General features: G+C 32.7%; 7 protein-coding genes across 19 annotated transcripts; 2 read left to right on the top strand and 5 right to left on the bottom strand.

The window, feature by feature from the left end:
- Positions 1 to 205: 205 nt before the first annotated feature.
- LOC135141667 (fez family zinc finger protein erm-like) lies at positions 206 to 31,019 on the bottom strand. The gene is made up of 2 exons (XM_064072966.1): positions 30,725 to 31,019; positions 206 to 1,449 (listed from the first exon to the last, which is right to left on the bottom strand). Exon 2 carries the CDS (start codon positions 1,428 to 1,430, stop codon positions 342 to 344), a length of 1,089 nt encoding a protein of 362 aa, XP_063929036.1. The 5' UTR covers positions 1,431 to 1,449; positions 30,725 to 31,019; the 3' UTR covers positions 206 to 341.
- Positions 31,020 to 41,090: 10,071 nt separating this feature from the next.
- LOC135141470 (arrestin domain-containing protein 3-like) lies at positions 41,091 to 51,033 on the bottom strand. 3 transcript variants are annotated; one of them, XM_064072593.1, is made up of 6 exons: positions 50,956 to 51,033; positions 46,033 to 46,167; positions 45,830 to 45,982; positions 45,558 to 45,775; positions 42,919 to 43,690; positions 41,091 to 42,473 (listed from the first exon to the last, which is right to left on the bottom strand). In XM_064072593.1, the coding sequence occupies exons 2-6, from the start codon at positions 46,139 to 46,141 to the stop codon at positions 42,415 to 42,417; spliced, it is 1,311 nt and encodes a 436-aa protein (XP_063928663.1). In that variant the 5' UTR covers positions 46,142 to 46,167; positions 50,956 to 51,033; the 3' UTR covers positions 41,091 to 42,414. The 3 variants fall into 3 exon arrangements, with proteins under 3 accessions (XP_063928663.1, XP_063928662.1, XP_063928664.1); XM_064072592.1 differs by lacking the exon at positions 50,956 to 51,033 and adding an exon at positions 46,388 to 47,108; XM_064072594.1 differs by lacking the exon at positions 50,956 to 51,033 and adding an exon at positions 46,298 to 46,377.
- Positions 51,034 to 51,141: 108 nt separating this feature from the next.
- LOC135141468 (mucin-2-like) lies at positions 51,142 to 62,014 on the top strand. Of its 5 annotated transcripts, none has more exons than XM_064072586.1 (11): positions 51,142 to 51,232; positions 55,516 to 55,651; positions 55,708 to 55,882; positions 56,925 to 57,087; positions 57,340 to 57,466; positions 57,524 to 57,704; positions 57,897 to 57,926; positions 58,787 to 59,440; positions 59,515 to 59,716; positions 59,918 to 59,968; positions 60,285 to 62,014. In XM_064072586.1, the coding sequence occupies exons 1-11, from the start codon at positions 51,226 to 51,228 to the stop codon at positions 61,823 to 61,825; spliced, it is 3,267 nt and encodes a 1,088-aa protein (XP_063928656.1). In that variant the 5' UTR covers positions 51,142 to 51,225; the 3' UTR covers positions 61,826 to 62,014. The 5 variants fall into 5 exon arrangements, with proteins under 5 accessions (XP_063928656.1, XP_063928655.1, XP_063928657.1 ...); XM_064072585.1 differs by having other exon boundaries at positions 60,282 to 62,014; XM_064072587.1 differs by lacking the exon at positions 57,897 to 57,926 and having other exon boundaries at positions 60,282 to 62,014.
- A 118-nt stretch (positions 62,015 to 62,132) lies between these two features.
- On the bottom strand, positions 62,133 to 68,071 carry LOC135141469 (U2 snRNP-associated SURP motif-containing protein). Its single transcript, XM_064072591.1, has 15 exons — positions 67,906 to 68,071; positions 67,740 to 67,856; positions 67,593 to 67,689; positions 67,356 to 67,545; positions 67,147 to 67,306; positions 66,583 to 67,091; positions 66,416 to 66,531; positions 66,246 to 66,357; positions 64,175 to 64,417; positions 63,931 to 64,117; positions 63,715 to 63,880; positions 63,419 to 63,644; positions 63,094 to 63,363; positions 62,856 to 62,918; positions 62,133 to 62,760 (listed from the first exon to the last, which is right to left on the bottom strand). The coding sequence occupies exons 1-15, from the start codon at positions 67,921 to 67,923 to the stop codon at positions 62,418 to 62,420; spliced, it is 2,817 nt and encodes a 938-aa protein (XP_063928661.1). The 5' UTR covers positions 67,924 to 68,071; the 3' UTR covers positions 62,133 to 62,417.
- A 1,026-nt stretch (positions 68,072 to 69,097) lies between these two features.
- LOC135141753 (protein pygopus) lies at positions 69,098 to 79,243 on the bottom strand. The gene is made up of 6 exons (XM_064073151.1): positions 79,152 to 79,243; positions 71,283 to 71,519; positions 70,886 to 71,230; positions 70,134 to 70,237; positions 69,962 to 70,083; positions 69,098 to 69,910 (listed from the first exon to the last, which is right to left on the bottom strand). The coding sequence occupies exons 2-6, from the start codon at positions 71,341 to 71,343 to the stop codon at positions 69,790 to 69,792; spliced, it is 753 nt and encodes a 250-aa protein (XP_063929221.1). The 5' UTR covers positions 71,344 to 71,519; positions 79,152 to 79,243; the 3' UTR covers positions 69,098 to 69,789.
- Positions 79,244 to 79,531: 288 nt separating this feature from the next.
- LOC135141752 (5'-nucleotidase domain-containing protein 3) lies at positions 79,532 to 89,345 on the bottom strand. 7 transcript variants are annotated; one of them, XM_064073145.1, is made up of 9 exons: positions 89,300 to 89,345; positions 88,757 to 89,243; positions 84,919 to 85,094; positions 84,636 to 84,863; positions 84,216 to 84,353; positions 84,009 to 84,166; positions 83,769 to 83,955; positions 83,384 to 83,524; positions 79,532 to 83,101 (listed from the first exon to the last, which is right to left on the bottom strand). In XM_064073145.1, the coding sequence occupies exons 2-9, from the start codon at positions 88,938 to 88,940 to the stop codon at positions 82,745 to 82,747; spliced, it is 1,569 nt and encodes a 522-aa protein (XP_063929215.1). In that variant the 5' UTR covers positions 88,941 to 89,243; positions 89,300 to 89,345; the 3' UTR covers positions 79,532 to 82,744. The 7 variants fall into 7 exon arrangements, 6 of the variants coding, with proteins under 6 accessions (XP_063929215.1, XP_063929220.1, XP_063929219.1 ...); XM_064073150.1 differs by lacking the exon at positions 89,300 to 89,345 and having other exon boundaries at positions 79,532 to 81,150; positions 82,937 to 83,101; positions 88,757 to 89,287; XM_064073149.1 differs by lacking the exon at positions 89,300 to 89,345 and having other exon boundaries at positions 88,757 to 88,921; positions 88,984 to 89,287.
- Positions 89,346 to 113,032: 23,687 nt separating this feature from the next.
- LOC135141591 (cuticlin-4) lies at positions 113,033 to 118,785 on the top strand. Its single transcript, XM_064072826.1, has 3 exons — positions 113,033 to 113,151; positions 116,229 to 116,329; positions 116,386 to 118,785. Exons 2-3 carry the CDS (start codon positions 116,273 to 116,275, stop codon positions 118,228 to 118,230), a joined length of 1,902 nt encoding a protein of 633 aa, XP_063928896.1. The 5' UTR covers positions 113,033 to 113,151; positions 116,229 to 116,272; the 3' UTR covers positions 118,231 to 118,785.
- The last annotated feature ends 3,111 nt before the right edge of the window (positions 118,786 to 121,896 follow it).

Here is a 121,896-nt window from a genome sequence, read left to right as displayed (position 1 = left end):
AACTTTGCACAGCAAAAGAAAATTAAAATTATATATATAACGAAAAATAAATGCTTAATTCTCAACCCTACCAATAAGCAACCCAAAACGGGGACGGTCTTCAAACACAACGTTACAACTCTTATCTTATTATAAATAAAACACAAAATTCAATATTTAGTATTAAATAACATTTATTTGGTTATAATATATGATGGTACTAAATTACACAATTTATACATTCTTAAAGCAGTACAGTGTCACAAAATGACAACTTTTCTGCATATATTGCACATCGATAAAGAGATCAAAAATCGCTGTAATTAGAAATACGTTTCTTATAATATATTTTCTTAATAAGGTCACAATAATTTTGAGTATACGGGAACCGGTGGTCTTAAAAACGGACTAATGAAATGATGTAAATCCCTCTCATTGGGGTAGACAGCAGTTGGTGCAGTATTGGTAACAAAATCCGCTTCTGACGAAGATGTGTTTTCATGCAGTTTTCTCATATGTTTCTTTAAGTCAAAATTGCGGCAAAATCCTTTACCACACACCCTACACGTAAACGGTTTCTTATCGTTATGCGTATGCATGTGGAACGTCAAGTTGTAAATTTGATGAAAAGCTTTCGAACATACTGAACATTTGTATGCTTTTTCTCCACTATGAGTAAGCTTGTGATTTTTGTAGTTCCCTTTTTGATGGAAGCCTTTTCCACAGTATTCACAGACAAACGGTTTGTAACCGGCATGAATTCGTGCATGCGTATTCAGAGTTGACGAACGATTGAAAGCTTTTCCGCACGTATGACATTTGTGGGGTTTCTCAGACGTGTGTATGATTTTATGACGACATAATGTCGACGCTTGCCGAAAGCCTTTACCACATATTTTGCACACGAACGGCCTTGCTCCGGTATGCACCGGCATGTGTCGCGTCAGATTGTAGTGTGCATTGAAAACTTTACCACATTCTCCACATTCGAAACTCTTCTGTTTACTTGCGGTGGTTGAAGTGTTTACTACGGAAGTCTTTACTTCGGAGTTTCGTTTATTCGAAGGGCACGGTTTATTCGAACTAAATTGCATTGGTGCTGTATGTATACTAGGTTGGGTGTTTGAAATTGCGCTGCTTTCCGTTGGCGAAGAATAAACTGATACCGAACTGAGCATCAGCTGACTAGGATGATAATATACTAATGGATATTGCTGTAACAGTTCTTGAGATCGCAGCATATTGGGAACATATTTTTTGAAAGCCGATTCGAACGATGTGGGATATGTTATATTTACAAGTTTACTGGTTTTATCTTGCTCGTTATTATTTTTTCTAAACGATTTATTATCAGGTTCCATTATTTTTGCTATGGAAAAGTTCAAGCTTCGAGATGTGCTGCTTGGATCCGAAGATTCGGGGTGAAGGCGTGTAGAGCTTTCTGCTGCCATTCTGACTTAGTGTCGAAGCCTGAAATAAAGGAAATTTCAGTAAACTATAATAAAGCATATAGAGAGGACAGACATTCATTACACAAAATTTTATATACGAAATGACGTTTCGATGTTGTACGTCCTCTTTTTCGGATGTATGGAACTACAAAAATAAATCATAATGACTAATCATTAAAAAATGAAATAATTTTCTGAAACAATATTGTAAATAAAACTGAAAAATTTTATTAAGTATAAAAAAAATAACTTTTTTAAGTTACATTTTCTAAAAAATGCCGTTTTTCGTTTCAAGTATTAAAGCAAAACTTCGAAATGACATTCAACTTATAATAAAGAATGAAAGAAAAGAAGGAAAGAAAAAATCGAACTAACTTAGTGTTCTAAACAATGAATAATGTTATTTGAAACAAATTTAAATCTAGATTAATAGCACAAAGATTACTACATGAATTAAAATTATTATACATAAGTGCCACTGGTGACTCAATTGATATCTAATCAGTAATCACAGCAGAACTTGACATTATTTCTAACACTTATTCTAGGGACTAAAAATACCATATGGGTTACGTAAATGCAGTCTGTTTTGTTATTAATTAAACCGTACAACAGTTTTTTTGGAATATGCAGCGGTAACATATCAGAAAACTCACAGCAGTTCCTACAGGGTTTTTATAAATGATTCTAAGGGCGTAGTTGGTCATGGATTTCTAAAATACCGCTTCACTGAAATTATGCCTCATTATCACAGTTCTCACTTGTCATAAATGTCATTTGCAACCTGCCATTTAAAGTCGTCGTTTTTATTGTTTTAACGTTTTTCAAGTGTGAATGACAGTAATTCTCGTTGATTCAAACTCAACAACAAAACAGTCGTTTTCAAAACTCTTGGTGGTTGCGTACTTACGAAGATTTTGTTTTTGTGCTAGGAAGCAAAGACTGTGAAAGTGGTTTATTCTGTTGAACAAGACACTTTCATCGTTATGTCTTGTTATCGCAATGGGACGTCGTAAACGAAGAGTGGGTGTGTGCGCTTGTAAAAAAGAATATCTGGCCAAATACCGTTATTTAATAATTCAAGAAACATCGTTAGAGGCTCACATTAGAGATGTAATCAACAGATTTGTTCGAACTGGCAGTGTCAACAAAACCAAATCTCGTGGAAGATCTTCAGTTTCTAAGGAAGCTGTTGATGATTTGAGACGACTTGAGCAGAATCCGCAAACATCTTTGACAAAATTTACTCAGCAGTCAGCAGTTTTTGTTGCAACATGAAATTAAACAATAGCATTGATGAATGGATTAAAGAACATTTTTGCAATTAAGAATAAGATGCAATAATAAAATACAGGTATTTTATTTGAAGGAACTGAAATTTCGATATTTGAAAATTGTTATATTTTAGAATTTTTTATAAACTCTCTGTAAAATAAAATAAAATGTAACTGGTACCACAACAAAGCGCATACCTCTGTTGTATCTACCTACAAATTATTGCAACACAGATGTAAAAAACTTGTCCAATATTATTTAGACAGAACTTCCCTTGTCTCTGAAGCACAGTACAACAAATCCAATTTTTTTGGAAAAAAGATTTACTTTTTTTGTAGTAGTAGTTTCGGAGATTATCTGTCTAATAAAAATCGGCCCATACGACAGAGAGATGGAAATGGAAGACCACTTTTTTCGTACTCTAGGGGCCATGAAGCATACCGAAAACATGAAAGTAGGAAGTCGCCCGATGGACTCGATGACAATGCTTCCTTCACTCACGCTCGGGAAGTAAAAATAACACTATCACGATAAAATATTTGTGAACCTTGGCATTGCTAAAAATTTCGATAAAATCGGAATAACGTAGCAACGTTGCATCGTAATTTCAAAAGAAAGCTGTGGATATAAAGCCACAAAGAAAAGCCCAATTAGAATATCTAACGACATATGAGCTGCTCTATTTAAAAAAAAACTACAAAAACATGTTTCGCTCCAGAAACAGAACACTCTGTATAGTTGAAATTTGTTTTAGTGATTGCAATCAAAAACCGTACAACTTGAGTTTTAACTTTTTTTCTATCTCTGATAAATACTAATAATAATAATTAATGAGGGACGGTGGATCGCGCGCTTAGTGACGACTCGCCCTGTGATTTTCATTGCCCAAAAAGGTGGATGTCTATGACCATAATGGCGTCATAAACCACAAGTACAGGAGTATGTTGCTTTATAAAATTTAAATAACATGTTTATGCAAACATTGCTGGTATCAGACAACTTTTGGTGAGCATCTACACAATATTTCTAAAGTAAGACGTATAAAATTTGATCACAATCATTCCGGTAATTTTCGAGATTTTCTGACTAATAAAATCGCCAGCAGATCACAGACGATAAGCGGACGGAAACAACGGACCAATTTTTTCATACTCTTGGGTCATGAAACGTCGAAAAACATGAAATTAACCGTTCGCCGGATGGACCCTATTACAATGGTTTCCTAGCTTACACTCGGAAAGTAAAAATAATCTAATAATTCATAAGTGTATGTCTGTTTGTTTTAGATTATGATCTGTTGTTTCGTTGTTTGACAATTTAATTTTGATTGAATTTTTGCAGGATAATTTGATTACGAATTTCTTTGCCACTTATTTGTTATGTCCTTTTCATAAAATTGATATTGTGTAGGAAAGAAAAGATAGACAGACATATGTGAATCATTTTTTCCTGTCCGTGTGGTATATTTTACTCCCCGAAATAATTAGCAAGTAATCACACCGAGTTTTTCAGTTTCCGGTGAATGTCGGAAATGCGATTCTACAGCGGTACACCTCTGAACACTGAACACGTGCCCGGATGTTAGGTAATATAAAGACTCGAAAAGGCTAGAACATTTGAATTAAAGAGGGTGTGCATAGGTCACATGTCGCTCTTTAATATCAGACATCACTGCACGTGCTGAGAACAACTACTTTGGCTTGTTTAAATCGCTAAAACCAAACTACTGAGTTTCATGTAAATGACAGACCGCTTCATTTGATAAAGGAACTGATAAAAGTGCGATGCAAAAAGTAATCTAGTAGTCACGCCGAGTAAATGAACATTTTTGTTGTCTCCTCAGCCAAATATCTAATATTATTAGCCAAAACATAGAAGGTAAATTAGGATAATTCACAAGTCAAATCTGTTACGAAGTAGTGACATGCAAATTGTAGCCATGATTCATTTGCAACCCCGATTTATCGGTTGTTCGCGTTGTAGTTTTTAAAATAGAAGTACATATATACAAGACGAGGCAACCTGGTATCATTTTCAGCTGTTTTCTAATTACTGCATTGCTTCAAAATCATTGTTAAAGAATGGTTAAGTAGCTTCTTATTAGGGTTTGTGTTATGTTAATATGGGAAGTGAATAATGTTTAAGAATTAAAAAAAAACTACTTAACTAATCGTTGTATTAATTAATTAAAATTAACTGATTATGAATTATATCCACCACAACATAAATCAGATCACCGTTTGTCATTTCGTTAACCAGCCAGATCTAAATTGTAAAACAAAGCTGTTGGTTAACTATATTATTACATAATTAAAAGTGGAGTTGATTATTATTTATTACGTATTTTGACGTCCAAGCGTCGTCCACCCTGATAGTATATATTAGAAATAAATAATTTTAATTTTAATTATAATATGTATTTTATTATTAATTACATTAAATGTATGGCCTACTAATATTAAACAGAACCTCTGTCCCCAACTTGCGCTATATTACATAAGAGCTTTTTTTATGACAATTTATCGTCATCTCTTTTTTATCATTTTATAAAAATCAATATCTCAGTTATTTTGTTATTTACATAAATTTCGGGACGTGGTTTTCGCCACTGTTTTTAGCCTACAGAACTTCAGACACTACCCAAGAAACATTATCGACTTCTTTCGTCGGAAATGATAAAATAAAATCGGTTTTTGGCGAAAAAGTGGTTTTTATTGTTAGTCAATTCCAACAAAAAAAGTCGGTAATGTTTCATAGTTAGTGTCTGTAAGCTACGGTAGCTAGTGTCTGTATGACGATAAAATGTTCTTAACAAACCTGCCAATGTGTTAGGCATGTAGAGAAATTTCTGGACAAGTTATATTAAAAATTTCAAAACAATAGTCTGTTAATAGTGAAGACAGTCTGGACATTCTGAAAATGTGTTGAACACCCTATAATAGAAAAATTGGTCGAAAGTTGTTTCGACAGATCTTCCCTCGCTCCTGAAGTACAGCGAAAGATACAGTATTTTCGAGACATTATAAAATTTGATTTTACGGAATTCATTTTTTTATGAGAACCCCTTTAAGTTGAAATAAACGTACGTAAAATGTAATGTTAAAGAAGCATGCTACGGGTATGTTTCAGATGAGCTTTTACTTTACAAAATGTGATGACGTCATCAATATTTCTGCAAGGACATGTATATCAGCTTGAATTGATGCAGTTTAATACGAATGTTAACAGTATTATTTTCCGATTTTTTCCAATGTATTGGAGTGAGCCGTTCTTGATTTAATCAATATTCATTCATTAATTTTTTTTTGAGCCAACTGCATAAGCAAATCTATAAAATATGTATGCAGTGATAAATCACAAGTATGGAGTGATACTATTTTGCATTATTTAAAGAGGATTTATTCGACAACATTTTGAGAATGACGTCATGCATTTTTTGGAGGGAATAATTGAAGACATTTTGATTAACGGTTTACCATGATTACGATAACCTTAAAACATTTGCAAGATTTCAGAGCATTCGGTTTTGCTGTTCCTGATTTATTCAATAAAATAAATTGATTCATTCTTTAATTTTCTTGAGTCACTCTGTCTAAGCAAATCTAAAAAATATTAATGCAATGATAAATCGCAAGTAAAGACTCATTATATTTTTGTACATTTTAGATAGAATTTATTCGACAAACATTTGACATGACTTCATCAGTCATGAGGGATAAAGATATGTATACGTATATATAATACTATATGGCAGTTTTAAAAATTAGGTCTGCCATTTCGTTTGCCAGGACTATACATACTATCATTGTACAATATATAACATCTTTTTATTCATTTGTTACTATGGGAATAGCTATGGCAAAGTTCTATCTTACAAAATCTATGGTTACACGTAATTTGACAATGTCGTATTTGCAAAAGTACAGTTAATAAAGTACTGCAATATTTAATAAAAATTGTGCAAATATCGTTTTAATTGATTTCATTAAAAGTATACAATCACAAGTCGATTAATGAGTAATAGTCAACCTGAGTAAGAAATATTCACTGTTACATTTTCGCTGTATAGTTAGCCGTGTAAATTTGTATTACTGAGAAAGAAATTGTGTAGTTTTACACACGCCGATTTTAATGCATGTAAATCGTAACAATAATAATTGGGAGACAGATTTTACTGGCCAGTGAATATACTGTCATTATTGTAAAAAGTACAAAAATTCTACTAGAGCCTGTTGGTCATCATTGTCATCACGTCCAGAAAAATTTGATGGTTAGAAATATTCTTTTTAAATTAAGCATATGCCATAAGTCACATTTACTTTGTATTGATTGTTCCTGAAATAAACGCTTTGCTTAATTGACATTTGGCTAAAATAATTAATCATTCCATAGAATCATAATAACGCTCACTGATGCTACTCTACACGTCGTTCAGACTGGAATATACATTTGAAAATATTTTATCCTATAATTAAAATGAAACTGCGAAATAGATACGGAATCTATTTTTATTTGTAAACATTTCAATTAATAATACGATAACATTTTTTATTGAAAATACTACGATAATAAGTGATCCTCAAATATTGCCACAAGTAAATGAAAACATTATAATAATAGACGGTAAATTTTTCCAAATATAAATGCACTTGAATATATACATTTTTATGAAAATATGTTGGTATATTATAAGCCTATAACTCTACAAAAAAAATCTTAAGAATATCTATGATATATCACGCTGTATATATATATATATGTCCATTATAGAATGCAAAAGCAAAAATTATATTTACAAATATCAACATGAATAATTTAATGTTGCAATAAAAATTGAATAAAAATTTGACAATAACTATGGGCATTAATTAAAATCAAAATATCTTTAAGTGTAGTGAAAGCAAAAGTTCAAAAAGTGCTTTTTATCACTTTAGCAATAATACCGCAAGAACAATAAAGAACACGATCGAAAACAGCTATGGATTTTTATAAGTTTGTTTTTGATTGTTGTATTTTCAACTCAAACTTTCTAATTGACGGTAGTATAACCAGACAAACATATTATCAAAGACAAATTTTCGAAAATCCATGTCTGTTTTTGATCGTGTTTTTATTTCTCTCTCGGTATAATCAGTCATTAAAATATCTCATTGAATTTTTGTATCACAGTATTGAAGTTAGTTTCTTAATAATATAATCCTGCTTCTTAATTTTTTAATGTTTATAAAGTAGAGATGTACCGACTAACCGGTTTATAAATGCGACAGACAGTCTGTTTTTTTTCTATTTCTCTGACTACTTTAAAAATTTGTGTTATTTTAATAAAAGGAATAACTAAAGTTCCTTTGTTTTCCAAAAAATGTGTTAAATTTTTTTGGATAATTTTAACATTTAATTTTTTTAGTAACTCAGTACAAAAATAAAGAATAACACAATTTAGGGCCAGTTTATACAATATTTTAATTGAGATTAAGTTGATGGCGCATTTAACAAGGCCATTAGCCACGTCTGACTGGCGTAGAGTCGGTCACATGGTACTTTAACGCGGGGTTAAAAATTAAATAAATGTTGAAATATAGTTCAAATTCAATAAAAATCGACAAAAATACAGATTCTAGCTAAAATTTGATGGTTTCGTTGCTCTTTCCGAGCCCGTAGGGTATCTGAGTGGCTTAAAAGTACAAGAAAACACTTCAAAAGTGATTAAATATTTAATTGAGGGTCTGTAAACCGGGTTTAATTGTTTTATATACTATTTTAATTTTAATAAAAAAAGCCGACCCATCGGCTGTTTAGCCGACCAGTCGCCGACTGCCAGCCGACGATGAAAAACGGCCGAACAGTCGGCTTATCCGACCGGTCGGCCACTAGTCGGTACATCCCTATAATAAAGCAACAAGTTCACATCATATCCTCATAAAAAATAATGGGAATTTATTATTATTTATCATTATAAAAATATTTGTGTTGAGTAACAATACAACGTCTATCAACACCTATAAATTCGGTGCATCTTGATGTATGAAAGTTTATTAAATATTTTAATAAAGTTACTCCTTGAACAAACTAAACAATAAATTTCGCAGTTCATCTCCAAAAAAGTCTATAAAGACTTAAACAAAACATATCAGAACGATTATACACAACTACAAAAACTATAAAATTAATGATTATGTTACAGCTACTTCCCACAACACTCAATTAAGGTTATGAATTTGTTATATACTCTATATTATTTTTTTTATTATTAAATCTAGTTAAGCACAATAAATACTTGTTTGTTGAGTACTTATTATAATGAAGTTAATTCATCTAATCTAAGAGGGTAAAAGAACTAACGAAAACATTTCTTAAACATATTTTGTTTTTCATTTTTAGAGCACCACTACAAAGTTCGCAGTATTTATTTTAATTCGATGTTTAGATCTTACCTCTTTTTAAAGTTACTGTAAGTTAAGAATCAGAATACAAAAAATGTTATTTTATGAAAAAAAAATTCTTTGGGATAAATTTTACCTTGTTTACGATTCATCTTCACCAAAATTTATAATGACATCATTTGAAAAATAAAACCTCCCTAATATATGCAAAATAATAATGTGTTTTATATATGTTATTCAACTATTCAACATTCAACTAAAAATTTCAAAACAAAATACCAAATTTCACAATGTACCTGTCTTACATACTACAAATCGACTGCCCTTATACAGTACACGTTTTATTTGGGTTACTATGAAAAAATTTGATAAGGTCATCTCAAAATTCTATAAAGAGCACGCTTTTATGTATAGCTTCTGAACTACCTCTTATTAAGCAATATATTGATTTTAATTAAATCAAAAACGACGTGTCTAATTTCAGAGTTACATGATAGGCATCAAAATTTATATATTTATCCCCACTAAAAAACAAATGACTATAAAAAAATTTTGTTGAAACATATCAGCATCGCAAACTTGTTTCTGTTTAGTTTAATTTATTACATACACTTGTATTTTTATTGTAACTTATATGTGTTGTCATGAAAATAATAAAATTTGTAGAAGCTAATTTTAGGTACAATTTGTTTGAAAAACTAACGGAAGAGTTGTTTCTAAATTACTTTATACCAAGGCTTTTTGCATAGATATCTAAATTTTAATGTGAGTAAACGATTTAATGAACGATACGTTTCAATAAAATGATAATGTCCACCGGACAAACTAGGTTATTTTTATTTAAAATTTTCGAAGGTACCTTTTTCGACTGAACGTGAATGTTTATTAACAAAGATGTAGCGGTCAACGTTGAATTGTAGAATAAGTAGGTAAGCCAACACGTAATTAGAGTTGTTTGTGGCATGACAGTAATGTTGGTATTAAAGCGGATTTGCTAACTGTTTAATTAATAAAGGTAGAATCATCATTTTAATCAATATACGTGCGTGGATCGTCGGAAATCAGATGCAGCACCCTGTATTAGTTTTATTTTTGTGTCCGTGCTGAAAGGAACAAAAGCTTAAATCTATTCACTTCTTAAATCAGAGTTTGAGTTTGTAAGTGATGTGGAGAGTAGAGACTACAGAGGGGCGGAATCGTTGTTTCCCGGTGCTGAAATGTTGACATGCCCTTAACAATGGCAGGCGGGGTGACAGGAGCCAGCACGAATCGTTGGAGAGTGATCAGAGTCAGAGTCGTGGTAAAATATTCTGAGGGTTTGGCGCTGCACCGTAATTTCTGGTTCACAATTATTCATTGTGTGCCACAGGATCTCTCCCCTGTGGTTTTCTTGGATTTTCTGACATATGTCGTAATTACTGCCGACTGCAGCTTTGGTTTGTCATTTTAAATCGTGCTAAATCTTTCCCAGCTGCTTTTTTATTGCGCAATTCTCTTCATTCCAATCGATATTGCTCTTTAACGTCGGATTTAAAAGCTGGTTTTTAAGAGTTGGAAAATTCTATCAAGGAATAACGTATCCTTATGTACGCGGTTGTGTCGAAAATTGCTTTTCCACATAGGGGTTTTTACATTGCATTTTTCCTTCCGGTTTTTTATTTTCTTTATTTTTACAATTTTTCGATTTTTCAAGTGTTCCGATTTTATAATTTTAAATTTTTCAATTTCAGTTTTTTCAATTTTTCGATTTGCAATTTTTTAGTTTTCCATTTTTTTGTTTCTTTAATTTTACGATATGCAACTCTTTGAGTTTTCATTTTAAAATTTTTTAGTTTTCCGACTTTCCAACTTTTAGATCTTTCAATTTTTCGGTGATTAGCTAAATTTTGGTTAACCTTTTACCAACTGCATGATATTCCTAATAACATACAAAATTTGGTATAACAATCGGTCCAGTAGTTTCGGAAATTACGTGTGTAATAAAAATGGCAACAGACGCCAGACAGACAAACAGACGTACAGAAACGGTAGATCATTTTTTTCGTAGTCTATGGTTTATGAAATGCCAAGAAAATATGAAAGTAGCAATTCGTCCGATGAATTCGATTACTATACTTCTTTAGCTTAGGCTGGAGAAGTAAAAAGTATGCGTTTTGGAAGCTTCGATAGGCACCTGTCCGTATTTATAGTTCTTCTTCAAACATATGGCATTCTTGTTTCCCTTATATATTTGCTTCTCTCTGTTTATGTTTTCTCGGCGTTTCATGCATTATCCCAAAAGTACGAAAAAATAGACCTGTCGCTGCTAGCTGTCTGTCTGGCGTCTGTGTCGATTTTTATTAGTTGTAGTTGTGTAGATGCTAAAATCAGTGACTATATATATAGTCACTGGTAAAATGTTAATCAAAATTTGGCTAATCATCTCCACCAACAATTTGATGACGTCTTCTCTAATTTTTTTTAGTAAATGCATTTAAATTTTAATAACATACTGCTATATTTGTGGTTTATGACTCCGTCCTGATTTTTTACCCTAAGCATCTAGATTTTCGCAAAAAATATTCAAATAGCATCATCAAATTTTATACCAGTATACCTACTTAAGAGCACTAATGTGTGGTAAATTCGATGATCGTGTCGTAAAAATGTTGAATAACTAACGCGCAGATCAGGATTCATTTGACACAAGATTCACAATTTTTCATTGATCAAATCAGGAGCGGTCCACCTCATTTTCTTGAAAATTTGGGAATGTAGTAATGTTGTGCCCACTTATATATATTTAATAATAATAAAGAATAATCATAATAACAGCTACTTATGCAAAATAATATTCAAAACATTTTGCTTCATTTCACCTTAATCAATAAATTTAGTCGGCTCCTCTGTTTTGAAGAGACAAAATCATTCAAATTAAGCAGTTTGCTACGTGCTTAGTCGTCGCATTCTTTCGATGTGTAAACATTGGTTATCTGCTTTAAATATATTATTTTGACCTTGTTGGTCTTGTGCGGACTGCACTTTCCATGACGCGGAGTACTATTTACCCCACTGCATAGCACGCTTCTTTATCTTTACTAGAACATTACATACATATCTTCGTTTTAACTTATAGTGGTTGTCATAAAAATTCGCAAAATGTTTTTTTTTTATTTTTCGAAGAAGCTGTAATTGTTCGAATGTACTTTAGGGGCGAGAGAATTTTTGTATAAATAAATTTAGATCAATTTTTACTTCCCGAGCGTAAACTAAGGAAGTATTGTAATTAAGTCTATCGGACGACTGGTTGCTTTAATATTTTCTGGATGGGTCATGACTCCTAGATTACGAAAAAATGGGTTTCCCGTTTCCATCTGTCTGTCTGTCTGTCTGTCCACTGTCCGTGACGATTTTTGTTAGATAGATAATCTCCGAAACTCCTGGACCGATTGTTGTAAGATTTTGTGTATGTATTATGAATATTATGTAGATGGTAAAACGCTAACCAAATGTTTAATCATCCCCACTAATACTGTGATGATGTCACCTCAAAACTGTACGTAGTAAATGGGTTTGAAATTGTATAAAATAACAACGTTCTACAGGTGTAGTTTATAATTCCGTGTTGAGTTTTTACCCGAAACGTTCAGATTTTTGGGAAAAAATTGGTCGAAGGTTGCTTTGACAGAACTTCCCTAGCATCTGAAGTATCATGAAATATGTCCAACATTTACGAAAAACTATAAAATTTGATGTTGCGAACTTTATTTTTTTATAAGAACCCTAACCTATAAGTTGAAATAAACATACGTATACAATGTTAAAGTAAATGTAAAGAAGCGTGCTATACGAATGTTTTAAATGAGTTTTTACTTTACAAAATTTTGTGATGACGTTATTAATTTTTTGGGGGGAAGAAACATACATTTTTATTAACAGTTTACCATATACTTACAATAACTTTAGCATTCGTTTCTGCAGTTCCTGGTTTATTCAATAAAATAAATTGACTCCTACATTCATTTTTTTTTGAGTCACTCTGTACAAACAAATCTAAAAAATCTTAATGCAATGATAAATCCCATACCGTGAGGTGTTTTTTTTTCTTCGAACATAGGATAATTAATGTTAAGTTGGTTGCGTACTCCTGAATTGTTACGAATCTTATCACTTATGTTCTGTTTTTAAAAGTCCAAATCAATCCATTGGAGGATGAATATGTAACCCAACATACATGAATTATCCTATGTTTAGAGAAAAAATAATTTAGATCTGCAAGATTTCAAAGCATTCGGTTTTGCAGTTACTGATTTAATCCATAAAATAAATTGCTGCATTCATTAATTTTTTTAAGTTACCTTGTATAAGAAATTCTAAAAATATAAAAGCATTGATAAATCACAAGTGTAGGCTCATCATATTTTACACATTTTCGGTAGGATTTATTAGACAAAATTTTTTGGGAGTAATAAACAGTCTATTTTGATTGAAAATTACCGTGTTCACAATAACTTTAACGTATGCAAAGTTTCAAAACATTTGGTTTTGTAGATTCAGAATTAAATTGCAAAATGTTTTTATATGGTTTTGATTTTTTTTACAACAATCTTGTGTAAAAACTCAACACGTAATCATAAACTGCACCTGTAGGACTATGTTATTTTATATAATTTAAAACCCATTTACTATTGTGTATAATTTTAATATGACGTTATGACACTGTTGGTGAGGATGATTTGACAAAGTTTGGTTAGCCTTTTACTAGTGCGGCTCGTGACCTTTTGTTAAATGGGGAGACACAATTTGATTGCTGAGTTAAATAAGAAGACATAAAACAGGTTGTTACTACCAATTAATAGACGAAATTGTGTGACGCAAATAAATACAAAAATACATTCAATAAAAATAAAAAAGGATTTCTCCACATACCTTTTTGCCTTCGGTCATGGCATCTAAAAGTTCATTTTGGACAGTTTTAGGCGTTCCTTTAAAAACCGTTGCTTCTTTCAAATGATCTGATAAAGCAGAGTCCAATTCAGCCGTAAAATCAATCAGATCTCGAAATATACCTGGATTTTGTGATTCCCTAATTTCGCCATGTCCACGTAAATCAAATTTAAACACTCCACAAAATTTTATGCACATTATCAATCGGCGTAATATATGGCGATTTTTGTCGACCCTTGCGTTATGTGCCCGAATATTATTAATATAAGCGGTGTGAAGTTGTTTCCGAATGTCTGTATTACCGAGAAGATTATCCAAGAATATTTATCATACGTGTTCGCGCAGAATGAAAATTAAAACCCGCGATAGTAACTCAATCCTGCAGAACACTGCCGCAGCAGGACCGCAGTCCAGGTGAATCAGGCGGCTAGGACGTGAGGTTTCCATGGCAACGGTGTAAACAAAACATCTAAATCATCCATGATTCGGTCTCTGTGTCCAGGTTTTATCAGCAATAACATATCATATATCCAAGACACACATCTTTAGATTTGTGTCTTGGATATAAGTTTTGATACATTTTATACAAGTTGAGCGAGATAAAAAAATTAGTTTTGATAATTATGACACAAATTTCCGGATAATTTTTTAAATATTGAAAAACGCCCAGTGTGTTTGTAGACGTTGTAATTTTGGGGAGGCACGTGCCCTTGTGCCCCCCGGCACCAGCCGCCCCTATCTTTTACCTACATGATATTCACAATACACATATAAAATCGGACCGGTAGTTTCGGAGTTTAACAAAAATCCACACGGACAGACAGACAGACAGATGGACGGACAGATAGACAGACGAAAACCGGAGACCTATTTTTTCGTACTCTTGAAGTCATGATCCATTGAAAAAATATGAAAGTGGCAAGTCGCCCGATGGCCTCAATTATATGTATTATATGTACTTCCTTAGCTTACGCTCAGGAATTTTAAAAGTTGGTTTAAAATTATTTGGACTGAACTTCTCTCCTCCTGAAACATAGTACAACATATCCAACCTTTTTGAAAAGTGATAAAAATTGAATTTTGCGAATTTTATTTTTTATGATAACCCCTACAAGTTAAAATAAAGATATGGTTTGTCGTCTTAAAATAAAAGTAAAACGTACCTTTCGGGAGAATTTTTTACTACAAAATTTTGTGATGATGTCATCAACATTTTAGTAAAACACGTATTTCATTTTGGAGAGATGCAGTGTATAATACTAACTATAATACTAACAATAAGAGTACTGCTTTCCCAAATTTTCTGAAAAATTTGCCGTTCTTAAATTCATAACTGAAATAAACTGGCTCATTAATTAATTTTTTTTAGTCATCTTGTACAAGCAATTCTAAAACATGTTTTAAAAAAGTTTTGAGGAGACGATATTTTTGTAAAGAAAAATATCGTATAAAAATATAAAACTCTCGGAATTGAAAAAAAAATGAAAAAAAAGAAATTTTTGCAAAAATGCTTGTTGATGTTACGAGATTGTTCACACTAACTATAACGGATTATTTTAATGTTTCTATACAATACAGAAGTTAGTTACTTGCCTTGTGAGTTATGAACAGAATTAATTCGAAAATGCTTAGCGTCTTGGGTTCTGTCTGGACAATTACTCTCCACGGACATAGGCACATAGATATAACTTCAGGATCCAAATCCTAGTCTTATTATTATTATTATTATTATTATCCAAAGAAGGTCCAACATCCAACCTCAGAAACATAGTGAGCCGACACCATCCTGTTGAAGTCAAAATTGGACATTCTTCACTTTTGAAAAACGTGTTGGCCACGACAGTGACTAAACTGGTTGTCAATAATCTAAGTAGCTATTTCTAGTCTGAAATTACTAAGTAAACACTAAACATTCCACGTTTTGATTATTAACTGAATTGAAACTTTATCCACGTTCTTATTTCATATCGGTATTTAATAAAATTTATATATCACTATTATCAAGTCACAAACGTCAATTTTTCAGAGTAAATGAGCTATAACAAATTGTCCATTGCATCTAAGATACTTGTTAGTACACGAATATTTGAATATGTGTTGTAACTAACAACATTTTGCTATTCGTGTAAATAATTTCACAGTTTACAATTATTTAAATGTCGTTGTTACTAGGTTTTAAAAATAAAAATAACTAAAAATAATCCCATCCAACCGATTAATAATGTAGTAATACTTAATTAGTTAGACATGGTTTTAGATTTATCTTTGCATTTGTCGCATTGATGCAAGCCTACTCGTACGCATATTTAAATATATGTATACACACATGAAGTGGATGAATGCGTTCGAATATGATAAATGAAAACCAATCTGTGCTACCCCCACGTAAACGCTATAAGTGACAATGGTTATTATAGGTTGGGTGTGTCGTGTACGAAGGGAGAGAAGGGTAGTAATCATGGTCAATTAACAAGGAGAGGTATTTGGACCTAACACGATCTGGCGATGTCATTGTCAAGCTGCGTCGGATGACACGCTGGGAGATTTTTATTGAATGCCCTTCGACCACAGACTTGATCGACGATCATTTCAGTCATAAAGGGAGGCATATTAGCTACCTTCCCGGCTGCCGCTCCACTAATACAAATTTCCGAACAGACTATAATCCTCGCTCCTTTTCAGGGTGCATCGGAAATGGCTTTATTAATTGAGAAGCAACGCACCAAATACTGTAATTGGCGAAATGTCACACACTAATAAGCTTGCCATCAACAACAGCGATATCTTGCCTATTAGTTCAAATTCACTGCCAAAACGGTATTGAAAAAACTTTTTTTTTATTCAGTAGATTCTAGAAACTAGTCCAGTTAAAAGCAGTTCAAACAAGTCATTGTGGTGTACATTGGGCGTTTTTTTCATATTTTGTTCTACAAGAAATGGTTCTCTGAACAGTTAAGCTATTGGTATCTTAGAAAGCTAATACATATATGAAAGTAACTTCAAAAATGTTTCGGTGATAAAACGAAATCAACTTATACATTTTTATTTCCCGAGCATAAGCTAAGGAAGTATTGTAACCGAGTCCAACGGGCGACTGACTACCTTTATGTTTTCTCAACGTTTCATGACTCCAAGAGTACGAAAAAATGGGTATTCCGTTTCCGTCAATCTGTCGTGGTCCGTGTAGATTTTTATTAGACAAATAATCCCCGAAACTACCTGACCGAACGTGATGCAGCGGGTACATGCTAGTTGGCTCCGGCGGACGGTATTTGACCCTCTGCCGAAAAATGGGTATAGGTAAATTAGCTCCGATGGTGCAAGGAAGGTAGATTTTATGGTACCTCCTACGGTGAGGGGATCATCTGCAGATACGTTATTTCCTGCTGTCGCAAGAGATGTGTTGTTTGAATTACAGGAACATATAATTCCATAGTCATCAAATTTCTGTCTAGAAAGTGGTGGCGGTAAGGTAGTTACAAAGGGGTTTTCTGGTATTTCCCAGATTTGCGGGGTCTTTGAAGTAAGAGGATAACAGTCGTTACGGTAAGAGTAAATATTTCTATACTTTTATTACTATCTGCACTGGTCGAAAATGCCCATTCAACACAAATACAAAATTTCCGGCCGAAAAATATCAGTTTTTTCTTAAACTTTCTTGTGCCCAAGCGCTTAAGATAATTGTTACAAAATGGACTGTTTGGACGAAATGATTAGTGAAAAAGGGAAAACAGTTCTGTTAATTAGGCAATAATTATAAATATAATTTTCATAAAGTGTTAGCTCAAAGTGTTATACGTTGGCAGTGTGTAAAACGTGGCTGTAAATCGTATATCAAGACGAATGCTTCGAATAATAGAACAAAGTGGTGAACACACTCACGAAGCGACTGAAATTTCAAAATTAAACAGACAGAAGCTCAGCAATTTTGTTTTGGTTTATATTTACCTTATCTTTTGCAGCAAAATACAATACTAACAAAAATAAAAATATATATATATATATATTTACCAAGCAATAGTAAATAAATTGTTAAAATTATTAGGGGTAATAGTTCGAACATATATGTGTTGTTTTTCTTAAATACTTATCGTTGCAATGATGAACGAATAAAATTATAAATAACAACTTTAAATGAAATTTAATTTTTCAGTTGGCATTAGATATTAGGTTTTGTGAAAACAACCACAGTTCTGCGTTACCCGTCATGCAGGCAGCAGGAGATGGGAGCCAACTAGTACATGCATCTGGCGGGAGCCAATTTACCTATTAGTCCGGAGCCAATTTACCTGTTGCTTAAGATTCAAAAGTAGCCGCCGGAGCCAACTAGTATGTTCGCGATGCAGCAGCCATCAGGTATCATAAAATATGTTTTTACAAAGTAGATGTCAATAAACGCCATGAACGAAAAATTGGTCGAAGTTTATTTTGACAGAACTTTCCTCGCTCTTGAAAAACGAGTCAAACAAACCCCAATTTTTTGAAAAATTATAAAATTTGATTTTGTAATGTTTGTTTCTTGATAAGATGATAAGCTCTATAAAGTAAAAACCAGCGGCATAAATAACACCACCACCCATTATCCTCACCAACAACGAGATGACGTCATCTCCAAAATTTTCAATAGTGAATCTTATTTAAATTTTATATGTTTACGAGTAGTAAATACTCCTGTACTTGTGGTTTATGAATCCGTGGTGAGTTTTCACTTTAGACATCCTAATTTTTGGAGAAAAAAAAAATCGGAATTGTATAACAACATGTATGCACACCTATAGATGCTTACACAAACGATTAATTTAGATCTCACATCTAACTTTAGTTATATAACCGAAGTATAAATATTTTTAGTTTTTCAGATATTTTATTTTTATATAAAAAAGTATATTGAATGAACTTTTGAGTTAAACCGTCATGTGCGACTTTTGTACTGTTCACACCTAATGCTTTTATTTAATAATAAAGAAACACCGTTTTTTCAGTAACCAGATCCTTCGGTGTGAAAGTACTTTTCTTGCCCGTGCACCTATACTGTAAATTTTCACATAAAAGTTTCGGCAAAATTAACTTTATTTCAGTATCGAATAACTGCATCTGCTGAATAAAATTGTAATGCTAGGTTGTCGGTCTGTGATCAGATGCAGATGCAAGGAAGTGGTTGTGAGACGATCAAATATCGCGTATCCGCCTCTAAGTTATTGTAGACTCGTGTCGCGTCAAGACGCAATAATAAAAAGCGGAAAAGTTGTTTGCCGGAAGACGTCGCAGATGCTCGTGTCTATTGTAAAGGAAAGGGCTTTATTAAAGGTTGAGAGCACCTACGAGCGTAATAAACGTGCCATTCGTCTCAAGACTGTTGCACAGTGAAAAAGAATAGAACACGACGCCATATTGACGTCAGTTCAATGAGATACCGAACACAAATAAATAAGTCAATTTGTATTATGAATTATAAAAATGCAAAAATGTTTGCTTTGAATTTCATTTCTTTTCAGTTCTCAATGCTGATGTCTTTCTAAAATTTTCACCTACGTAAAACAATACTGGAGATTATGGTATTATCACTTTTTTGGAGAAGACGACAGACAACCAGGCGGAAAAGAAAGCGGATGCTTTCAGGTTACGATTATAACATTCTTTTTATGTTCGGTTCGAAAAAGTACTAACATTAGAGAAAACTTTTATCATTTGTTTACAAGCGTACCCAAGTAACTGACTGTATATACAGCAAAAAGAAAGAGAGCTATAGTAATAACGTCCAATTTTTTTCTCTCTCGTGCAGGTATTTAAAAAAGCGTTTAAAATATTATGTTCAGTTATTCTTCATTTTTCTTTTCAAAAAATGCTTCCGTAGAATGCACTATGAGACCGTTTACCTGAATTCCTAGCCAAAATCCCAAATTATGTAATATTTATAATTCGCTCAAATCTTAATCCGTTTGAAAGAAAATTGTTTTTTCTTTCTTAGAAAATAAATACCATCACTGGGTAAAGTGTTGGCCTTATAGGTAGCGGAACAACAACAGATCGTTACAGTAGGACAGAGGGGTACAATATTAGGTAGTTCCAAAATTCTATTATTTTATTGCTTTTATTGTTATTATCATTTGTTTTTAATTAACATTGTGGAGCAAACACAAGGTAAGCAGATTATTTCGGACAAAATATCCTCTCAGTTATTGTAAATAATCATTGTTATCTGTTAATATGTAAAGTGATGCTGATGGTATATAAATATCTAAATACCTACTCTAAAATTCAAGTGCCCCTTTTTACAACTTCTTGTTTTGTTTTTTGCAAATTTATGTGCTCACTTTTTGATTAATGTCATTAAAATGCATTATTTATTAAACTTCGTTGTAAGTCTTATACTATATTTTTTAAATTTAATTTGTTATTTACCGCATTAAAATCTACTTCAAGTTCTACTATGGTTTCTTAACGATAGTGCACATAAAAAATAAATAACTGTTGATCAACTGATGCAACTGTGACTGTATTAATGTTTTTTTAAATTTCCTAAAAAATCTTTATTTGTTGCCTGTACGAAGGGTGTTTCAAAATTTTCAGAAAACGTGTATTTTTATTAGTGCTGAGAATTGATCTGGGACGAAGTAGTAAAAAATCGATGTCAAATAATTCTTTATTACAAAAATTATTTTAGACCATAATCTACAAGTTGCCGTTGATCGACTTTAAAATCTTCTATTGAAGATTGTTTAGAAGAAATTTAAAGACACTATAGTACAAAAATATATACATTGTTAGAATCAGTATTGAATGGTTACATTACTGTTAAAAGAATTAAGACAAAATTTTCAATAGTGTTTGAAATATAAGGCGATAAAGAACCAAAAAATGCAATTTTAAAATTATGAAAATTCACAAAGGAATGCGATTTCTATACTGGTATTCTTTTTTAGGTTAAATACATTTTCTTAAATTTTGTCTGTGTTTTAGTTTTATTTATGCTGTATTACAAGTTGGGAAAACAATTGTTAATATTATTGTTAATTCCGGTAGAATTTCTTCATCGTGTGAATACACATTATGCAGATCTGTTGGAAAATAAAAAGTATGTTTTTGTTTTACAAATTTTCGTCAGCTGGTATACAGTTCACCGTACAGAAAGTACAAAATGAAATTTTTCTGACAACCCATAAACTTTTTCTTTAAAAATGGTGTCTAGTAGTATCTAGCTTCAACGACGTCCTTCATAGCCAAAAAAAAATTACAAATCTATAAAAAACAAAATTTAACAAAAAAATAAATCTGAAGTTTTTTAGAAAATACATTTTTCATTCCCTTATCGAAATTAGAAGACAACAAATTTTGTACAACAAAACTGCATATATGTTGTAATAAAATTATTCGTTCAAGATTAGTTACACAGATGCATATTTTTTAAAAGTGGTCATAGGGAATCTCATGTTAAGTTTTTGTCCCCATGTTAACTTTCGTCAGGGTAAAGACCCAGAGATGATTTTTGCTGTGGAAATAGCCTTAGACTTTAATTTCGACTACCAATTTTTGCAGTAAATTGTTAATTTGTGCTTAAAAAAGTAAAAATTAATTTGGTTAAAATGTTTACGTACGTCGTACAAGATTTTGACTTGTCCTTTTTGACAGCATAATTTTAATTAACAAAAACAGAATGATAAAATTCATAATTGAAGAAAATAAAAGATGATATCACTGAAATTGCATTTCTGGTGTCCACATTCGAGACGACCTGTAAATCTGACATTAAATTTTTGAACTATGTTCTTACCGGGTTTGAGCTAGCATTTCCACCTGCACCAAAATTTTGCGCAATGTGTGTTGTTGATAAATCGTTGATGTATCTTGTGCCTACTTCCACTTTTTCTTTAATTGTGTACTGCGGTGTATCAATTTTGAACAGTAAAAACCAGTAATCGGGTAATCAAATTTTAGAAACGTCTCTTTTTGCAAGGGTGCCTAAAATATTATCAACAAAACTGTCCAACTTTTTTTTTAGAAATAACCTTTAATTTAAAGCATAACTTTTAATAAAATCGACAAAAGATGGCCCAAATTTTAACTCTCAATTTTTGATCCAACATAAGTTAACCTGGGGTATAAAATTTAACATCGGAATCCACATGGCCACTTTTAAAAAAGATACACTGTATGATAGATTGGTTAAGAACATTGTTTGATATATACATGCGTATAAAAGTGCACAAAATAAACTTAACGGATCGAGTTTCTGGATTCTACATTCCACACCACTGATGGAATTCAGACTGTTTTTTTTACTAAAATACTTACGTCTGTCTGTTTGTCTGCTGTCCTGATTTTTATTAGACAGATAATCTCCGAAAGTACTAGGCCGATTGTTGTCAAATTTTGTATTTATAATAGGAATATCATGTAGATGGTAAAACGGTAACCATCTCCACCAATAATGTGATGACGTTACTTCAAAATTGTACATAGTACATGGGTTTTAAATATATTATGTATAAAATAAGATAATCCTACACTACATGCGTGTTTATGTCTCCGTGTTGAGTTTTTACCAGAAACGTTTAGATTTTTAGAAAAAAAATCAATATCACAAAACAACATTTTGCAATTTAATTTTGAATCTGCCAAAACGAATGCTTTGAAATCTTACAGATGGTTTAAGGTTATAAAGAGCATAATAAATTTTTAGTCAAAATATACTAGCTTATCCCCTCCAAAAAATCGATGACGTCAACTCAAAAGTTTGTCGAATAAATCCTATCTGTACTTGTAATTTATCATTCCATTAATATTTTTTGGATTTGTATATACAGGGTGACTCAAAAAAAAATATCATTGTATTTCAGGAGCGAGGGAAGTTCTGTAGAAACAACTTTCGACCAATTTTTTAATTTACCTTCCTTTGGATATTTAGAGTATATAATATAAATTTTTTAAGAAGTATGAAATATTTATCACTACTTTTTTATTAACAACAAAGTTCAAATATTTCAAATTGGATAAAAAAATAATAAAAATAAATATTACTAATTTCCTTCAACATTTTTTATGAAGGTTTTTTTTTGCGAAAATATTTAACTTTCTTGTAGGTCTCTGGCAAAGAGTAGCTATATATAGTAAAAAATATTGTCTCGTTTTTATTTACGTGTTGAACATTTGTGTTTTCAGTGTTTGGTTGTTAGTTCATTCAATAAAAACAACTTAATAAAAAAAAATGTGGACGTAAAAATTTTGCTCGAAATAGTTTCTGCATCTTCCCTCAAAAATATTACAATGTCAAAGGTCAACGTATAGACAAAAGGCGTAAACATTTCTGAGAAAAAAATGAAAAGCAGGAAATCGATGGAACAGACCGTAGGGACTACATTTGTAGGTCAGAGCGTCAAACAGTTTAGATTTTTGTCAAGCAAAAAAAAAATTTGCTCTTCCTCTACAAAAAAAGATAATAGTGTAGCTGTTCTCTTTAAAAATACAGAGAGGTTTTACGCACACGCAAGCCGACAGTAAAACCAAGATAATATATTCACGTCCGGCAGGGTAGCAGTCAAACCATCACGAGTTGGCCATCGAGACTCGCATTTATCTTGGAGATAGAAGCGACCTGACAGTCCACCAAGTCGGTGTTCACCTAGACGCCGCTACGCCCCGACACGGCCTAAATCACGCAATAAACACACCGAATTTATCACCTTTCACATGAGTTGCTTAATCAGAATGAATTATCTAACTATCTTAACCCCAGGGGTTATTCGAAATACCTAATGACCTTACTCACAATTATTGTTCATCAGCATTAATTAATATGTACTTAATTATTCTAAACGAGAAATTCATCATTGTTGACATTTTCCGATAAAACGGGAATAAGATTGTATCAAATAAGTACAGACTTAAATATATCCTTGTAGATTAAAAATGTGTAGTTAATTAAATTGAACTTCACATAATTTGTTCACAATGTAGGTATGAGAAAAGGTGATCACTGGAAAAATCACCCAGAGTAGGCGTTGGAATTTCATTTGACACAAACGGTGTGTCTATTTTTATAATATGCATTTAGCAGAAAAATCACTTGTTACATGTTATAATGTTATACTTACTTATAATATCAGAATATATATGCCATTTGTGTTAAATGAAATTCCACTGCCTACTCTGAGTGATTTTTCAACTGAATACCCGTTATTACGTAAGTATAATAGAGAATACAGTTATATCCGATGTTCAATCAATTTAGCCAAAAAAAAAAAAAAAGGTAGTATATGTACCTACCTAAAAATAGACTGCACTTTACTGTATAATTTTTGAAATAACATCATCAATCTTATGGGGGTAAGGAATTAATACATTAATTGTTAGATGATCAATATAACATTATGATAACGTTGGTTTCAAATATTAGAAAGTCTATCCAGTTAACATAATACGATTAACATTTTTGTAAAAATTCATGAAACCTATTAGGTACCTACTGGGATACCTAAACTTAAGGTTAGTCGCTACGTTTGGAATGTTCAATACATTTTCAGAATGTAATAAATATCTCCATTATTAACAGACTCATTGTTAATTGTGAAATATTTAAATGTAATAAAAAACAGATGATTTTTAAATTTGAGTAAAATGTTTGATTCACGTATGTATTCAGAGTACAGAAATGAATATCTCAATTATTTATGGAAATTTTGCAACGCAATTTTCAACACAGTTTTCACTTATAAAATTATAGAAATCGTACCTGATACATTGTCGACTTTTTTTGTTGGAAATGAGATGCAGTAAAAGGACGCTTGTGCTGTTAGAAGCTTCTTTTTACTGTATCTCATTTCCAATAAAAGGTCGACAATGTATCAGGTACGATTGCTAGAGTTTTGTACGCTGAAAATAGTGATGCAAGATGCGTACCAAAATTTCCATAAATAATTGGCACATTGAATTTTAAAAACACGTTATGCAAAAACTGTAATTTGTATCCTCTTGTAAATCTGTGTTCCCAATGAGAGTAGTCATTTCCAAAATTGGAAAAAATGTTTTGTAAAAGTACAGAAAGTCGTACATTTTCCCAAATATATACGTTAATTCAACAATAAACTAGCTCATTTAAGCTCAAAAACTCTATATCTCTAAATAATAAGCGTCTGTTTACCGCATCTGGAAGAGTTCCAAGTATTTATTCTTCTCTGTCATTTTCCCTCTTTTCAATTAAACTTTAAATTTTACATTATTGGCAAGGAAACTTCTTGAAAATTATCTTCAAGTAAAAGTATTTCCAGCTAAATTAAAGATCGAAAACAAATTAAAAATTGTGTAGGGTGTAGGACGTATTTTCGAGGGGTAGCGGAAATGGCATAGCGACGCTACATGATCGCCCGCTTAAAGTCGATCCAAATGGTTAAAAGGTAAATGCAGAGTAAATATTTAACATAGATAATTACAGCCGCGCCTAAGAGGCGTGCCAAACGGGAGATACGTGGGGCGGCGGAAAAGAGGCGGTGTGGCGGCAGCGTCTCTAGGGGCTGCCTTTCTATCACGGTTCAGTTCGTCATAAGCTCGATAACGCGTACCATACCCCGATTCATCCTACTCACTATGCCAATTATATTCCCAAATGACCTCACTCCGATTTATCTTTTATTGTTTCACTCTGATGGAAATCAGCTTAAGTAAACATTCCTATTGTCTGAATTTTTTAGTCACCTAATCAGATTCTACATTTGCTTGTGAAAATTCATGTTAATATAGAATTTCTGGTTTTATAGTAGATGTATGTTTAAGGAGAACCCAACGTATAGTAATCCAATTTTTCACAGTGCTTCTCAAATAATTTATGTTTTAACACGGTCATAACACACATATCTGATAATTTCTGTCACAGATTAGTCACTGAAGCTTAATTCTATTACTTTCGTTATTAAAAATATTGCAATGGTAGACCATTTCTTGGTGATGATGGCTTTACAAAATTATCAGTACCTCACCTACCAATTAATTTTCGCCAGAATACCACGTCACTGAAAACATTTTAATATATCTGCAAACTCCAATTTACGTTAATTAAAGCCAACTCTGCATCAAAAGGTTTTTGATCTCGCGATATAGATACTTATTATTATCGATTCAGAGTACAGAAAAGTATAGCTGCGACCGCCGGCGCGGCGGCATGGTACAGAGTGTTTTTTCGCTCATGTTCATGTGGGAAGTCTTACAATAACATTCAAAGTAGTTAACATCGGACACTCTTGAACGGCGTAAATTTCACATAATCAACAGAAAGGTGCAAATTTGTTCATCCGTAGAACGAAATAACTGAACATCAACTGTCAGCTTCAGGACATTTTTTGTTTATCTTACGCTGATGTAAAAACTGTTCAGGCTATAAGAAGTTGTGTGGTAAAAAGAAAAGTTTCCAAAAGAATATGTTAATAATAATAATACTGGAAATTCAACCTATTTTTCTATACCTACTCATGTCTAATGAATAATAATTATAATTTGATTTTTATATCATTATAGTTTTATTTGCAACAGCAACAAGAAGAAAATATATGTAGTTTGAATTAAACAGATTATTAAAAAAAAAGATCAATCAAAAACTACATCTAAATAAGACAATTAATACATAAAAGAACAAAACATGGTAAAATAAATAGGTATATGTTATTTATCAATGTCTATATCTATAAGTTATTATCATTGTAAATAAATGTAATATATTTTATATAAAGAATATTAAATGCAAAGACGAATACGCAGCCTACACACTGTATCGTTTATGAAGCTAGTAAAAACCAATAAATTTTCCAGAGGGTGTCCAGAGCGTGAACGGAAATGGGATACTTATAAATGGGGTTAAATCAGCTGAATACCGTGCTAAGGGGTTCATGTACGGTATTTACTAAAGCTACCCTTGGCGATAAATGCTTAATAACCTTGTTACTCTGTGAAAATGAAGTCTCATAACCAAGCTTAATTAAACTCATGAATTTAAGAGTTCCTGTGTAATTTAGATAATTATATTGCACATGCATGTAATTATTTGAAAATTGTGAACTTACTTAATAATCTACAACCACAAAAAGCATATTTCAAATTAGAATTGCAAAATTATGTCGACTGTTTGGTCTGCAGACACAGAACATTACAAGTATAAATATTGATTGATTATGGAGTATGCATGGTTTAAGTAGTCGAGTACTCAAGTTATAATAGGGTGCAAAAATAAAAGAACCAACCCTTCGTCGAGTTTTGTTTTTCATGCGTACGAGAACTCTTGAGAGTCAGACTGTTTGATAAAATAAGAAATATACAGACTCTTAAAATGTTTGTTTGCACATACAATTGTCCAAGCACATAGAGAGTATACCTATTCGTAATGTTTTTTGCGAATCAACATCAATCTGATAGTGTAGGTATCAAATTTTGTAAGTATAATTTATCGTTGTCAAGTTTTTAAAAAAGTTAGTATATAGTAATCTGCTATTATTATTTTATTATTAATTAATTGTTGAAAAAAAATAAAGCTGCCGAAGTTGATAAAATTTCAATACTTGCAGAAATAAAAAAAAAATAATTATCCACGTGTACCGTACATACGTATCTAATACAAAAATATATTTAAGTCCTTTTAATGATTTTAATTCGGATTAGTTGCATAGATCCTCAAAATTTAAAAAGGTCGTATAAAATAACTTACTTAATAATAAAAACGTCCAAGACACAAAAAATATGCGTTTTTGTGAAACATAGTACTTAATACGGACTTTATTTAGGCAGTAAAATATACTATGAATGGAATGTATGTATATTTAAATATAATCGCTTAATTAATATAAATATAAAATTATTGACATTATGCTGAAATTTAATATTCAAAATAAGTGGAAAAAATTGCTAGAAATTCAAAAATTTAATATATTTCTTTTTAGATCGGACATAACAAAACGATTTATCGGCCTTGCAGAAATATTTTAAGACATTATTGAAGTTCATAATCAATCTGTTTATAAATTTAAATAAAGAAATTAAGAAAAACATAGTACCTAAATATGTCAGGCCCTTTGTGCCAAAATAAATGATAGAAAAATTACTTCAAATTTATATTAAGAACGAAATCTGAAAATAGTAGAACTATTTGTCAGACAGATTAATTTCTGTATTCTCTCTAATGTGCTGTTTTAACCATTTTGTCATTTTTCATTGTGAAACTGTTTTTGACCATTTGTTTTATACACATTATAGCTATAAAATATGGTATCAATTCAAGCATAACTTCGAAAAAACAGTGGAACAATAAATTGTCCTCACAGATTATAACTTCGGAACAAATTGACAATTTTTGCTTGATGGAGCCATCAAAGTTACATATTTTTGTTGTAACTCGTATTTAGTAGATAATAAATTGAATAAAGAATTAACTTTATAACAATTAAAATGTTTGATGATACTAAAGTAAAACTACTTGCATACTTGTCGTTTTATTTAAAATCAATTTTAGCCTTGTTTCCTAACCAATAAAATATTAAAAAAAAAAATAAAAAATTCACTATAGTTTCTTCACACTGTTCGTACATAAATATATGTGGTACAAAAAAAATGAGAAAAGTTTTACTATTTTCTGACAAAAGTGTAACATTCCAATATATTTTTTTACACTTTTTGAAAATGTGTCGCGATTGGATTAATTTTTGTCGGATAAAAAAATGCTGTTGGCATCGTAGCCTAACAAGCGACTATCAAAAATTCTCAAAAATATTCGTTATATACTTACAAACAGTCTAAAAACTGATTGTTTCAGTGAATTTGTTAAATTTTAATCATACTTTATGAATCTACTTTTTATTTCCGGAGCTTGAGGAGTATACCTAATAGTAGGGTCCATTCGACGAACGGTTTTCTCAACGTTTCATGACCAGCAGAGTATTTCCGCCTGTCTGTCTGTCTGTCTGTCTGTCTCTCGTCTGGCGTTTGTATTGATTTTACAGGATAAATAGTGTCCAAAAGTTTCTGAACCGATTATTGTGAAGTTTTATATATATTTTATTGCGTAAATAATTAAAAATTTGACGACTCCACTTCAATATCTCACATAGAAAATGCTACTTAAATTTTATAAAATCACAGTCCTATCATCCAGAGTTTTGGAAAAAAAATGTGTAGGTACAATTTTTATAATTTAACTTAGAAGCTGCATAACCGAATGATTCGAAATCTTGCAAACGTTTTAAGTTATCGTAAGCATGGTAAATTGCAAAATCAAACAAAAAAACTTGATCACGGGTTGTTAAAATTGTGCTCAATAAATCCAATCTCAAATGTGCAAAATATTATGAATCTAATATTTATAGTACACCAATGCATTCATATTTTTTAAAATTGCTTATATACAAGGTGACTCAAACAAATTAATTTATTTTATTGATTCAACCAAGAACAAGCCTTCCCCATTTTCCTTAAAATTTTGGAATATATATAGTACTCTTAGTAATGTTAGTATTAGGATTACTCTGTAGGTATGTACATATCTGTCCAAATTGATAAAGTCATTTCTAAAAAGATGATGATGCCATCACAATATTTTGTTGTAAAAAACTCACTTGAAATATATAATATATATTTTAAGTTCTAGGGCTTATCATAAAAAAATCAGCGAAATAAAATAATAAAAACTTTTTCAGATAGGTACCTACATATATGATTTTTCCATAGTGAGTCATTAGGTTAGGTACATTTTTTGTCGCAGACCTTTCTGTTGAACCAGCCAGTAGATGGAAGTATAGCTGGTTACTTCCCATACACTAATTTTTTTCACTCTTATAAGCATTTGTTTTTATGTTCGTTTAACTAACAGATTCAAACTTTTATGAGACTTTGTATAATATTGTAATAACTTTAGGAGTTGTAAAAAAATACATTAAACATATATATATGGGTGGCTTCATATCTGTGACATTTTTAGGCAAAAATTGTCATATTTGTTCACGAAACACGGGTATAGTGGAAAAAATTAATTTATTTTTTATTCTTTTTGGATACCTACTGATTGATCTATATAGGTATCTATATATATTGTGAATCGCTGTTTTGTACCGAGTGTTTCGCGATGAAATTTATGATTTAACCGACGCCAAAAACCTCACTCTATTATTTAATTAAAACACTTTACTTTTGCTAATTTAGTAAAAATTGGTTACATTTCTTTCCTTGTTATAGAGTATAAAGAGTAAAGAACAACTGAATGCGCATTAAAAATATATTTCGTGTTATGTTTACACTATTGCTGTTTTATTATTTTATTAAAATCTATAAAACTTTGTTTTTATAGAATGACAACTGTTCCAGAAACTGTACTACTGTGTTTTTGTTTTTTGATATATCGAACTTAGTTTCTTACTGGTACGTAGTTTATTTCTTATGTATTACCAGTATTGTGCGAAAAATTTAATAGGTACTTATGACTTGATTTTAAATTTGACATCACTGAAAATTGAGCACTATATAACTTATGGTTTAACTTTCGCTATTAAAATAATCTTTCTCTAGTAAACAAAAAGGTTTAGACGTTGGTTTGCAAAAATTTTACATATAAATATAAGCGAATATTTGGGCAGTCAAAATATTGGAATATTTTTTTTATGTTTATTATAAATCGATGTGTGATTATTTGCTTCTTTTTGAAACAATTTACGTCTTACTATGTAGATGGGCACAAATTTGATTACTTACCTAAACTAAATTATTTATTGCCAAGTATATAATTCAACAACAGCGTAGGAAGCTCTCGTCACTATAATATTGCCAGTAAGTCAAAAGCACCACTGTGGAAATCATGATGGTAACGGAAATACTATTGGTCACTTTTTAAACCACACTGTGAATGGGCATGCAGCATTCGATATTTAAACATTCAATAATGTTCCAAGTTTGCATCAGTCACTTGCGTTCTCTGTAGCTCGGCATTAAAAGGCAATCTGCAGATTAAAAACTAATGTCTGGTTGAACTTTGGCCTGGTAGTTTTGGGAAAAGCGCAAACAGGAGACTGATGGTGGTAACATTAGGTGAGCAGGGCCATTTGCATAATTAGGAGGCCACGGCAGAGGACGAGCAAAAGAGGCTGAGGATGCCACTGGATTGACCAATAAGAATGTATCTGGCTGGAAGCGGCCAATCAGGATGACGCATTTCAAGGATGGACTCGTCCTGAACACTCCCATGCACTCCCCTGGGACCTTTTTCAGAGCGACAGCTGTACTCACGCTTGCTCTGTTCGGTGCTGGATGTTACATCTTCACCTGGTCTGACGTTCTTGACGGCCATATAGATTATACCGTAGTGGATACAGATTACTTGCAAGGCCTTTTACTGCTACAAGAACCATTGTTTCATTCACAGGATTTTTACAAGACAAAACGTGTACGTTCGATATGATTAATTACGTACGTAATTACATTGTAAAATATTCGCAAAAAATAAGTAAGTAAATTTAGCACGAAATATTTGCATTTTTATTACAAGTGCTTTATGCAGTTATTTTACTTGTGCATGAAAATATGGATCTATAGGTAGACGAAACGTGAAATCACATGTATAGGAGAGATTGGGGTTGGTTGTTTCAAATAACTACTAATGACAACATACAAAAGAACCAAAACATATTCTTGTTATAAAAATATAAACGATAGGTAATATTCAAAAATATAAAAAAATGTAACTATTTATGTGAATACGCAGAACTCTCTGCTTTGTTCCTCTAATTGCAGAGAAATTAAAATTTCTAGGATAATATATTAAACAAAATCAGTACAGCATCCACTGCGACGAGAGACGTATACTGTTTTAGACCAATTTATAAATTAGTACTTAATTAATTTAGAAGATTACGGTATGAGTACCATATATTCTTATTTTCTCCTATCTTAAAAACATACAGAACATCATGGAGGTTTCAGGAGTTACATTTTAGAAGTACGAGATATGGCGCTTTTAAAAGATTATAGGTACCTATACTTATTTCGAATTAACAAACTTGAATTCAGAAGACTTATTGTGTCTACTCAATTTCGTAAGTCATTCATGACCCGCCCCTGGTACACTAATGCATTCAGATTTTGAGTCTTCTGTTTGTGAACTTTTGTTCCCAAATGTTAATCCACTTGATTTTTTTTTTGCACAGATATCAGATATTTATTAATATAAATCACCAAAACAGTCAATTGCATGCAACTTTTAATTTAACACAATTTTGTGATGACGTCATGAAGATTTTTGCAAGGACATGTTCTATATCAACATTGGTGCAGTGTAATACTAAACATAATAGTATTGTAGGTATTCAATAAAATTTCTGGGAAAATGAAGGGAGACATTCCTGATTTAAACAATAAAGTAAATTGATTCATTCATACATTTTTTTGAGCTACCTGTATAACCAAATCTAAAAAATTGGTCGAAGGTTATTTCGACAGGACTTCCCTCGCCTCTGATATACAATAATACAAATCCAGCTTTTTCGAAAAATTATAATTTGAAATGATTATGCCAATTTAATTTTTTTTATGAGAATCCTTAGGTATTAGTTAAAATAAAGATATGTATATACGTAACGTTAAAGTAAATGTAAAGAAGCGTGCTGGGCGTACGTTCCAAATGACTTTTCTCTTAACAAAATTTTGTGATGACGAGATCAACATTTTGCAAAAATACGTATAGTATTTTGGACAGGTGCAGTGTAATACTAATGATAACAGTATTGTATTATTCGGCAAAATTTTGAGATGTCATTAATTTTTTAGGAGGGGATAAACGAATAAATTTTGCTTAATGGTTTGCCATGATTACGATAACCTTAAAATATTTACAAGATTTCAGAGCAAACGGTATTGCAGTTTCAAAGTTCTATTGTGAAATATTGTCATTCAGTTTTGAATTTTTTCCAAAAATTTTGGACGGCTAGGGTGAAAATTCGACACGGATTCACACACGACAAATGCAGGAGAGGAGTATCTTATTTTAAAAAATTTTAAAAACCTTTTTATTATAAATTTTAGAAATGACGTCATCCCATTGGTGGTGGGGATGATTATCCAAATTTTAGTTAGTATTTAACCATCTACATGACATTCCTAATATACAAACAAAATATGACAACAATCGGTCCAGTAGTTTCGGAGATTATTTGTCTAATAAAAATTAATACAGACAGACAGACAGACAGACGGAAACGGTAGACCACTTTTTTCGTCTTCTAGAGGTCATGACACAACGAGAAAACGTTAAAGTGGCAATTCGGCCGATGGACTCGATTACTATACTTCCTTAGCTTACGCAATAACAGCCAACCTTCTTTCAAAATCGGGTGGTACTAGAGCTTGATGTAAATGAATTTTGTCATATGATATTTGGCCGCTTTTTTGGAGGATTTTGAATTATTCGTTTCTTCGTATATTTGCCTGGTGGAAATATGAGGATCCACATTAACCCTCCCCAAGACATCTACGGTATGTTCTTCATCTGTTGCCGTTTTTCGTAAAAGGACTGTGCGTTTCTTTTTGAAAGATCCAAATTGTTCTAAATTTTTTGCTAATCTTGCGAAATGCATACAACTTGGTTGTTGTCTCTTCGGAAATCTTTCTCCCTACAATGTTCTGTATTGTCTTCTATTTTGCCTACACTTTCCGTAAATAAGTATCATATATGTATAACTTTTCGGCATTGCTGAATCTTTCGTATTCCATTTTTTGACACTACAATATTTTATTTATTTTAATCTAGAACAAGCCAGAACCCGAAAATAATAGGAAACGTTGCTTGAGAAACGCCATTGTATTTTTGTTTACAACTCACAAGCGTTTTAAAGCTTCTAGATGCATACTGTTATACTGAGTCATATATCATTGAAAAGAAAAAAAAAATGTTGTCTTTTATAGTCCTACAAACTATACTCTTAGATTTAGAAAAACAGTTGATGTCATTTCCGGTGAAATTGAAGCTAATACGATGCCAATAGTCTACTCATTTAATAGATTGTATTACATATATATTCAACATGTCTAAGTTCAAATTTTTATATTTTAAAATCATGGAGATATTTGAGTAGAACAGATACGTTGAGACACCCGGTATATTTGCTGTGCTATGGAAACTTTTTTCATTAGAATTTTTTTTCACATTTTTAACAGCTTGCATTCCGTTCAGTAATATAAATATGTATTAATAGTTTTATTTTTTTATTGTGTTAATAATAAAAAGATCTCACTTTTTACAAACAAAAACAAACTTGTACCTAATATTTCAGCTCAACAGATCGAATTAATCGAATTACACGGAAGTTGTAACAAAAAAAAAGTTCTTTCCTCGTGTTTATAAACTATCTTTTGTTTTAGAACAAAAAAAGTATTTTTTTGTGAATTTGAGACGCTAGGATGTCATATAATGATGTATCAACTTTCTAAGGTTCGACAAATAGGAATTTATGTGAAAGTATTTTCTATTTTAAAGTGTTCAAAAGGTTCTTCAGTTCCTATCCCTCCTCAATGTAAGTCACGAGTAACAGAAACAATCGTTTTAAATGTGAAACTTTATCACACCATTCATAATAAAGGAAAAAATCAATTTGTAAAGTAGTTGGATCTATAATAGCGTAGGTAGATGAAAGAGATTTCGTGCAAATTGCCAAACGTACTTTATTCACCAAACAAGTTCTCGATTCCCCTTTGAAGAGGTTGGGGTATGTGTTTTAGTATATCCTTTTATTCGTGTTTAATCAAAGTTTGTGACTTTGCGTCACGCAATCCAGCACCCGAAGCGCGCATATACCAGATTTGAAAACGTACAGCGATCTTATCAAAATCATGAATCGCGGATCAACGGACACGGATACACAAATACAAGCCAGTACGGTTGCTCTTCCTTTGATTAACGACAACTTGAAACGACGAAGCTCAAAGCTAAAGGGTCAGGGATCCTCAACACCATTCGTCACACCAGCATTAAGTCTCAATGCCAAATGAAATTCAACTCTTTACAAATTTAAATCCAGATAACATCAGTCTAGCGAGGTAAAGAAAGATTTTGTTTGCTTTTATTATTTTGTCTTTGCTGTATGGACAGAATGATTCTAGATTTCATCCTCTAAAATTGCGCCACAGGCTTTATTAAAAATTGCTCATTAGCAAATGAATCTTGAGAATTTCAGAAAATTTTAGTTTTGATAAAAATAACCAGTTGCAATTTTATTTTGTTTACGAGGACGATCCATCAAATTTTATTTAAACTAATCTAAATAATTTTTTCACTTAGTTTATTTATTCAGTTTGCTTATTTATTTTTGTATCCATTTTTTCCATCTTTTCGTTTATGTTCTTGTCTCTTGCGTTCATTTTTTTCGTCCATTTTTTATTTCTTACGTCCACTTTTTCCGTCCCATTTTTTTGGGTCTTGCGACCATTTTTCGTTTATTTCTTTGTTTCTTGTGTTCATCTTTTCCTCCATTTTTTTTTTTTGTTTCTTGCGTTCATCTGCCCGAACGTAACCAGCTTTACTTGTCCTTCCATTGCTGAAATTTGGGCCCTGGTTTCGACCGACATAAATCTTCAGAATTCTTTTCCAACGATTTAGATACGAAAATTAAATTGGGTAAAAACTGAAATTCGGAACTGACAGATGCGACTCCGAAGTTAGAAACTTGTCGCCACACGAAGAAAAGTTGCTACAGTTTATTGGTCCCATTATGGTGAATGGGTTACCAGAAATACTGGAACCGGGAATGGAAATTGTTTTTGAAAGTATAAAAATTATACTTATTCTTTTATTTGAATGTATACTAAATACATTTTTTTATAGATTTCAACACTGAAATAGAGGATGTTGTTCCTGCTGAGGTTTTTGAAGTCCCATAACCAAAAAATTTCTTGGGAACAAAACCATGATCGACCTATGCTTAGGAGAACAAGGAGTATCAGTAACAACATATCCAATGACAAATCGCTGCGCATTTTAATAAAAAGCAACAAAAACATCGCGAAAGCAATACAAAGAAAATATAGTGAAACTTCAAAGTAGTTTTGTATAATAATAATTAACGAAACATTTTCAATAAAGATTAATAAATTGTTTACGAAAAAGGTGTTCCTTATTCTATCTCGTTTTCTAGACCCTTGCAAAAAGAAATTATTTGCTGGGATATTTTGGTTCGGTAGCGGATCCTCCATATTTTCTATTTCGTCAACGTCATCTGGCTTGTCTACTTTAAAATATTTTGGCAATATTATGCAACATAACGCATAAATATATTATTTTAGTCGCCTTAATTTGATTATAGTGTAAAGTTCTGTGTTTAAGTAAACATTGATATCTTCCTTTTAACATTCTGTTAACACGTTCAGTTGTTAAGCGTTCTCTTGTTAGATGTAAATTGTATTGTCCCTCTGCTGAATTGTTATTGTAAATTTCAGGATACTGTACCATTAACTAGGAAAGTAATGGATATCCATCGTCTCTTTTGAGGTGAAAGTTCAAGTTATCATTCAAAAACTATCTACGTAAATGTGCGTTGACGATCTGGAATATCTGGCATTAGTACTGATGAATGATGATACTTAGTGAAGCATCACTAATAGCAATTTATAGTATATTGATGCTATAGTATCTTTTTTTGTTGTGAAATGGAGTTGCTAGATGTACAGAGTAGGTACTCACGTGGCGGGGCAACGTGGCAACATGAGTATAATGAATTACTTCTATTTTTTTATTTCTCTAAATATCTTGTGCAACCCACGGAAAAGTGATCCAATGATTTTATAGTACCTAATTAACAATAATATGTGACAAGCACCCACTCACTGATGGTTGATTTATTCCCAAAACAAAACTATTCTCAACATTGTTTTGATATTTCCCATATCTCAGAAAATGTAAACAAACAAATTTTCAAATCACTTGGAATATGCATTTGTATGAAGAACTCCTAGCCTACACTCCATTTCAGACGCTAACGAGAAAACCTCATTCTAATGTTCCGTACTTTTAGGCCAATGAATAGGTATTAACTGTGAATACAAAATTTTTAACGCAAAGAGATATGGTTAATAATCTTAAGGGATTTTGGAGATACGTGAATTTAAAAAAAGGCAGTAGTAACATCCCGCCCACAATGACCTATAATAAATGTCTGGTACCAGGTCCAAAAATATTGCTGATGGTTTTGCAACATTTTTTCAACCTGTTTTCAATCCACCTTCAAATTTCAACAGAAAACGAAATCATTACAGCTTTGGATAAATTAAAACGTAAAAATACCGCTGGTCCACACAGAATGCCTTCTATTTTCTTAAAAGACTGTTGTCCCACGTTGGTAAAGCCGCTGTTTATCTTGTGTAACAAAATCTTAACGAATGGTGTAATTCCGAAGTCTTGGAAGATTTCTAAAACTGTTCCGATGCGAAAGCCGATCGTAATGCTATAGAACATTATCGACCAATTGCTCTAATTAATAAGTTCGCTAAAATCTTTCTAGGAATATGCCAAGAGTTTTTTAGAATAAATTAAATGATTAATTTTATGGTCTGTCCTGTACTACCGTTTGTCATCTCTTTCTGAAGATTTTAACCTGTCTATTTCACCTCTGATAAAGTCAAGAGTCTAATAACTCGTTCAATTTATGCAGCGATATGAATTGAATTTTGACATTCGCTTGAGAAAGTTTGAATTCCTTTGTATATTCGTCGAGAGGGCAGCACTTAGACGTCGGTGCTTTGATGCCGACGCCGACGTCGTTATCGTTGTATTACAGCCCTAGAACACTCAATATGGTAATGCATGCGGCTTAGTCAATTTTTCACCCGTACCAGGCATTATTAAAAAACAACACAAGCGCGCAAACGTTTGCGGATCCTTTTTTTTTAATGATACTTGTTAGAATCATTTTTGATATAAGTACATAGTAATAAAATAATGATGAAAGGAATTCAAATATAAGTTTTTAATAACGCTCCCCTTAAAAATATAAGCACCTGTTGTAGATAATGAATTGAACCTGCAACCATTAACTAAATTTGCAATAACACTTGAAAACGATTTATTTCAGTTTTAGAGTTCATTTTATGGGGGCTCTGCGTAAACCTACGCATTATCCTTGTTCCTGCGTTAAAATTTTGTGGTGAGTCCTGTTTAATTTATTTCTCATTTGTGAATACACTCAGTTCTATATGAAATTTGTATACATTTTATTAAATGTAAAAAATTAGTAGAAGCTCAATTGGAATAGAATATACAAAAAGTATTTTCATTTGTCATCTTATCAGTAATAACGAACAAAACAGTAACCCTACAGTTAGAAAGCTTTTAAATACTTAAAGGCAAGTAGTATACAATATGTAGTATAAAATATGGTTACATGTAAATGCTGAGATAAAAGAAACCGTTGTACTCTTGTGAAAGTTAACACCAAATCACTAAGACAAAATTTCCAGAACGGTTTATCAGAACTCATTCAAATGTCCAGGGGTAAAAATATTTAAACTCTATCCTCTGAAATGTAATTCATATTTCCATAAAAAAATTGGTCGAAGGTTATTTCCACAGAACATCCCTCGCCCGTGAAGTACATTATAATAAATTCAGATTTTTCGAAAAATTATAAAATTTAATTTTGCGAATTTAATGTTTTTATAATAACCCTTATAAGCTAAAATAAAAATATGTATGTAATGTTAAAGTAAAGATAAAGAAGTTTTTCCATTACAAAATTTTGTAATAACGTCAACATTTCTGCCGAGATACGTATATCAATTCGGATAGGTCCAGTGTAATACTAATAATAACAGAATATATCCCCAAATTTACGGAAAATGGAGTGAGTCGTTCTTGATTTAATAGATACAAAAAATTGGCCCATTCATTAATTTAGATGGTAAAACGCTAACTAAACTTTGTCTAATTGACCCCACCAACAGTGTGATGACGTCAACTCAAAATTATACATAGTAAATCCGTTTTAAATTGTATAGAATAACATACACCTACACGTGTAGTTTATGAATACGTGTTGAGTTTTTACCCAAGGCATCCAGATTTTTGGGAAAAAAATCATAATCGTATAACAACATTTTGCAATACTATAATTTTGAATCTGTAAATGAATGTTTTGAAATTTTACAGCCGTTTTAAAGTTATCGTAAACACGTTAAATTTTAATCAAAATAGATCTGTTTATTTCCCCAAAAAAATGGATGACTTCGTTACAAAATTTTTCCTAATACATCTTACCGAAAATGAACAAAATATGGTGAGTCTATACTTGTGATTTATGATTTATCATTCCATTCATATTTTTAGAATTTCTTATACAGGGTCACTTAAAAAATTTAATGAATGAGCCAAATTATTTTATGGATTCCATTTTGTCCCAAACAATGCGTACGTAATAAATGGACCAACCAGTGAGTGGAAAGAGCAACTTCTCGGACAAGAGCCCCGCCGCAGTCTCGATCATGGTAGAAGGAGACATGGTATAGGTATGTTCTCTGGTATAGGCATCCGATGTACAAATTTAAAAATCATCTGCGCATCCATTTGTGACGTTAGGTGGCATCAACGACCTTGTGACTCTTGTGAGCTTCGCTGGGGAATTTCAGATTGAGTTGTCATAGCTCTGTCCAATACGTCAATTAGTTGTCGACTAATGAAAGTTAATGAAATTAATAATGATAAAAATGTAATTATTGAAAGTTGAACGGTCCAAAAATGTGGTTTCGTATCAATTTCGATAAATGTGGGACATCAGCAAATGCAAATACCAATTTGCTCTTATCTCTTGAGTGTTGAAAAGAGGTTTTTGACATATTTATGCTCAGTTCTCTCCACAAACCTAAATTCTGCGATCACATCACACATAAGTACGACTGCAACAATTGAATAATCATAAATAAATTTTTGCAATTTAAATAATGTGTTTTAAATTTCGCGCTAATTTCACCCCACTGACGTCACACCCGATGCGTATGCCTATACCAGTGATGAACGTGATATCCCACTCCGCAACCTTCATGGAGTCAATTTTGCCTTACGCAGGTATCCCGCGCAATATATTTTGCGTGGTAAATTTAAATATCGGTTGTGAGGCTATGTTATTGAACTTCCCTGATTGAACTGTCAGATGCGAAAATGCTGTTATGTTGATTGAGGTTATATTGTGGTAGTAGGATTGCATATTTAAGTTGGGTGTGCGAATTGTTGGTTTTGTTACTGACTGATTTAAATTGATTTAACAAAACCTAAACACAACACGTTATTAGTATTTCGTTCATCACTGCTTCTACCATGTATTTGACCATCTACATGATATTCCTATAATAATATACATATAGTTTACGAAATATCGTTGTACCCTATAAAATTTTATTGACAATAACGAGGCGGACAGTAGTACAATAGCAAGAAATATTTACAACTTAAAGCTGTCGCGTGGCGGTAATCCGCACATGTTAGAAAGCAGAATAATTCAGATCCGAACAAGGACCATCGTTATTCACGAACGAAAATGAGCATTTTACGAGTACAATTACCTGCTACAACTATATTTCGTAAACTATACAAAATTTGACAACAATCGGTCCCGTAGTCTCGGAGAATACCTGTCTAAAAAAATCCGACACAGTCGACAGACAGACGGTAACTGGAGACAACTTTTTTTTTATACTCTAGAAGTCGTGAAACATTGGGACAACATAAAAGCAACAAATCGCCTGACGGAGTCGATTACAATACTTCCTTAACTTTGGCTCGGGAAGTGAAAATGAAAATAGGGCACTTTCAGGCTTAAATTTTGAAAAATCACTTAATTTCTTATCTAAATTGAGTTTTAAACTGTTGTCGTGAAAAGAAGAGAAATCCAGATTCGCTACTTTAATATGATGTCGACGAGATGTCTACTTTTAATTTGAATAGTGATTTACCGTGCTTAAAGCAACACATTTGTAATTGAAGTGATTTGTGTTTTTCTATTTTTCAGCATGGTTAAAGGCAATGTAAGTAAAAATAAAAGCATTTTTAAATTTTATTCGTGTAAAAACCGGCATATAAAACTCTGGCATGCAAAACTATAACTTCTTTAATTAAGAGCGTTTGATAAGACACTTTCATAAACAATATATTACGTAATACATGTAAATACTTATCCATAAATAAGTGATGTATTCTTTTCATATAAAACAATTATCAGATGGCATATAAATTCAAACCACACTTTTAATGTGGCTATTAATATTATCGTTACATAATTTTGGGTATCATAAAATACAATAACATAAAAATGAAACTCTTATAACAATGCAGAATAAACAAGCCTCAAATTAATACAAATATTTATCTGACAACAGAAACATATCAAACTAAGATTAATTTTATAGACATACACTTTTTAAGTTTACACCCTACTGGATTAAAATCATTTCGTAATTAAAATTGAATGACAGTTTTCCCTTTTAGTTGTTTCTAAGTATTCACCGTGCTGTGTGTATAAATGAGAAAAATCATAAGGTTGAAGATAATTCTAAGACAAAATTATTTTGAGGCAACCCTTTATCACAGGCAGTCACCAGGTGATAACTAAACCTCATTTAACTCTTTTGTAAATTTATCAGAATGACCTGTCATTATTAGTGGCAATGTAAAATGCAGGTTTGTGTAATTTTACACAATGTTAAAAACTAGTCAATATTTGTTTAATACATCCCGTTTGGTTGGCACCTGGTACAAAATGTCATGCAAACACTAAAAATAATAACAAAAATAGTTCTTATCTATAAAAAGGCAAGTGCACTTCTCACACAATTATCTTAAGCGGAAATATAATGCGCTGCTGTAAAATGTAAAAATTTTAAAAACAGTAACGCAGCAGTCGTGAAAACAACGAACAGTTATTCATTATTCTAAAACTCCTTTATAATGTACATTCATAATCGACAATTACAACAAAATACGATAGCATAAACAATATTACAGGGAAATAAAAACATATTTCTAAAGCAACATGATTGAATATTAGTAGTAGTAATAAAAAAAAAAAAACAATATCTAGTTAAGAGTAGGTATACCTACTGACAGTTTAGACATACAAAAATACAGACTGTATTTTCTAATGCTTAACATATGCGAGGTGTAAAACTGGCTTACATTACATACAATTACAAATTTTTTAATAAACCGTAAATAATAATTTGAATAATATATAAAAAGTGTTAAATCATAACTAATGTTGTGCCAAGTATATCAGTGTTTGTTACTATATAAAATCATGTGGATCAAAATAACATACCACAATGTTATGGCCAATAATTGCATAAGAATAATTCATATTCAAATACAAGTTATTTTTATGCAAATATTTGTATATATTAATATATCGTTTTAAATATCTTCACTGTGGAGGATATGGGGCGGAAGGATTTTGCTGTATTTGACTGTACGAAGGAGGTGCTGAAAACAATAATGTAATGTTAAATTGTTCCGACGTGAAAACAACATAGTGTAAAACATAATCAGCAGGTGATTTATATTGAATTATTTCCTCATAAAGAAATGTGTACATGAATGAATAATGAGCATAGAGTGTTATATACATTTCTCACATTTGGTGTACGATATTTTTTGTACGATGATAAATTTGTTGTATTTTGAATGACTGTAATACCTCTTTCAAGTGATAAAAAAATCGTGTATGCTACATTTCTAAATCAATCGCAGGTATACAATGAACAGACTTCTTAATACTCACTTTGTAAAATAGAAATCAATTTTAGTATTAGTACAAAACGTATAATGTTTACGTTGTTGTATTAAAATTATTATCAGATCAACGATACCAAACAAGTGAGTTAACGGCAAATCAGTACCAATAAAAATAATGTGTTTGCCTACTTACGTAATTCTGACACGAAACCGGCCACTCCTGAAGTTCCACCACTAGCTGCTTCTCGTGCCTTAGGATTATCCTCCATTGGTGCACTGGCAATGGAGGAACTAGGAGCGGAAGGTGGACCAAGAGGAGAGATTGGTTTTTTATCAAAATCATTTGTTGGATATGGTGGTAACCCACCATGTACGTAAGCGTTGGGCGAAGGTGGATATACGCCACCACCAGGTGCTGGTGGATACACGACACCAGGTGCCGGTGGATACGCTGGAGTAGGGTATGCTGCAGCAGCAGAATTAACGGCGCTATCACCTGTTCCGTAATTACCACACTGAATATGACCTATCTTAATATCCCATGCATTAATATCCAAATCCATAGTACAAGAAGGCATCTCAGCAGAAACTTCCAACTCATAACTAACTTTGAATAATTCACATTTTGTAAAATTTGGTACATCTATGTATCCAGGAATTTGTAGTTCGAGATTATAAGTGTATTCGCCATGGGCACCAACACCATGCTCACTGAATGAAACAAGATTTTCCTCGTCCGTTTTTGATTCATGTTTAGGACTAGTTACTTTGTACGTCGTTGTTTTGACTAATTTTACTTTCACTTTTTCGACGTTCGAATTTGATAAATTACAGATGCTTATTTTAAATGGAATAGTTTCGCCTGGTACAAAAGCAGTCTTCGGCAATTCTACTTCCATTGTTATGTTACCACCTTTGCAACACCAGCAACATACCGTTTTTTCATCCGAGTACGTGCTGACATCCTAAAATTATTCATACACAACAGAACCACAAACTGTTTGTATCCAAGATATAAATTAAGAACAAATTTAATGTATATACCCAAACTATGTAAGTACTTTTAAGTTTAAACGAGAAAAGTATTTTTTTTTTAGAAAACATTAAGAGTTGGTAAATTTACAGACACAAGAATTGAAGCCATTCTGAAATGAAGTACAAAATACATTTACCGCGAAATGTGGAATTTCTTTTATTATCATACCGGTTATTACGAATTATATCGAATTTTTTTGGTGTTTAAGACTAAATATTTACAAATTTTGAAGTTGTACCAATTTCTTTTTTTCATGATATATATTTTCATTAATTTGTACACCTAATTTTGTGACTCTGGTACTAATATATTATATCGAAATTTAATTTTCCTTAAAATATACCACAAAGGTGTTGTTAAAAAAAACCTGTGTTGATACAAAGTGCCAAAAATGTATCTTATGTATTGCATACACCAACCTAAGTTTTTCACTCTAAGCTAAAACAATGGAGTTCACTTGAATTAATTTCAATATCTCAAGTCAAAATATATTCATATTTGCGAAAACACTAAGAACACTTATACATATACCTTACACGGGTTACAGGGTGTATATATATATATACATACTCGTTTTAGCAATCTAATACAATTAAGGAGTAAATTATTTTATCATTTTCTCTCGCAATAATAAGGTGGTCACCAAATTAAATGATGAAATTATAAAATGCCATAAAACTGACTGTCACATAAAATCAACGAACGATTGAACACAGCGATGACAAGAATTTCACTCCCCGCATTTTTTTTTTTTTTCATATAAATGACATTTCAATGGTGTACTTTTTCTCTTTATAGTTAGATCATAATTACTGTTAAGCGGAAATAAGTGAGACCTCGTGGATTAATCCCCACTACATGCACTTCATAGGCGTCTGAAAGACAGCAACATGTTCGGTTCGGTTGCACGGTTCTGTGAATTAATGGTGGTAGTCAAAAACTTATTTCCGCCTATCTTTAGTCATAATACATGAATAATTCCAATAAAATTGACACATTTTTGTAAATATATTACTAAAAAATTATACATACTTATATTTTAAAGTGTTCTCTTATAGTTCAACTGTTACAGCAAAATCTCGAAGTGTAGATAAGTGTGATCGCGTTGATGTGTAATAAATTTTCCGAGTTTACTTTACCACCTGTTGTAGATTTTATATAGTCATGTTCCTAAATCATCATCACGAAACTAACACAAAAACAATTTAATTTCAGACAATGAACTCAAATCTTGGATCAGTTTGTATTTCTAACTGACAGTTGTAATATTGATAACTGAATGTTTACAACTACTAGGAAAACTGACAATCAAGTTGCCAAATTTTACTTATAGTAGCTATCAGAACGATTGGCAAATTAACAAAAATGGAATTTAAGACTGTCATATGTAATGTCAAGTGATAAGACAAGATCAATATTGACTGATTGCAACTATAACGTTGGTGATCCCTAGTGGCATGAATGGCATCATGGTACAGATTTTGCGTAGATATAAAATAAAGTTAGAATTCTAATTAAATACAAACCAGTAAATAATGTTTTAAAATTATAGCAGCATTTTTTTAATATTTTATATCTATTTTTAGGGCAGGTAATGGTTACACTCACACGTTCTTCTTGTAGGATATCAAGTACAAACAGCTTATTTACTTTGATGTCACAATAAACTAATTGTCACTTTACCCTCCCCCACCTACAATATTGACATCTCACCAAAACATAATCATAAATTCAGAATGAAGTTATCATCCCAATGGAGACTGATTTCAAAACAATAATTTATACTAATACAATACCTGGAGGTCTCGGGACATATGATTAAAGTCGATTGGTGCCTGGACAATAAAAATAAACTCATCTTCATAATCAGTTCTCATTGGTCTGTCCACAATTGCTTTAATCTTATATGAAATATGACCATGTGGTCCTTTAAAAGTAGAAGGAATATCATGAGACAAATTAACTGAAAATGGATATACATGTCGACCTCTGCTCAACTCTGTAGTTCCTGAGGCTGAAATGGAGGCAGTGGTTTACACTGTGTAACAAAAAAGTGATTTATAAATACTTGAACCATGTAACATTTGTTCAATGAATAATACAGTATTGTCACCAGTTAAATGTATGGTTCTTGTTTTGGTTTTATCATCACTCGGATCAGTGTAGGATTCTGTTCCATGCCAACTGTTATGTTCTTTACATTTTACACGAATCTTGATGCCTAGAATTAACACACATGTATAAAAATATTAGTTACTTTAGTAAACCTACCTCGGACGGTAACTTCATCATCAAAGTAACATTCCAAACGTCCTCGAATTTCAGAACCAGGGTAATACACACCACTATAGTTTTCTAAATAAATTTTAACTTGCGACATTTCGGCGACCCAGTGCGTCTCCTAACCTAAAAACTTTGTTGATGTTCAACAACGTTAACTGCGTGTCACACTAATTGCTTATAGAAGTTGGAAGTTGGTAATTTCACTTTATTTAATGAGTAAAGACCTTTACAACTAGTCGCATACTTTAAATACCTAGACATCACATTATGTCATAAGTCATAGTCGCCATGTGCTGCAGACCAGACAAGAACAGACAACATTAGTACAATAATATGTGCTTACTTGCAGTAATGATGACGACACTGAGAGAAGTATAGAAAAATAACAAAAATTGGTTGGCCTATGGATAGAAGTAAATTGCACAATTTTTATTTTTATTTTTATTTTTCCAATGGAGAACTACACACTAAATTAATAACATTGTTTTTGTCATGTTTTTTGTGTGGCCAAAGACCGACACCGAAGAATTCGCCGTTCCCTACCAGAGGCGTCCGAACGATCACAAAATATTATCCAAAAGTTATAAATGTAATGAAAATTTCAATTAGTTTCCCTTACAATCGTATGACAAAAGAAACGGTACACACACATTAACTTGCTTTATCCATATATTTTTCTTTTTGTACTGCAAAATTGTACATAAAAATTTGTCAACGCCACTGGCCCGGAGGGTTGCGGCATCACGTGACGTGTACGACCTTGAGTGCATAGCACGTGCTCAGCACATAAACAACAATACCATAAATATCTACCATAACGTCCATAACATATGCGATATGTAACTATTACAAACTGTTGTGTAGGGTATCTAGAAAAATAGTGGTTTTACGATTTTCACATCAATCTCCCACTTGTCAACGAACAAGTTAAACCCTACCACCGTGAACCACTCCTAAGCCAATAAACTTGACAGTCGTAAGACAGGCAAGTAAGAAGACTCTGTACAGGATCGTACTTAGCGCCAAATGTAGACGTGATTAGTCAACGTCGAGATAGAATTAATTATTTTTTTTTTAATGAAATGGCCAAAGACAATGTGCACACCGTTTTACGTCTTCCTCCATATTACTCGCATTACTCAATCGAACTTTTTAAAATTGGTCGAAGGTCGATGGTTGCTTTGACAGAACTTCCCTCGCTCCTGAAGTACACAAAGCTGCCTCAGGCGTCTATTAACTTCCACAAATCTTTACGACGGCTTAACCACCCACCGTTGTAAACTACTTGAATTTAACAGAAGTGTTAACGTGCAGTGCAATCATTATCCAAACATAAAAAACACGCACTTATCATTAGATATTATATTACATTATATTAATAAAGTTACCAAATTTTTATTATCATTTTCGCACAACTAACGAAAGAATATTTCAGTATTCTATTACATAAACACTCATATTCTTAAAAATTAAACGTCACTATTATCGTCCTCCAATCTTATCTGGCACTAAAATTTTCAATACGGTCCGTCTCAGCTAACCCTCTCCCAGCCATCTGAGCTGGACTGCGACAAGTTTACAAGGGTCTTTAGTTAAGCCACAGGTTAAGCCCTCATAAAAATTAGTGGAAATCCATACACGCCTGAGGCAGACTCCGCACAAGGGTGTTGGTTCACCTATACAATGAAAGCATTTTTGAAAAATTATAAAATTTGATTTTGCGAATTTATTTTTTATGAAAACCCTTATAAGTTAAAGTAAACATATGCATGTATTTAATATTAAAGTAAATGTAAAAAAGAATTTCAAATGAGTTTTTACTTTACAAAATTTTGTGATGCCGTCATTAACATTTTTGTAAGGATACGTATGTCAGCTTGAATTGATGTAGTGTAATAATAATAATAATAATAGTATTCTATTCCCAAATTTTCGGGAAAATGGAATGAGCCGTTCCTGATTTAATCATTAAACTAAATTGACTTCTTCATTAATTTTTTGAGCCACCTGTAAAAACATATTTAAAAAATATGGATATGATGGGAAGTCACAAGTAAAGACTCAACATATTTTCAACAGGATTCATTTGGCAAAATTTTACGGTGACGTCATCAATTTTTGGGGGGGAATAAGCAAATATATTTTGATTAAAAATTTACCATGCTTATGATAACTTTGAAACAGCTGCAAGATTTCAAAACATTAGGTTTTGGAGATTAAATTGCAAAATACTGTGATATGATTTTGACTTCTTTTTCAAAAATCTGAATGTTGTGGATAAAAACTCAACACGGGTTCATAAACTACAAGTATAGAACTATATTATTTTATACACTTTAAGACTCATTTGCTATGTACAGTTTTGAGGTGCGGTCATCACATTATTAATGGGGATGATTAGCCAAATTTTGGTTAGGGTTTTACCATCTATTCCTAATATACACGCAAAATTTTACAACAATCAGTCCAGTAATTTCGGAGATTATCTGTCTAATAGAAATTGACATGAACACAGACAGATAACAGACGGAAACGGGAGATCACTTTTTTCTTACCCTAGGGATCATGAAACGTCCAGAAAATATGGACCCGATTACCTTACGCTCAGGAAGTAAAAATTCGTGTACGATTTATTTTTGAAACAAGAAGCATGAAAATAAAACACATCTCAAGCAAAGAAACAAATTATAATTTATAATAAAAATTACCCCAGAAATCGAAACAGCTGCCTTTTAAAAAGTTAAAGTTTTAAAAGTTATTCAAGTCGCAACAGCTTCTTCTACACTACAACTGTCAGTTAAAACATGCACTAACTTTTAGGTAATTCCATATGCAACGAGTGTGATAAAATAACGAAGATTTTTTTTTTCCAAATTGACACTGAAAAGCGAAAACAACAGGTAGACTGTAGGTCACAGTGCAACATATTATTTGTATAAAAACTGTTACAGCATGCTGACTGATTGATTGGTGACAAAAAAATCATTTGCTTGTCATGGGTGTGACACGTATGATTTTTCAAACAAAACCGCATTTCGAGATATGTCTGTATTCTTTTTTGAGATCGCGTCATCAATTTTTTTTTAAGAAATAGAATTCTCTTAATGTTCTGCTTCCTGTTAGTTGCTGTGTGGAAATATTAAAACAAGGCTAGTCAGTACCTACTCATTATTAAAATTTCAAAGAAGTCCACTGGTCAGGGTATAACATTAGTTGTACAATTTCACTATGGAAATTTCATTTTCAGTTCACGAATGTAAGCTGAATGTTTGTTTTATCGACACTTCATGACGCCGCCTGTACGAAAAAATAGATATCGTGTTTCGTTCTTCTGTCGTTGTCGTCTGCCTGTCTGCCTGTCGGTATTTTTTTTTATTTTACTGATAATCTCTGAAAATACTGTATCAACAGTTTAATTAATTTTATATTTATGTTACGAACGATATTCCTAATTTTGGTCAGCGTTTTACCATCTACACCATCCTTGTTGAGTTTTTGCCATAGACGTCTAGATTTTTGGAAAAAAAAATCAAAATTGTACAACAGGATATGACTAAAGTGAAACGAAGCGAATGTTTAATGTTTACAAAATTAAGTTCGTATAAAATACCAGGGGCGGCTGGTGCCGGGTGGCACAAGAGGACGTGCCCCCCCAAAATTACAACGTCTACAAACACTCTGGAGATAGCAAAATAGTACTTAATTTTTAATATTTAAAAAATTATCCGGAAATTTGTGTCGTGATTATCAAAACTAATTTTTTATCTCGCTCCACTTGTATAAAATGTATCAAAACTTACATCCACTTACATCTAAAGATGTGTGTCTTGGATTGCTGATAAAAACCGAGTTTGAGTTCGAATCATGGCTGATTTAAACGTTTTGTTTACACCGTTGTCATGGAAACCACACGTCCTAGTCATATCATTCAATGGAACTGCGGTTCCTTCTGACAGCGCGGGTTTTAATTTTCATGCTGCGCGAGATAGACGTAAAACAGGTATGATAAATATTCTTAGATAACCTTCTCGGTAATACGGACATTCGGAAACAACTAAACACGGCCTATATTAATAATATTCGGGCACCTAATGCAAAGGTCGACAAAACTCGCCATATATTACGCCAATTGATAATATGCATAAAATTTTGTGGAGTGTTTGAACTTGCTTTATCTGGACATGACGAAAGTAGGAAACCACAAGATCCAGGTATGTTTGGAGTTCTGATGGATTTTACGGGTGAATTTGACTCTGCATTTTCAGATCATTTGAAAGAAGCAACGGTTTTTAAAGGAACGTCTAAAACTGTCCAAAATGAACTTTTAGATGCCATCAATGTAAAATTTTGAACGGGTATGTGGACAAATCGCTTTTTACTTTTCTTGAATGTATTTTTGTATTTATTTCCGTCACACAATTTCGTCTATTACTTGGTAATAACAACCTGTTTTATATCTTCATATTTAACTCATCAATCAAATTGTGTCCCCCCATTTCAAAAGGTCACGAGGCGCCACTGTAAAATACGTAGGAGAGATGCTTCATTAAAAAAATATTTAATGACTGAGAATTGAATTTAATCGATTAATCATTGCATAATAAAGTTTAAACATTGTTCTTAATCGGGCGTTAACGTTAATAATTTTGAAACGTGATTAACGTTATCTGAAACGCAGACGCAGTCAGTGTTCGCGTGCCGACGTGCAAAAAATTGCAACGTTGTCAACCTGTGTTGTCAACAGCCGGTGCCGATATTTCTAAGTTTGACAGTCTCAGCCTTTTTTTGGAAAAAAATTGGTTGAACGTTCTGATCACTTTATTACAGAAATTTGGTGGAGTGTTTGATGGTTAAAAATAGGAAATTTAGCTTGTGGGTTAATTAATGAATGAATATTGAATAATCACCTACCGCCACAAGTATAAAAACTACATGTGGATTTGCACTATCAGATTAACTGATCGTATTGTGGTGCTAAAAATTCTCAGGGATAGAGCCGCTGGCGTTGAGGATTGGTTATTATTGCTTTCGCCGACGCGACGTAGCATGCTCAAGGTTTTAGACACTCTGCGGCGTTCGTATCGTATTATTTCGCTGCCGGCATTCGGCAGTAGTTGAATAAATAGTGCTAAACTTGGATAGTGACCAGATAAATTTTGCATATCTTGTGCAGTTGGAGTCATGGGAGGTACGTAATTTTTCTACATTTTTTTGTGGTTATCTCTCGTCTCTGCCAATCCATCGACCTTTAGGTTAGGTTGATAGTACCAAAAAAAAAAAAAACCTATAAATATACACCTAGACCAAAGGCAAAAGAAAGTAACAGGAATAATTATGATGGCATCTCCGCATCTAGATAAATATGCTTCGAATTAAGAACTATCAATTAGTTACGGATTTATTACTATTTAACATACTGATAAAAGAGTTAGGTTTTTGTCTTATTCCAGCTAAAAAAAGTTTTGTTAAGCTATTAATAAACGCGTACGTACCTAATAAAATTTAATTAGTAAATATCTGCAATATACGCCTTTGGATCAAATTGTCGCAAAAATAGGTTTTTGGTATGAGTAACTCCGGCTGCAGGGGGAATTGAAACACATGTTCCTATTATTCAAGCGCGGCTATTCTTGTATAACTTAAAACACACGTACATATACTTACAATTATTGTGTTCAGTGTATTTTAAACTTCTTTAAAAAAATCTGTTATCGCCAAGCGAATGCCACATCGGTTAAAGTAACTTATTTCTACGAATACCAGTATCTTGTGGTCTGGTGAACTTCCATTTTTAAATTAAAACGTTCAACGTAGGACATTGGTAACAGTATTATAAATTAGTCGAATCCCTAAAAAATTTAACAACTGCCACATTCAGAGATTTTACCATGCTACTTGACGTGTTTTTATTACAATATATTACTTATCTCACATCGCAAATACATAACTAAAGCTTGGTACATCCAGTAATTTGAACCAAATTTCTAGCAAATTAGACGAAATATCTTTGAGTTAATTTTTTACGACACCTATTACTAAATTTTTCTCAAAAGATCAAAGAACATCACATCAGGATGTTTTTTTTTTGTGTTTAAATAATTTTTTGAGGCGACGTCGGCAACAATTTCAATGGTATTGAAAACACAAATAGAATATTAGAGTTACCAGTTTTTAATCAATGTACAACATATATGCAGACGGTAACGATAAACTTATGTATTCGTGTTAAAAGGCGTGAAATATCAAGAGAACATGAAATTTGGTTGGTTTGTGTTATAATGACCCATTACAATACCTCTAGTTTATCACACGGGAAGTAAAAATAAATACACTACTGTTTTCAAAAGTGCGTAGTTATGAAAACGATATCAAAATATGAAACATCTGATTTATTGCAGGAAGTTTTCACCAGCATGTTATTATTGGCCAATTCTGTTGCTAAATTTGTATTGGCAACTTTAGGTATAGTATCCTCGTACTAATCTTTAATTTGTCTGGCAATTTTCCAAATTCTAGTGATGTATTATTAAAATGCAACATTGTGTAGGCTACCATCCGAAACATTATATCCCATACACTTTTTTGGTCAAAGTATGTAGGTGTCGCATTGAAAATGTATTTCTGGGTTAGAGGAAACTGTTTACATAAATATATGTTCTGTGTGTTTAAAAATGTATTAAAAGAAATTTCTAAGGAGTATCGAATTTAATTTATTCTGAAATACAGGAATTTTTTACTATTTTTACTTCTAACAAGCCGAGTGAAACGTATGTATCGCATTGATTTGTGGTTTTCTTTATCTTAAAAATGAAAGTATAGAAGGAAAACAAATATATTACTTGGATAAACAAATCGTTCTCTTATGCAAAAACAATAGTATCTGTCTGGAGTTAAAAGTGCTGACGGTTAGGTGGTAAAAACGAAAAAATAATATTTGGTAGGCAGTGTATTCTTCAAAATTCTTTTGATAATTTTTACTTCCCTCTTACACATTTATGATATTTTCAGTATCCACCACTTTTGTTTCAAATCAATGGTTTCTGTACGACTATACAAACAGTTTGAGTGTAAATGCTCATTTTATTTTTGTATGAGTATGTTTTTCTTCGAAAGCATCAAAACATTTTAAGTTTCTTTTGGCGGAAAACTTATACTTTTACTTTGCTATTTGCTACCATTAGTCACAAATCTCCCAAAGTAGCTATTGAGCTAATAATAAGTATAAGGTCCGTTTATAAACTTGGGTCGTGATGACATTTCAAACTTGTGCAGAACTTTCATGGGTATAATTGTTAACACTTCAGTCCCTCAATCCACCCTCAGTTATTATTTTTAATCAATGTCCAAAGTGGTACCCAAGTATTTAATTATTATGCCCACACTTGCGGGTATTTTGCAGTTAATCGTAGAATCGGAAAGTTTTCAATTGTCCCACGACGTTTAAAGTTTTTTTTTTGTGCCATTTTGTATTTTGACAGGTTGCATAGATCTTAAAAAATGAACAAGAATGAAAATCGTAAAAATATATTTCATTGTCAACGTTACTAAAACTTTAGTGTAGTGTCGACATGTAAACCTAACGTATTAAAAATAATTTATGCTTTATGAATGCGAAAAAAAAATAGTTGTGTAAAAATGATAACGAAAGTTGGAATTCTTTGTATTTAGAGTCCAAATTTCTTTCAGTATAATTTATTCATTGATGACTAAAAAATGTAACAATATGTCTTTAACGCGTAAAACTATATATTATTTGTTTATTGATATTTTGTGCTGTTTCTCGTGACTAAAAATTGCAGTCACTATTGCATTATCTTATTACGTTCGTTGATAAGCAAGTTTTTGTATAAATATTTTTGTTACTCTGTTATGTGGTTAACGATAAACCATAATAGTTTATCTAATGTTGTCACAATTTTCGGTCAGTAGTCTATAAAAAGAAAATATTTCAAATATTTCTTTAGTCATTTTATAAAAGCCTCGTTGTTTCTGTTGAATTAAAAAAGCATTAAAACATGCAGAAATAGGTTGGGATAAGTGAACTTCTTAAAAATACGGTAAATTTAGATTAAATTAGACTTGAATTCATCATTTAGTGACATTCATGTGACATCTTTGTAATCATTGTCGATAGTACACTATAAGTTATGTTATAATAGCAGAATGCTGTCTCTTCAGTTTGTGAGGTTTTTTTTATCAAACATAGATTTCGATGTGGCTTACAAAGTTACCTCTAAAGTTTACTTTATATGGAAAAGTTACGCAGAAAACAAGTCTAATATTTTTTCACTATTTTCCTCACGAATGAAAAACCTAAAGAAATAACGTTCTAAGAAGTGAGCTGTTACTAATATCTTGTGTTGCAAATACTGATAATAATCATTGGCCTTAACAAAAATTCAACAAGATACGAGTGACGTATGTGTTTAACATTCAATGCCATTTACATTGATAATATAATAAAAATAAGTAACTGAATATTTAACCTTGTTTTCATTTAGATTGACCAAAATTTTCTATATGGTGGCTATTTTTTGTAATCTACAACCGAAAAATTATAAGCGTTTTATGTTGAAATGAAATGCTGATAAGCAGCATAAAAATATATCAGTTATTTTCAGTTGCATTTTTCTCTGGTTTAGTCTTAATTATTTTTGCTGTAAACATTATATTACAAACTGTAAACTTAAGAAAAGATACGATTTCTAAAAAATAGATGACGTCATAACTTTAACGTAAGACGATGTATAAATCCGATGACAAAGTAAACTTTTGATGAATTTGCCGTGTGACTTTAGATCTGTCTTTATTTGGTAAATACGTTAATTATGTGATGTAGGGTACTGAACTTGTGACTTATTTATTTTACACTTTAATCTTTGAGTAGGTAATCGGTGGAGATGATAGTTGACCCGTTTATAAAAGTCGATCCTCTTTTAATGGATAAAAAAGAACCATCATTCTACCGGAAAAACAAAACACGAAGAAGCCGACAGTTGTAATTTTATTACTTCCACTTCCAATACCAAAATATTTTTTAGCGAAGGAAGCATTGCCAGTTTTATCGAATTTATGTTAGTTTTTACCAGCAAATATTGCATCATGGCTGTTGAAATCGGTTATTGTATGTTTTGCAAATAAGAATAGATTTTTAAAGAAAGGTCTCTACTGTGTTATCTTCACGTGAATTAATACGAGCAGATAGTTATAAACGTGCGTGGAGTTATTCTCTTTATTTTTGACGCCCATTTAAGTTTTCTCGTTGCTTATATTTAGCCACTAGCGAATGCCGTAGGTGCAGCAGATGGAAACTACACGAACATTACTTGGCAGAATCTATTTTCTGAAATTTCATAGGAAAAGTTTTACCCAGATGTCATAAATCTATTTTGGATGTTTTTGGCGTTTTCAAAATTCGCTTAACATTTGGTCATAACGCATGGTAGTATGATTTTTTTTTGTTTTTTTCAGGTTATGCGTGGGTTACGTTGGCGACTAACGATTCCTATTCGTTAGGAGCTTTGGTTTTGGCCAATTCCCTAAAACAACTAGGAACAAGCCATCAGTTGGTAGTTCTTGTAACTCCCGGAGTTACAAATGCTATGAGGTAGATTTGTTGATTATATATTTGGGATGATAACTTTGTCTCTTCTTTATTTTTAGACAAAAGTTATCAGCGACTTTTAATGTCGTCCAAGAAGTAAATATTTTAGATTCAAAAGATGAAACAAACCTGCGACTGTTAAAAAGACCTGAATTAGGTGTAACATTCACTAAATTACACTGCTGGCGTCTTACACAGTTCGACAAGTGTGTATTTTTGGATGCAGACACATTGGTATGTCTCATATGTATTTATACGACTCTATAGTCGCACTCTTGTTTACATCTATTTCTACTCTTTTGCCTATGAATGATATTAATGCTGTTGAATAAGATGTAACATTTAAAAAATCCAATGCTAGAAAAGTCAAATTGAGGTCGAAAATTTTGGCTGCTTTATCTAAAATAAAATATTTTTAATAGTTTTGTTTACATTGAGAAAACTAAATTGTTTTCATTTTTCGTATGCGATAAAATCGAAAGATTAAACTAGTATCATCAGTATCATTAAAAAGCAGATTTCTTGATTTTTGACTTTTGACCTTTTGTTATATTAAAGTAGCCAAAAAGACCACAAAATTGTAGAGAATGTTTTAGTCGCTAGTATAGAACGATTGTGAGCTAACTAAAATACATGCGCTTATAAGCACAAGAAATATTTTCACATAACCGAATTGTGTTTATATTAACTTAAATATCCTCTTTCATTCACCGCTGTAGTTATTTTTAAGTTCTGAACTTTGGTCTTTTGGCATTAATCCTTTCTGTTTGCTAATGGCTTCGTGTTTTTTTTTATTTGAAAAAGTTTTCATGTTGTTGTGTAATTTTTGTGTTCACAATTTAGTATTCCACTGTATTTGTCGTATTTAACACCCAAAATAATAATATATAACAAGTATATAGTTCAAGGTTTAGTAGTTTTACGTTATCGTGTTATTAATGTAATTGAATTCGTGGAGGTTTGATGATTATTTTAAAGTAACACCGATTTCTGTTACTTATCTGCAAGAAAAAAAACTAATGTGGACACAAAATGTTAAGCTATCATTTAATGTAATATTTTGTATAATATTTTATATATTATCGATGAATGGTCATTTTTTAATTAGGTCATATCTTTTTAAATGTATGTTTTTTTTTTTTAAGTTATTATATTGCTAACAAAAAGAGGGATATATGATGAGAGTTATCGTGGTGATATAAAATTAAAATTAACGAGCAAAAGCACAATTTTTATGTAATTAAATCAAAGGTCCTATTATTAATTAAAATTGTAGGTATTACGTAATTGTGATGAGTTGTTTGATAGAGAAGAATTGTCTGCTGCTCCAGATGTGGGTTGGCCAGATTGTTTTAATTCTGGAGTATTTGTATATCGCCCATCTAATGAAACATACGAAAAGTTGGTGCAATTCGCCCTAGAAAAAGGAAGTTTCGATGGTATGCTTTGCATGATAATTTAACTATACCTGGTTTGTTTTGATAAGTTGGTTTCTAAAAACTTTGACCAATAGTTCAAAAATACAATTGGATTTCTATGCGAATTAATAACATTCTTCGACTAAGAGTTTGTATTTTAAGTAATTATCTTATTTGAAATTATACATATGCATATCACCTTGTGGGAATAAACGAGGTATAGTTGGTGTAACGGAGCTTAATCTGGTAGTTTGTAATTAAAAACTTTACTAGGTGGAGATCAAGGGCTTCTTAACTTATACTTCTCAGATTGGGCCACCAAAGATATTAGCAAACACTTACCGTTCATTTATAATATGTGTTCGACAGCGTGTTATTCTTATTTACCGGCTTTTAAACAGTAAGTGTAACCGTTAGTTACTCTTTACAACTAAATAAAGGTTAATTTGTACAACAGATTTGGTGTCGATGCAAAAATTATTCATTTCATTGGCTCTTCTAAACCTTGGCTACAATATTTTAATACCGAAACTAGAAAAGTTCAACCTTCTTCTGATGTAAAGCATTTGGAAGGTATTCTTCAACACTGGTGGAACATATTCTGCTCTTTAATTCATCCACAATTGACCACAGAAATGGTAAGTTGGAAGTCATATTGTGGGTTTTAGTAAAGATAAAGTTGCTAAAATAAAGTATCTCTAAACACTTAAATGTATGTTTCAGATTACATTGCGTCTTATATTTTACATTAGTGGGGGGGGGATACTTTATTTTTGCTGAGAGGTGGTTCACAATGTTTCAATAAATAAAGTAGTTTGAAATTTCGCAAGCCTAATGAAGGTAGATGTGATGAATGTAAGGTGAGTTATTTTTTTGAATTTTAATGTGTTAACAAACACATACCTGAATTGTCCATCAGAATATGCACGAAAATAAGTATGCTTTATACACCATTTATGGAATAGTTATATAAAGCGTTATATAATTTAATTTAGTAAATTCAAATTTTATGTTGGTAATATTTTGTGTTCAAAACGGTGTATTTAAAGTCACTAATATCCAACTTTAATGGGCTTAGATTTTAAGTTTAATTATGTGGTTGGAGGCGGTCACAAGTCAGTTGTGTCGTGTATTGCATTCGATACTCGAAAACGAGCGCTAAATGATATTTTCAAAAACATGTTATATCGGTGTATACCGATGTGGTGATCTCTGAATTAATTCACGATGTTCTTTAATTACATTATGGTTCATCGCAACAACAAATTTTTTGAGATACCGAGCGACTATGTGTGATTTTTTTTTTTCACGTTGGGAACATATTTATGTCAAATTTTATACACTATACACTAAGTCAGTAGCGACTCTTCACGTTTGTTATGCACCTTCATGCCAAAATTGCGAACTGTGAACTGACATGGTACCAATAATTCAGAACTGTCAACAGAAAAATTTGTTTCAATCATTAATAGTCACTCGGTACTATAATAAATAATGTTCGATTTTGAATAACGTTGAAAACAGAACGTGCAGTATGTGTCTTACTGACGATGTAGTTGCTGGCTGAGTTGCATGAGGCAGATAAACTTGCTTTTGTATTTTGAGTTTTAATTGGCATTAGTACTTTGCATGTTTATAAATAATATCTAGATAATTTGATGATGTGTTAATACTCAAAGTTGAATAAGTATTTTTTTTTTGCATGCTTGTGTTTGCTCAGGCTCGAAGCAGTTCAGATGTTACGCACACTAGTTTGTCCTCTTGCACTTCTCAGAATTACGATAAACCCCAAATAAGCACCAAAAATATAGTTTGGGATCCTTGGGAGGAATACGATCAAAAGCAATCCCAGATCCTTCCTCAAGAATATTCTTTTCCTGAAGAAATAAGAGTCCCGTTTAATCCAGTCCACAAAATACAAGAAACACACATTTTTCGTCCATCAAATCTAACATCGCAGCCTTTTTTTAATTCACAGCTTTCACAAATAAAGCCTATTGAATCTCACAATACAAATGCATATGATAGGGATGAACGTCCCCAATCTCCGATCCAGAATGTATTTCAAAAATCGAAATCGTCTTCCTTTCAAAACAACAAATCTCTAAACTCCTTACAACAGTCTCATTTACCAGTAGAAATTCCTACGAAAGTTGTAACTTCACCTCCGGAAATTGTGCAAAACTATGCACCCCCAACTTCTTCAGATCCTATTTATTCCTGTCAAGATGCACAACTGCAATCTCAGCTTTTGATATGTGTACCTAATCCTGCCTCACCAACTCCTCATGTGCATTCAAACGAAAGCGAAGCTGCCGCTACTGTTTATAAAGAGCCTACATTGCACGTGGCCCCTTGTGAAGACGAATCTAGTGTAAGTATTATCTTAAATTGTCCATCTAGAGAAACATTTATAAAGACAACGCTAATTGAATATATTTTTCACAGAGTGGACTCGCTGGTGCTTTTGCCCAACTAACTTTAGGTGCGCCCAGAACAGCCGAACAATGTGCTCTTGATGATCACTTGCGACGACAAGGATGGGAAGTTGGTAATATCGACTATATGGGAAGGGATTCCTTTGATAATATTTGGAGTAAAATTTGTGAAACTCTATCTGCTGGATTACCTTCAGCGCCAAAAACTACAGGTGTGGCTTAAAACTGAATAATAAGAAAAATCATTATGGGATTTTTATAATAATCTGCATGTTATTTTTTAGAAAAAAATGTGTATTTTATTTTTTATGAGGCGATAATGAATTTTGCTTGTGTTATGTTTTCGTCGCCGTTTTAGCTTAATCACTTTTTTATATTTAAAATTCATGTTTAGTTAATATTTGTAAATTTAGATGCAACACCATCTCCGACTGTACGAGAATCAGAGAAAAGTGCCAGTGAAGGTCAGTTGAATGTTAAAACGGCTGTAGCGCATAAGAAGATAACAACGCTTGTTAAAACATAGGAGCGTACAAATATGCAACTGTAATTGTTTTGAAGGAGTGTACATTTTCATTAATTTCATTAATAAATATTGCAGCTTTCGCAGTTTAATTTATACGCAGGCGAACCATTAACACAAATTCTATTAACCCGTACTAATAAAATACGAAGGTTTGTTTTGATTTTGGATTATTTATTACTGTAATAATTTCTAACTTACTAACTGATCTGATCTTACCTTATTAAAAAAAAATACAATAAATTTAAATTTAGCAGAAGCTCAACCGTCACCTCAGACGACATCTTTTCAAGATTCCACATCTGCAGCACCTATCTCTCAAAGTATTCCTTTAGAATCTCAAATTATTTCGGAAAGTAAAGCTTCCCCAGAGACTCCGGTAAAGACGCCTGGTGCTTCAGAAGGAAGCTTTGCACTTGTAACCCCAGAAAGTGGGGACTTACAGTGTCCATTGAGAGTTGCTGAACAACCAAAAGAAATTGCTGAAGTTGTTCAACAAGTTGCTGCCACTGAACCGCCAGTAGCTCCCGTACTTAAGACTGCAGAAGAGAAAATCGCATCACCACAAGAAGGACAGGCTTCTGTAAGCCCTCCTACAGCTCCTACAATTCAACCTTCTGTCGAAGCTGCTCCTACATCTCAAACTTCTGGTGAAACTGTTACAAGTTCTACGCCTGCAGAAAGTCCTTTATCTTCTCAACCTTCCAGTGAACTTCCCCCTGCGTCATCACCTTCCGTTGAAACTCCCGCAACACTGCAACCTTCAGGTGAAACTCCTACAGCGCCGCAACCTTCAAGTGAAATTTCTACGACACCCCAACTTTCTGGTGAAACTCCTCTAACGCTTCAGACTTCCAGTGAAGTTCTTTCAACGTCTCAATCTCTCGCTGAAGCTCCTACACTCTCTCAACCTTCTATTGAAACTCCACCTTCTCCTGGTGTACCTCAACTACCAGAAGTTGCACCTCAGCAACCAGAAGTCGCACCTCAACAACCAGAAGTTGCACCTCAACAACCAGAAGTTGCACCTCAACAACCAGAAGTTGCGCCTCAACAACCAGAAGTTGTACCTCAACTTTCAGAAGTTGTACCTTCTCAACCTGTTGCTGAAACTGCTCTAATTTCTCCGCCTGCCACGGAAGCTCCCGCTCCTTCCAAACTATCAAAAGAAGTTCTCTCTCCCATTGCACAACCTACCACAGAATGTACCCCTATCTCCAAACCGCCAACGGAAGTTGAAACTCCCCCTTCTTCTCAAGCTGATACCGAAGGTCTTCCTTCTCCTAAAGCTGTCACTGGAGCTTCCAAATCTGAAGTTCCATCTACTCAACCTTCTACTGAAATCCCACCCATTTCGCCACTTTCCACTCAAGTTCCTCCCAGTACTAAATCTACAGCGGAAATTGTGAAACCTCCTATTGAAGCTTTATCGTCTCAACCTTCAGCCGATACTGCGCTTTCTCAACCGTCTACTGAAACGCCTTCTACGACTAAACCAAAACAGCCTTCTATCGAGTCTCCTTCCACCGTTACGGAAACTCCCGCAGCTGAAACTTCTGCCCCCGAACCTTCGGTTGTAGTTCCTCCAACCTCCAAACCTGCACCGTCTGCTGAAGTTTCAACGCCTTCAAAAGTGGACAGCCCACCCTCCGACACAGATAAATCTAAATCTGTGACCGAGCAGTCGAAAGCGGCGCCCAAACCGAAGCCGGAATCTACAAGTGCAGCTTCTTCTGTATCGCCTACTCCTCCTCCTCGCAAAACAGGAGGCGGTGGAAAGAAGAAGTCAAAAAAATAATTGCACTATTTTGGTACCAACGCGTCCTGTGCTTTAGAGCTTTTCACTGTAAGTTTGCATTGCAAATTAACGAAATAGTTTGAAGCAAACTCGATAATGTTTATTTTGTATTATTTATTTATCATGATTTCGATTGTTGATTTATACTTTTTTCTTGGTGTTGTTTGGTAATAAATCATTTTGTCAGCATTAATTTTTTATTTCTGTCTTATCTCATTATAAGTGAGCCATGATTTATAGGCAGCTCTTAGCTGTAATGAGGATTTTCTGGGAATATTCTATACGAGAAAGAAGTGAGTGCTATAAATTGACCAAATAAAAAAATACGCTTTATTACAACATTATACAGGTTCATGAGCATACATTAATTCGTAAAACCGTTAAATATAATGAAATCAAAATATAGCTAATTTTCGGCTGATGTAAACTTCATGTGAAATTGTCAACTCATCTGACTTATTCAATATACGTAAAACCGTTAAACATAATGGAATCAGAAGGTAATAAAAATAGGTAAAATTTCAGCTGATTAAACTTAATGATCCTAAAGTGTTAAAACCGTTTTATTTGGTGATGGCGCTTCTGAGTGGCATTAATATTTATGTTTATGTCGATGTTTTCGTGACGGTTCTGGGGAGTGATATCTCGATCTGTATGGCGACGTGCTTCCACGACGACTTCTAGGTGAAGGTGTTCTACGACTTCGAGGGGAAGAAGACTTACGACTACTTTTTGTACGTGTTGGGGAGGGCGATCGTCTTTTGGTCACACGCGTAGGTGAACCATATTTACCGTTGGATGAACTAAGCGGTGACAAGGAATCTTTGGATTTGCGGGATCGGGATGAAAATGGTGACTGGCGTCGAATATGAGGAGGACTGGGAGGGCTGGGTCCTCTGTAACTTTTCTTTCTTGCTGGTGAACGACTTTTCGACCTAAATATGCACATAGCAAAAGATATATCTGATTAAATAACAGTTCGTTGGAAAGGTATTTGAGAATAAAATAATGGTTGCAATACGTTTGTTACCTGTGCTTTGACGTAGACCCACTCGACGAGCTGCGCGACACTTTTTTTGACTTTCTAGATTTACTACAATGAGTAATGTTTTGTTATATATAACCACACAGTAGCGTTTCCTATTAAATGTTATGTAATGTCCGACTTTAATTTTTCAACAAAAAAACAATAGAGAGTATGATTGAATTGTTGAAATACCAAAGTTTGTACATTTAATAAGAAACCAAAAACACGGTACGATTCTTACATTTCTTTGTAATAAACTTCGTCGTCTGAACTACCTCCATCTTTTCTCTCTGATTTATCGTAATCTTTCTTGTGTTTTTCACTTTTCATATCTTTGTCTTTTCGTTCTTTCTCACTTCTTTTTAACAATTTTCGTCTATAATGTTCCACTTGTTGGGGAAGGGTCCAGCCAGTCTTTAAAGCTCTTTGTCCTGATTCTAGTTCATCTTGATACTGAACAGCTTTTACTTCAATTTCCCTTAATTTTATGCGTCTTTCTTCTGTTAAATTCCTACATAACACAATGTTTTATTACAAAATTCAATGTCAAACGTATCAGGTCTAACCTGGAATCTGTATAATCATTGGAATCTTGATTCTCATTTGAAGAACCATCTTGACTAGGGTCCGCACTACTACCCAAAAGATCCCACTTACTGGTAGTCATTGCCTGTGCTTCTACTTGCTCGGGATCAATGGTTTCCCATTTTGACATTATAAACCCAGACAGTGGTCCTACAGTTTTTTTTGTTGACACCACAACGTCGCTAGGGTCATCAACAATTTCCTTTCCTTTGAAGGAAAAAAAAAAAAACAAAAAAAAAAACAGTGAAAGTGTTCATATGCATGGTCGTCTAAATACCATCAATGTCTTCAGCAGCAATTGTTGTATTTTTGTACCGCTTCATTGCACTTTTAAGAAGTGTAGCTCCATCCATTGGAACATCGTCGTCTGTTTCGGCCTGATCTTGTAAAGGATCACCATCTATATCTATATTGCTTTCGGCAACCGATTCTTCTTTAACTTCCTGTTTAAATAAATGAAATAAATTAGAATAAAAAAACTATAAAACATTACTTGTTCTCTGATGCCTAAAAAGATTGTCCGTAATTTATTTACGTAGTCTTTATGATAAATAGAATCATCCAAAGCTTGTAAAATCCTTAAAACCCGTAATTTGCAGCCTTCAGCTTGCAGTCTTCCTTCTAATTTATCATAAGCTTTCTTAACTTCTACCATTATGTCAACGAGTTTTGATTCGAACCTAAACAGTGCGCGTATGTACTGAAATTCCAGTCAAAAAAATGTCCACATAACTTACGCTTTCCTGTAAAATGACGCATTGTTTACTTTCACTCCACAATTATGTAGAATATCAGACACTAAATATAGTCTTGCTATTTTTTTCGTAATTAGGGTGGAGCTATTTGATAAAGATTCTGTAATACAATCGACCACTTCTTCTGCGGCGTCACTGTGTTCTATACAGAAAACCATAGCTTCTCCTATTTTACTTCTTTCAGGAGTTAAACCACGGATTAGATCTTCGAGTCGATCGCGTTGCCTAAAAAATATCAACATTATATATTAATTTAATAGTACAATGTAACGCTAATCATGACACAAGTGCGTTCCCACGAGAAATTAGATGACCCATTCTAAAGCCAATCGGTAAGATTTTTGTGATATTTTTCAATAAGTTTGAAGGTGACGTTATTAATTTTCTTATGGGCATGTATAACTAAATTTTAAAGGATGTGCTGTATTTCCCCTGACTCATTTTATATTTTACCGTTTTACCAAAAGCTCTTCTCAGAATAATTCCCGTAATGCAAAACAAAAAATAGAGGTGTATTATAAACCGCACATAGAGGAATGCTAGATTTTCGACGAAGTTTACAAAAAAAAAGTAGCCAGCATCTTAATATATTTACGATAATCTTAAATCTAAACTTTTAAAGTAATTCATACAGTATTATCAGTTATGTTGATAAAATCTCAACAGACAAGCTGTGAAACGCCAAAAAACGCAATGTTAAATATTTATCAAAACTACTCTCTTATTCGGGAAATAAAAAAGGCATGGAAAAGTTGTACTAACTGTGATCTTTCAACCAATAACGAAATGTACTTAAAATAATACACCACTGAAATAACGGAAAATTGCATTACCATTATATAAAATTATTGATAATAAATAAATATATTTTTCTGCATTATTTACATGATTAACTTTTTGGGATACGTATGCATATAAATCGTGTAAGGATAGTATTATCCTATATAAATATATTAATACTGACATTTATACTGCATAATTAATTGAGACGGTATTATGTTCTCAAAATTGCAGAGAAATTAGGTAAATATTTCCTGAGTTAGTTAATAAAATACATTGATTCATAATCAATTATGTAATATTCTGATAGCATCTAGGAAATCATACTCCTTATGAACAAAAAAAAAAAAAAAAAAACATGTTCCTGAATTAGGCATATAACAATATATGCTAGTTTTAAATTTACAAATGCGAAACGTGTACTTATTACATTCTTTTGATAATCATCACAAAACTACAAGTATCCTCAGAAAGAATGTGTGAATTGTGCGAGTAATAAATTAAAATCTGTAATAAATCATCATGTTTCTAGATTAAAGATCGACTTGTCTCTTTTCTCTGCGATTCACGATATTAGAATTTGAGTAAAGTAGTGTGTAGTAAATTGCGTGCACGAATTAATTTTTCAAATTTCAAACTTCAAAATAGTTGCATTATACCTATACCAAATTACTGATCTTCTCAGGTGGGATTTTTTAAAAATAATTTTGTAAAATATGCTTCTCTATAGAATTGTTGTGGATTAGAACAATTTCAGGAAACATAGTAATGTGTTTATTTTGACTAACAAAGTAGTCTTCCTTGTTTTTAACTGTTTTGAACGCTTCCAGTTTCTGGAGTTTTGTATGAGGTTGTCCCAAACATTTTCAATTTGTTGTTTTCAAGTACTCATAACTGAAATTAGTAGTTGTACAAATAAAAATGACTATTGTTTGATCTCTTAATGAACGCATTATTTAGTATAATGTAAGATAAATAACGAGAACAACAATAGTATCGCCTGTGTCACTGGTACAATTTTCAAGCAACAAAAGTTCGGTTCGTTTTTTGATTTTCAAAACTCATTGTTTTGTTGCTTCACGTCATCAGTTTCACTACTTCTAATTCCAAGGAGGCGTCTTGTTTCCCAACGTCACTTTCAACGTTGACAATTGAAATTCTTTTAATACTTGTACAACCTGAATTTAACGAGAGAGAGAGAGAAACAAGAGCACATTAATCTCAAACATCTATTGACGTTATACCAATATTTATTACTGAAAAAAATACATACGTGTTGGAAAGGGACCCTTTGGTATTTTCTTTTCCTTCATCATCATTCACTAATTCGTCTGGCATTCCCGCGGTATATGAATTCATAAGGGGTGGTTTCCAAATTGAACCATCTATAACAATAGACAAAAATTACGCAATAACATCAAATATATAAGTATGAATACTTACTTTTGAAAAGCCTAAATTCCTTTGTACTCCACTCTTTCTGTGAATCTCCGTGCATAATGGAATATAATTTCCACCTATAGTAGATGTGGGCTGGGCTTTGATTTTCAAAAAGAAACCTATTTATAAAAAAAAATAATAATATGTAATGTCAAATTTGAAGTTCTTACCTATAATTTGGATTGTGTATTTCCCTATTCATAATCATAGCTTCCAACATTGGTCCTTCCCTTACAACAAACTCCACCATTCTGTGAATAAGCATCAACAAATTTCGATCTGTGGGAATGACGACCTTAACCACACTCCTAGACAAAATATCAGTAAGTTCTTCAGCAGATTTGGGTAAGATATCTTTATCTTTAGCACAGGGTTGCGCATTGAATGGTAAACCTGATGGAGGTGGAGGGAATGACAATTCTAGAAGCGCTGGAGGTATATAAATTGGATGTGGAGGAATTATAACTGACTTTCCCCAGCCTAACTTCATTTCATATCCTAAAATTTCTTTTCCATTTAGATTTCTCAACGCTCTTTCACCATCTTTTCGACTCATGTATGCCACAAACCCGCAGTTACGACCACGAGCCTTTTCTTCGTCAGAGCGCGGCCACATGATTTTTATACTAGCGAGTGGACCATAGCGCCCAAATATTTCCATCAATTGCTGTTCCGTAATCTATGAATACGACACACATTTTAATATGTAAACATTTTGTCAAACTTTTTTCTACCTTTGGATTGAGATTTCCAAGATACAAATTTGTTGTTGTTGGATCGCCGTTATCAAAAGAACCCAAATCCCCGCTTCGTAAAAACATATCCAATTCTGATTCCATTGGTGTGCGAATGACACCCTTATACTTGTGCCGCTCCTCACGTTCTTCTTGAATCCTACAACAAAGAAAATTAGTTGAAATACTCAGACTTTTTAAAAACTCACTGTCTTAATTCTTCTTTAAAAGCTTCGAGGTTGCTCTTTGTATGTTGTTTCTTTTTTCCTAACCGCTCTGGCTTTTTATCAGAAATAAGTTTTGCATAAAATTGGGCCTTTTCTGTAGGTGCTGCGATCTCAGCTGAGGGAATACGAGACTGTGGCTTATACAGTTTACCTTTATCTTTCGTATCTTCCTCTATAAACCTAAATTTAGCAACTTTTAATTCCCTAAAAAACCCTTACTTCTAGCTCCTGCATCGTACGTTCCTGCTTTTACCCAGACCTTGCTTGAACTACTAATTGGGGACTCTTGAAATGTAGCCACAAATTCTTCAAAGACCTGAAAGTTGTTAGTTAAGAGGTTATGTGAAATGAAATGAAGTATTTTACATGAGCTGCGGCTCTTTCTTCCTCTTTTTTCCGTTGTTCCTCTAACTCCTTCTTGGATAAAGATCGTTTTCCCATCGTTCCGATGGAGAAAGCTTTTAATTTTTGCTCAGGAATATTCTACAAAGGAGAAAACTTCATCGAAATGGTTTCTATAGATTGTTGTTACCTTAATTTTGTCGCCCATGTTTTATTTGGTTGTATAATTTTTAATAAAGTTTTATATGTGCTATGCTTCTAAAGACATTGTAAGCATTTAATAATTAAAAGGTAGTAAACACTTATGCGTGTTTAATAATAACGAGTGAATTAGGATTAGATGCACGTTTAGGGTATTTATTTTCCCGTTTCCCCTAACAAATAGTTGACATTTGTCAATGAATGTTTTGAATGGTGGCGTAATTTAATATTTTGTCATTTTAAATACAATATTTTGAAGGATCAAACATAAACAAGAGAATACTACAAAAGTCAAGGTGTGTGGTTAAAAATTTTGATTCACATATATTTCTAAAAAATGTTTTTGTTTTTGAAGCCCAACAGAGTCCACTTACGTGTTGGAATGTATTTTCAAGTAATTTTATTTAACATGTTTTTAAACTTTTTGATAGGGACATATACCTACATCAATTTTATGGTGTTCCAAAAGTTTCAGCGAAGTTTTATTTATATATGTGACGTACTTTCTATGGTTATAATCATAAAAGACACTAATCCATGTTTTTTCTCAAACAAATATTATTATAGGTATTACCAAAAGTTCGCCCTAGTTTCTCACATTTTTCATTTTTGATAATTTTTGTAAATAAAAAAGGATATTGTTGTGAGGGGGGATAAATATATTATTAATTTCGATATGTACAATGTAACACTATTGATCAAATTTTTTTTTAGAGTTTCGCTAAAACTATTAGATACTGTCCCCTAAGTAAGCTTTTTCTGAGATAACAGCCAAAATACGTTGGTTTACCGATTAATTTTTCTAGGACATTCTGCGTACACAGAATTAAATCTACTAAACTACAGTTAAGATTTCATTCCAAAACTTATTTAGTACAAATATTTTAAATATACTTTTTGGATATAAATATGTACTAATTTTGTATATATTATATACAGTGCAACACAATTAACATTATGATGTTACATATGTTCTCATAATTTTAAAAAATGATATCAACTCTCTGGGTGAATAAATAAACTTTAATTAATATTGTAATCATGTAATCCTTAAATCCATGCCAATGTTTTGATAAACTATGTTGTGTATAATACCCATGATAAAATTAATATTTAACGGTTTAACTTTTTCCTAAAATATATGCAAAGGTGAAAGTAGGATAGCTGGTCAAAACTACGGGTAAGGCACCATGTTATATTATAATTATACATTTAAAGTGAAACAACAATAAATAAAATAATGCTTTTGAGATATCTTGTATAAACTCAACAATCGTATTTTTCTAGTCAAAACTTATTTCATAGCTGTATATTTCAATAATGATACCTCCAAGATCCTAAAAAATTATTGTAGTAATATTTTTAATTGTTTACCAAAATTTAACTTACTTGTTAGTCATATATACATAACTATTACTGACGTCACTTGACTGTTGTGGCTCAACAATACGATCATTGTCACAGCATTAAAAAAAAATTACAAAAACGTGACCGTCTTTTCACTCATAAAGTTCCTAATTAATGAGAACGACATGGTGTTCATCCCTTTTTTTCAAAATAAAAAAAAAGAAAGAAAATAGTGTGTATCATACATTTAAATTACAATTGAAAATTATACATACACAAATATATATTTATATATATATTAAAACTAGTTGTAGGCTTGCTTACTAGAAGACCTTTACATGCACTTACAAAATTGTATTCTAATACACTATGTACAATATATTAAATTACAACGAGATTCTACAATATATGATTTGCCTTAAAACAAGTGATGTGATTTTTTTTAAATATCTTCAGTCTTATTATCTTATCAAATAATGGCTTTTAAATAACATGTAACAATATTAAGTATTGGTATATTTTACAACTATGGTTTAAATTTAACTAGTGGTATATTTTTTGATGCTAAACATTTATCACAAACCCATTCTGCATATACTTCTGCTGTTAATAACTGGAAAGCCGCTTCTGTTAAACCTGTACAACCCCTAAAAACAACGAAAAGTTGAAAAATATACATGAATCTAAGATTTGATTACCTGTGGAACCAAAAATTACAACCACTTTCACATAAAATAGCTTGGTCATTATCGTGAACTTCTTTGTGACATACTCCACAGGGGTAAATAGGCGGTGCATTTGGATTTTGTGAATTAAATACCTGAAAAGTCTAACTATATTAACACAATCATTTTAATAATATAAAATTACCATTGGCTGATCTGCAGGATATACTTTGCCTGCGCTCACAGGCATAGGTTTTGAATACATAGTATTCATAGGCGACATCATAAAATTATTATTATGGTGGGGTCCTGTTAAAACAATTTAGGTTAAACAATCTGATGTAAAATTCAAGATAAGGGCAAAACTAAGACTATAAAGTTAAATGGTTATCTGGGAACAGTTTACAAAACATTTTATTAACGTTTATGCATCATTATTATTGTGTTTGTTATTTTATATTACAAATACTTTGGCTTTTACTTGGAAGTCAACATTATAACAAATTTTCAAAGAATATAACCAATTAAACTGTTCAATGATTAAAAGTGAAGATGGCGTGAAATCATATTCATTATCATTACACTGAGCCTAAAATTAATTAATAGTCTATCAGTTTTATTCTGAAATATTTTTACAGGAATTTTTCGATTTAAAACTTGGTGTCTGAAATTTTATGACCATTGAGAATTTAAATGACAATCTTATTACCAGCACATTATATCCAAAGTAATTAATATGTTCTCTTGTAAATGAAAATTGTTGTATTATGAAACCACTAATGTGAATAATGCCCTTTTCAATTACAACACTTTACTGTTATCTAATGAATTTTGTAATCTTCCATGGACGTGATAACCTTTGAGATAACAAAATTTGAAATGATGAACAAATAATAGTTAATAAAAAAGGATTTTTTTTAAATACACTTATTTCATTTCATATCAAGCATTTAATACCTATCGGTCCATTTGGGCTGTTCATATTCATTGTACCAGGCATAGGGCCGTTCATTTGAGGTCCATTATTTATAGGCCCAGGTCCTCCCATACTTCCGCTCATTGGTCCATTTCCCGTCATGGGGCCCTGCATTCCTGGTCCCATGTTATTAATTGGACTATGCATAGGACCTGTGATAGAATGCATAGGACCATTTGGACTGTGCATCATGTGGGGGCCCATGTGGTTTGCCATTGGACCATTCAATCGAGGGCCATTTATCATCATCGGATTATTCATCATATGAGGATTGGGGTGCGAATTTGGGCTATGCATCAATGGAGACGCCATTCCCATCGCAGGACCTTAAATATGTATAATATTGTAAGAGTGATAACAAGCGTGTCTGCTATTTACCCATAGGTCTACACATATTCATGTTATTGACGCCCATAGGCATATTAGGGCCCATGCCCATGGAAGCACTATTTCTGACATTTATTGAATTCACTGTACTTGGGCAATCATCAAAGGGGTTTGAGGCTACAATAGTATCTCCATATCCCGATAACGGAGGTGGCAACAAATCCTGTACATTTGGAGGCGTTTGTATTGGTGTTTGAACATTTTTTCTTCGCTTTTTGGGATTTGAACCTGAAGTTGAGAGTTCCGATGCAATATTTTGAACATTTAGACGAAATGGTGACATGTGACTCATTTCTAGGCACTAGTTGTTCTAATTTATGATCACAACTAAAATTAAAATCATTCTTTACTGAAAATATACCATAATAAATAAACAAATTAGGGCTGCTCTGCTCACTACATTCATGGAGTTGAGCAACTAATCACCTAAACACCAATGGTAAATATCTGGGGAATTTTGTGTCAACTAATAACCAACGTAATCAACTAAATTCACTAAATAGATATTAAATGCACTAAATGTAAAGATCTTATATATGTATAGACCGAACATAATGGTAAATGGTCATTTATTTGTGACACCCATAAACAAACGAAATTCCTTCTTACATCACGCTCTGCTCTCTGCATACACATTAATGCGTTTGTTGCAAGTCAGTGGCGTAAGCAGACATTACTGTTTTTATGTTTGTGAGATACACTGCAGTTTTTAAATCAATTGAAGTTACAGCAGAAAAACCAAATGCAGAAATATGAGAACATTGAAAATTCTACTTTGCGTCAATAATATTTTCATTATGAAACGCATATGCGTTTCACAATAATGACATTTACTTTTATTACTGTTATAGCCATATATCTAATAGTACACTGATAGTACTATTTATATTGCTAACTCTTCAGAAGTAACATAGAAACGGTGTTCACAGACAGAGAGAGACAGAAGATGTTGTTTTCTGTCAAAGACTTCAAATATATATTTGAAGTCTTTGTTTTCTGTCTATAAGAGTACCGAGGGTCTGTGCGCATGTACACAAAATAGAAGCGAAAGTACGAAATGTCAAAACGCATCCAGTCACAAGTCAACCAAGTACGAGTGCATGCGCAGTACTGTTTAGTACCACAGAGAGACAGAGAGGTCCAATATATTGCTCTGCCGTTATGTTTTCGGAATCTTTTGAGGCCAGTTAGCAATATAGTACCATTAGATATATGGTTATAGCATACAAAACAGTAACTTTTTCCTTGAATATGTATATGCGAGGAGTCGAAAACTAATGGAAAGTAGGAACCAAATGTCAGTGAATATTGTTAATAATAACTAGCCCAATTGAATATTTCCATCTTTTTACTCCCTTTTGTGTTAAATGATCACGAAAATGTTGATTATGTTACCAGTCGACTGTCGGAAATCCCTAATCGAAAAAATATATTTTTTTTAGAATATATGAATTTTTCTACTTTAGTAGAAAAAATAGTATATTACACTTTTTTCATAAGACGACTTGTGGCACTCATTCTATTTGGCCACTTTTCGCTGCGCTCGTCGTGGTCAAAACTTATTCGGGCCACAATAATTGCCTTATGAAATATACGTGTAATAATGCACTATTAAAAAATTGGTCTAAAGAGTTTAGACAGTACTTTCTTCGCTGTCGGAAACGTGACGACGGCATGCCTATTATGTTTTTTTTTCTCATTACATTTTTGTAGCGGAGCATTTAAAAAAAAATTGCGATGACGTCATCAACATTTTTGCAAGGACACGTATATCAGTTTGGATAGATGTAGTGTAATACTAAAAAAAAATTGGGCTAGGCGGTTGAAATTTATGCGCTGCGTATGGACCACGCCAGACCAACGGTTCGTAACCGATGTTACGCATCGCGAAGAAAACTACATATAATAGAAACGTTGTTCACTCACTGAGTGTCCCACCGCCTTGGCATGCGCCGCTATTGTTCAACCAGAAGAAGGGTAGCTAAGAACCGCTCGGGTTACTAGTCTTCCAATTGTCCGGTTTTCAAATTACAATTTATGGTGGGTATGAACCGCTGTGAAGTTAACTGGCTTAAACCATGATAAAATTTTATTGTATATGTTACAGTGAAAGCCGGAAACCTGTGAATGCCAACAATCACTAGGGAATGCTGGCATTTACCATGGGCGCCCATAGGGGGGGGCCAGGGGGGGCGATGCCCCCCCCTGAGATTCTGCGTCAATTTCTTTTTTATTTGTCAAAATTAAACTTCAGCACATTTGTAAGAGTAGATACATACCCTACACTTTCAGTTTTATGGCCACACAAACACAGAAATGTGACAAACTTAGACCATCTGGTTTTGAAACCCTCTGTTCGACCCAGATTTGCCTGGAAACATGATAAATCTATCCTTTTTAACCGGTACTGAATTATGGGTTGTTTCGTTATTTGATTTTTACAGTTATTACAACACAAGAGCAAACATTTTATTGCTTACGTCGAAAAATTCATTCCGTTTTCACTTTTGATCTGTGGTGAAGTGACGTGTAAAGACGAATAGTTGTTAAACCGGCGTTTTGTTGACTATACTTTTTATTATTTATTTATTTCAAAATACAAGCGTAAGTACTCTTGATTAAATGTCTGTTTAAATTTTAAATTTAATATTTTATTTAAAAACAAAGAAATATGGATATTTGAAATTTCTTCAAGAGAAAAATTACAAATACTGATGATGATACTTCAGCTAATAAGAAGTATAAAATAAGTGGTGTTATTTATTACTACTGATGGCGGATTTTCAGAGTAGCCATCGATTTCGAGTGGAAATTTCGGTTGCTCCAGAACTGTTTCACCAGTGGGCGTGCGAACTACAACACAGATAGCATAGAAAATTATTTTGGCACTTTTATTCCATACCTGGATCATTTCATTCTTTCCTTAACGACATGATTTTCCGAAACAAAAGTGTCATCATACTCATTATTTTCCTTACATCCAAAAAATGTACATAACTTAAAACCAAGTTGCTTTAAAGGGTTGGGCGAATTTTACTCCACTGACAATTTATCAGACGAAATCCAAAATTGGCAGGATTTTGTAAAAATAAAAAAACTTGACAGTAGTATTTGAGAGAGAGAGAGAGAGTTAATGCCGAAGAAACATCTGTTGGTAGAGTAATTGACGATTTTGGCCAAGAAAAAAGAAATTAGCAATTTGCTTTTGATTAATTTTATATTTTTATAACTTTTTAATTTTAATATTTTACACTGTTTTGTTAATAATAAGAATAAAGATGTTGTAGGGTTATTTGCGAGTAGATTTGATTAACGTAGTTGATGATTAAAATATATATTTATAATAGTAAAGATTTATATCATTATATTATTTATATATACAAGAACAGAGTATATTACAAAAATTTCAGGGTGGCCCCCCCTGAGAAAGGTTTCTATGGGCGCCCATGGCATTTACTGACAACTTTTGACTAGTGAATGCTAGCATTCCCTAGTGATTGTTAGAATTAACTGCATTTCCAACTTTCACTATAACATACACAACAGGAACGTTGTCACTGTATGAGAAAACTAACGTTAACTGAACGTCAGTTGATGAGTTAAAATCCATATCCACGACATAATATTAATAAATTAATATTAATAATATTTTTAATCATTTTTAAGTGTCGGTCTCGCTGAAAATAAAACTATTTCTATAAATTATTAAAAATGATGCACAATTGGAAAGCGAGAAGCGAGTAAGGATGAATCAATTTCGACCCCCCCCCAGCTTTATTTATAAACAACGACGTCATAGCAAAACGCATCTGTGCGTGATGTTCGACGTCCCGCATGCTGTTGAATGCGCCAAGGTCATCTAAAAAGGTTATGAGTGCAAATAATTTATTTGCAGCACATTATCAAGGGGAAGAATGTCACGTAGACATTTGTTTGATTTGAATGAGTTTATCGCCCCGAAACAGATGACTAAAATTATTCATAAGCGTCCATTGAACAAAATATTCTGAATGTTATTTTGTTTTCATTATTAATTAATAATAATAATACAGGGCAGGTTAGAAGTGTTGGATATTAACAAACAAGAAAATTGGTGAAAGAATTCAATGTAATGTTATTATTATAATTCTTACCTTATCATTATTTTATTGTTATAAAGACGAGCGTATTCTCACATTTTCCAGAAAATGGGGTGGCTCGTTCTTAATTTGATCAATAATAAATTGACTGATTCATTAATTTTTTTGAGTCACCGGTTTAAGCAAATCTAAAAAATATTAATGCAATGATTAAAAGTCTGTTCATATTTTGCACATTTGCGAAAGAATTTATTCGGCAAAATTTTGAGATGCCGTAATCAGTTTTTTTGGGTTGATAAACAGATACATTTTCATTAAAAAATTGTTAATCAAAATCTATCTTTTAGCCCCTCCAAAAAATTGATAACGTCATCTCAAAATTTTGCCGAATAATTTCTAGCCAAAATGTACAAAATATATATGAGTTTTTACTTTTTTGCATTCATATTTTTTAGATTTCCTTAAACAGGTGGTTCAAAAAATTAATGAATGTGTCGATTTATTTTATTGATTAAATCAGGAACGGCTCACTCCATTTTCCCAGAAAACTTTCGGAATACAATATTGTTATTTTTAGTATTACACTACACTGCACTAATCCAAGTTGATATACGTGTCCTTGCAAAAATGTTGATGACATCATCACAAAATTGTGTAAAAAAAAAACTCAACTTGAAAATGCTGGATATTTTCATTGTATTTCAGGAGCAAGGAAAGTTCTGTCGAAACAACTTTCGACCAATTTTTTTTTGTAATGTTAAATCATCAGTGTGACCGATATTCAACTGAAAGTTGGACTTTTTTTGCCGACTTTGCGGCTAACCCATTTCGAGTTTGATAAGACAACATTAGTGATTAAGGTTTGTGGTATGTACTAGGGAGTTCGTACGTTTGAGCAGTGAACAGGGACGTTTCGAAAGGTAAGAGAATTCCCCTTTTACTGTGATGTGCGATTAGCACTTCTCGCTATAGAATTGTGTACATTTAACAAGCTGTGTTGATTTGATTGAAATTTGTAAACTTGCATTTGAAAAGAACGACTAAATTTGATAATTGAGAACACAGCCCTTTGAAAGAAATTAACAAAATTATTCACGCCATTTTTTGTGTAGCAAATTCAAGGTCACTTCTCCACCTTTCGATCCACCACGTGTATTAGAATGCATTCCACCATTTAAAACCCAACGTAGGGTCCCATCTTGTAGACAATCACCGTTCATGACCACTTTTCAAATTTTCACGGCTTTTTAGAATTTTGTTCACATGCCAATTTTAGACGAGATGTTTGGGTTATCACAGGGTGAAAGTTTATTTAAAACATTTCCATGGAAGTTCATTCATTTGGGGTAGGACAAAAAAGAATTTATATTGAAGCAAAAGTTACGAGAACACCAAAAACGATTGCCACATTAAAACAAAATTGATTTATTTTCATCTAGTTCGCAGTCTGTTAAGTATCATATCGTATCGGTGGAAAATACGATTTCCTTAGGGAAGTGTAAATATATATTTATAACATTTTCTTCTTGGCTGGTTGAGTTCTTTCTGTTTAAGTTATACAGCCTTCCCATTTGCAATTCGTTATTCAGTAATTGGCTTCCCCTGTTGGATTACTATCGAGTGAGCAATATAATTTGTAATCGAGTTACATTTGAAATAACATTTGAACAAAGTACGTGTGTCTTACCAAATTCTGACGATTAATGATGTCTACAGTTCCGCCGTTTACCTGCATTAATGGGTTTTGGAAATTTTATTAAAATGAATGCTAAAAATTTTAAATTGTACCGAGTCGTTCAGTTTTGCAATTCTGCAGTTTTTAAAATTCATCCCTATTTTTTACATGATTTGAATATGTATTCGCCTGTGGTATCCCCAGTAAGACCGTGACCGATATTGGATGTAACTTGAACCACTGTTCAACTGTTCGTTACGTTTGAGGTTAAGTTGATTGTGTTTTCCAAGTGTTTTCGAACTGAATTGTGTCTTTTTCTGAATTCTTTAAGTAACTGAAGGGCCGTAACGAACGATTTTTTGCTTTTGTTGTGTTTCGTACTGAAAATCCTTTTAAAAAAACAGTTCTTTTCAGAACTAACTTGTGTTCATTTTGGGCCGTTTTTTGGCTTAAATTTTCAACAAATTCAAGAACTTGATGAAAAATGGCTTTTACATTTGAACATAAGACTTTTATGATTGAGTCTTACTTTCGAAATGGTCAAAAAATCGACGTACAATGGCAATATTAATTCCTGACACGTGGACCGAATTTAGAGAGCAATTTTCAAACAATATTGTGGATTATGCTAATTTTTACAATTCATTAAAGCGTAGTGCACTTGCCGAACAATATTGAAAAAGACTTGGGATTATTTGCTTATCGATTACAATGTGTGCAAGAATTACATGACGGGAATTTTCCAATCAGACGTGAATACTGTGAGTGGTTTTTGAACACATTTGATGATGAACTGCTAGAGAAGACATTTTTTACGGATAAAGCTTGGTTCCACTTGAGTGGTTATGTTAATTCCCAAAATATGCGAATGTGGAGCCAAGAGAAACCACCTTTTTATGTTGAGGCCCCACTTCATGCACAAAAAATTGGTGTTTGGGCTGCAATTAGCCAAAGACGCATCATAGGCCCATTCTTTTTTAATGGTAAGAAAATGAAAACCAAAGTTTTTTAACTTTCTTCCTCAACTTATCATTTTTTAGGCAATTTAACTGCTATTTGATATCTGGAAGAAATTTTGGGGCCATTCAGAAGAGAACTCCATGATGATGAATTAGCTTTTGGTTTTTTCCAACCATTACGAGAGTTTTTTGACCAAAGAGTTATTAGTCGAAATACTGAACATATCTGGCCCCCAAGATCATGTAATCTTACACCTGCTGATTTTTTCTCTGGCCGCATTTAAAGAACACAATGTATTGTACTCCTGCTAATGATTTGGAAGATTTAAGGAACAGAATAACTGAAAAAATCAACGAAATAAACAACAATGAGGTTATATTGAACAATGTCATTGATGCAGTCTGAAGAAGAGTTTTGCTGTGTTTTCAAGAAAATGGGGAACATTTGCAGCATTTATTGTGAATAGGGACTTTAAATGTAGTGTTTAATGCTCTAATGGAAATTAATTGTGAATTTAAGTGTCTTTTTTTTTATTAAAAAATAAATGATGAAAATTCAAAATTTTGGTTTGTTTTTGGCTGAAAAATGTGTTTGCACAAGTCGATTTACCTCATTAAAGTGAAAGCAAACCATCATCGATTTAAAAGTCGATTCCTTTACTGTGGTCTGTTTTTATGGAATTATATTCACCGAATTCGCCCCCACATTTCAGGATACGTTCAAAACAAAGAAGATGAGTTTTACTAAATCAAAAATCTGAACATTTAAATGGTTAATCATTCATTATTTAAATTCAGTTCTGAGTTCACGCCATTTTTTTCTTTCCATCTGTCAATTTAATTTATTTGAAGTTATGAACTATGTGGATCAATCATCGACGTGACTTTTCCGAAACAAATGAAAATCAACAAATGACTCGATTACAAATTATATTGCTCGCTCGATACTTCTAATAGTAATGAGAATGTGTATTACAGGAGATAATTTCAAGTTGGCCACTTGCGCCAACGCAACTTATCACTTTGCGTCACCGATTTGCGTCAACAGTGTTGGGGCATTTCCAAGTTCGACATTTCCATTAATGCAACGAGAGTGCAACGACGACACCTTTGCCTATTTGGTAATCTTTCTTCGTTTCATACTCACTTTCACTAGAGTTTTTGAATAAATTAACAGCAACACCCACTAAAACTTGCCAGACAACCGATTTTTCGAGATAACTTGCGCTACCTATTAGAGGTCCCGCAACTCAATGCTGCAAACTGCACCGGAAAATTCGACACAAGTGTGTTTGTTTACTGCATTACCCCTAGCAACTAGCATTTGATATCCAAATCAGTACTAGAAAGTTGCGTTTCAGCAGTGAGTTGGGTTGGCGCAAGTGGCTAACTTGGAATTGACCCCACAGACTTCAATCGGGTAAACTTTCTACAACAAAAGTGTTTATATTCTCAACATAGAAATATGATTAGATATGTGTATCTACTGTCATAGGTGTAGAAAAATTGGACAAAAAATTAAATAGGTATACTAAACACTATTTATTGAAATAAAATTTAATACATTTTACTTTTTTAATACTATTCCTTCATTCAACTACCTAGAAACACACATGTAAAATGGCACACTTCTACTAAAAATTCTAACAAAATACTATAATTGCTATTATCTTACTGACAATATATACTGACTAATAAGTTTGTTCAAGTTTTTGAGTCCATTTTGTATTGTTTGTAAATAAGGCATTTATATGGCCGTCACAGAATAACGGTTCAATTCTGGAAGGGGAAGGTAGATTCCGCAGTCTAGTAAAACTAGCAACTTAAAGCGATTATACACAAAAGGGCGTATTTAAAGAAAACTTATTAAAGTAATCAGGCGAAAGTAATATTAGTTATTATTAGTTTTATTTTACTTTTGAATGTATCACATGTGGAATCTTCTTAGATTACTTAGTGCGCGATACACTATAACGTTTATTATCCAACACCAAAAATACAAAATTATAAAAATTGACCTGACCTGAGTACAGATTAGTATTGTCTAGATAAGGCTAACAGAGACAGTTTTTGTAATTTCGTATTTTCGGCGCTGTTGTAGGGTAATGAACGATATATATATATATATTATTACCAAGGCGCGGAATAAAATCTCACGCGCTCGATCCAGTGCTGCCGCGTCGATACTTTGATTACAAATGCTTTTTCCTTTTGGACTATATCAACATAATATAACATTTCAAAATCACAAATCTGAAAAATTAAAAAGGGCACCGAGCAGTAGCGGCTCTTCAAAGGCAGGGGAGGCTGAGCCTCCTCTATTTTTTGTAGCTGAGCTTCCTCTAATTTTTTTCGATGAAAGAATTTGTATTTTTGTAGACATTTGTTTTTTTCAGAATATTTTGTTTGATTTCATTTACTTTCATCATATATCAGGTTGAAATGTAGAAAAGATTTATATTTGCCCCCTTACAATCATAATTCACACCACTCCGCGTCTGGCTTAAGCGGCAGAGGCTAGCTAGCCGCTAGCCTCCGACGACGATGCATTTTAATAATAAGACCGTAACCTTGACGCATCGTCATTCTGTACTGCATTGGCTAAAACGTTGATCCGACTGCCGCTCCAAGCCGCTAGCCTCCGGCTAGTTCATCTCTTTTCAAATCAAGTCGTACGGATAATTTTATCTCTTTCTTATTAGTTGGCGCAATCGCGGGTGTAAATAGGAAAAACATTGAGGTAGTTTCGCGTGCTCCCTGTTCAGTGGTGGTGGTGTTTAAGCTTTACGTAGGTACAGTCCCATCATTTGAACTGTATCTAATAAAATTTTATTGGTATTTCAAAGTTAACCATGAAGGTTGGACCCACAAAACCATAAGTTACAAATTCAATGCAACCCTGGATGTTTCTAGCCCACTACAAACTGGCGGCACGCACCTTTTATTGGCGTCATTTTCCCCTACATTGTGCAACAATTCCTCAAAGTAGCGGTTGTTAAAATTTTACTAGGTACTGATGTAGTGTAGGAACTATAAGGTGTTTTTTGTATCGTTTATTTGTGTTACCGGTATATTAATATTACTTATACTTACCGAGAATGAGCAACGAAAATTATTCAGTCTGTTGTGCAGATATCGTAGTCTATCTATTAAAAAATGAATTTAGTTGGTAGCTTTGATTATGATAAAAAGATAGCTATAAAACAAAAAGGAAGACCAACACCATCACTTCCATTAATGGTAATGAATGACAGATAGAATTAGAAACAAAACAGAGCATTTCATGAAAATAATTATGATAAAACTAAATAGTTAACGGCTTCGGTTTTAAGAAACAACTTATACTGTTGGAATTGTGTATTATTTATAAGTGATAAATCTTCCGTTTGGGGTAACAGGCTGTAATAATTTACAAAATTTGTCAGGAGCCATAGAAAGGCATGAAAAAAAAAAACAGGAACACATATTTTCTTCGATTAAATTAGAAGTGTTTGCTAAGCAAAACATTGCCAATACTTTAGATTCGGCTCATAAGAGGGATATTGAGAACTATAACGAGAAAGTTGGCAAAATAGGGCAATTTTGAAAAGACTAATCGATGCAATTTATCAACGCAAAAGTGTTTTTTTCGTGGGCATAACGAAAAAAAAAGATTCAGATAATAAGAAATATAAAAAATAGTGCTTTTCAAATTTGAACCTCCTCTGAAGAAAACTTCACGAGCTGCCACTGGCTGCTATTTATATATATTTGAAGTAATATAGAAATATTTTTTTATCAGCCGCAAACACTCCTAGTGAGACGCACTCGGCACGTCCTTGTGGACCATGTCAACTCCACTACTCGCCGTAAAACACACCTTACTTCAACTGGGAGATTGCAGCAGTAAGATTTAATTCCGCGCACTAAGTATTACATTGTGGACATGTAGTCCATATGATTTTCTAGAGTTTCGAATATTTAGTTTTTTGAATACTTTTGGGTATATAAATAATGAGAATAAAGTAATGTATCAAGAAAATAATGTTTATAACATAAGTATGTAGTAAACCACCTTACAGTTAAAACTTAACTTGGTCCTTATAATTTTGGATATAATTTACGATTCCACATCAACGGGTGATTTGAGCAGAAATACTTACATTTGCAAAACAGCTTTTGAGATTGCTATTATACACCTGTTTAAAACAATATTTTTAAATTTTGTAAACGGAGGACTTTGTCATGTTATTTTATAACAAAACAGGAGTATATCTAATACCTTAATCATAATCAGTCTGAACCTACATATAACAAAGTGTCAACTACATTATTTTCCAGAGATTACTCTACTTCTTTATTAGTTATTTTTCAAAGGCATGACAGATCTTAAATTAAAAATCGACTTCACAAATCAGTTTTCTGATAAGAATTAATTGATCAATTGATGTCAGAAAGTTTTGACTTGAAACGCTTATTCTGATTTGTGTTTAAAATACAGTCGGTAATTAATAACTATTTTATATCAATAAGTGACGAGATTATTTGAGATTTAATGTTTAGTTGATATTTATAAAAAAATCTTATAAAATTGTGTCTGACCAATATTGTGAATCAGTTTTAAGACAGTTCTGAGTTATATTTAAAATTTATGAGTATTTAAAGACTGATTGGATGTTTTACTTATGAAAAGCATGTTTGGATATTAAGCGTTCGAGAATAATTAGCATGAAAAAAGTTATTCCGATTTTTAGGGGAAACTTATACAAAATAAGAAATGTATTCATGAGGCATCACACCTCGTCTAGGATAAAAAGTATGCTTTACGGAATAATTCAATAAATTTGTGATATTTGATGTATAAATGTCAGCAAATCTAAAGAGTCTTCTTGAGAAATAAGTTGGATTGTGATATGTTCGAAATACACTGCCAAACTGTGGATTAAATACTACCTTTATATCGTTTCTTAATTTATCTCTCTCTGCCATCCATTTTTGCAGAACTTTTTGCTCGTCTGGATCTTCACAGTCCTGATGGTCTTCTATTAATTGAGTTAACATTTGTAACCAATTTGCGTTCTTTTTAAATTCCACATTATTCAAGGTCGCAATCTCATGCTAAAACAAATAAGAAAAATTAGCACAGAATTTTTTTATTGAATTAAATTTCGTCACTCGTACAGTACGACTTTTAGTAAGAGTATCATCATTTATGAATTTGTTCTGGGTCGGCTTTGGCGGTATTTATCTCCACTTACTTCTTTACCGTTGTAAAACTTTTAATTATTATGAAGTTTCAGACTAATAAGAGAAAATACAATGAAAGCATACTAAAAGTTAATTGTGAACATTGTCTCATTGTACGGTAACAGTAATAACTAAAGCCAAATTTTTACTTACTGTTAGCTCATTTATAATGGCGCCAGTTCTCCACCCATGTTCCAAAGTGACGTCTGCTAAATCGCTATATGGGTGATCTCCAAAATACAACACTTGATGTCCACGCCATCCTGTTAAATCTTGCAATTGTTTAACGGTTCCCTACAAAATAATAACTAGTATTTTCCACTTTACTTCGTATTAAATTGTACATATTTTAACTATGTTCTTCATTGATTCCATGATTTCCAGTTTAAACAGACCTGAAACAAACACACAAAGCAAACGGTTTCTATGATCATGGAACCAATAACTAACCAGTTTATTATTATTATTATTAATATTATTATTAATATTATTTGTTTACACTACTGTTAAAAGCATGCAGACACATTTTTACATTTACTTCATAGTAAATAACTCCTTTCTCTAGTTTAGTTACTCGATCCCAAATATGACTACCACTTTGTTCATCGTAAACTCGTATCGGTCTTGAAACATCCGTGAAAAATCTGGGCTTCCTGGCCTGAACGATAAGAACATCAAAATATTCTTTCCAGTCTTTTCCAACCAACATCTCCATACCCTTGTTGCTAAAGACAACAGTAGATACATGTAAGAATGCTATCAAATTTGATCAACTTACACAAATTTGTAGGGACTATTCGTGACTAAAAATAATTTTTTGTTGGAATTCTTAAGTCTGTCAAAGAATGGGCGAAGCTTTTCGTTAGATTCAATGTATTCGGAAACATTCTCCGAAACTATCTTGTGCATTAATGGATGAGAACTTTTTACGGAACTCTATAATTAAAATAGTATCGGTCTGTATATCATGAGATTGTCAAATTACCTTAACGTCTCTAAACAAGATTTCGGGATGATAATCTATGTGGTTGCGTTCGAAATAATCAGCTACGTTACATAACAAACCCATTTCAGGGACAGAAAAAAGATCTGCTAGCTGTACCATTTTTGCTTGGTTGAAGTCCTAAAAAATCAATTACAACAAGTTTGCATAAAGGTTGTTTTATCAACATGGGCATTAACTTTTGTCGCTTTATTAAAACAGTAATAAAACTCCCCGACAAAATTATAAATTATTAGCGGTCAGTTAGTGGAACAATTTATAGATATAAAAATCGGTACCTAATGATATGTAGAATATTGCAAATATACATATACGGGATGTATAATAAAGAAATAATGTTAAATTAACTATAATTCATGTAACTATTTGCAATGAATTAACGATATAGGTTGTTAGACTTACCGAGGCATTTTTTGAATGTCCTTCAACATGTGCAATTGGTATTATCCGGTTTTTATAAAGCTTAAGAACTTCGTCAACAGAAAGTGGTTTCAGACCCTTGTAAACAGAACCGAACTGGATTTGCAAAAAAGAATCCAGTTTTAGTAGAACGCCCTTTCCTATGTCATAGTGCAATCCTCTGACAGCAAATCCTGGTTTGTACTCCAACTGTGATATTTCAAGAGGATACTACGAAAAACCCATTAATAAAACATATTAACAACTTCATAATTAATATACTTGCTTTAAACCTTTCAATTAGTATTTGTCTGCCTAAATTGTACAGTACATAATCCATAGACGGCTTATAACACGCTAAAGTGTAATCATAGTCAAAACCATACACATTTACCTCTTTTAAATCAAGTTCGTTACAGGCAAAAACGGCTTTTGGATTTACATCTTTTGGCAGTTTTTTCGCTAAAACAATAATAATAATTATTTAATGATTAATCTTAACTTTGGTATCACATATTAAAGATAATTCTCACTGCCAAAAACTTCAGTGTTTTCATTTTTATTTCCCGAGCGTAAGCGAAAGAAGTATTGTAATCTAGTCCATTGGCTGACTCTCTACTTTTACGTTTTCTCGACCTTTCATGACCCCTAGAGTATGAAGAAATAGGTCTCCGGTTCCCGTCTTTCTGCCGTTCCGATTTTTCTTAGACAGATAATCTCCGAAAGTACTGGATCGATTGTTGTCAAATTTTTGTATTTATATCAGGAATATATGTAGATAGTAGAATGCAAAGCAAAATTTATCTAATCATCCCCACTAATAATGTGATGTTGTCACTTCAAAATTCTACATAGTAAATGGATTTTAAATTGTATAAAATAACACAGTCCTACACATATAGTTTATGACTCCGTGTTGAGCTTTTACCCGAAACGCCCAGATCTTTGGAAAAAAAAATTGGTCGAAAGTTGTTTCGACAGAACTTCCCCCGCACCTAAAGTGCAGTGAAACATATTCAACATTTTCGAATTGAGTTTTCTTTACACAATTTTCTGATGACGTCATCAACATTTTTGCAAGGACACATATATCAACTTGAATTGGTGCAATGTAATACTAAAAATAACTACATTGTATTCCCAAAATTTTGTAGGAAAATGAAGTGAGCCGTTCCTGATTTAATCAATAAAATAAATTGACTCATTCATTAGTTTTTTTGAGCCACCTGTTGAAGCAAATCTAAAAATATGAATGCAATGATAAATCACAAGTGAGAACTCATCATATTTTGCACATTTTGGGGGAACAAACAGATATATTTTTATTAACAATTTACCATGCTTTGAAATCTTGAAGATGTTTTAACATTATCATAAGCATGGTAAATTTTTGATCAAAATGTATTTGGTCGTCCCCCTAAAAAAATTATGACGTCACCACAAAATTTTGCTGAATAAATCCTATCTAAAATGTAGAAAATATGATGAGTCTCTTGTTGTGATTTATCATTCTGTTCATATTTTTTCGAATTGCATATACAGGGAGACCTAAAAAAAAATGAATGCGTAAATGTATTTTGTTGATTTAATCAGGAACTACAGAACCGAATGTTTTGGAATCGTGCAGATGTTTTAAGGTTATAAAGAGCATAATAAATTTTTAGTCAAAATATGTTTGATTATCTTCTCCAAAAAACTGATGACGTCAGCTCAAAATTTTGCCGGATAAATCCCATCCAGAATGTGCAAAATATGATGAGTGTGTACTTGTAATTTATCATCCCATTCATATTTTTTGAATTTCCATATACCGTGTGACTCAAAAAAATTAATGAATGCGTAAATGTATTTTATTGGTTTACTCAGGAACTACAAAACCGAATGCTTTGAAATCTACTGCGAAAAAAAACATAATAGGCATGCAGTCGTCACGTTTCCGACAGCGAGGGAAGTACTGTCTAAACTCTTTAGACCAATTTTTTTATTATACAATTGACAAAAATAATCTTAACCGAAAGACCATGGAACAAAATCTAAGTCATATTTGACGAAAAATTATCCTTCGTAAGTCACTCATTCTATTCAAGGACATCACGCACAAACATTGTAAAAAGAAGTCCTTCGTACATAACATTGATTCAATTAGATAATGAGTACCAACTTCATTAGGTATGGTGATGGAAGTGATATTTTCTTTGATAATGTGTCTAGAGTTGGTAAAATTGATAAAGTTAAAAATAAATTTTCAGTTATATATTAAGTATTTTAATAATTAAATTGTCAGCATTATTCTGATTTATAAGTATTAGGTCTGGCTTATAAATAATTATATGGATAGGAATTATGGTATATATACATATATAACTTTTTGTTTTTACGAATGAATACAGAATGTTGGCCTCTAGGAAAATAAATCTATTATTATTATAGGTGTTACATAAACTTTTGCGATAAGGTTATTCATTTCTTGAGGGAATCAACTTAGCAATAATGGAATAATGCTCTTCAACACAACGAATCGTCTACGCGAGCGAAAAGCTAGTCATTCATTAACTGCAACCGGTGCTGTTGCGGAAGTTTATGAATCATAGTAGGCAATTCCAATGTTTCAACTTGTTGCGACTGCGTGAACAGCAACCGCTGCTGCTGCGAATGAGTTTATAGAAATCCAGCTTTATTTCCGGACAGTACGAAATAGAGAGATCTGTAGAGCAGTTCCACATTTCTTAATATTTTCAGTAATTCACCACCAGGTGACGGCGCCTCTCGGACATTTACTCTAGACCTGTGCTCGAGACTTTCGTCAAGTGATTAAATTAATGGACCTGTAGGGAAACGTTTTGCGTCATGCGTAAAATGAGGGGTCTCGGGTTCGATTCACGACGACGTGTCTAACGGTACACCCAATTTTCTCAACAGCTTGAGAATACAGTAGTGAATTGACATACGTGTCTTTGATGAAATGTTGCTCGGAACATTTTCCAATGGGAAAATTCATTGGAAACAGGTTTAGCCTCTCTGCACCCGCGAACTCTTTTAATGCATAAACATAAACAGTCGAAGTTAAGCATGCATTGATAATGTTTTCTCGTTAGTTATTTGCTTCAAGTAGATTTTATATTGTCTGTATTATTGCAAACTGGCCCCTTTGCACTTTGCGTGTTCCCTGGCACACCCTAGAGCAGTTTTTTAAATTTATGAATCTATCATTACGGAATTTGGTTTATAAATAACGAAGAATGAATTCTGTATATGCATGGCTTCATTACATTGAAATATTCAAGAGAAAACACAATAATTAAAAATCGATCTTTGAATTTACTAGAAATTTTATTACGCTATAAATTTTTTATTCTACTCACTCTTATTATTATTGATAGGTCTTATTTACTTTTGTAAAAAGATATTTTTTTGAAGTATTTTTCGGGGTTCATTCCCTAAAGATTTTTTTCCGTAATTTGTAACTAAGCACCAACAACCACGAGTTTGCGTTAATTTAGCGAAAAATAATGAAGCCTCATTTTTTTAGACTGGTAAATTATGATTTCATTTATTATCCTTTTCTGATTAACCCGATCCAACATTTTACCAAATTTTAAGTCGCACCAAATTTAACTTCCAGGAATGATATAAAAGATTGTAAGTTTCATCTACATATAAAGTAAAAAAAAGAAATATTTTTCCATTTTCACTGAGGTTTTACCGATCATCATAGTTTGAGTATGACAATAGGTTTTCTGTTGGTGAAAATGGGTCAATTACTTGGTACCCATACTTACACTGGCACTTTGCTTTTATTTTTTTGTATGCCTCCTCCAGTCGTTGTGTTGAGTGACGTCTTTGAGTATTTCTTAAATTTATCCCATTATAGTTAGATATATGGGAACGACATGATTGTAATTCTGAACATATTTTAAAAACCTTGCTTAGGAACATTACGTTATGTAAATAGTGAGTATTCTTGGATCTGAATAATTTTCTATCTTTATTTGATTCACAGTTGTTTTCTGTATTGTTTATTTTTTGCCCACATCACCATATCATTATCTAATCGCCATCATTAACACAGACTAAACAACAAACACATATTGTAAAGCAAATACGTATGCACTATGTTCACTCACTGCATTGGCATTGAACCGACAAATCGTACGGCACACAGTGGACTTGGCTGTAGACTTGGCCCACGGCCATGCAACGTTTCGATCCCTTCGCCTCGGCATTTCGACATGGCTTTGATAGTATTACACCACGCATGATCGTAGAACGTGGTGTGGAAGAACACAAAACTGTACACACGCAATGCATCTGCCAAATTTAAAACTCGGTTTACTTTTGTCTCGGTACTCACAATCGTTTCACTATGAACCGCAGATTTTATGGAATTTCATTCTGGTGCTATCAACTTCAGTTATTTTCGGCGATGCTGGTTATTATGTATACTATCACTAATTGAATAATCAGTAAGGCATTTTATAAGCAAGTCGTTTCGTAACAGTATGCGCAGGTGTGCGCGCAATATATCAGGCTATCAATAAAATGTTTTCTAAAACTGAAACTATTGTTGCTATTTCGGCAATGTTTTGTCACACTTTTGTGGGTGGGCTTGCTCTGCAAATTGTAAACGTATACTCACACGCGGTAATAATAATAAATTAAAAATATACGTCAAATTGTTTTGAAGCAGCTGGTGCACTTCCCACTGATTATAATTAAGTAATCACATGTTTTCTCGATAAAAATTCTTCTTTTTCATTGGTTGCTTCGATTCATGTGCGGTTCATTACTGCCACGTTCGCGGAGGTAATTATTTCAATTTGAGTAAGTTGATTTTCATCAAAATTTTTATTAATATTGTCACAGATGCTAAAATCTGTAACCTAGCATCCCATTCGTCACAATATCATTTATGGTGTTCCGATTCAAAATTAAGTTTCATGGCAAGAGATAAAAAAATACAGGGCTTTTATAAATGATTCTAAGGGCATAGTTGGCCATGGATGTCAAAAATCCCGCTTCGCTGAAATTACGCCCGTGATATTTCTGATAGTTCTCACTTGTCACATTGATGTCTAATGTCATTTGTAACCTGTCAATTAAAGTCGTCGTTTTTATTGTTTTGACGTTTTTCAAGTGCGAATTACAGTAATTCTCGTTGATCCAAGCTCAGAACAACAAAACAATCGTTTTCAAAACTCTTGGTGGTTGCGTACGAAAATCGTGTTTTTGTGCTAGGAAGCGAAGGCTATGAAAATGGTTTATTCTGTTGAACAAGACACTTTCATCGTTATGTCTTGTTATCGCAATGGGACCTCGTGAACGAAAAGTGTGTGTATCCTGTAACCGCTTGTAAGCAAGAATATCTGGCTAAATACCCTGATTCAATAATTCAAGAAAAACCGTTAGAGGCTCACATTAGAGATGTAATCAACAGATTTGTTCAAACTGGCAGTATCAACAAAGATAAAAGTTTTGACGAAAGGATGTTACAGAATATTTTTGAAATTAAAAAGAGAGTGAACATGTCTCTTGAACAAAATGATGAACAAAACATTTATCGTGATGTTTAACCGCAATAAATTTGTTTCTTTTTATTGTAATGAATTAGTTTTATTTTTTAAAAAGATATGAAGCATTTAGGCAACCAGTTATACAGATGTGTGTGGTCTTTGTCATGCGTCCTTGGGCACTTTGTGTTTAGAGTTAAACTTGAGAGGCGGCACGTTTACGTGACCTACTACGACCTTATAATCATTTATAGAAACCCTTACATTACGAAATTACTTAAAAAAAAAACATTTCGGTAATGTAGGCAACTACCCACATCTCTATGTATAGTAGAAACGTTTCTGTTGTATATAATAAAATTTTACAATGTCATTACGAGGAGTTGGCTAAGCTTTTCACTTACTGAGTGTCCCACCGCCTTGGCATGCGCCGCTATTGTTCAACCGGAAGAAGGGTAGCTAAGAACCGCTCGGGTTACTGGTCTTCCACTTGCCCGGTTTTCGTATTACAATTTATGGTGGGTATGAAGTTAACTGGCTTAAATTAACATCAATTTTTATAAAAATTCACCAGTGGCCTAACAATCGATCTACGGGCCTGTGTTCTACAACACTGTGGGGCCCCTAATGAACAGCGAAATAAAAATTATTTAAAAATACGAGTAGAGTGAGTAAAATATGAGTAGACTGCAATTAGGGCTTACGTTTTATTAAAGTCATTCTACCTGAAACACTGAATTAAAAAAATTGGTCTAAAGAGTTTAGACAGTACTTCCCTCGCTGTCGGAAACTTGACGACTGCATGCCTATTGTGTTTTTTCTCATTACATTTTTGTAGTGGGAATTTAAAAAAAAATTGCGATGACGTCATCAACATTTTTGCAAGGACACGTATATCAGTTTGGGATAGATGTAGTGTAATACTAAGAATAAAGTTATTATATTCTCAAATTTTCGGGAAAATGAATTGGGTCGTTTTGAATATTGATTTGTAATAATCAATAAAATAACGAAACAATTTACTCACGTATACGTATCCCAGGCAGCTGAAAATCGTGTATGTATAAACATTCTTAATTTAAGATGACAGGTGTAACAGCATACTTGAGAGTCAAACAGAGAAACTGTAAACAAAACGACCATCGGTTTTATTGCTTCGACTTCCGCTTATTATATAAAACATTGGGTTTTATTTTAATTCTTGACGGTGAAATTCACAATTGGTTGATTATAAACATGTCTATTTCACATTTGCGGAACCAAGTGAACGCATAAAACAAATGCAGGTCTGTAATGTTAAAGTCGATGTAAATAAGCATGCTACCCTTATGTTTCAACCGAGTTTTTCCTTTAACAAATTTTTTTGTCTACCAAATTGGGTTGGTTGGGGTGTAATACTATTAATAAGTGTTGCCTTTAATTTAATCAATAAAATAAATTGACTTCATTAATTTTTTTGAACCACCTCTTAAGAAAATCTAAAAAATATGAATGGAATGATAAATCACAAGTACAAACTCATCATATTTTTTGCATTTTAGATAGGATTTATTCAGCAAAATTTAAGGGTGACGTCATCAATTTTTTTAGGAGGGATGAACAAATACATTTTGAACAAAAGTTTACCATGCTTATAATAACTTTAGAATATTCCCAAGATTTCAAAGCATTGGGTTTTGTAATTCCAGATTAAATCGATAAAATAAATTCACGCATTCATTAATTTTTTTGAGTCACCCTGCATATGCAAATCCAAAAATATGAATGGAATGATAAATCACAAGTACAGACTCATCATATTTTGTACATTTTAGATACGATTTATTCGGCAAACTTTTGAGCTGACGTCATCAGTTTTTTGTAGAAGATAACCAAATATATTTTGACTAAAAATTTATTATGCTCTTTACAACCTTAAAACATCTGCAAGATTTCAAAGCATTCGGTTTTGTAGTTCCTGATTAAATCAATAAAATAAATTTACGCATTCATTAATTTTTTTGAGTCACCCTGTTTATGCAAATCGAAAAAATTTGAATGGAATGACAAATTACAAGAAGAGACTCACCATATTTTGTACATTTTAGATAGGATTTATTCAGCAAAATTTTGTGGTGACGTCATAAATTTTTTAGTGGCGACGACCAAATACGTTTTGATCAAAAATTTACCATGCTTATGATAATTTTAAAATATCTTCAAGATTTCGAAGCATTCGGTTTTGTAGTTCCTGAGTAAATCAGTAAAATAAATTTACGCTTTCATTTATTTTCTTGAATCACCCTGTATATGCAAATCCAAAAAATATGAACGGAGTGATAGATCACAAGTACAGACTGATCATATTTTGTGCATTTTAGATATGATTTATTCGGCAAATTTTCGAGCTGACGTCATCAAGTTTTTGGAGGGGATAAGCAAATATATTTTGACTAAACATTTATTATGCTCTTTATAACCTTAAAACATCTGCAAGATGTCAGAGCATTCCGTTTTGTAGTTCCTGATTAAATCAATAAAATATATTTACGCATTCATTAATTTTTTTGAGTCACTCTGTATATGCAAATCCAAAAAATATGAATGGAGTGATAAATGACAAGTACAGGCTCATCATATTTTGTACATTTTAGATATGATTTATTCGGCAAACTTTCGAGCTGCGTCATCAAGTTTTTGGAGGGGATAAGCAAATATATTTTGACTAAACATTTATTATGCTCTTTATAACCTTAAAACATCTGCAAGATGTCAGAGCATTCCGTTTTGTAGTTCCTGATTAAATCAATAAAATATATTTGCGCATTCATTAATTTTTTTGAGTCACTCTGTATATGCAAATCCAAAAAATATGAATGGAGTGATAAATGACAAGTACAGGCTCATCATATTTTGTACATTTTAGATATGATTTATTCGGCAAACTTTCGAGCTGACGTCATCAAGTTTTTGGAGGGGATAAACAAATATATTTTGACTAAACATTTATTATGCTCTTTATGACCTTAAAACATCTGCAAGATTTCAGAGCATTCGGTTTTGTAGTTCCTGATTAAATCAATAAAATATATTTACGCATTCATTAATTTTTTTGAGTCACCCTGTATATGCAAATCCAAAAAATATGAATGGAGTGATAGATCACAAGTACAGACTCATCATATTTTGTACATTTTAGATATGATTTATTCCACAAACTTTTGAGCTGACGTCATCAAGTTTTTGGAGGGGATAAGCAAATATTTTTTGACTAAAGATTTATGATGCTCTTTATAGCCTTAAAACATCTGCAACATTTCAAAGCATTCTGGTTAGCAGATTAAAAATTAAATTTCAAAATGTTGTTTTATAATTTTGATTTTTTTTCCAAAAATCTGGACGTTTCGGGTGAAAAGTCGATTCAGAGTTGTAAACTACATGTGTAGGACTATGTTATTTTATACAATTGAAAACCCATTTACTATGTACAATTTTGAAGTGACGTCATCGCTTTAGTGGTGGGGATGATTAGACAAATTTTGGTTAGCGTTTTACCATCTACATGATATTCTTAATATAAGTACAAAATTTCACAACAATCGGTCGAGTACTTTCGGAGATTATCTGTCTAATAAAAATCCGGGACAACAGACGGACAGACGGACGGACAGACGGACAGACGGACAGACGGACGGACAGACGGACAGACGGACAGACGGACGGACAGACGGACAGACGGACAGACAGACGGAAATGGGAGACCTATTTCTTCGTCTTCTAGGGGTCATGAAAGATCGAGAAAACGTAAAAGTAGAGAGTCGGCCGACGGACTCGATTACAATACTTCCTTTGCTTACGCTCGGGAAGTAAAAACAAAATTCAATAACTACCTGAATACATATAATTAAAATGTATATTGCGACGAAATTCCGGATGATGGGACGGACGGTCCGGAATCTCGCCGATAACGTAGGGGGTGGCGGCGTACTTGGGTGCCAAGCTTTGGATCGACTAGTATCGCTAATATCAGTAACACGTCTGGTCAACCAAGCTTATGCGGCTACGTTCAGGAGCGGCGGTCGCTCGGGCGCCAGCTCCCTCTCCGGGGGAGGGAGCGCCGGGGTGCTCTAAAGCCGGAGACACGGAATTCAGGTGATGAGTCGCCGCGAAAACTCGAAAATAATAAATGAAACGGCGAGGATGTGTTATAACAAAAATAGGGTTTATTCCCTGCCACCAGCTACACGGTCTAAAATAATAAAACTTACGGCTAAGCAACTTAAATAAATATAAAACGGTTTTACAACAAAAAAAAAGAATTAAACGTCCGACACGGTCGTTCCTCCTGGGCGGCGACTTCCTTCAGGCCGGGCTCCTCCGGGCTCTGGGGGCGGTGACCTTGAACCTGGAAATCGCGCGAAGACGGCGCGGTGACCCGGGAGGGGAGCGCGGTGACGGTAACGACGCGTGCACGACGGTGTCGACTTTCGACGGTGACAAAAAGAACGCGGTGACGGTGACACGGTTTCTCGCTCGGGGGTGGCGATTCTAAAACCGGTGCAAAACAGGCAGGCGACCCAAAAAGGTACTTACGGTGGTCGGAGGGTCGAACTGCTCACTTCTCACTTCTCAAAAATAGCCAAAATCGCCACAGCACTTCTCCACACCTCGAAGTTTCAGACCAGAATTCTCTTCTTCCGCCGCGGCGGCGCGGCGATCGCGAATTTACCCCCGGCTCTCACGGTACGCGTCACGGTTTCCGGCCCGCGAAAATTTGCTTCGTTACAGTGAGTAAAATATGAGTAGATTGCAATTAGGGCTTACATTTTATTAAAGTCATTCTACCTGAAACACTGAATTAAGAAAACAAAATTCAATAACTACCTGAATACATATAATTAAAATGTATACATATTAGAAATAAAAATGCCCATTTTTTTTTATCTCAAAATTGTTTTCTTTTTGCTTTACAATGGGCATAAGTTGATGCAAGATTTGACACATCTAAGCTTCTGGCAATTTGATTTTCAGTTGCGAGATTCATTGAAGATAATCTGCATTGGCCCACTGTGTTTCTTAAAAAACTTTTAATCATTTTTAATTTCGAAAAAGATCTTTCCGCTGAAGCCACCGAAAGAGGTATTGTAAGAAAAGTGAAACATGCTGTGATAATTTCAATTGAACTAGTCCAGGTATATATGTTACAGCTAATATACGAAATCCGTTATTATGCATAATAACTAGACATTTTAGGAATTATTGTAGATCTTTTTATTACCTACAACTTTGCTATTTAACTTTTTGCGATAGGACTTGTAGTTTTGCCGGAAATCGTGATAAACCGTTTTCTACCCTTAAAAGCTCACCCTCTTCCACTTCCCGACCTCAGATCGCCTGTAAATTATTTTTCCTTTTATTTTTGTTATATTTTCTTCCTTTTCCAATGGGTATCATCCTGTTCTAAATTTTTTTGTTAAACATACATCAGATATATTTTATTATTCCGAAAAAGCACCACAAGTACAAAATTAAAATAGTTTGGAAAATACGAAAGTTTTCATAAAACACAATTGAAACTTTTTACGTCTTATTACAGCATAAAATTTCACTGAAGATCTGAGGACAAAATTTAAGTATTTTGTTGTCCTACGGATGGTTATCTTCTGTAACTAATGGGCTGTCACAGCTGCTAATTTCGACAAGAGATATCACTAGACGATAAAACCATCACTGATAAAACTAAGTCACGTAGGTTTGATGTAATATTGGTTGCAGACTTCTAATTAATACATTGATGTGTTTTTTTTTTATTTTGAACATAGGGACTTTATGGTGTATGTTCAGGGTTAAAAAAATGTCCGTGTATATTTTATTGATTAAATCAGGAACTGCAAAACCGAATACTTTGAAATATTGCAGACGTTATGAAGTTATTGTAAGCATGGTCAATTTTTAACCAAAATGTATCTGTTTATTCCCCCCAAAAATTGATGACGTCATCTCAAAATTTTGCCGAATAAATCCTATCTTAAATGTCCAAATTTTAATGAATTTTTACTTGTGACCTATCATTGCATTTATATTGTTTAAATTTGCTTATAAAGGTGGCTCAAAAAAATTAATGAATGAGTCAGTTTATTTTATTGATCAAATCAGGAACGGCTCACTTTTATTACGAGTATTAGTATTATACTATACCAATCCAAGATGATATATGTGTCCTTGTAAGTGTTGATCACGTCATCACAAAATTTTGTAAAGTCAAAACTCCTTTGAAGCCAGCTCTTAGCACGCTTCTTTACATTTACTTTAACGCTACATATATATGTACATATGTTTATTTCAACTTATAAAGGTTCTCATGCAAGCAATAAAATTCGCAAAAACAAATTTTATAATTTTTGAAAATGCTGAATATGTTTCATTACACTTCAGGGGCGAGGGAAGTTCTGTCAACACCAAAGGATCACTTTAGTTAAAATAACTACATATCTAGTGAACACGTTTTACATTTTGCCAAATTATGGCATAAAAACAAAAATATTTATTGCAATATAATGCAATATAAAAACTTCAGTAACTTTTACTGTTACGCTTTTATACATATTCTACTTATCTTATTCAATTATTTTTATGTTTTATGTTCAGCGCAAATTCCAAGGGGGCGCGGTCTGCAGAAGTGTGGAGAATATGAAATATATTGTTACGAAATAAACACATACGCCGCCCCGGTACGACGCCTATGGGTCTTCTAGTATGTAGTATGACTCACCGGCCGGAAGGCCCAGCGTTCGCTAAAGGAAAGCCTGGAAGCGGATGTCGCAAAAATTTCTTAAATTACCGATACAGTAGTATGTAATTAGCAAAATTTAAGAAACATTTATTCTGCAAAATTATAAAATGACATCATCAATTTTTACGCGGGCATAGAAAAAAAAAGATTAAGATTTACCATGCTTACGATAACCTCAAAACGTTTGTAGGATATTAGAGCATTCAAAGTTAAATAGTAAAAATCTGGATGTGTAGGTAAAAACACGAATTCATAAACTGCAAATGCGTTAGTATTTTATTTTATAAAATTTAAATAATATTTACTAATGGAAATTTTGGAGATGACGTCATCTATTGTTGGTCCGGATGATTAATAAAATTTTGGTTAGTGTTTTACCATCTACACGATATTTCTAATGCACATAAAAATGTTTACAACAATTGGTCTAGTAGTTTTGGAAACTATCTGTTTAAAAAAAATTCGGACAAGCGTCAGACAGACAAACAGACGGAAACGGGAAACCAGTCGTCCGATTGACTCGATTACAACAGGCGCGGATACTGGATTTCGTTCAGGGGGGGGCAATTTTTGTGTGACTTTACCTATCCACCAGAAATTCGTTCTAAACAAAAAAAATTATAAAATTTTAGCTAGTAAGTATACTCTTTTTTACATAACATGAGTGACATTTGGTTCTTTTCATTACACGTATAGTGTACAGTAGAACCTCGATAATCCTAATTCCTAATTGGGAAAAAGGTGTGTTCGGATTAACGATTTGTTCGGATCAGCAATTTTCCCAAAAATCTGAAAGGAAATTGAATAACAACTTCATACACAACTGAAAACAAACTTCAAGAAATAAACCTAAGTTTTATTAAACAAAAATTAAAGAATTCTTAAGCAACAATGGGTAATAGATACATTCTAAAAAAATATTACTCCGTGACCATAAACACGCTATCTTTTTGGAATCAACACCCCGGGATCTATACCCTGAAATTTTTCAGAATTTTTAGATGAATTTTTCAAAAATGAAATTTTCCATTATGTATTCGTATTACCTCCATTATGCAAATTTCGACCCATTCTCGACGATTTTCGAAATTTAACTAAATATATTTTCTTGTAGATTTTGGACCTCAGAAGTCACTTCTGGCTTCATTTCTTCAATAACTTAAACCATTTTTCCAGTATCGTCCAGTTGAAATATCGCAATTTTTAAAAATTTCGAAAAATTCGAATTTCACAGCGAATTTTCCGAAAATATTGCTCCGTTACCATAAACATGGTATATTTTTGGAATCAGGGTTATATATCCCTTAATTTTTTAGAATTTTTTGGAAAATTTTTCAAAAATGAAATTTTTCTCATGCAAATTTCGACCCATTTTCGACGATTTTCGAAATTTAACCAAATACTTTCTCTTGTAGATTTCGGGTCTCCGATAACTTCATCTGTTTCTCCAGAATTAGTTAATTAATTCAGTGCTTTGAAATATCGCAATTTTTAAAAATTTCAAAATATTCCATACAACATATGCAGAAAGATCTTGCGTCATTTTTGGAAGTAGATGCATGTTTTCAAGTTCAGTTCGGATTGTAGAGTTTTTGTTCGGATTAAAGAGGCATAGACTTCAAATAGCCTCTGTTCGGATTACTGGATGTTCAGATAATAGTGGGTTCGGATTATAGAGGTTGTACTGTATTTACAAAATGAAATATGATTTCAAAATTTTGAAATTGGTCAAAATAAAATACCTCGGTCGTGTGTCAGGGGGGGGCAATTGCACCCATTGCCCCCCCCCCTGGATCCGCGCCTGAAATCTACTTCCTGAGCGTAAGCTAAGCTAAGGGAGTATTGTAACCGCGTACAATTAATTTAATGATCAAAGAGATTCCCAGCTTTAAACCTTTTCTTATGTTTCCCATTTGTTTAAAGCATGGAGGAAAGAATTGTACAGGAGGGAGTGACAGCTTAAATAAGTGATTGCGCGCCACAACTGGTGAAAGCAATAAAAGGTTTTTCAATATGGCCTATATAATCAGTGGCGTAACTTGGTTAATTTTCGCAGGGATCATGGAATTGTAAAATAATAATAAATTAAAAATTTATAACACTATAAAATTATACGACTGGCGGGCAAAATAAAGTGGGTTTTCTTCAAAAAATTAATTGTGTAAACTGGGCTCAATTGATTAGGTTTATTGATAATGAAACTAGAGAACTATACTATACTCACTGATACGAATCACCTCGTCAAAACAAACAAATTGGCGTGATCATCACATGGACAGGCGAATTATGTGTTTTCATTGGTCAGATCTTGTCGAGACATAGTTCACGCAAATGCACTTTACGGAAACGCATTTTGCAGTTAAATTATTCAATATTTGTTACTTATCATGTCCTTAATGGATTCTGCCGAGGAAGCTGTTGCGAATGCGCTTTTTCCTCTGAAAAATGAGGTAAAAGGGCGCCTACAAGTTGTTGGTGATGTTGTGTTTTTACGAAAAGCACACTTGTCTGTTGAACGGAGCACCGGTGGATTCACGTGATGTTGTTTTGACTGGGTGACTCGTTTCAATGAATACGCTATAGACGCAAAATGAGCTAGTAGAGACGCCACTGGACAACTTGTTGTCGTTTGACAGTCGAAGTGTTCATGCGGTGGAAATCGCTCATGATTGGTTTGGGGTCATAAAGGGTGCTTGCAAAGGTTCTGAATATTTGCACGTAAGAGATAGGCCTGTATAATTATTTCCTCCATGGTGTAAAGATACTGAAAAGTTTAGGCCGGAAACTATTACTGAGTCAAGCAACCCTATTACTACTATCACCTAGTGCCAATTCTTTTGTAATATTAAATTTAAGTTTGTGAAAATATGCTTGCTTACACTTATGTATTTCGATCTATAAAGATGTAAAAATTAATTGTTAGCAAAAGAAATTTGACAAAGGTACCTAACTAATTTTAGTTAAATTATAATGAAAATGTGACTTAAAATAATTATATTTAGTATATAATACAAATGACACGTAACATGTATAATTTTTTAGTTAACACTGCCTGGGATATGTATATATTTTTAAGTCACAGCTTTTATTGTAGGAGCTGAATAGAAGAAAGATTAGCGATATAACCTTGTTAAAACACATAGGTTAAAATTTTAAAAATCTCTTAATTTTAAGGTAGTAAGTGGTCCATTGGTACGGAATTATTCGTAGAACAGCAGGAAATTCTTATTATTACAGTTGCAACACAATGTAACAAATGTCGACTGCATGTCAAAACATTTTAGATTTGCAGTGAGTGTAGTTAATTATTATTAGTGATTAAAATGTGTCTAACACAAACACAGTTGTCAATAGGTATTACATTTATATGTTTGTTTACTATGTGTACTTATTTGTAGGACACATTTTGACAACCACAATTATTGGTGTTTCTGGTTCGCTGACACGTAGGCGCAGGTTGTATTCAGTAGTCTTAAGGCATGACCTACATTTAACTTCCTCTTCAGAGAAAGTTTCACCAGTCATATAATAAGCATAATGGGGCATTCTTTTTCCCTTTTATCGCATATAAACTCACTTATGTTGCGGTTATTATTCATCAAATTTTCTCATTGTGCGTTCTTGGTGTGGCATAGTTTGGATATTACTTTTTCAGGATATACACTGTGTAATAATATTATAAATACAAAAGGAGATTTAAACAAATAGTAAAAAATCACATAAAGGTTACTGCTGCGATAGTTGGTAAATATTTATGAGTGGATATATTTTAATATGTTTATTACATATTTATTTTAACAAATTATTGCTTACAATATGTTATAGTAAGTCATATTTATACTTATATTTCAATAAGGGCAGTTTTACACGTCACAGAATTACTCCGAAAATTACCATGAAAATGAATACCAAAATTTATGTTAGACGTTCAAAAAGCAAACAAACAGTCCTATTTTGATCATCTGCGCAATTGCTTGCGCATTTTGCCATCAAAATGTAGAATATTTTTCCTGAAAAATTTCTGACATAAATTTTAGTAGTAATTTTCGGAGTAGGTAATTCGTCTCTAACTATACAGGCTGAGTCACCTAAAAAGGGACAGTCGAATATATTTTTTTTATTTATGAACCTTTGCTAATGGAATTTAGTTCAAACATAAAAAATAATGAGTTGTATGTAAGCATCACTTTATTAACTTGAAACAGATAAAAAAAATCTTAAGAAAAAAGTTGTTTTTAGTTCACCTGAACTTTTACATTTTTCTTAAACTGAAAAAAAAAAATGCGAGTATTTATTACTACTGATACGTTTTATTCGCTTTTATAAAATAATATTTTCTTAAAACATTTTTTGTTTTTTATTCATTTAACACGTTTTTAAGGAATTTGTAACACAGTAGTAACGACCATTAGGCTGCGTTAATTTAGCCAAAAATGATGAAGAATCTATTTTCGAGACTGCTAAATTGTTTCATTCATTATATTTTTCTAAATGACCCAATTCAAGATTTTACTAAATTTTACGTAAAGTCGGTATAATATGTACAGTGCATCTTTTTTAAAAGTGGCCATAGGGAGTCCCATGTTAAACTGGGGAACGCATTTGTGTAAAAAATACTTTGACGCAGTCAAGCAGAATTTGTTTACAGCTACAATTTAAACTTATATTCAGATGTACAAGTCCACTATAAAAGTTGCACACCAAAGTTGTACTTTATCTAATCGAATCCATCGGGCGACGGGTTGCTTTCATATTTTCCCGTCGTTTCATAAAGCCTAGATCCCTATTGTAAGTATGACGTCATCTCAAAATTTTGCCCGATAAATCCTATCTAAAAAATTAATGAATGAGTCAATTGATTTGATTAAATCAGGAACGGCTTGCACCATTTTCCCAGTAAATTTTGGGAATACAGTACCGTTATTTTTAGTATTACACTGCACCAATCCAAGTTGATATACGTGTCCTTGAAAAAATGTTGATGACGTCATCACAAAAGTGTGTAAATGTTTTATATGTTTCATTGTACTTTAGGTACGAGGGAAGTTCTGTCGAAACAACTTTCGGCCAAATGTGTATGCACAACAACAAAGGAGTGAAATTTAATTTTATTTGATTTTATCCCAAAATCGAGGTATGTAATTCTTTTACATCCAGATATGGTAAAATTATATATGTTTTACAGAGTGCAGTGCAGCTCAGGTCGTGCATGCAACATATGGTTAGGTATATACGTAAGCAAAATAACACATTAATACAATAAAAACGCAATTTATTTAGAAACATGTTTAATATAAAAGTGATTTGTTTGGTTTAAAGAAATAGATTCATTGTTTAGAGGAATTCCGTCGCAATTTACATATTATAAAAATTTACGACATGGGCTGGGGAAGATTAACGGATTAGTTACGCTGCAGTTTACATGTGCCTGCCAGTGGCGAAACAATCAAACTACGGGCCCGCGTTCTACAACACTATGGGGCCCCTAATGAACAGTGAAATAAAAATTATTTAAAATACGAGTATAATGAGTAAAGTATGAGTATATTGCAATTAGGGCTTACGTTTTACTAAAATTATTCTACGTGAAACACTGAATTAAAGAATTGGTCTAAAGAGTTTAGATAGTTCTTCAAGCCTCGCTGTTGGGAACGTGACGACTGCAAGCCTATTATGTCTTTTTGTATTACATGTTTGTAATTCTTGATTTAATCAATAAAATTAATTGACTCAGTTATTAATTTTTTTCAGACACCCTGTATAAGCAAATCTAAAAAATATTAATGTAGTGATAAATCACAACTATAGACTCATCATTCTTTACACATTTAAGCATTTTTTCAGCAAAATTTTGCGGTGGCGCCATCAAACTTTTAGGTGGGATGAGCAAATACATTTCGATCAAAATTTTACCATGCTTATGATAAATTTAAAACTTGTCCAAGATTTCAAAGCATTCGGTTTTGTAGTTCCTGATTAAATCAATAAAATAAATTAACACAATCAATAATTTTTTTGGGTCACCCTGTATACGCAAATCCAAAAATATGAACGGAATAATAAATCACAATTACAGACTCATCATATTTTGCACAATTAAGATAGGACTTATTAAGCAACATTTTGAGGTGACGTCATCAATTTTTTAGGGGGGATGAGCGAATACATTTTGACTATAAATTTATCATGCCTATGACAACTTTAAAATATCTCCAAGATTTCAAAGCATTCGGTTTTGTAGTTCCTGATTAAATCAATAAAATAGATTTACGCATTCATTAATTTTTTTGAGTCAGCCTGTATATGCAAAACTAAAAAATATGAATGGAATCATAAATCACAAGTACAGAATCATCATATTTTGTACATTTTAGAGAGGATTTTTGAGTTGACGTCATCAATTTTTTGGAGGGGATAAAAATGTATCCTGCTTGTCATAAATGTAACCCATCTGCAAGATTTCAAAGCATTCGGTTTTGCAGATTTAAAAGTAAATTGCAAAATATTGTTTCATTATTTTGATTTTTTTTCCAAAAATTTGGACGTTTCGGGTACAAACTCAATTCGGAGTCATAAACTACATGTGTAGAACTGTTATTTTATACAATTTAAAACCCATTTAGTATCTACAATTTTTAACTGACGTCATCTCATTAGTGGTGGGGATGATTAGACAAATTTTGGTTAGCGTTTTACCATCTACACGATATTCCTAATATAAATACAAAATTTCGCAACAATCGCTCCAGTACTTTCGAAGATTATCTGTCTAATAAAAATCCGGGACGGCAGACAGACGGACAGACAGATGGAAACGGGAGACCTATTTCTTCGTCCTCTAGGGGTCTTGAAAAGCCGAGAAAACGTAAAAGTAGAGAGTCGTCCGACGGACTCGATTACAATACTTCCTTTGCTTACGCTCGGGAAGGAAAAAACAAAATACAATAACAATTTATATACTTATAATTAAAATATATATTAGAAATAAAAATGGCGATTTTTTTGATCTCAATTTTTTTTTCTTGCTTTCCAATGCAACAAGTTGGTACAAGATTTGACACATCTAAGCTTCTGGCAATTTGATTTTCATTGAAGATAATCTGCAATGGTCCATTGTGTTTCTTAAAAAAAAATTTGTCAGTTTTAATTTCGAAAAAGATCTTTCCGCTGAAGCCACCGAAAGAGGTACTGTAAGAAAAGTGAAACATGCTGTGATAATTTCACTGAAACTAGCTACTAGGTACTAGGTACAGATACTAAAAAAATTAGTTGTAACATACATCAGATATATAAACACAAAATTAAAATAGTTTTGAAAATACGAAAGTTTTCTTAAAACACAACTGAAACTGAATTTTTTTTCGCGTCTTACAGCATAAATTTTCACTGAAGATGTGAGGACAAAATTTAAGTATTTTGTTGTCCTGAATTATAAATTAGTCATATTTTTGTTGGCTAAAGATAGGTAATTTACTAAATGGGGTGTTAGATTTGCCACAATGGGATTGCAACAGTGCGACAGATTCATTAAGTCTATGATATTGAGATGCCACCTGAGCGGCAAAAAAATCGTAAATAGCAATGAACGATCGATCCTAGGATCACCGCACATTTTCGAATTTTTTATTTCGGGATGTAATTTGCGCAATAATATAAAAGATATATAATAAAAAAAAATGTTCGTGTGACCGGACCGGACCCCTTGAAGAAGCGGGCCCGTGTTCCGGCGAACACATGGAACACCGGCCCGGTAGTTACGCCACTGGTGCCTGCCCCTACATGTGCTTCGGTGAGCACCGAGTGGTTTACAAGATCATGTAGTAGTGGAAGTTTTCTTGTTGAATTCGTTAAGTCACGGTACTGGAACAACTAATACACAGTCTTAGAGAAATCTAGGTCACCTCCGCATCCGGATTCTATGCACTGTCCATCGACCTTGACATCGCTTACTGGATCAATTTTTTAAGGATTTTTATAAACTTTCTACTCTCTCAAGTGCTGACAGAGTCGCGATGTTTACAGGAAATTCGTAATAAGACAGCTATAAAAAATTGTTATTTTTCTTTTCAAAATTAGGTTTAATTATTTGTTAACACTGTGCTCACAATTTAGTACGTACTTTCAAACGGAACTGCCAGCAAGTTAATTTGTAGGTTCCCTTTAAAATTATTAAATACTTGCTTTTACCCGCGGCTTCGCTCGCATTTAAGTCATTAAATCTATAGTCAATTGGAAACTATAGTAAAAAATACATTTTGTTTTAAATAATAAGTATCCTATGTTACTTCTAGTACCTCCAAAAATATGTGTACAAAGTTTCATGATGATCGGTTAAGTAGTTGTTGCGTGAAAACGTAACAAACAAACTCACATTCACATTTATAATATTAGTAGGGATAGACTTACCGGATTATATTTCACTTGATAAAAATATAAAACTTATAAAATTAAAAAAACTAAAGTTGAGTGAAATACAGCACTCACACTTTATTTTATAATCAACAAGATATGTTTCAAAAGCAGTTATTGTAGGATAAGTTCGAACTGTCGTAAATGGTTTCACGAAACTTTTATTTTTTTGTCACTTGAAAATTAAATAAATATGTAAGTGTTGTATGCCATTGTAATGGCAATTTACCGGTCTATCAGAAGAAGGGTAAACATTTTGAGTGTATTGATAGACAAGTGTAGAGCCACAATATTTTGTATATTTTAGACAGATATTTAGCAAAATTGTGAAGTTCCATCAAATTTTTGAAAACAATAAACAATCAATTTTTATTAGCCGTTGATCACGTTTTTTAGTAGATATACTTACATACGTTTTCGTCTTTTTTAAGGTAAATTTTGAAATTTTCTTGTAAAATTTGATTTTGACTTCCCATGCATAAGCTAAGGAAGTATTGTAATCGAGTCCATTGGGCGACTGGCCACTTTTATTTTTTATCGACATTTCATGACCACCAGAGTACGAAAAAATAGGTCCCCCATTTCTGTCTCTCTCTCTGTGTCTGTTTGCCTGTCTGTCTGTCTCTTTGTCTGTATGCGATCTGTTCAGGTTTTTATTAGATAGATAATCTCTGAAATTACCAAATCGATTGTTGCCAAATTTTATATGAATGTTAGGGAGATCGTGTAGATGGTAAAATGCTAACAGGAATCCCACTTATACTAGTATAAAAGGTCTGAAGATGAATTCATAAAGAACAAACACAGGAGTATGTTTTTCATGTATCAGGAAAATTAGTAGATCGAAACTATGACTCACCTCTACTATTACTGTAATTTTTAATTGAATTATAGAATAACTTAAATGCAATCACAACCAAAAACTATTATAGATGTAACAGTACGTGGTAACATGAATAATATAACAACTCAATGTAATGGTTTCATTCATCTTAAAAATGCTATGAGCACTGAGCAGCTGTGAAAAATACAAATTGCATAGATACAGAGACCGTTCAGGAAATATATATTATATTGAAAGATAAAAAAAAATCGTTTCGCTCTTATATAAATAAATAAATAAATAAATAAACTTTATTTCCAACAGGTTTTACACCCACTTACAGGAAATAATAAAATTAAACTGTATATGATTTATTTCATCCGCTAAATAGTATAAATCGATTTATACAAAATCAAAATGAACAATATGAACCAAACAGTGGGTGTTTTTTTGTCAAGCAATGTCAGTTAATTAATTAATTAATTAAACAACATTCTCTATATAAAATCTAACCATAATAAATATATGGATCTGAAACACTTACTCTGTAGACGTTACCTACTTTTTATTTCATTCAGTCTTAATTAAAAATGCCTTCCATTTCTTGCTCTAGTTAATAATCATCTGTAAATTAAAAAAATTATTGTATGTATTATATTTATATGAAGACGAAAAAGATTTTTAACCACTTTATTGATTAACCTCCTTTAACTGTTTCTGTGAATTTATATGTAATAAAACGAGTGCAGTACTTAAAATTATTTTTGTTTATGACTGACTGATAATTTCAAATCTTATAATAATTCATAATGGCATAAAAGCACAACGTAAACTCCCAAACCTGCGATTAAAAAAACACCACTGTTCTATGTGGCGATATGTCATGACTTTGTGGTTGAAGGGTTGTGAATGTAATTGAAGGAGTTTTAGGAAGGGAAAACTTTATTTCTTTTCTTTTGAATCGAAAAACATGAAGACTTAAAAATTATTGTTTTTTCGTGACCATAGAGACGATGACTTTTTTGACCGCAGCCCTACTGATGCGACGCTACAACTTTATGAGTTTTATTTTGGTGTAAATTACAGGGGGAAATTTCCTAAGTAAATATTCCAGAAGTCTTTACTTTACCACCCACATTACAACTGCCGGCAATTAGTCTTACATTTGTTGAACTAGGAGATGTGAGTAGTACTACTTTTGAACTAGAAATGTACCTTTAGTTCTTAGAATTACACTTTCACTGGTGTTGTTTTATGATTTTGATTTTTTTTTTACAAAAATTTGAACGTTTCGGATAAATACGGAACCATAAACTACATGTGTAGCACTATATTATTTTATACAATTTGAAACCTGTACTCTGTACAATTTTGAAGTGACGTCATCACATTATTGGTGAGGATGATTAGACAAATTTTTGTTAGCGTTTTACAATCTACATGATATTCTTAATATAAATACAAAATTTGATAACAATCGGTCCAGTACTTTCCAAGATCATCTGTCTAACAATAATCCGGGACGGCAGACAGACGGACGGACGGACAGACGGAAACGGGAGACTTATTTCTTCATACTGTAGGGGTCATGAAAGGTCGAGAAAATGTAAAAGTAGAGAATCGGTCGACGGACTCGATTACAATACTTCCTTTGCTTACGTTCGGGAGGTAAAAATAGACGATCAATTTGACGAATGTTTGATTGAGGTTGTTATTGTTCTGAAACGCATTTCGTGTTCTGTTTTCAATGAAACAATACGAATGCATTTTCGTTAGAATTAAGCGTTGACTAACTAGAAGAAGTCACGTTACGTGAAACTGATGGTTTCATTTCAGATTTTTTTTAAAGATAAAAAAAATTGTGGAGGGAATTTTGTTTTGAGCTGTCAACTAGTGCACTAACACCCGCCAGTGACGTAACTGCAAAGTGGTCTAGACGACGTAACTACGAAATATAATTGCTGACAAACTACTTGAAGAGTATTAATAAATGTAGAACTGTTTGGGGCCAAAGCAGTTTATTAGATTTTACAGTTTCAAGTAAGCCCGTGTTCAATCTACTGTTCTTTAGTCCATATATTGCAGTTTTTTCTTCTGTCATTAAGTTAAAGATAAACTGATCATACTACAATTTATGACAATCGTTTCAAATGATGTAAAGTACGAAAAAAACTGTTTCTTGTACTTATAATATGAATTTTTCCTATTTTTACCTTTATCCGCATTGGTCAAATTACACATAAAATTTTGTATTTCTGTCAGTATGTTAGAAAAACAGTATCAGCTTATTAAGGAATATCATTAAATAGAAAACAGAACAGTGACAGTTTTTGTTATTATTATTAGGGATGTACCGACTAGTGGCCGACCGGTCGGATAAGCCGACTATTCGGCCGTTTTTCATCGTCGGCTGGCAGTCGGCGACTGGTCGGCTAAACAGCCGATCGGTCGGCTTCTTTTATTAAAATTAAAATAGTATATAAAACAATTAAACCCGATTTACAGAACCTCAATTAAATATTTAATTGCGATTTAATTTTTAACCCCGCGTTAAAGTACCATGTGACCGACTCTACGCCAATGAGACGTCGCTAATGGCCTTGTTAAATGCGCGATCAACTTAATCTTAGTTAAAATATTGTATAAACTGGCCCTAAATTGTGTTATTCTTTATTTTTGTACTGAGTTACTAAAAAAAATTAAATGTTAAAATTATCCAAACAAATTTAACACATTTTTTGGAAAACAAAGGAACTTTAGTAATTCCTTTTATTAAAATAAAACAAATTTTTAAGTTAGTCAGAGAAATAGAAAAAAAACACACTGTCGCATTTATAAACCGGTTTTAGCAAAGCCGAACAGTCGGCCGACTAGTCGGTTTTTACTGGCCGAACAATCGGCTAGTCGGTTAGTCGGCCAGACCTACAGTCGGTACATATCTAATTATTTAATTATTATATATATTTTTAATAGACCTACCATTTATTTTAATTACTTTAAAAAATATCGTTGTTTTGCCTATATAAGAACACCATTTTACGACAGAATTTTAGACGATACCAAAATTCATTGTACAAATATTTTTGAAAAGGAATTTTTAAGCCGTATCCACTGGCATTTACCTATAAATTTTGATTTAGTATATTTCAAAATAATAAACTTTAGAAGGAATAGTGGCAAAGGCCTAGTTTATTAAAAAAACAAAAGTTTTCTCAATTTATCTCTAATGGAAAGTGTTACGATAAAACTAATGACGTTCCTAAGTAGGTGTTTGATATCTTTTTTGACCGCTCGATGTGCGATAACACTATAACGTTTTTATTCCACTCCAAAAACACAAAAAAAATGGTCTCAAAAATGTAACTTTATAGGAAGTAGATTTTTATGTAGAATTTGCTTGCATGTATAGACCACGTGGAATAAAACACACTGCATTTTAAAGACAAAACCTATTTTTCTTTCGTTGAAATTGTCCAAACTGTTTTACCTAGCAATCTTCTTTTTGCGCAGAGTATTAAGAACTACAATAAAAAAGACCTACAAATTGGACAAAAAAAAAAAAGAAAACTTCAACCGGCTAAAATGTAAATAAGCAGTTTAGGTTAATTCAATTTTTATTTAAACAGTTTTGATTTTAATATTTTAGATTTTTTGAAACAAAAAAAAAATTGTTAATGTGTTTAGTAATACTTAGTAACGTGTAAAAAAATAGCACACTTTATATATCTAAATAATTATATTATCACAAGTTTATATAATACTGTACACAAATTGCATCTCTGTCTTTGCAGTTTTTGTAAGAATTTGGTCTTACTCTTACCTGTCGAAACTGAATGACCTCACTCAGCAGACCGACAAAGTCGGTTCAAGGTAACAAGAAAGAAGAAAGCGTCACAAACCCTACGCAGTGTACCGTCTTGTAGAGTTCACGTCTTTTCCCTATCCGGGTATCCGGTAAGGGAAAGTTGTAAATAGTATACGTAGGCAAGTATGTGTCATACAATACTAAATTCTTAAGCCGATGATCGTTTAATATATATATGTATTAATATAAATATCATTTAAATTTATATAAATTCATACTCATCACAACAACAGTAATGAATGATGTGCATTATTTTCACGTTCATAGAACTTGTCCAATAATCGAAAAATCATTTGGAAATGATTATAATTAACTAAACACTTAGTAACCTAAAAACTTCAATTGTTAAAAAGTCTAGTGTTTATTAGAATTTGGAACATATTAATTAAAGAAAATTTAAATTTTACTCAAATGGAACCAAATATTGAGCATAATATTACATTTTTATAAAATCATATAAGTAATTAACTTTAAATCTTAACAGTTATATTTGAATTTAATTATCACCAATTAACGGTTTCACAAAATAAAGTAATTTAAATCGTTGTTATTTATAACGTAACAGTTAACTACAACCGAATTTATTCTTACACTTTTACTCTTCACGCTTAGGTATAGATCGTGTTTAGGTGATAAAATTCCGGGTTATTTGTTATCATTATTCCGACAAATAGTCGATAGTAGAATGTATTTTTTTCTTAAATTAAAAATAACTTATTATATTATTATTATTAATAGTGTTATTATTAAATTGAAGTAAGGCGGCAAAATGCCGATGCCCTTCATCACGGAGTCAGAGGAGCTGTAATAATACAAAGGTAATGTAAATAAAATACGAACACAATAATTATCAAAATATTATATTGCGTTAACTTTTTGTGAAAATAAGTAAAATTTCGTCTTAAGCTGTGGACACAACATTTGTTTTGAACTGACATGAAATCATAATTATGAACTTAAAGAAAAAAATGTCTATTATCATGTCGAAAAGAAATCAATTGATGAATGCCCCTAACATTTACGAAACGTGAGAACGTGACGGTCGTTTAATGCAACATTGGAGATCTGAAACAATTCAGTTTGAATAGAAAAGTGGTTATTTGTGACTTATCAGTCGACACACCAGTTTGTACCCTCTTGAATTATTGTAATTATATGTATATGGAAAAGTCATGACGAAACATCGGGTTAGTCACAAGCTTTCACTTACAAATCGAAGTCTCATTATGTACTTACCCGGATACAAAATATATGCTGGTACATTCATGGGGACGTACACTTACATAACTGAATAAATACATTAAGCCAGCTAGATAATGAAATAAGTATTTATTCTTGATACCACAGTTGATAAAAAAATTGAATGGCCACGAAAAAATCATTAAATACAAAATCTGAACATGCTTCCGTTATGGTTATAAATTTTCTCCATTTCGTTGAGAAATTTTGATTTATTTCCATATTTCATTCACATTATTTTTTACAAATCCACTTAAAGGTTACACTAATTCCATCGTTTTGATCATTGTACCTGATATTTAATATTTTTGATGACACTGAGATACAAGTAAAAAATGTCAATTGATACAAGTCAAGAAAACTTTCAGATGGTTACGGTCTGTCATTACCATTTTATTGTGACAATCTTTGGTGAATATTAAGTATTTTCTGCAATGAGGGCAGTCGACTAGCATCAACAAATCTATGAAAAATGGAAATGTTTTATTTTTTTTAGAAAATGTATACTTTTTTGGGGTTTAAAAACTGTCATAACGTGTAAAAAATTAGTTTATACTAAGCGTATACCAAAAAGAATTTGGAAATTTTCAGAAGAAAAATCATTAACATGACGTATCAAAGGAAGATGTGAACAAGCGACTAGATATTTTGTTGATGTTTTTTTTTTTTTTTAAGAAAGCAAGCAAAGCTTTTATAGGTGTAAGGGTCGGTGAACGTCTAATATGGTATCAAGAAAGTTTACCAAGAATTTATCTTTCTTTGTATGACTTTAATGAAATGTCAGATTGTAAAAAGATCCTTATTGCAAGTAAAACTATTAATTAGTAGTAAACAGATTTTTTTAAAATAGATTATCTTAATACTCAAGTAAAATTAAAAAACTTTTGTTTATCTTAGTTATTCTTTAGTGTTATTTGATAAGTTTGTCGAGACTGTGAGACAAAAATTTGTCTGCTTTGACCCCTCAAAAAAAGTTGGTCTTACGTTATTTAGATGGAACCTTTCTCTTTCTGCAAATTGTATTTACTTTTTTGTGTAAGTTAAAGTATAAATAGTCACGGATTATTAAATTACAACAAAAAAATATAATATGCGTATGATTCAAGTGAGTTCTTATTAATAAAATGTAAAAAAAAATAATAATTTTTTAGCACAGTGTAATATGTCAATTTGAATAGATATAGTGCAATACTAAAAACGACAGTACTGTATTTCCAGAATTTCAGAAAAATTAGATAAACTGTTTTTGATTTAATCAATAAAATAAATTCATTCATTCAGTTTTAGGGACATTTTCTATAAGTACAAGTGTAAATTTTTGGTGGGAATGGATCAGAAACATTTTGGTTAGATATTTCTGAAATATGCCTAAAATTTCACAACAGTCTTCAGTAGGGTCGGAAATTAATTCTCATAAATCACAAACAGACTACATGTTATGAACGGCAGATGCCAGACGACAGACAAGCGGAAACGGAACACCTACATTTTCGCGGGTTGTCGCCGAAATAAATAAAGATTCCACAATGAGTGATTCTGATTAATAATGAACTATGTCGTACATTTCAGCGCGTCAACTAAATAAATAATGAAAGTGATCCGAATGAGTTGTCATTAAGGTAAAAATCCGGAATCAGTTTACAATACGTGCTAGTAAGATAATCACAGGATCCGGGCAGCTAAGCTCTTCAGAAAGCTTTAACACTGTTCTACTAGTGGTTTATTTTAAGAGTGGGGGCTGTTAACTTTCACGTCAATATAAAACCAATGGAAGATTTTAAAGTGTATTACTTTTCGTTCAACTGAACGTCTTGGTGCACACGAGTCGGATTACGGTGACGTTTCTTGTGATAACAGTGCAAGGGTGTAGAGTGAGTGTAAAACACGTTCGAAAGTTTACAAAAGTAAGTAAAGAGCAGAATAGGAAAAGCTACGACGATGGTGTAGTGTTTTAATACAGCCACATTTCGGGATTTATCGAAGATTGATTACAAATTGCAAAAAAGAAAAACGAATGCGTTTCCAAAATTAGTGGAAGACGCTTGTTTAAATCCGCATACTATGAAAAAGTGAATAAGATCTAGTGTTGACATCCATTCGATAATGTGTCAAAATAAATTGTGTTAGTGATTGGTAATCATCAAAAGTACAAACGCAAAAAACACCTCCCAGTGATTAATTATTATTTGGCTAAGATCGTCTCTCTGTGTAAATGATGTTGTATTGGGCACACAGTGGAAATGAAAGCAAGGCAGTGTGTCAATGGACTTCGGAGACGCACGCAGGCGCATCTTCGCCGACATATATTTTGAAAAGGTGTAATATCAACAATCTATGAAGTACATTTCGCACGTTATTGTCCAGTTATAATTGCTAATAGAAGATAGATTTAAACGCAATGTTTACCGGTCGCGAGTTAGTAAAAATATTCCTGTAATAATATTAATTTATTTGCTTTTGTTGTTATTTTTGCAACAACTGAGCTAAAAAATATCGCAGCCAGTGAATTGTCACTTATGATACAATTGTTAGTGCAAATCTTACAAGATAAAAAGAAAATCACTGAAAACTCAAATAATTAAGTATTTCTGGAAAATATGTATTGGATGTCTCAAATTTAATTACGAACGTTTAGGTAGTAGTTTACGTGCGGAAAACTATCAAAGGACCGGACTTTCTTCGTATTTTTGTCTAGTTACATACCAAATACAGTATCGCATTTGCTGTAAAATAATATATTAGCAATATGTACGTAACGAATATTCAATAATTTTTGGTCAAAATATGACCTTAATACATATATGTAATACCGATTGACGATCTTCATAGACATTTTTCAATTGACCATATATTGATATTCAACGAGAAATTTTGCTTATTTCATCATTTATTTGATTTTGTCTTAATGTTAATATAAATGATCACATGTGTGAAGGTTATTAATCATAAAGCGTTCAAAATTTTGCATCAAGAAGTGTACGTGTATATACTTTGTTAGTGTTGGAAAACGAGTATGTATTAAAAAAAAAAAATAATAAAAAACAATAACTATTTTAAATTTATAGGTCGCAGTTAAAGCGCGCCTTTTGGCTATTTTCTAAAATTAATGAAATTCATTTAAAACTGTCTTTAAGCTGCCATTACATATGCATGTTATTACTCCCGAGTGTCAGCTATGTTATCAATACAATAGTTTTTAAAAAACTCGACATAACAATATATCGCAAAGGATGAAAAAAGTCTCAGGTTTGGGTGGCAATTGATAATTATTGTATGATAACCTTGAAACTCATAATAAACCTTTTGAAATTCTGAATATAAAAAAAAAAACATATAAAAGTAATGACGTTAATATAATTAAAATAAAGCAAGCGATTAGTTTCACCCAATCTCTAAATGACCTAGTTACCAGCAAGTAAAACCTCATTTCGGGGAAGAAGAAATTCAGAGCAATTATTTTTTACATAAATTGTATCTGCAAGTGAATTAGAACGAATACGTATCTGTTAGAACAGAAAATTATGAATAATATTACGATTTCAACTACATAATCTAGAATAAATTTTTCCATCAAATAATTCAAAATTGTTCCAGTTTGTTGTGACGTATTGCAGATGATTATAACAAAGGGCTACAGTAATGCGTTAGCTATTTAGTATTAAAATTTCTGCCTTCTCGATGTAAGTCGCAAACGGGGTACTTGCAGTTCACATTGTAGGTATATTATAAACTTTGAGAACACAGAAATCATTTATTTTTAGTTTTGTTGTCAATTGGAATATTATTTTATTGGAATTTGGACAAAATATCTTCGGTACGTAATTCGTTGAAAAAACTATATTTTTCGACACTCACATAAGAGTAGTATAATTTATTCATTCATATAAAACCGCGAATATATTTTCAGTTTGTAGTTGCAAAAAAAGGCGAAATGTTGAAAAGTAACGACCATTGTTTTTGTGTCTATAAAAGTTAATTTAAATTGTTTAAATGATATAATTTTTTTGTTTTTATTGCAAATGTTGTAAGGAAAAGTCACAGAAACAATGTAGTGCTAAGCTTTGTTGAACAGTTCTGCTCTCTAAACAAAAACAATAAAAAGAGAAAATACAAAAAAAATCCTTGTTACGATGACAACAATACATATAGAAATTTCAATAAAAAGTAAATTGAAAGTAATTTACGATTTTTGCGACAATCACTTAAAATACAAATAATCGTTCACATTAACAATCTAATTAGTTTGTTGTAGATTTATCATTAAGATTGCTGTAATTGTGTTATTAATGATACTATTAATACATATTAACGGAGTGAATTGGAATATGACCGAATATTTCTCATCTAATGTAATATTATAATTAGTGAATATATTTTCTTCGTTGATCGTCATTGATGCTAAAAAGAGCAATAAAACACTAATCTACATCGAACAGAATGCATGTTCTACTTTCTAATGAGAGTATACTAGGAGGAATGTCGGTCGGTGATGAGAAATAGATACTTAATTCTTTGCTCTAGTGCTCCGGCATCTGCATTTCTCCTGCTGCAAAACAGCAAGACAAGGTCAAGAACTTGTGACTAGTGATTTATCATTATCTGAGATTGCAGATACATTTAAATAGTATTAGTTTTATTTTTAGATAATAGTACAGTAGTAATCAAACATGAATAAAAAACTAATGGGTGTATCCTTAAAAAAGTTTTCATATGCAGCGGATAGGCAGCTGCTGCAAATGTGAATCAAAAGCTTAAGACGAATAATTTAATAAAAGTAATAATTTTAATAATCTGTTTATAATGTATTTGCCATAAAGGACGCTGAACTGTGTTTACAGAGTGTGTTAGTGGGTCAGAGTCTGTTTTGAGCTGCGGATACAACCTGTTCACGTTTTACGTTACGTTGGAATTGATTAAGGCAATGTTTAATCATCCGTCCATCTTTTTAAACATTATTACATTATTACAATTTTAATTTCAGAATCTATAAACAACTTAGTGCTACTGACATAGTTTGGCAGCAGTATGACAGGATTACTGAAATTTTGTTCACTCGGAATTCTAATCATACTATTTCTAAAGGTGAGTGAGTGTTTGATGTTTGTTATTCAAGTTACAGATTTTGTTTCCATATTTAGGAAATACAGTGTGATGCACCGCCGCTTTCCGATTCTGCTTCTTTACCTTTGGAACATCGAGCCGTTTATGGACCTCCTTTGTCGTCATCCGGTGCAGGATATGTACCACCAGCCATTTTGCAACAAGGAGGTGGAGGCGGTTCCTCGGATGATCCGTGGCCTCTGGCAACTCCAGACATGCCACAAATTAAACACTTGCAAGTTCAGTGCGAAAAGACGCATATGAGAGTTAACATAGAATTTGATCGTCCGTTTTATGGAATGATTTTCTCAAAAGGATTCTACAGCGATCCCCATTGTGTTCATCTTAAACCAGGGACTGGACATTTAAGTGCAACGTTTGAAATTTTTCTTAATAGTTGTGGCATGTCTTCGTCTGCTAATCATAACACAGCTGGCTATGGTGGACCTACACCCAGCGGAAGTTACGTGGAAAATACGATTATCATCCAGTACGATCCGTATGTGCAAGAAGTCTGGGATCAAGCTCGTAAATTACGTTGCACGTGGTACGATTTTTACGAAAAAGCTGTGACATTCAGACCGTTCCAAGTAGATATGCTGCATGCAGTTACGGCTAACTTCTTAGGAGATAACTTACAATGCTGGATGCAAATTCAAGTAGGCAAAGGTCCATGGGCTTCTGAAGTTTCCGGTATTGTAAAAATTGGTCAGACCATGACTATGGTCTTAGCGATCAAAGACGACGAAAACAAATTTGACATGCTGGTCCGAAACTGTGTCGCTCATGACGGCAAACGTGCACCGATTCAGTTGGTAGACCAATACGGTTGTGTTGTAAGGCCGAAGATCATGAGTAAATTCCAGAAAATTAAGAACTTTGGTCCTTCAGCTTCTGTAGTATCATTTGCATACTTCCAAGCTTTCAAATTCCCAGATTCGATGAACGTACACTTCCAATGTGTAATTCAAGTTTGCAGATATAATTGCCCTGAACCTAAATGTGGAGGTCATCACAGTGTCGGTTTAACCAGCGAATACGGACTTCCACCTATTGGAAATTCTCTCGTAAATGGAGATTTTGGTGGCCATAATAATCTTAACGATGAATACGGTACTCCATCTCTAGCCGAATATGGAGTTCCTCCAGCCGCTTTTCCAGATCCAAGACATCCTTCTGGCCCTACTGGTGCTTATTCAGAAAACAACCCTGACGTCGTACCGGCACCACAAGCTCAGATAACATCGTCGTCTACGTCTTCAAATCCTCCACCCAATTTGTCATCTCCAGCACCACCTCAGATTTCTCCACAAACAAGTAACGATATCCATTTGCCACCTCCACCACCACCAGGACACCATGGAACTTATAACACTGTAAAGAGAAAGAGCAATATTCCCGAAGAGTTCGAAGGAAATTTAGCCACACTGGGAGGTCGACCGCGTTCGGTGGAGAATTTGCCTGCCGAATTACAAGGTGCGAAAAGAAAAAGACGTAGTAGTGATGACGTGATGACATTCGTCGTCACCCATCATGTTTACAAACGTGAATCTCAAGAAATGACCGATGTTAATACTAGTCGGACTATTCAAGTAGTTGCACCAGGAGATGTTAACTTCGCTTTAAATCCAACTCAGACTAACGAGACTGTCGTCATACAGTCATCGTCATTGTCGCCAACCGATCAAGAAACAATATGTATGTCAGTTCCAAGCTTTGTAGCTGGACTAGTTATGCTCCTGTTGGTGCTTATTGTAGCTAGTTTAGTAGCTGCGTTTTTGTTTGTTCGAGTGAGAGCTATAGATCGTAAAGGAATCACAACAGTTTTTGCAGGAGGTCGGGGAGGATATGACAATGCGGAGTTTGTAAAAGTGGCTAACTGACCATTATAGTTTGGAACATTGTATGTACATTCTGAGTTTCCAAAGATGTTCAGGTTATAATCAAGTGATTGTGTGAGTGAATAACATAATTTCAATGTGAGCTCACTTCCTGCAACATATTTCCCTCGATATATTTAATACTTTTCTTTAGTAATTTATATCGTCATCCTTAATATGTTCCCGTCTCCCAGTATTAATTCGAACTTACAATTGGTACCTGACACTACTGTTGGTATAGCTTCAACAAGATTTTGTAATCGTCAGGTTGATTTACTTTTGGTTGTTGAAACATAAATCAAAGTAAAAGTAATTATTTATTACTGTATACCCATTACGTGTGGTAAGAATGTAAGATATTTGTTTGAGAAACATTATTGGTTATTTATTAATATTGTATGTTATTTTGCTCTTATTAAGGGCAAATTTTACTGACCCAATATTTATTGTCTCTTATGTGCGCAGAAACTAGTCTTGTAATTAAGGCCTCGTCCATACATGTAAATATATTTGTATGAAAATACTCAAAATAAATTTAACAAAAGATGATTCATCATATTTCAGTGTTTTATATGTAAACTTCTTCACGATGCTGAGATTTCAAATAAACATATAACGATCTTGCTCTTCACTGTCCATATATGTACAATCTTCAGATTAAGTGTAAATTCGAAATTTTATAAAAATGTATTTATGTGGTTTTTCAGTTATTGTCACATCATACTCAACAATCATGAATGATACTAGATTTGTCTTACCTGTGCTTAGATGTTACTTTTAGTAGAACTGTTGTAGTTCACTGAAGCAAGTTTTTGTGTTGAGTAAGTATGTATAAGTTATCCCATCACTGCACTGTAACAAATATTTCATTCTACTTGCATATTTTTTAATTGTTATTAAGTATTTATTTAAATCAGGTCTAAGATATGTCGCGCAGAAAGTAGAAAATTTGAACTTTAAGTACTTTCCGAGATAATCTGTCTAATAAAAATCCGGGACGGCAGACAGACGGAAACGGGAGACCTATTTCTTCGTCTTCTAAGGGTCATGAAAGATCGAGAAAATGTAAAAGTAGAGAGTCGGCCGACGGACTCGATTACAATACTTCCTTTGCTTACGCTCGGGAAGTAAAAACGGTAAAATATGAAATATGAATACAATTCATTTAAAAGTCTAAAATTTAAAACAACTGAACAAAACCAAAAAAAGTTATTATGTAAATATGAGAACAATAATAAAAAAAGTGTTCCTGGAAGCGGAGTAACAGCCATGGACAAACTTTTGATAACACAATGCCACTATGCACTTTTTCTTGAAGAAAGTTTGTTATGTCTACCGGGTTTGGATAACCAATGTCTGTGGCAAGTCAAGGGAAAAAAATCACTTTTAAAAAAGTTGTCTAAAAATTGTGAAAAAATTCAGGGATGTAGATCTCGACATGCTGATTCCAGAAAGATAGAGTATTAATAGTCACGGAGCAAAATTTTGCGAGGAATCGGTACGAAACTCGAATTTTTGACGATTTCATTTCTTCGATAACTCCAATGGTTCTTCCAGAATCGTCCTTTGAAATTTACAGTAATGTGCAAAATACCACCAATTTTCAACAAAATTTTCGAAATTTCACCAAATACATTTTCTTGTATATTTCTGTCCGTAGAAGTCATTTCCGCTTTCATTTCTTCGATAACTCCAATGGCCCTTCCAGAATCGTCCCTTGAAATTCAGCGTGTTAGGGAATGCTTGCAACAAAATTTGAAGGTAGGTTCCTGAAGAAGAGAAGAAAAAAAATGCTAGTAACACTTTTTTTAAAGGTTAATAGTTTTTTCTAAAAAGCGTATCGAAAAATCAGTCTCCACATTTTGAGAACTGCCGACGTTGTCTTTTTTTTTTCTAAGGTAGTTGTGAAAATTCTGGAACTACGATGATTATTTCCTTAGAAACAGTTAAATCTAATTTGTCAAAAATTGACAAAAATGTCACATTTACATCAATATAATACATACCTTTGAGTTTTAAAATGTTTGATTCGAACGTTTAACGAAATAGACGCGGTTCCGATACGCTAATAAGGGTACCAACGCGGATGTTAACGGAAATTTCAGAAAACACCACAAATGGCCTCTGAAAACCTGCAGTGATACCAGAAAGAGGGGGTTTACGTCTTTCCCCTGAAAAAAAAATCCCCAAGGAAAACACTAGAAAGATTAGGGAAATCTATCTTTCAGCAGTGTGGTGAATGAAATGTTGAAATAGTTCGTCAACTGAAGCGCAATAGCGCTCCCAGTTGATCTAATACTCTGGCAAAAAGGGACAACTCATGGCACCCAACCTCGTGATAAAACTTTTCATCCTCCTCAGTACCCTTCGACTTGATTAGTACAGACCCCTGTTGTTGGATCTTCAAAAAAGCTGCTATGGTTAACTGTTTGATGAACATATGAGGACGCTCCACTCAATATTCGGAGGACTCTGTAGGACCTAAGTCGTCGGTCCATATTTCCGAGTCCGGTCTGATCAGTGATCACTAGACAGCGGATTTCTGTCGGGCTACGTCACGATTTTAGTGGGGACGCGCTGCATCGCCGGGACTCAGTAGCGGGTCATAGGTAATCACTGCATTTAATTGTCACTTGATTCCATAAATACAATTAACGATTTATTAATCAAACGGCTAACTAAATGAGAACTGGAATTAACAGCAGAGTGCAACGAAGCAGCGTTATTCTAATCTCAAATAAACGAAGTGCAGCCGGTAACTGCAATGAATTCCCAACCCGTACGAGCCGTACCGAGTTTGGCCTTGTCTAGCCCGACAGAAATCCGCTCTCTAGTGATCACTCGCCAAATGTGTACATTTTAATGTAGTAGCGGAGCGGTTGGGAACTAACTCCGCTTGTTGAACGTTCGTATACCACTCGTTATGAAAATTACAACAAAATAATTTGCCGCTTGTAGGTAAAAATCCGAACTCACATAATGCACATGAGGCTCCTGCGCAAGAACAAGATGAGCAAACAATCCCGGCGCAAGCCATGTACTCGAAAGTGAACCGTAACAAGGAACACTTGCTACTGAAATGACAGAAAAACTCATTTTATACGCACTTTCATTTGCCCTTTGTACGATAACTGTCGGGTTTCCTGCCAATTCCCTCATCTTAAACGGTGTCATTTAATATCCTCTTTGCAGTGGAAGTGATTTCATTATTGATAATAAAAAGGTACCCTTAGAGTGCCGAAATCATAGAACGCTTAAGGTATTTTCTTTGTTACTTCTTAATGGTTAACCATATACTAAATGTTCTTGTTTTTAAGAATTTTTTTATTATTAGGAAATAAAAAAAGATCCTAGAAAGTAGTGTAAGCAGTTGAAGTATTCTCAAAAATCAGGTAAAATTGGTGTTAAACACTGCTTAGTACTCCAACGTCCAACATTAACTTTTTATTTTTCGATTGTCCAGCAGTTATCTTTTCTTAATAAATTTATATTTTACTTTTGTTTTACGGAAAAAGGTAGAATACATAGTTTATCAACAAATACAAGAAATGTATTAGATAAGTTAAAAACTTTGTTCAAAATCTTCCAACGATTTTAAAATTTAAGCCAATTTGTTAAATACAATTTTCAACACCAAGAAAAATAACTTATTATAATAAACAAACCAAA

This window comes from Zophobas morio, unplaced genomic scaffold (genome assembly GCF_036711695.1).
Source record: "Zophobas morio isolate AGI-343-1 ecotype UQ-CSIRO unplaced genomic scaffold, CSIRO_AGI_Zmor_V1 ptg000044l, whole genome shotgun sequence".
Taxonomy (NCBI): domain Eukaryota; kingdom Metazoa; phylum Arthropoda; class Insecta; order Coleoptera; family Tenebrionidae; genus Zophobas; species Zophobas morio.
Note: the sequence above shows the minus strand (reverse complement) of the source record. Positions and strands in the feature narration are given on the sequence as shown.

Coding starts and splice junctions, on each gene's coding strand:
- LOC135141667 (XM_064072966.1), bottom strand. CDS start 1,430: ATGGCAGCAGAAAGCTCTACACGCCTTCACCCCGAATCTTCGGATCCA.
- LOC135141470 (XM_064072593.1), bottom strand. CDS start 46,141: ATGTCGCAAGTTAAAATTTATTTAGAAAACTATAGTGGTGTGTATTAC. Junction 45,983..46,032: donor TGATGAAGTTACCGTCCGAG/GTAGGTTTACTA, acceptor TGTTAATTCTAG/GCATCAAGATTCGTGTAAAA. Junction 42,474..42,918: donor CGGTTTCGTGTCAGAATTAC/GTAAGTAGGCAA, acceptor TATTGTTTTCAG/CACCTCCTTCGTACAGTCAA.
- LOC135141468 (XM_064072585.1), top strand. Junction 59,441..59,514: donor CTTGTGAAGACGAATCTAGT/GTAAGTATTATC, acceptor TATTTTTCACAG/AGTGGACTCGCTGGTGCTTT. Junction 59,969..60,281: donor AGAGAAAAGTGCCAGTGAAG/GTCAGTTGAATG, acceptor ATTTAAATTTAG/CAGAAGCTCAACCGTCACCT.
- LOC135141469 (XM_064072591.1), bottom strand. Junction 67,546..67,592: donor GTACGATGCAGGAGCTAGAA/GTAAGGGTTTTT, acceptor TTAGGTTTATAG/AGGAAGATACGAAAGATAAA. Junction 67,307..67,355: donor TTTAAAGAAGAATTAAGACA/GTGAGTTTTTAA, acceptor TCTTTGTTGTAG/GATTCAAGAAGAACGTGAGG.
- LOC135141753 (XM_064073151.1), bottom strand. CDS start 71,343: ATGGGCATGGGCCCTAATATGCCTATGGGCGTCAATAACATGAATATG. Junction 70,238..70,885: donor CAGCCCAAATGGACCGATAG/GTATTAAATGCT, acceptor TTGTTTTAACAG/GACCCCACCATAATAATAAT. Junction 70,084..70,133: donor ATCCTGCAGATCAGCCAATG/GTAATTTTATAT, acceptor TAGACTTTTCAG/GTATTTAATTCACAAAATCC.
- LOC135141752 (XM_064073145.1), bottom strand. CDS start 88,940: ATGCATTGCGTGTGTACAGTTTTGTGTTCTTCCACACCACGTTCTACG. Junction 84,167..84,215: donor TCTTGTTTAGAGACGTTAAG/GTAATTTGACAA, acceptor TTTTAATTATAG/AGTTCCGTAAAAAGTTCTCA. Junction 83,525..83,768: donor AAGGAGTTATTTACTATGAA/GTAAATGTAAAA, acceptor ATTATTTTGTAG/GGAACCGTTAAACAATTGCA.
- LOC135141591 (XM_064072826.1), top strand. CDS start 116,273: ATGACAGGATTACTGAAATTTTGTTCACTCGGAATTCTAATCATACTA. Junction 116,330..116,385: donor TAATCATACTATTTCTAAAG/GTGAGTGAGTGT, acceptor TTCCATATTTAG/GAAATACAGTGTGATGCACC.